The sequence below is a fragment of the Sciurus vulgaris genome (genome assembly GCF_902686455.1).
Source record: "Sciurus vulgaris genome assembly, chromosome: 11".
NCBI classification, from domain to species: Eukaryota; Metazoa; Chordata; class Mammalia; order Rodentia; family Sciuridae; genus Sciurus; species Sciurus vulgaris.
The window spans coordinates 5,794,937-5,933,654 of record NC_136472.1 but is presented as its reverse complement, the minus strand read 5'-3'; the positions used below and the strand labels follow the sequence as shown (position 1 = coordinate 5,933,654).

Sequence of the window (138,718 nt, the reverse complement as noted above, 5' to 3'; positions counted from 1 at the left end):
GCCCTGTTCAGACCACAGCGGCAGCGTCAGCGAGGGGCACAGGGAACCTGGGTGAGGAAGTCGTGCGTCTTGCTCTACGCTTCAATTATGTGCTTTACTGGACGTGATCTACACCTTAATTTCTGTAGGAGGCAGATATGGCAAAGAAAAACCCAAACATCCAGGTGAACACATTCCCTGCGTAATGGGTGGCCAGGGAGCTGCCACACCCCCAAGGGCTGGGAGCGGCCGTGTGGGAACAGGAGTCCCGCGGGCCCTTCGGCCTCTGGCGTCCGGCCTGGGCTGCCTGTTCTCGAGGAAACCCCTCTGGATTGCTCTCCCACCCACAGACAGCGTCCCTGGAGATAGGGGTCGGTGCTGGCCCAGGGCCTGGGACCAGGCGCATAATTTGTCATGATGACTAAAATAGAAAAGTGCAACAAGAGCAGCAGACCTTCGGGCGAAAGCAGGAGGTGACATCAAGGGCACTGCGCTATGTGGGGACAAACTGCATCCAGTTACCAACAAACGTTCTCCAACAAGGAAACCTGCACTCAGAACTTAGCTCTAAACCTTTAAAACTGTTTGGAGGTACCTGAGAGCAGGCAGGGCTGCCGGTCCGCAGGGTCAACATGCCAGAGAAGGACACCCGCTGAAGAAGACCCACCAGCGAGTGCCACTGTGCTTCCCTTTGGGGCTCTTGCTAACACTGTGACTGGAGGCCACAGAAAGCAGAGGCCTGGCTCTCAGCAGTCTCAGGTGCTGGGGAGATGGGCGCTGGCATAAAGGGCTCTGAAGGAAGCCCAGATCCGAGTCAAGAAGCCAGAGGAAGGGGAACCGGCGGGAGGTGAGCCTGGCAGCCAGGGCTGTTCCCGCAGGGAGAGCCGAGACACGCAGAGAGCAGCAGCGCAGCAACAGGTTGTGGGGGACTGGGTTGGAGAGGCAGCAAGTGGAGTTTAGGGACCACCAAGGAAGAAGGGTTGTGGCAGACATCCTGGGGCTGGGGGAAACCTGCAGGAGCAGGAATAAACCAGGAAAGAAAGAGATGTCTCACCTCCGGAAGAGACACCCCCAAGGAAACAGCCACCCAAAGCCTCTGTCATTTTTCATGTGCAGTGTTGGTATTTAATAAGTTATTGAGAGGCCAGAAGACAGTACCAAGTGATAGGCACCTGGAAGACAGACAGACAGTTGATCCAGATGTTTACTTCAGACTTTTAGAGGTGATTATGCATCCACGACAATAAATCACCAAGTGGAGAAGTTTTTAAACGCAGATGAAAACTCTAGAAGTGCAACATTCACTTGGCATTAGGAACCCAATACATGAGTTTTAAAAGGAGACTGGACCCTTCAGAAGATAAGATTTATACACGAAGGTAGAAGACTTAGTCCAACTCAAGTATGGAGAGATGAGCAAAAATACAGAAAAGCACCCGAGAGAAGCACAGGGCACAGACAGAGGTAGCATTTGCATATTTGGAGTTCCAGAAGAAAAGAAAAAAAAGAAGCACAGGAGACACTGACCAGAATTTCCCAAAACTAAGACATTGAACTACAGATTCAAAAACTCTGCACGTCAAGGACTACAAAAGCCTCTCACCACCAGCATCTCGGTGAAGCTTCCCAAACCCGAGAGTCCCAGTGGGCACGTCGCCTCAGCTGGCATGATGTCCTGTGCGCTGAAGAAGAGGCCAGCCTAGAAAGACGTCTTCAGCAGATTATCTCTCAAAACAGAATGTTTCCAGAAAAATGAAAAAACTGATATTTCAACATCAGCAGACATATTAAAAATAGCTTCCCAGCAAAGGAAATTCTCCCAAATGGAAGGAGCAAGAATTGAGGACCCGAGAGGGAAACTGGGTAAAAGGAATCGGTGTGGTCTGTGCCAAAGAGTGTTTTGTGGGGTTGAAGATAGGCTTGAATTAAGACAGTCGGCAACGGCGCCGAGGGCAAGCAGAAGCGGGGCGTTTGCCCCCGACGGTCCCAGTGTCACCTACTTAGTGCTGAGAGTCCAACAACCCAGCGGAAGACTGCCGTGCTCTCTGGGTCGCCCTAGAAGAGTATGCACCCCGCGAGCTGGTCGGGGAGATGGAGCGAGGCCTGGCGCTGGCAGAGGCAGATGCCTTGCCCAGGTTGCCTTCGAAGAAAGGACTTGGCGTCTGTCTTCAAGAAATGAGGTGACAGGCCCCAGCTAATGCCCCCTTCGAGGTCTGCCCAGCTTTCGAGCCTGGGTCATGCTCTGCTGGCCCTCAGCCAGTGACAGCAAGGCAGTGACTTAAGGACAGTCATTTCTGCCAAACATGGGACTTCTCTCAGCAGTGCGTTCCAGAGCTCCGGCCGCCGGCGGTGCTGGCAGACTTACCAGGCCCATATCGCCATCAGAGCTCCACCCGCCGTACCCTTACAATTCTGGATTGTACTCCCCAGTAACCCTCTGGCATTTGCACTTCCGTTCAGTGCTGCCTAGAAAACCCAGCAGGCACAGTTGGCAGAGAGGCTGGTCCAGGAGAGCAGGTGGCAAGATGACTAGAGACTGGCTCACTCATCGCCTGGCTGGGCTGCAGCCACCTTATGCTGGGGTTTAAAGAACACTGCATAAAGGACACTGGGTGGGGTCACACACCTGTAACCCCAGTGACTCAGGAGGCCATTGCCTCTCCCTCCCTGGGGGCCCTTTGACTTCTTGGACTCCTCTGAGTCTGCATAAGGGGTGCTCCTCGCCCACGCATAAGAAGACAGGTTTCTCCCATAAGACCATAGTGGCCCCCTCAGACATATCCTCTCCCCATCGCCTCTCCTGGCTCCGAAGGCTGAAATTCGGTCAGGTTGCAGCACAGCTCATGTGGGGACCTGCTGGGCCTGCCAGGGATGATTGGCAGGCACTGGGAAATATCAAGGTCCTGGATGCTGAGGGGGCTCCATCAAGGAGCTAGAAGCTGGGATTGTGTAGAATGTTCACTGACGTGGGGACTCTGGGGATCCAGAATTTAGTGCCTTGTCAAGCCCCTGGGGATGGTGCAGAGTTGCTCTTAGAAAGCCTTTGGAGAAAACAGTCCATGCGGAGAAAGTCTGGAAGCCCTACATGGTCACCACAGGTAGTAGAAAGGGGTTCGGGGACACGGGCGTGTTACTCAGTATGTGAGACCAGAGCACCCACCGGAGCGTTATGTTCCAAGAAGGCCCAGAGGATACACCATTCACCATGGCCCTCAGAAAGGCACTGGTAAGGAGCGTGCCAGCATTGTCACCAGCCAGAAACCCCGAATTTTTAATAGCCCGTTGTCCTGTCAGCAATGCCACTTCCTTGCAGAAGTTGAAGCCTGGATGCTGATAATCACACACTTCCAGTCCCTAAGTCCCTACACACTCCCAATCTCCAAGGGGGCTGCGGACCAGCTAAGTCTGGTCCAGATGCGTGTTGACACTCCAGACAACTTTGGGCTCAACTTCATGATCTCTCATAAGGATAGACACCCCTGCACCAGGACAGATCCAACCATGCCAAAATTAGGAAAGAAAAGAGGTGACACCCTGGTCTCTGGAAACCGCCCTTCTCGGTGCAAAGCTCTGGGGACAGCAGGCAACCCACGCCTGCAATACCAGCCCCAGTGAAAACACACCCGAGTCCCGCTCAGGGGGACGTGCTTCCAGAGTAGAGGCTGCCTCCTCCACTCGCAGGCCGCAGAATAAATGTCCTGCCAGCTCCTAGAACTGCTGGCTATTTGTGAACCGTATTGACTGTGACAAGGACCTGCAGATTCAAAGACTAAGAAAGTTAGTGCTGCAGGCCTAGTGCTGCAGTCACTCTGCAGGCTACCATAGACCTTGGCCTGGTGATACCAACGGGATTGGGAGCCCCAGAGTAGTGGGGGCTGAGTGGCAGCACTTAACCATCAGAAGCCAAGAGACTGCAGTTACCATAACAACCGGAAGGCCACAGAGATGAGGGGCTGTGGAAGTGAGGAGTAGGCATCACAAACCTGCCGCTAATGGGAAGCAATCGTCACGCGCAAGGGATCCTCGATGGGATGGTTAACCTGGTTCTTATCAGAATCTGAAGGTCAGAAGGCAGTGAGCCAAAATATTAAAAGGGCCAAAATAAGAAATGAAAGCTTAACCAAGATTTCTGTATGCAGCAAAACCATCCCTTAAAAAATGAGAAGGAAATAAGAATGTCTAGATACATAAAAAACAGAAACATAAAAAAAGCACAAGGAAGAACATCTGAGTAGATCCATAACTAGTAAGGAAATCAGATCAATAGTATAAAAAAGTAGAAAGTCTTCCAACAAATAAAATCCTGGACCTGATGCCTTCACAGATGAATTCTACCATCATTTAAAGAAGAAATAATGCCAATCTTTCTCAAACTTGTCCAAAAACTTAAGAGAAGGGAACATTTCCTAACCCATTCTATGAGGTCAACATTACCTAGGCATTGAGGCCAGACAAAGACATAATAAGACTAGAAAACCACAGATGACTATCCCTTTCTGAGCATTAGTGCAAAAGCCCTCAACAAAATACAAAAGAGCAAAGAGAATTTGACTGCATATTAAACAAGGTCCATACCATGACCAAGTGGGATTTATTCCTAGAATAAAAAGACAATGTATGATATCAAATATGTGAAAAATGAAAATGTCTGAAGATTGATCAATGTAATACACCAGATTAACAGAATGAAGGGGCACAACATCAACCGATGCAGACTCAACTGATGCAGAAAAGGCATTTTACAAAAACTGACACTTTCACGTTGCAGACACTTGACAAACAGAGTACAAGGAAACCACGTCACTATAATGAAAGCCATATATAAAAATATCATACTCAGTGGTGAAAGATGGAAAGGTTTTCCTCCAAGGAAAAGGATTCCCTTTTTCACCGCTTCTATTCACCATCGTACAGAAAGTTCTAGCCAGAGCAGTTAGGCAAGAAAAAGAAATAAAAAGCATCCAATCTGGGAAGTAAGTAACATTATCTGTTTCCAGGTGATAGGGTTTTATATATAGAAAACTCTTAAGATCCCTCCTAAATCTATTAAAACTAATAAATGAACTCAGCAAACTAGTAGGATACAAAGTAAACACAAAAATATTGATGGCATTTCTTTATACAAACAATGATAATCTGAACAGGAATCATAATAATACCTTTTACAACAGCATAAAAAATAAAATACTTAGGAACCACTTAACCAAAGAAATGAAAGAAAAATGATAATGCATCCCATGTTCATGGATTAGACAACAATAATGTTAAAATGTCAATACTACTAAACACAATCTACAGATTTAATGCATGCCCTGTCAAAACCCCAATGATGATGTTTGCAGAAATAGGAAAACCCATCCTAAAGTTTGTATGGACTCTCAAGGGATCCTGGAGAGCCAGAATAATCTTGGAGAAAGAAGAGCAAACGTGGTGAGATCAGAAGTCAGAATTCCAAAGCTACTTTAATCAACACAGCATGGCACTGGCATGAGGCCCGCCAGCGGAACACAATAGCAATCATCTTAAAGGCCCTGGCACACGTGTGAAATGACTCTTAACAAGGGTGCTGAGACCATTTCGTTGGGGGAAAACAGACCTCAACAAACACTGCCGGGAAAACTCGATGTCCCCATGCCAAAGAATAAAGCTGTGTCCTTTCCTACACAGATTCAAATGGATCAAAGTCCTAAATGTAAAACCTAAAGTGATGAAACTCCTCAGAAGGAAACGGGGTACAGCCTTGCAGCACGGAGTCCAGCCGCAAGATTTCTGGATTTGACACCAAAGGCACAGGCAGGGAGGGGACAAGGGGAGGAGTAGGCCAATTGGCCTTGGGAGCATTGTGTGTGTGTGTGTGTGTGTGTGTGGTGCTGGGATGGAGCCCAGGGCCTTGTGCATGCCAGGCAAGCGCCCTACCAACTGAGCTACATCCCCAGCCCCTTAAGGAGGAGAGAGGGTCTGGGGTTCGCTCTCAGCTATTGTCCTTTTGCAGGTTCTTTTTTGGGGGTGGGGGATGGGGAACATTTTTAAATGCTGTGCATCAAAGAGCCACAATCAACAATGTAAAAGGACAACTCAAAATGGAGGAAAACACTCACAAACCATTTGTCAAATAAGGGACTAATATCCAGAGCTCACAGAGAACTCCCCAACGCAGCAACAGAAGCAGCGCGTTCCAAAGAACGCAAGGCCCCTGCACCATCTCTTCTCCAAGGAAGGTGCGCACGCAGCCAGTGAGCACGTGAAAGACTCCGTGGCTCCTCGCCAGGGAAATGCATATCAGAACTGCCAGGGTTCAGTCTCAGGCCATCAGAAGAGACAAGCAAATATGAGGCCACAGAGGGGCTTCCAGAGGGTTCCAACAGAGCCCATGCAAACTCAACCACAGGCAACTCCTGCTGCCTGCCCCACTGCTCTCCGCCAAAGCAAGCTTTAGGGGAGAATTTCCAGAGCCAAATCCAGATGTTTCACAATGTAAGAGGGCTGACTGCCCAGAAAGAGGCAACAACTCAAAACCTGCCACACCTAACAAGCCTGATCTTAGAACACAAAGCAGAGCCAGGTGTGGTGGTGCACACCTGGAATCCCAGAAACTCAGGAGGCTGAGGCAGGAGGAACAGAAGTTCGAGGCCAGCCTTGGCAACTTAGCAAGACCTGTCTCAAAATAAAAGATAAAAATGACTAAGGATGTTGGTCAGAGAAAGCATCTCTAGGTCCACTCCCCCGTACTGCAAAACAAACAAAAAATTAGAAAACCACAGAGCAAAATCCGGCAGATCCACGGGAGGGCAGAGCGAAGACTTCCGGGAGCAATGTTCTGCCTACGAAATCCAGGTTTGTTCACTGCATGTGACTTACACAGTGAAATCCATCTTTTGCTTAAAATACTGGAAAAAGTGAAATACTATAAAATGACTTGAAAAACCACATGGGGTTTGTCCCAGAGCGTGCACGGTGGCATTGTTCCCATCCCCTGGGGAGCATATGGTGCCGCGGAATTTCACACGGCTTTTCGAGAGAAGGGTTCGAGCGTCTCTGGATGCTGAGCGCGTGGGCCCATCACCCTGACAGACAGACGGACGGACGAGGCCAACGCGGCTGGTTAGACCCAGTCCGGAGGCGGAGCCGCAGCCTTGAAAGAGAAGACCACGTGGGCCGGCTGGGTCAGAGCGGGCCGGGGAGCACCTCCCAGGACGGAATCCTGGCAGGCGGGAGCAGAGAAGGGCCAGGCCCCGAAACAAGGGCCGGGGGCATGTGGGCGCCCTGAGGTGCCAGCCCTGGATGGCTACATGCATGGGGCGTTGGAAGCCTGGGCTGGGGCTGCCTGGCTCGCTCCCAGGACCAACAGGACGCCTCTGCCGTCGGGGGTGCTGGCAGGAGGACCCGCACGCACAGCGCAGAACCAGCCAGTGTCCAGAGTATCCTCGGAGACCCGCCAGGCCGGGCAGGGCAGCCACGGGACGAACATGAATGTGAGCAGAGGGCAAAGGAAGCCGGTGCCCGAAGAGCTGGAGGGAACCCCCAAACCAGCCGGGCTCTGCAGCTAGCGGGCAGCTCTGAGCCCGGGCAGCAGGAGCCTCCTCGGAGAACGTGGGTCCTGTAGCCGGGTGGAGTCTACAGTGGGTCCGCTCGGGAGGCTGGAGGAGGGGGCACCCCACCCACGAGACCGCTCCCACCACGAAGCAGACTCGGGAGACAGGAAACGACAAAGGACCAGTCGGAAGCCTTGGTGTGGTCAAGAGCCTGGTCCCTGCTGCAGCGGGTGCTTGGGAAGGGGCTTCACATGGCGGACCAGCCAGATGGGCCGCGGGGCCTAGGAGCCGCAGGTGGCATGGCTTGGTGGGAGGCCCTGGGCCTGCCTGGGGCCTGGTCTGGTCCCTGGCCCCTTCCCTTTATCCTTTCTGGATGGCACGGCCGGGCAGCTTCCCTCCACCAACCCTTCTGCCCAAGGCCTCCTCTTTAGCATCTCTGGGTGGGAAGCGGCCAACCAAGGACTCGGACAGGCAGGTCGTCCGTGGTCGGTGATGGTGGTCTCCGATCCAGAGGGCCTTTCTCCAGAGAGGGGCAGCAGAGATCCGGGAACCCACCCAGGGGCAAGAGAGGGTCTGTTCCAAGACCACCCTGGACAGAGGCCAGCGTGCCCCACAACTGAGCAGGTTCTAAAGAACCTGCCCCACTGTCTGCCAGGCACGCTCCTTAATCCCAGAGGAAGAGAAGCCGCTCCGCTCTGAGAACCCTCGAAGACAGTTCTGGGCCCGGGGCTGCAGGCACCCCCAAGAGAGCTACCCACAGGGATCCCACTTCCCAGCCTCAAATGCCTCCAGAGACCCTTCTGGGGACCAGAACGAAGTGCCCACCTTTGGTTTCACAGGATCCGGCCAGCCTCATCCGTCCAGGGTGTCCTCAGCTCTGGGTGCAGAGGAAATGCAGAGACCCCTGGGCCCGCAGGAGGGCTTCATTAAACTGTCCATTTTCACACGCTTTCTATGGTGTAAGAAATGCAGACATTTGGGAGTCTTGCTCCTTTTTAAAATCATATCTGCTGTCAGGCTCCTTCCTGCTCCACTGCCATGTTTCCCGGCAACTCCTTCCTCCAGGTTCTGCGCCTGGCCCACCTGGCACCAGGGCTCAGCCAGGCGCAGTAAACGCCAGCCACTGGCGCACAGCTGCCTGGGCCGCCATTCTTCATTTTAAACAGGAGCCCCCCTGAAACAGCCCCATTCTCACCTGAGAAAAGACCCTGACTACCAAGTGCCACATGAGTCCTTCTGCCAGAGAGGCCCAGCCGGCAGGACCCTGAGCGCAGCACAGCTCTTGCAGGCCGTGACTAATCGCAGCTCAGGCCCGCTGTTGCCAATTAGCCTCATTAGCACAGGCAGCTCGGCTGCGATGACATTACGTTAATTACTCCCTACGCGCAGGGGCTGCTTTTCAGAAGGGTCACAGGGCCCAGAAATTAATTCCGATCCCCGCTTTGTCAGAGATGGCGGGGAGCGGGGAGGGACAGGCAAGGACGGGCACATGAAAAATAAAGGCGAGGGAAGTTGCTCGGCAATTTCCACTGTTCTTTCCCCACTATTTTATTTTCTCTGCTGAAGGGGACCAGGGCCATTGTGCGCTTTTTCTGAAATCCATGCACAGGAGGCAAAATTACCCGCATTAGGGCGGAGACGTCAGGTCCATTCAGGGAGGCGAGGCCGAGGCGCATCCTCAGCTGGCTTCTGTTCAACCCCGGGGCTCCGGAGGGGGCAGCCTCTGCCGCCCAGCAGCTGCCTCTCACCAGGCCCCCTGCGGCTCCAAGGTCCCTTCCCCAGTCCCTGCACCATGCTGTAGCCAGGGGGTCCCTGCTGGAGAGCTGGACGTTGCAGGCCAGGGTCCCTGACACAAGTGGCAAAGCTGTGTCCTCCTGGCTGAGGCTCACACGTGTCCAGTGCACGCTGCTGGCTGGGACCGCAGCTCAGGCACCTCCCAGCAGTGGCTCTGTTCTCCCCACCGCGGCTGTCTTGACGCTCAGGTTTGTCCAGTGGTCTTTGGGTGCTCACAGCACCCCGCTCTCCCACCCGGCATGGGCCGCTCCAGGGCCTTGGTTGGTGGCCCTGCTTCCTGGCCCTACCTCCTGGCAATACTTCCGGCACCCTGACAGCTTCCCGCCAAACAATCCCTCATTTCTGCAGGTGCCTCTCCTCTTGGGGGTGACCTCGCTCATACAAAGGGGCCAACTGATGGCCTTCACCTCACATCTGTCCACACTGCAGCTGGCTCCCGCCCTGGGGGCATCATGGACCACGCCTCCATAGAGCTGATGTTCCAGAGTGGGTGGCGGACACTAAACACACCAGAGGGAAGTTAAAGACCAAAGACAGGGACCTGGCATGAGCAGCCAGGAAAGGGCTTGGAGAAGAAGGGACGGAGGGAATTGGGAACCACATTTCTGATCCCTCTCTCCCTGGTCACAAGGACAGTTAATTTACAGGCTCTGGATACCACCAACCCAAGGGGCCTCCTCTTGCACCAACAGACCCTCACCCCTGCTGCTGTTCTGATCAAGGCTTAGCAATCACTTTTCTCCAGATGTGCTGAAGAAGGTGAAATAGAGTGGATTGTCTCCCTTCCTAAATCGGTACCCCACCACTCGTGTATGGCGACAGATCGACTCATAAAAACCCCTGGATGACAGACACCGCTGGCAGCCTCTCTCAGGACCCCTCCCCTTCAGGAGCTCCGCTTTCTCTCTATTGCACTAATAAACCTGTTACTTTGCTCTCACCCTGTGTCCGTGGGTTTCACTCTTCGAATTTGCTAGATGAAGAACCCACCTGGCATGCACGCTCCATGTGGGTGTGTGCTGGGTCACCAGCCCAGAACCTCGACCTCCACAGGCAGCCGCAGCCTGATGCGGACGGTGACGGCCTGTTTCCTAAGGAATCTCGCAATGACTCTCCTCCCAGGTGCCGTCCTGGGGGCCACACCCGGAACGTCCGGGGTCCCTGAAGTCCCCCCCCACTCGCAGCCAACACCCTCCCAAGAGTGGACTGACCCAGTTCAGATGCTGCTGGGCTCTCCTGGGTCCACTGGAGGGGAGGCTGCACCTGGTCTCTGCTGGGTCCCTGCCTGTGAGAAAGTCCGGTGGTTCATTTTCAGAATGGAGGATCGTGACCTCCCTGGGGTGTAAGATGCGCTTGGAGCGATTGTAACTACAGCACCCCCTTGGCCCGCCCGTTTTAAAATTGGTTAATTGTGTAGATTGTGCCCCAGCTGCTCCTATCAGAGCAGGGGCAGTGCCTTGGGGATCAGAGCAGGCGACTGCCTGCCCAGCTGTGCTTGCTCACCAGGTTCGTACCTTGCCCCTCTGCAGACGTCAAGCTGGCCTTGGGAGCGCCTTCCCAGCATGCGTTTGACCCCTTTCGGCACCTGTATTTCTAACACCCTGGGGCGACTGGGGCCAGTCCTCTGCAGAATTCCACTGAAGGAGCAGCCACACTGATTTTTCCATTGAGGGAGGGATGGTTGTTTAAACTGCAGAAACAAACAAACAAACAAAAACTTGTACCTCATCTAAATGGTATGCTCAGGTGGCCTCTGGGCACTCCAGCCTGAGATGACCATTTCTCTGATGAGCAGCCCTGCGTCACATCCCACAGCCCACCCTCGCCTGGGCTGGGGGCTCCCTGCCTGCTCCTGTCTGCTCCGTGCCACCCTTTCCTGTCCCTTCTGGCCCAGGCACCTGGAGGGCTGCTCCTGGGCCAGGGCTGTGTGCTCGGGGGAGGGCAGGGTGGGTTCTGGGATGTCCCACTAGGGCTCGAGTCAGTGTGGGCCCAGCTCTGCTGTGCGCACCCCCTGCCTCCCACGCATCGAATGGCTACAAATGTCCAGCAGAGGTCCTGGGGACACAGCTGACCAGGGCTGACGACCCAAGGGCAGTGGAGTGGGACCCTTGCCTTCCTGAGAAGACACAGATCCCTCTCACGTCCACTCCAGCCTCTGGAAGCTGTGCTGGGCCCACAGCCACACACGGTGGATGTCCCTGAGAATGGGACCTGCCTGCCCCCGGCGCCCTCTTTCCCTAACTCTCCAAGGCCACGCTGGGGCTGAGCGTGGGTCCCTGACTTCATGGTCTTCTGAGAGGCCGTGAAGCCCCCAGGGGGCCTGATGGCAGACAGGGTCCTGGGGTGGGGGTGTTCTCCCTGCAGACTGACCCCTCCTCACCACGGTGTCCCTGCAGGGGACAGTTAAGGCCCAGATCTGTTTTGCCCAGCAAGAGCAGGAGTGCTTTTTGGGAGCCTCACCGTCCCCTGCTGCTGCTTCTGCTGGGGACACCAAGTCCCAGAACAATCAGCTTTGTTCCCTTCCTGCGTTCTCACCTCATGGAACATCTCTGGGGGCATTTGCAGAAAACAGGCTGCTCGGAATCCCAGGAGGGATTGGTGATGGCAGGAGGGTGTTTCCACAGTGAGCACACTGTGCCCTGGAGAGGGGACGCTCTGCGGGACAGGTGCCTGGCCAGCCAGGGACACCTTGGGAGAGCAGCGCAGAAGCCCGTCAGAGCCCAGGTCCTCGGGGGCTCTGTGGGTGCTCAGCCGGGCCCGCTAACTGGCCTAAGTGTACCTCTCCCAAGGCAGGGGCAGGTGAAGCCGACCTCCCACGGGGACAGTCCTTGGGCCTGACCCTGCAGGCAGCTCGTCCCTCGTCTCCCCAGAGAAGGATGGTGAGAGGTGTCTGAGGCTTGCTGGTCACTGTGAGTTGGTCACTGTGAGGATGCCCACAACCCTGGTGTCCATGGATGGGAGAGAGGGAGCCACAGTTGTCTTCTGCACCTGTCTCCTGGGACACCCTGGCCTGGTGGAGTGAGGCTGAGGTAGGGCTTCGTGAGGACGTGCTCTCAGATCCGTGTCACCCGTCCCCAGTGAAGTCGCCTCATAACTCAGGCATCTTGCCCTGGGGACCTGCAGCAATGTCCAGAGACATTTTCAGATGACCCACCAGGGGACAGGGGGCCGTGGCTGTATTGAGAGGGTGGAGACCAGGGTGGCTGGTGAACGTCCTACCTGACCTGGGAGAGTCCCCACAGCACAGGGTGACCAGCCGCAAGAAACCTAGATCTGCAAGTGCCAAGGACCCTGAGCTGGAGGCGCCAAGGACCCTGAGCTGGAAGCACCAAGGACCTGAGCTGGAAGCGCCAGGGACCCTGAGCTGGAAGCGCCATGGACCCTGACCTGGAAGCGCCAGGGACCTGACCTGGAAGCGCCAAGGGACCTGACCTGGAAGCGCCAAGGACCCTGACCTGGAAGCGCCAAGGACCCTGACCTGGAAGCGTCAAGGACCCTGAGCTGGAAGCGCCAAGGGACCTGACCTGGAAGACTCTGAGACTGAGAACTGAAAGGACAAATCTGGAATCCTAGCAGGTAGTCATGACTACCCACAGGTCAAAATGTAAAGAAAGGACATGCTCGTTATGGGCTCGCACTTCCTGCCGTGCCCCTGCCACTCCTGTCTCCTGTCACAGGTTCGGTTACCCTTTCTACAGAGGACAGAGGGAGGAAGGCCTTTCCCCCCACGTGACCCGTGAAAGTCGGTGTTCCCGGACGGACGTGTGGAGAACTTCCTGAGGCCTCCCTGCTGGGCACGTGCGCAGGACTGACCTGTTTGGGGAAACCCTACCTGGTCTCCCTGACAGCTCTCACCAAAGGACAAAGCATTCATGTTGTGGCAGGAGCCACCGGGCCTTGCCCAGCAAACAGGGATTGTGACTTCATGTCACTCAATTGGCATCTAAAAGAAAAGAACTCACAGAGGGTCCCCCCGCGTGCCGCCAGCTCCTAGGAAAGATCTTCTCACTGGCTCTGAGGAGGCGGGACCTTTGCCTGCAGTTCCGCAGGTGCTCCAGGCCCTACATCCTGCCCCATCTCCCTGCACTGCCCCCTGTCTTTCTGTACCCAGCCAGTCGGTGGCACATTGTCCCTGGACAGAGGCCTGTCTGTGTGGGGACAGCCAGCTGCAGTCTACTCCCAGAAGTGACCTTGAGCCCCGTAAACATATTCCACTGAGGTCGGCTCAGAGGTAGACCCCAAAAGATAGGTCCAAGTCCACCTGGAAGCTGAACTGGGCCACCAACGAGAGTGCCCTCTGAACCTGTGAAGGGACCTTGTTTGGAAGGAGGAGCCCTAGGCCACATGGGGGAGTTTCAGATGTAGAACTGGAACAGACACACGCAGACAGGGTGGGCCACAGCAGAGAGAGGACGACCAGCGGCCCCAGACCGGAGGAGGCCAGGGAGGGGCCCCCGGGGCCTGTGGAGCACAGCCCTGTGACTCCTGGCCTTTGGACTTGCCTCAGGACTGTGGGAGAATCAATGCCTGTGGCCTCAAGCCATGTGGTTTGTGGCCATTTGTTACAGCAGCCAGACCCCATAAAGCCCGCAGCCCCCGGCTACAGCTACAGGGACAGGGGACGACAGGGACAGGGGACGACAGCGCGGGGGAGTGAGCCCTCCGTCCTCACTCTGAGTTTTGCAGATTTCAGACGACTCAGTGCACTGCCGGGACCTGCCAGAGGGGCGCCTTGTGCTGACTCCCTGCGTTGGGGCTGGGCCTAGGGCCTCCCTGCGCCTTGCCAGGCTGCCCAGGCCTGCCCCTCAGTCCCTCTCTGAGCTGTTGCAGGTCTCCCCGGCCTCCCTGGCCCGTCCTCTGGGTCCCGGTGACACAGCACCAGGGCGGCAGGGTGGCAGGGCCAGCGGGTTTGGGCTGTGGAGCTGTGGCTGGACAGGCGCACCTTCAGGCACAGTCGCTCTCCCTCCCACGACGCCTGGACGGGCTCTCCTGGTGGCTGTCAGGAAGCCAGACCCCAGCCATGCTGAGCCAGGGCTGTGTCTGTGGCTTTGGAAACCCTCCCTGTGAGAGGTGAGGGTTTCCAGGAGGAAGCGCCCCTGGAACCCTCGGCACAGGCACCTGCCAGAGATGTCTTCTGGCCTGAGCAGGCACTGAGCCAGACCACACCACACCTCCAGGACTATGGAGGCTCCCACCCGCTGCTGGCGCTGGCGTCTGGCTTCAGCTCCACCCAGCTGGACGTACACAGGGCGGGGGCCAGGTGGGGGCCAAGCCAGAAGAATCAGAGGTCTTCATATAAAATCCTACAAACATAGTAAGTCACACGTGAGTCGCATCTGCAGGCGACTCCACAATTGGAGACAGAGCTGGAAGCAGAAGACGGGGCAAAAGCTGTGGGTGTGCAGGCTAAGAGGGCAGGAGGGACGAGGAGGGAGCCGCCTGTGGGAGGGAAGCGCAGGGAGCAGGGTGGGGGGATGGGAGGGGGGCCAGGACAGCCTCCTAAAGGGGAAGGGCTGTAAAGTCAAGTACGGATTTAGATCCATCAGTGTCTGCCACTACTGTGGTGGTCCCAGTAGGCCCACGGCTTGCTCTCATTAATAAAGTTTTATTGGTACACGGTTGTGCTTACACACATCCATGCTCCCTGCAGCCGGTTCACACTACCACAGGAGAGCTCCATTAGCAATGCTGGAGACCATGTGGCCCTGAACTCCAAAATACCCACACTCAGGCCCTTCGCAGGAAGCACTGGTAAACCTGTGATCTAGAAAGATTGTTCACACCTGGGCCTCACTGGGCACCTGAGACTTTGTCCTTCACTAGATCCAGGTAAGGGAAGGGGAGGTGGCAGCCTGCGGGTCGCCGAGCCCCCTCAGCACCCTGAGCCCCCTCTGTGTATAGTAATAAAGCTATGAACTCTTTTGTCGCCTGTGTGAGCTGACAGTCATTCAGAGGTCAATTCTCTAGAATGTTCTCAGCTCAAGTTCTTAATTCTGGCAAATCATCATGAAATGTGTTTTTAATAGCTTCTAGTGGAACTCAAATCTTATTAGGGGAAGCCACGGCAAGTTCACATGTCAATCTCCATTCGCCTTCGACATTTTCAAATACCAAAGTCATCCACGGACGTCAAGTAAGAAATGAAAGGGCAAATGAGCTGGGTAGAGACGCCCCAGGCAGCGAGCAGCCAGGGCCCTGCTGGGACTGGACCCAGACGGCGCTGGCCAGCGTGCCCGCGGCGAGGTCCTAGGCCCCATGGAAGAGCGGCGGCTCGTGGTCAGAGGAAGGAGCCCTGTCCCAGGTGCAGACACTTGGAAACAGCCGGCGTCGCCCTGCGGCTGCTCCACCAGGACTGCTTTTTCCTCCTGCGCTCAGGAAAACAAGCCACCAGCCCGAGTTTCAATGACCCAAATTACGGATAATTTCAGCACAAATTAGGCCATTATGTGCTGCAGCGACGGTGCTTTCCGCTTTGTTGATGAAGCAAGTGAGCCCGGTGGTCTCCTCCAGACCAGGCAGAGTGGGCGTCCCGCGGCCCCTGGCCCGCGCCTCGAGGGACGGGCCATCGCAGGGCTGTGTCCCACCTGCCTCCCCAGGCGGCCCGGGCTCAGCCACAGAGCCGCCCTGAGGCCCACCCGAGGCATGGGCTCTCAGAGAGCCATCACTGCCCTTGGGGTCCCAGGGGCAGGAGTGACCAATTCACAGCCTCAGGCCCTGGGTGCCCAGGGTGGAGACGCAGGTGTGATGACAAAACCTGACCTGGTCGTGAAATGACTTACAGTAAGAGTCCAGTGCCCGGGAGGGTCCGTTCCACTGCCCTCTGGCAGCCTTTCTCCAGGAAGCCTCATTAACCAGGCCCCCACCTTCCGCACGGTCAGTGACTCCCTAGGAGGCTGAGCCTCCCTCCTGAAATGTCAGGTGCCCGTGGAAAGAGCCCTTTCTCCTCTGTTCTGGGGGCTTTCGCTTGGAGGCCCTGCCCGAGGCCCCCACCTCGCAGCGATAGGACGGGTCTAAGATGACGTCACGTCGCCTGAAAACATCCTGAGAAACCGTCCGTCGGGGCTCAGGCTCCGGGTTTCATTTTTCCTGGCAGTTTGGAGCCCTCTCCTCTCAGCGCCGCTGGCTGCTTCTCAACTCCCACGACAGAGGCACAAGGATGGGGCAGGAAGCCACAGATGTGTGTCCCCAGCTCTTCTGTGGGATGGGTCAGGAGGGGGACTTTGGGAGCGAGCAGTCTGCATGAGGCCGTTAGGGAGGGACGCTGCTCTGGTGGGACTAGACCCTTGTAAGAGCAGCCCCAGAACTGTCCCCTGCCCCTGTCGCTCCCTCTCCCCCTTCCTGAACTTGCACAAAGAGGCACAGGAGCCCACAGTGAAATAGAGAGGAGGCCTCAGGATAAAACCCACCTGTAGCCCCTTGACCTTGAACTTCCTGCCTCCGGAAGTGTGAGAAATGCACACCCGGCCACTGGGTCATTGGCGTTTTGTCACGGTGACCTGAGGTTAAAACACTGGGGAAACCAAGGTCCTGGGGCCTCCAGGCCGAGGACGGTGTCTGGAAGTCACCACAGGGAGAGCAGGGGCGTGGGTGGGTGGGGAGAGGAAGCAGAGGTGGGAAGAGCACCCCAGGGGCTTGGGACCAGCCTGGAGCCGAGGAGCGGGACTCTGATGAGCCCCCAGGCCTGGGTTCCACCCAGCACCCTTGGCACTTGGGGCTGACGCTGGCCGGGGGCGGGAACAGGCCTGGGCACTGCAGGAGGGTCCACGGTCTCCCAACCCAACAGGGCCCGCTTTGGAGAGCGGGGGTCCGAGGGTGAGCAGCACCATGTCGCGCAGCTGGGAGGGGCTTGGGGCCTGGGCAACTGGTGGCAGAGGGGCTCAGCAGCACCTCCCCTTCCAGCCGGGGACAACCGCCTCCTGCCAGTGGCCTAGCCCTCCAAGGAGAGGACCTTGAATGGGGTCCAGTCCTGGGCTGCTCCTGCCAGGGACCTCAGCTCTCCCAGTGCCAAGAGCTGGGAGCCACCGCCTATGAGGAGGGAAGCTGGGTGGCCTCTGGCTTTGAGGTGCTGCGGGTCATTGTCATCATTGAGCAGAACTTCACTGTAAGAAAGAGCAAGCAGAACCATGTTTTTAGGGGATTCGGGCTTTTTGTTTTGCTTTGTTTTAAGAAAAGTTCATTTGTGACAGATTATTCAATCAGGAAATCTGCCAGGCATGGTGACGCTTTTTTAAAAGGGCAGAAATAACCTAATAAGTCAAATTCGATTTGGCCAACCGAGCCTGTGTGTCGCACTGCTGATGTGGCTGAGCTGGGGGGACAGGAGGGTGGGCCGGGACAGGACTGAGCTCAGGGCCAGGACCCTGGGCTGGGTGGGCAGGTGCCCGGGGCAGTGCAGGACAGTGCCCATTGCCTGGGGAGAAGAGAGAGCTGCTTCTGACCCATATGTCCCCATGTCCCCACGCACACAAACTCAGCCTCTGACTTCCCTGGTCCCAGAGCCCACACCTTCCCCAGGGGGCTGAGCCCCTATTCAGAGGCTCAGGGAGGCCTGGCAGGGTGGGGCAGGAGGCCGGTGGACCCACCAGCAGCAGAAGAGCCCCCAGAGGGAGCAGGGGCACAGGGCACAAAGAAGCCCCAGGCAGGAGCACGTGCACACCACGCCCACACGGCCACACACTGGTTCCCGCGTGCAGGCCTGAACATCACAGGCTCTCACGCGTTCACACGGCCAGCACCTGGCTCCCCAAGCACCGCCCACTCGCAGTCAGACATGCACGCTCACACCCAGTTTGCACGCTCACAGGCAGCTTGCACACTCGCACCCAGCTGCATGCTAACACCCAGCTCGCACCCAGGTGGTGTCTCTCTGTGCACTGGACACCAGACACACTGGCACACTTCCTGGGCACACACGACCCCAGCATGCTCACACAACACTCCTGAGTACACACGCCCACGCTCTTGCACACGCGTCCCCTGCACAGCCGCACAGGGCGTCTGGGCCCTGCTGGTGCCTCTCAGGGAACCACCCAGCAGAGGGAGCGCTGTGAATGCAGAGGACGGCGGGCCCCCGGCCCTTCTGCTTAGTGGCCCGCGTGCCCTGTCGGGGCTGCCGATGGTCGGAGCAGCCTGCGTGGAAGAGCCCGGTGTGAGCCGCCCTCCCTGGGGACACACTTCAGGGAAGCTGGCCGTTGTGAGGGTGGGGGGTGGGGTCCCCCTGGTGGGTGTCCCAGTCTGACTTGTGAACTCAACCAGCCCTGCTGTCCGCCTGTGTCCAGTAGTGGGGATGCTATTGTGATTCCAGACCCCCCACATTATTTAGGACAATGGCCACTGCCCCCTCTTGTCCTCCAGGAGGGTCCCTTCCAGCTGCGGAGGTTGTGGAAGAATCCTGGGGTCTGCTGGTGGGAAGGTTGGGGATAGGTCTGAGAGGGAGGAGCTGTCCCCAAAGTGTGGGGACTAATGGATATGGAGCATGAGAAATTCCCCAAATAGTGAGGCCCGAGCAAGAGGAAGGGGGGTAAAAAAGAAGGCCAGGCATCCAGCCTTCCCTCCCGGGACCAGTGTTCTCCAGGCAAGGAGGCGTTTCACCACCTCAAAGAAAACAGGCTCCAGGAGGCGATTCTGTCTCCAAGGCAAAATCCTTTCAGGCCCTGCCCACAGACCTTGACCGAGAGGCCGCCTTCCTGACTAAGCAAAACTGACCTATGCTGGCTAGACCGCCCCTCAAAATGACCCGCACAAACCCAGGCCCTTTCTCTGTCCAGCGGCTCGTGTTCCACCAGGACGGGGGCCCCAGCACCGTCTCACCCCCCTGGATAAAGAGCTGAGATGACGCGTGAGGTTTGCAGCCTGCCCCGTCTTTTCGTGCTAACGGGACCCCCCCCCCCCCCAGAGCATGGTGCAAACTCTGTCCTGGTGACTGTGGGGGCAGAGCCTCGGTTTCCCCACCCGCAATGCATCGCACCAGCTGCCTCCTGGCCCCTCCGGCCTGGCCCTGGGAGGGGGCCGTGGCTGAGCGTGGAGCTGCCACGCCCCATGTCTGTGAGCAGCAGACCTGGCGCAGGGGACATCCTTCTGGGCTGTGCACGGCCATCGAGACTCTGCCGTCCCCAGGCTCCAAGGCAGCCAGGACACCCATTCAAGTAATGGCCCACGTGGGTGGGCGCAGAGCAGATGAGCAGGGCTTGCTGGACTGGGCTCCCGGAGGGACAGGACCTCCAGGGCTGGGGCCGAGGCAAGGCTGTGGAGGAGCTGCGGGGTGACCTGGGGAGGTGGCTGAGTGGGCACCGTGACTTCCACTGCCTTCACGCAGGGCCACTCAGATGGATCCCTCCCCGGCTGGGCAGAAGAGGCTGGGGGTGACCATACGGTCGTCCAGGCTTGGGGCGTTCCTTCCCGTGTCGATGTCTGTGCCCCCATTCAACGTGGTCCCAGCATCCTTAAGGAGAGGGACCATTGGAAAAATCCACCTAACCGGCCCCACGGGAAACCACCCCAAGAAAATAAAGACCCAGAAACCATGCTGTGGATTCGTGTGAGCGCAGGACAAGTCTGCATTCAGATCGCTCAGCGGCACGAAGCGACACATTTGTACTGGGACTTTCAAATCTGAACTGCAATATTCATTTAAGAACCCGTCCGTCACAATGACCTAGAAATGGGACTCAGAAGAGTTGGGATAATGTCATCAAAAGGGTTATGATGCCCTCATGATTCTCTTGACAGGCACAAATATACATAATAATCGGAAAGCACTTTTGATGTTAAGTGGCCCGGCAGCCTGCCGAGGTCACGGTGGGTGACTCTGGCGTTACTCACACCCGTCACTTCTCAGCAGTGCTGCCAGCTCGCCTGGGAAAACAAGAGAACTTGGAAGCTAGGTTTCAAAATGTATCCAAAGATTTTTTTGGAAATTATTTTCTCTGTAAAGAATCACAATATTTGGGATAATTATTCCTTTTGGCTATTTTCACTTTTCACAAACAGTAAAACACACAGAACATAAAATATATTTATTTTTACATTTTTAGGTGCACCGAATACATCCACAATGTGTGCGGACATCACCACCCTTTATTTCTAGAACTCTTTCATCTTCCCAAACAAAACCATGTCCCCATTCTTTCTCCCCAGCCCCTGGAAGCCACTTCTACTTTCTGTCTCTGTGGATTTGCCTATTCTAGACATTTCGTTTAGGTGGAATCATGAAAGATTTATGATGTACTCAAGGTGCCTCCAGGTAGCAGGAGTCAGAGCATCCTTCCTGGTTGAGGCTGAATGGCATTCCATCCCGCGTGTATACCGTGTCCACGACACTCAGCTGTCATCGGCTGTGCTCTGTGCATGTGTCTGTGAATGTCGCTGTGCACCTCCAGTCATTTCTGGTGATGCAAAGTGCTGGACTCAGAAGTCGGAAGTCTCAGGTTCCCTGTGGAGGCTGAGACTGAGGCTCAGCTCTGCGGGGCTGTGCTTCCAGGGGTGCTGCAGCCTCCTCTCAGGAGGCCTGGCTGGATCAAGACATCCAGCCACCATTTTGAGAGTCTGCAAGACCTTCATGGTCTTCGTGCAACAATTCCACTGTTAGGAATTTACACAGAGGAACCAGAGGTAAAGGAGTCCAGAGACCCTCTTCCCCAAAAAGATGGCACCTGGCATCTGATTGTTTTAGATTAAAGGCCCTTGGGGACCAGCAGAAGCAGGAAGCAGCTTGACTCTGATGTTCTTTCTGAGCTTAAGACCCACCCACTGGGGAGAACTGATTGCCTCCATCCCTGAGATCTCAGTACACATTGTAGGCACACCTGGTTGGACTTTGTCACAAGATCTCACCTGTCTCCCGTTCATTCAAATCCCAGAGGGGGTTCTTTCACAAGCTAAGCTGTCTCCCCAGCCCCTTCACCTCCCCTAAAGTCACTCACTGGTCCCCTAAAGTGTCATGTCATCGTTGGACAAGAGGAGAACGTAAGCCACCATGTCCCTGAAATGCCCCCTTTCTGCTCCCAAGAAACTTGCCACGCTACAGGAACAAAGAGAATGTCCAGACACACTTCTCCAAGAACCAAGGACACAGGCTTTCTGTCGGGTGGCTGGGACTTAGGACAGGTTAGCCTTGTGTGTAGGAAGCTGCTTCCTGGCATGCACACCACGTTCCTTGGGATGCTGTTCGGACACTGGGACAAAGCAATCTGAGCTGGTGACATCGCTGCTTCTGTGACCTAGTCTAGGAGCCCTCTCTCCCAGTGGTGACTGGTGCAGAGCAGAGCACCATGGAGAGGCTAAGTCTTGTCCAGACAGCGACCACTGGAGAGAGCGCCAGGGGGGTGGAGTGCCAGACACAGGCGCTACCTGTTCAGCCACCGCCTATGCCTCACATCCTGTCCCCAGTGCCAGTCTCTTGGCCCCTCGTCCCATGCTGTAGCTCAGCTGGCCTTGGACAGTGCAGGACGATGCCCTACCTCCCTGTCCCCTGTGGGGAGGGAGCTGAGCCTCCATTCTGGCCCTTCTTTGAGTCCCATCCTCCCCGTGGCTCTGTGAACCTGTGCACGGCAGGGAGCTCTGGCCTCCCCGTGGGCTTGCCAGCTGCAGGCTGCTCATCGGTCGCCAAGCCTCAGAGGCCAGGTTTAGGCTTCTGCACCGAGACACATGCAGGTGTGGCTGGCACAAGTTAATAGCAGAAATAAAGAAAAGCATCTTCTCCGCACAGCCATGTTGGGGTGTGACTCAAGTCTGCTACCCTGGTGCATCTGAAATCATACGAATGTTTGCAAATTTAAACAGCTGCTGTAACTTACCACCTAAAGAGGAAAGTGCTGGCTGTCAACAGCAGCCTCGGGATGAAGGGGCAGGTCACCCTCCTGGCCTCGGTCTGTGTCCCTCCACCTCCAGCCCCGGCGGGTTGCTGCCCGTCAGCCACGCTGTGACTTCCTTCACCAGGTTCCACGGGGCAAAGAGGACTCCTCCGGCCGGTGCCTGCAGCACCTTGTCCGCTCTGGACCAGCTCCAGGCAGCAGGTCCAGTGAGAGACTGGAGACTCCCTCCCTGGCTTCCCACCTGCACCCCCTTTGTCACCAAAAAGCAGTTTCCTCAGAAAAACTCCTCTTGGCAATAAGGTTCTGCAGTGGGATGAACTCTGTTCCACGTTGGAGCCCACCAGCGAGTTCCCAGAGCCACCTGGACTGGCCTGGAGGCCTCCCGAGCTCAAGCCACCCCAGGCTGGACTACGTCACAGGGCTGGGCCTCACAAAGGACAGGACTGTCAGGAGTCCTGGTAGTGGACCAAGGCGCGCCTGCTCCTGGGAAGGCAGGAAAAGGGAACCCAAACCCAGCGTGACCAGAGGAGCTGAGCGCTGGGTTTAAGACAGGTGGCCAGGAAGTCGGCTTCCACGGCTGTTTATTTTCGGAAGTTTGTGAGTTTTATTAAACTCGGGTATTGAAAACAACGAAGAGCTCACAGAATCCCTGCACTGTTTTCAGGAAAGTAGGGGTTATGCCGTACCAACAGCACTGGCTCTCTCTGGGTCAGGTGCACCCAGGTGGCTAGTTGTGGAGTAACAGGAAAAAAAAATGACTTCCTAGGCTCGGTCACTGCTCTGAGAGCAGATTCCGTGCCTGGAGCATGGTATGCCTGAACCCAGAATGCTTCTCTGGGTCTACACCAAGACTTTTGAGATCCCAGTTACCCCGAAGAATGGTGAAGCTCCCCACAGGGCATGCTAAAGGACACATTAAGCACTTGCTGAGACCTCACGGTGACTAAAGCAGGTACTCTATTTCTAAGGAAAACAGCCTTTCATTCAGAGGCTGTCCAGAGTCTGAATTAAATCATAGTTCCGGGTCCTTTCTGCTTTGGAGTAGTTTCTCCAAATAGATCCATACGATTAGGACAGGTGGCTGGGCTGAGGCTTAAGGACGGAGCAATTGCCTGGCATGCAGGAGGCCCCCGGGTCCAACCCCAGCACTGCAAAAACCAGACCAACCCAAAACATTATTGGAACACAGGTCTGATGGTCCTGCCAAACAGGCTCTGCTGTCAGACCCACATCTGCGTGAAACGTGTCTCTGGACCCGGGTGGCCACCCACCACACAGAACCTGAGTGGCCCTGGTAGCTGGATGCTGAAGGGAAGAAGCGCATTTGAACTTCCAGCACAGGTAACCTGGAGCCGGTGGAACCAGAGTGGTCAGTGGCCAGGCCCACCCTCCACATCCAGGAGACAGTGCGCTTGGAGAAGGGAGCATGGTCACTCTGCAAAGCTGATAGCTGCCTCCCTGCTTCCCTGCCTCCCTTCCTCCCTGCCTCCCTCCCTCCCTCTCTTTTCCTTGTGAGATTAATCCCTGACTAGCTGCACGTTAGGAAACTGGTCTCAAAGTCTGGTCAGCTCTCCCAGTATTATTTAAAAATATAAAGCAAGCCAGGCACTGGCACATGCCTGTAATTGCAGCAACTCAGGAGGCTGAGGCAGGAGGATCACATGTTCAAGGCCAGCCTCAGCAACTCAGGGAAACCCTGTCTCAAAATAAAAATATTGAAAGGGGGGTTGTAGCTCTGAGGCAGCACAATTAGCTAGCATGTGCCAGGCCTTGGGTTCAATTCCCAGTATTGCAAATCAATCAACCAATCAAAACCCCAAAGGGGTTAAAATCCCATGGGACAAATCTCGCCCTCTGAGCCTCCAAGACGGCCATGTGAGACTGAAACGTCCTGCGAGGCTGCAACTCTGCTGCTGAAACAAAATTCCCTCTCTACCGTCCAGCGCACATTCAGAGAAACCTGCTGTCACTCCTTGAGGGAGGCTGAGGGTAGCAGGGAGGCCAAGCCCAGGGGTGCGGTGGCCCGTGGCCCTGGGAGTCCTTATGCCAGCAGCTCCTGCCTGCTGGCAGTACCTGGCATGCACGAGGCCCCTGCGGACTCAGCTGCACCTGCCATCAAGACGGGGGCCTGGAGGGTCCTCTAGCCAGCCTCTTCCTGCCACTGTGGTGTTCAGGCCTTGTGAACACACTGTGTGAGATCCGCCTTGGCACAGAGACTGGCCTCCTTCAGAGATGGGCACCCTGTGGACCATGCTGACCCCTGGTCTTCTCCCCTGGCCTTGCTCTTGATGGGCCTGGCAGAGCTGCCTGGAGAGCCGCTGGTGCGGCAGGATCACCTGCCCACAGGGCCCACGTCCCTGGTCCACCAACCTGTCCCCATCGAACCTTCCGAAGCAGGACCACAAAGCACGCTCTTGATATGCCGATGTCCCCATGCTGCCTGGCCCTCGGCAGGCCTGGCCAGCAGAGCCTACAGAGCTCGGTTCACTGCCCCACTTGAAGAACTCTTCTTTCTGGACGTTTTCTTCTTGCTGAAAACCTGTCTTTATTACCACATGTTGTTTCTCGGGAAGGGAACATTTGAAGAGAATTTTGAAATCTCTCGGGTAACAGGGCAGAAATGCAGACGGCCAGTTTCACAGATGAACTATTCCCAAAAGGAGCAAATAAATGTCTCCTCTTTTCTCCCTTGTCACAGCAAAGATGTTCTGAAAGTCTAAATTATCTGCAGGTGACCTTGTGACCATCTCCGTTGTAAAACTCACTGCTGTTCTTATGAGCTCATTTATCAAATGAGCTCATTTATCAAATAGCAAAATGAGCGTCTATACCCCAGATGCGTGAATAGCCCCTTGTTTGGAGAATATGAGTTCAAAGACACAAGAGACCGTCCTCATTGTGACTGTTCCAGGGAACATGGACTCTGCTGACTTCCAGGTCCTTCCCGAGAGCCTGTTCCCATGTCCCCGAGTGCTGTGTGGGCCTGCGTGACCGTGCCCCTCACCCCCAGGGCCGGCAGTGATGTTACAAACGCCTCTGAGGCAGAGAAGGGGCGATGCCCCTCGGGAGGGTCCATCTGTGCTGGGGATCGGCCCGGCCTGCTCTTTTGGGGGCACTGATGGGCCTCCCAGGGCCTTGGAGTGCCGCCCTGGAGACTGTCAGATGCCTGGGCCTGGCTGGTGGTTTCCTCCTGAGATGTCCCCACCCACCAGGCTAGGCTGGCTCAGCTCTGGCTCCTTTGCCTGGGACTCGGTCCCCTGCACCAGGAAGAGAGTGCCGGGCCCTCCCCTCCCCCTGAGCTGCTGCGGAGCTGCTTGCTTTGACTGAGGACCAGCACAGAGCAGCCAGGTCCTGGGTCTCTCAGGATCCGGGGACCGCTCCCCTCCTCCACACCGGATGCTCCCCACTCCAAAACTGACTCTGTTTCCCAAGTGCCAGCCTGTGGCCCTGGGACAGCTGGAACCCAGGGCCTCAGTGGTGAAGAGCCACCCCAGGTGGGGAGAGCGACCGCGTGGCCCCCAGGGGTGTTGTAGACCCGAGGTCAGGTTCTCGTCCTGCAGTGGGAGCAGAGTGCCTGGGCCCAGGGGTGGCCCAACCCTCCCAGGAGGCACCTTCCTGCTCGCGGCTCCATGAGCTGGGGGCAGTGCTCAAATGCGTCCTGCGTCCAAGGCCCCGGTCGGTGCACAAGAAGCACCTGCAGCCCCTCCTGGGAATGTGGTGCAGGCAGGGCCAAAGCCACAGAGGGCAGCGGGGCCTACCTAGGCTCCAGAGCCCGAGGTCAGCCAGGCAGAACTGGCCCCTGCGCCCCACCTCCTGGCGTGCTTCCAGCCCCCCCGGCTGAGGTGGAGATGTGGCTGGAGACCTTTATCTGCCCAGCTCGCGGTGGCTCACCTGGATCTCCTTTGAGTCTGGCCGAGGGCTGCACCAGGCCTTGGTTTCCTTTCATCTTGGCAGAATCACCTCACTGGGGCTGAGTGGCCCTGGGCCCTGCTGCCTCTCACAGCCAGGTCCCTGGAAGACAAGCCTCTGCACCTCGGACGTCCCAGATGGGTCAGCTGGGGTGCCAGTGCTGCCAGACTTGGCCCCTTGAGGTGAGAGTCAAGCCCCTCCCAGGGGCCTTGGGGACCCCTTTCTGTGTGGGTTCTGCATGGAGGAGAAAAAAAGGCCTGGTCTCTGCCCACCTCCTCTTCCTTCTCACTCCTTGAGGCTGGAGTGACCTCCTGGACCCTCCCAGGGGATGTCAAATGTCTCTGTCCCTTCCACGCCATCCTCTGAGGTCTGGTTAGGATGGACAGCTGCCTGGGACCTGGCCAGTCCACATCTCCCATTCCCTGGCCTCTGACTGGCTCAGAAAGGAGCAGGTGACTCTGTCCAACCCAATTACCCAAGTGAGGACCATGTGTGAGAGGGCCAAGGCAGACGGAAAGATGGGTGCAGGCCAGCCTTGGAGAGCCTGGAATGCCACCATAAGCCCTTTGAACTTGACCCTTGGGGAATAACAGAGCTGCCCAGGTTTCCTAAGGCAGCCTGTAGCTTGGGAAGCTCAAGTTGGCTGTGCCAGCCTGGAGCTGAGGTTCTGCCCACCAGCGGGGTGGGGACTATTTCTCGAAACCCTTATGTCCAGGCTGAGCCTGCGCTGCTTTGAGCAGTGGAACATGGCAGAGGCAACACCCAGTTCAGGGCCTGGCCTTTAAGTGACTGCCTTCCCTTTTTTCCTGCTGGGAGCTCAGTCACCATCCTGTGAGGAAGCCCAAGCAGCCACAGGAAAGAGAAAGGCGCTGGCCACCACATGCAGCCTCCAGCCAGCGCCACCTCACCTGCCATCCAGTTGGCTCCCTCCAGTGTGAATCTGGCAGCCCAAGTTGAGCTTCCCAGGTGACACTGCACGGGGCAGAGACAAGCCATCCCTGACCATAACGTGAAATCCTGAGCAAAGCAATATTGCTGTTTAGCCCAGTCTGCAGCATGACAGGCTGTGCAGGGGAGCTTTGCTGGTCTCATTTGTGGGGGAAGAGCCCCTGGTGGGGACTGAGTGGGGGCTGGGGAAGCCCAGGGCAGGTTTGAGAGCTGTTCTCGAGGCTTGGTTCCTGCAAAACTCCCGGGACCTTCTGCCCACTCTCACCCCACGGCCAGCACTTTGCCGTTTCCCTGGTGATGAAGCTGGGCTTAGGGGGACAGCTGTTGGGCGGGGGGCTGCCGTCTGGGCTGCTTGCAGGATAGCTGAGCTCCCGGAAAAGGCTGTCCCTGGCGACCGTAATTGGCCGTGTCCTTCCTTTTAGGAAGTCAGCCTCACTGTCCAAATATAATAACAGGGCATGAGAATTTGATTTCCCCCCCAGGGCCACAATGTGTTCTGTTGTGTGCGTATCCCAGGGAGGGGGGCAGAGGAGAATCTCCTGCCACTAAGGATCTGTCAACCTGATTTCCTCTTAATTAGTATTTACTTCCATTTTTATATCAGATCTACATCTTTAAAAATATATACGGACCACGACAGGCCTTTCCATTTCCTGTGGCCTGCGTTGCTCTAACCAGCGTGAGCACAGCTGGCAGCCTCGGTTCCTGAGGACGGGGCTCCCAGCTCCCGCCTGCCCCAGCACTGAGGCTGTCCAGCCTTACACGGCGCTTGGTCGAATTTGAGTTGCAGACAAACAAAAAACTCCCGAGCATTGCGTGGGACAGCCTCACACCCCACAATCACTTTTGTCTAAGATTCAGCTCTTACCGTGTGTTCTGTGCCCGTATCTGCCTACCTCCACCCCAGTCACCGGGAGGCCTTCTGGGGTGACATGGGGCCCACTGCATTTCAGGAGGGACACAGAGAAAGGTGAGGCTGGCGTGGACAGGAAGGCCCAGGGGTGTCCCACGGGGCCTTGGGCAGAGTCGGCCTGACCAAGAGGAGGAAGCACCAACACGGACCGGTCGTCCCAGGTCTTCTCGGTGTCACATGGAAAAATTCACGTCCCAGGAAATCCCTCGATCCCAGGAAGTTGGGTCGGATGGGGGCCCTACGTGGAAGGAGGCCCTGGACAGCAAATGTCCAGCTCAGACAACCAAGGCGTGTCTGCTTCCTAGACGCGGCTCGCCTGAATGAGTGTCGCCAGTGTGCAAGGCAGTGCAACACCTCCAGCCGCGCTGCTGTCCGGGGCTGCAGACCCACAGCCGTTCCCGTGCCTCCGAGGGACACGGTCCACCTCACCCGCCAAGCCCCAGCTGGGGGTGAGGCTGGCAGACACTGTCCCTTCCAAAAGGGAGCCGAAGCTCGGCCCCAGGGTCAGCAGGGGACGTGTCCTGCCCTGGATTTTCAGGAACACAAAGCAACATGCAGGAGGCTCATGTGCCTGTTTACTGAAGTCCAAGAGCGGACAAAATGATTGCCTGCCCTTAAGGTCTGGTGGTGGGTGTGCTTGGGGACAGTGGCTAATGGTGACAGAGGGACCTGGGGACACCTGGGACGCTGCCTGCGTCACACCACTGTAGGGAGCTCATCACTCATTTCTGTGTCTTTTACACAGATCATTCTTCAGCACAGGTTCTGTGAGGGCTTATAGTTTTTATTGTCCCTTAAGCGTGTCAGGTCTCCGAGAAGCAGGCAGGAGCAACTCTGGCCAGCTGTTCTGCAGGGCTCTGGCCCCAGTGCCTCTAACGCTGCCCTCCCGACCTTGGACCCACTGGTCACTGGCCCTCTCCGGAGATGCCCACATCCCATCAGCCAGATGGACTCACATATGGCCTGGGGAGCCGCTCAGGGGCCTGACTCTGGGCTGGGAAACAGGTGCAGCTGCCCAGGGCCTGCATGAGTCATGGGCCCCGCCCGCACCACAGGCAACGGGCCAGGCCAGGCAGCCAGCAGCTCCCCTTCCTCCAGGTCCAGCTGGGTGAGTCACCCCAGGGTGCGATGAAGTCTCGGACTCCTGGCAAGGGGCTGTGCCTCTGACCATCAAGGACAGTCCCTGGGGAAACTCATCTCCATGAGATCACCCCTGGAGCAGGACCACAGCAGCAGGAAAGGTGGTCCCCAGGGCCTCCGTGGGTGGGGCAGTGGTGGGTGTGGTCTATGAGGGGCCCTGCTGGGAAGTGGGCATTTCCCTGGCCCAGAGCCCAAGGCAGCCAGCACTGGGCTGGGGTGGGTTTGGGGAGAAGGGCCCCGCACCATCAGGCAGCGAAGGCTCCAGCCAGAGAGAGAGCCCAGGACTTGCAAGGGGCCGCCAGGAACCAGCTCCCACACTCTCAGCTCGCACAGCCCAGGTCGGCGGAGAGCTGAGCACACTGCAGCTGTGTCCAGGAGTGTCCTAAAGCGAGGCCCAGTGACCTCCACCGTGTCAGGGAGGGTGTTGGCTAGCCAAAGAAGACCAAGCACCTTCGGGAGATGCAGACTCTGCATTCCTCTTGGCTCGAGGTCCACCGCCCTGGAGGCCACAGCTCCAGGAGGGGCTCTGGACCCCAGCCCTGCAGGACACAGCTCTGTGGCCTGTGGCCCATCTCAGGGTCAGGACTGGGCTGGGGGCATGCCTGGGAGGGCCAAGGCCACTGGCCTGTACGTACCCGTAGAAACAGACCTGTTGACCCAAACCAGCGGCCAGTTGTGCTTTGCCTTGAAGGCCCAGAACCCACAGCCTCCCCAAGGCTGCTTTGCGAGGGGAGGCCTGGGGGTGGAAGAGGTCAGCTGGCCCTGCTCTCGGATGTCAGGGGTCGGCCTCCGTGAAGCAGGTCGGCTTCAGGGCCTCCCTGCAGCAGAGCCCAGCGTCCTCCCAGCGTCCTCCCACTCCAGCCTCAGAGGCTGGTGAGTTGAGCACACTGCAGTCCCCAGAGAAGGACGCCATTCCAGAGCTCCACTGTGGCTGGGGCTGTCCCTGGCCAGCAGGAGTGTGCAGAGCTGGGTGAGGTGGCTTGCAGAGAAGGCGTGATTCTCTGGCCAGCTGTCCTCAGCCCCGTGGACCTCGCGTCCCACCTCCTCTCTTCTCAGCTTGCATCCCAAACCCTGGTTCCTACAACCTTAGCCCCTTCGTAAAAGTACCCCGTGGAGCCAGCTGCAGTGGTGCACATGTGTAATCCCAGGGGCTCGGGAGGCTGAGGCAGGAGGATGGCAAGTTCAAAGCCAGCCTCAGTATTTTAGTGAGGCCCTAAGCAACTCAGTGAGACAGGCATTTCTAGGAATCCAGCTACCAAAGTCACCATGACAGTGGAACACAGAGATACACGGGCAGAAAGGTGCTCCTGCCAGTGACGCAACTCCAACTTCAGGCACAAGCCCAAGATTGTTTTTAGGGGTAGTTCTGGGGGCTTTTCTCAAAGACCACTGTGTTCTTGGAGTGAGGCTGGGTACCAGGGGTCAGCAGGATACCATGGAAACGGAAGGCCGGGGACGCAGAGGCTTGCGCTAGGTCGCCAGCCGCTCCCACCCCTTCCCAGTAGTAATGAGATCACAGTGGAACCGGCAGGCGGTGGGTGCTCGTCATTTCCCCTCCAGGCCTCTCTCGGTGAGCCCACCTTCCCCAGGCTGGCTGCTTCCCAGCATTGGGGTGATGCCAGCCCTGGTTGTATCACTCGCTTATTCGCAGAACATTTGTGGAGAGTTCTGTGTGAGACGTCCATCTGCACGTGAAAGAAGACACCCAATTAACATTGGGTTAAATAAAAAGGAAGAACATTTCTCTGTCAGGAAATAAGCCTGGAGGTCAGCAGCCCAGGGACCCAGGCTCAGGTCATCCAAGACTTAGTTTCTTTGGCCTTCTGTCCCTGAAGCCATCACCATGTGGTCCAAAACAGTTGCTTGACCTCCAGCCCTCCCATCTACATTCCAGGAAGGAGGAGGAAGGAAAGGAGAACCAAAAAGAGGCCCACCCATGTGACCCCCTCAACTTGGAACGTGTCTGGCTCCACTATTCAGCTGGCCAGTGCGGTTCACCTGCCAGCCCCAGCTTCCTGACCTCACATACCACCTTCTGATGATACCCAGGTGGTCATTCATATAACTGGTCCCTTTGTGGGTCTCTCGAGGGTGGGGTCAGCCCCAGCGCCAGGGTCCTGCAAGGGTGACCTCCCGTGGGGGCATAGCCTGGGCAGCGCTGGCTCTTCCTGGCTGTCAGATCCAGGCTGTTTTCTTGGTGGTGGCGAAGGCAGCTCTGAGAGAAGCCGAGCCGGCTCACGAGGCAGGCGGACGTGGCTTGCTCTCGATTTCCATTACACTAATGGCGACCCATTTGTCTGCCACACACTGGGTCGTCTTGGAGATGGCAGGTTGACAATGACTCCTGTGGGGTCACTGCTGAGCGAGGAGCCCATTACACCGCGAGCTGTGGCTGCAGCACGGCTTGTGCCGGGAGCTGTCACCCCAGATGCGCTGTCCTCATTCGCCAAGCGCGACCGCCCTCCGTGGGGGTCACTGCGCGCCTCCAGCTCCTGCATGGCTCCGTGGCCGCCTGCCGTGCTCAGACACTTTCAGCCCAGGTCACGGCCACAGCACCCCACCACCTAGGGAGGAGCCATGACTGGTGCTGCCGTCCCAGGTGGTGGGAGAAGTGACCCGACCCGGGCCTGACCGTGTGGCGCAGTCCTTCAGTGGACTCTGAGGGCCAGATAAGACTTGCCTATGGTCACACATGATATTTCCATGAGGAACTCTGGACAGGTGGCTGAAGGCTGGTACTTACTTGTTTATTCATTTACTTATTTTTAAGACAGGTTCTCACCATGTTGCCCAGGCTAGCCCCACACTTCCAGGCTAGCCCCCACACTTCTGGGCTCATGCGACCTTCCTGCCTTGACCTCTGAGGAGCTGGGGCGACAGGAGTCAGCTTTGGCTCTTTTCCTTTCTTCTTAGTCGTGGTGCCAACATTCCTTGGGCCCAGCCTCACCCCCAGCCCTGGCTGCACCTGGGGGCCTGGAGCCTTAGGGCTATTTCCCAGGAAGGTCTGGAAGCCACCGTGTGAAACCCTTTGACCAAAGAGGGACGTGCATCAGTTTGTCCGCAGAGGCCACCTTCTCCCCATTTTGAGACCCAAGCTCAGGCTCCATGGCCAGGGTGACCCTGGCTGGTGGTGCCTGAATTTTCTTTGGGACCTGGTGGGACACCTGAGAAAATCGCAGGTGCGGCAGAGGCCAGCCTCTCCACACCCGTTGGTGGTGAATGTCAGGGACATAGACGGCTGAAAAGCGGTCTTCCTCACAAGAAGGTGCTTACCAGACAAGCCCTCAAGTTTCTTTTAAAGCAAAAAAAGAAAAAAAGCAAACGAAAAGCTTCCATCGTCCTGAGGAAAGCAGCTGCGAGGGCTGGGGACTCAGCTCAGGCCAGGCTCCAGACACAAGGCCCTGCGCTCTGGCCTCAGCTCGGGGGAAAGCCAGGAAAGCAGCTGAAATCTCCACAGAATCCCGCCACCCTGACCCAGGGCAGGCCGCACCCCTGTCCTTCAGCCACCCCAAGGATCTAGGCTTAGAATCGCTACCTTTCCAAACAGGCTAAGCGCCTCCCGTTCAAGGGAAGTGGAGAAAAACAAGCGGCCTCAAGGTCTGGTGAGCCTGGCGAGCGAGACCTAACGAAGGGACACCAGGACAGCGTAAGAGCAGGACTCACCTCACACCGGTCCTGTCAAGGGTCGGGGACAATGTGCCCCAGCCCCTGACAGCCCCCAACACCCCTTACACACAGGGACCCACAGGGCAAGAGAGGTGCTACTGTCACCGCTGCAGGTCACAGGGCGACACCCTGTCCTCCACATCTCAGCTGTCTCCACTGCCATGGCAACAGCCCTCACTTCCTCTTTGGGGTAACTGTGGGCTCCAGAACAAAGTCTGTGGGTCCTGGCCAAGGCCTGGCCCTTACAGTCCTCCCCACCAGGCGGCTGGCATTAGGAATGACCAGAAGTCACACCTCGAGAAATCCTGCCCCTCTCCCCATCTCCGTCAGGACTCTGTCACTGAGACCCCTCACCAAGCCAGCACCCCTTCTTCCCATGACCCAAGCGGGCACTTGGCACTGCAGGCCAGAGCCCTGCCCTTTGAACTGGCAGCTGGACTTGGCAGAATCCTGGGGCACCCACGTCCTTCCTCACCCATGTGGAGGGTGCCCCAGCCATGGGCACAGGTTCTGAGGGTACTGGTGAGATGGCATTGTCATCTTTCCATTTCCTGTAACCTGGTGACCCTGGGGTCCCAGATGACCACTCTGAAATTCAGCCTGGCAGTGGGGAGAGTGGAGTCCCTCTGGCCCTGTTGGTTGAGTGTATCCAGCCAGCGAAGGGGAGGGCCAGGTACGTTTTTAGTGTGTTCCCCGTTTCTAGGGACCTGGAGGTACCCCCTGTTTCTGGTGTCTGAATGCAGAGGCACCACCTAGGCCTCCCTGTGGCCATGTGGTCCCCTTGAGTCCCAGCTCAGGAAGTTTTTGTGGGTAAGCAGGTAGGTGCCTTGCTCCTGACGGCCTCTTCCTGCTGCTAAGCCCACCCCCACCCTGGGTGGTCTCTGGAAGTCTGGGCTGGGAGCCACTCTGGGCTCCATAGGATCCAGGTTCTCAACTACCACCGAACCTGCCGACTTTTCCAGCTGGACCCAGAGCCAGGAGAAGCTGCTGCACAGGGCAAGAAGTGGTGTTCAGGCCGGCCATCCCCGGCCACGCAGGAAGGGCCCGCAGCAGCCTCAGGTGGCCAAGCAGCAGGATGGCCCCCTTTTAGCAGAACAGTGGGCTCACACCTGTTGCAGGGTGGCACTTGCGCTCCCTGCTGTCCATGCCAGCTCCCCCGGCACAGGAGCAGGGCAGAGGGGGAGCAGGTCCTGGGCTGCCCCACGCCAGCCTGGGTGCTGGACTGTGAAAATGGGCCTAGCTTGGGCCAAGGGTCGCCCCAGTGGTCCCCTGCCCTTGGGAGATCTCTGTGTGACGAGACCCCAGCCCAGCGGGGAGGCTGCAGGACGTGGGGCAGGGGCATCGGGCTGAGGTGGGACGGCAGGGGCGGGCTCGGCCCCAGCTACGACCCGGGCCGCGGGTTGGGGTCTCCCACACGGCCTGGGGGCTCGTTCCCGCGGGGTGGCGGGGCTCCCGTCCCCTCCTGTGCTGCTGGCTTGCAGCGCCGAGCAGCGGAGTTCCAGTCACTGCGGCCCCTGCGGCCCCGCGGGCGGGGGCGGCGCCGGGCGGGTGACGTGGCGGCTGCGGCTCCGCACGCGCGGCATAAATAGCGGCTGCGGCGGAGCGGCCGCCACACGTCGGGCAGCGGGACGCGCCATGCGGTGAGCCAGCCCGCGCCCAGCCCGCCACGCGACGCCCGGCCCGACCCCGACGCCTGCGAGCGCACGCCCGGACCGCGCCGCCCTTCCCCGACCCGCCGCCCAAGGTACCCGCGCTCAGTCGCTCGGTCCCCGCGTCCCCGCGTCCCTTGTCCCCGCCCCGACGTGCGCCCACCTGCCCGCCTGGCTCCCTGCAGATGGCCGGAGGCCGCGCCCTGCTGCTCGCCGCGCTCCTGCTCTCCGCCGCGCTGCCCACCACGCTGGGGCTCGGGCCGCCGGTAAGTGAGGGGACAGGGCCCCCAGGGAGGGAAGGGGCCACCGCTGCAGGACCCGCCTGGAAGTGGGGCAGCCCAGGACACGCAGGGCACCGGGAGAAGGGCCCCAGCTGCCCGTAGGCCGAGCACCCCGCTCCCGGGCAGCTCGGCGCTGGGGCCAGAAGAAGTGCACCCAGCCAGCCGAGGGAGCGCCGGTGACCCCAGCGGCCGCTGGGGCTGCAGCTGAATTGCCTGGTGGAGCTGCAGCCCGGGTCAGGGTCAGACAAAGGTGTGGCGGCACCGGCTGCCCAGGCTTTTTCCTGTCCCTGGAGAGCTTGGCCGAGCTCCCTCCACTCACCTTGCTCCCGGCCACCTCACCTGACCCTCTTTTCTGTCATTTAAGGCAAAGGAAAAGAGAGGCTGGACCCTGAACAGTGCCGGCTACCTTTTGGGCCCACGTAAGTGTCGCAGAGCTCTTGGTCTCTGAGCTGATGGGGCATTGCGTTAATCCAGTCGTCATTTTGATACATTGATGTCCAGTTTGGACCACATAAAGGGGGACATTTTCGTGACACTGCAAGGGGGTGGGGCTGCCACCAGCTTAACCAGCTCTTGGCAAACTCCTGCCTCTACCCTCCCCACTCCCAGGAAGGCAGCTCCAGACCCCGAGCTGTTTGCCTGCTGGGTACTTTGTGGCCTCCTGTGGGTCCAGGACTGAAAAGTCCAGCTTTGAAAACGGGTACCCTGCCCGGCAGGATTGCTCAGAGGACACCTGGGGAACCAGATCCCTCGATTCCTCTGCAGATTCAGGCCAGGAACTCTGCCCCTGGGAAGCGAATCAGTTTCCCCTCATCTAGCCTGCTGGTCCCCACTCCTGGACGGCCACGCCCCTCGGCACTCCCAGCTTCCTGTCCCGGACCCTGCAGCAGCTTCTAAAGGGCTCTCTGCTGGCCACCACGGCCCCCACCTTAGCCCCGCACTCCCTCTCCTCAGTCCTCCCTGCCGCCTTCTCTGGCTCCACTCCACGCCACACAGCTGCCAGAGTGGCCTTTGAAAATAATAGATATAAATCAGATTTCAATGTATATTAAAATACATACATAGTTCTGATGTATATATAGTCCCCCGGCTTGCAGGCTGTGAGGACCCCAGTCTCTGTCATCCTGTGAGGTCCTGGCTGGCGCACCAGGGCTGTCCTGTGTGGTGGGCGCATTGCGTGCCCCCTTCTGCTGGCAGCCTCCCTCCTTCCCAGCACCTGTGTGAGGGCTGGCAGCCGGTCGGCCACTGGCCTCCCTCCCTGTCTCCACGCCGTGCCTTTAGTTTAGTCCAGAGTGTCCTTTAGTGGGGAGGGTATGGGTCAGTGGGCAGCCGGTGCTTCCCTCTCTCCTCTGCAAGCAGATGCCATCGACACCCACAGATCCTTTAGCGACAAGCATGGCCTGGCTGGCAAGCGGGAACTCCAGCCCGAGGATGAAGTGAAGCCAGGTGAGAGGTTGCTCCCCCAGGCCTCCAAGGGACTGCCAGCCTCCTGCCAGCCTCCCACCACAGCCACAGCCAGAACCTGCCCTGGCCGCCGCCCGACCGAGATGGCACCTGTCAACTGACAGGAACAGCCGGCAAGCCCAAGTGCGGTCCCGGAGCAGCTGCAGAGACGGCAGGGCTGGCCGAGGGCTCCTCTGGGCCAGCATGCCGGCAGGGCCTCGGCCCAGCCCCACCACGGCTCTAGGGAAAGCACGCGGTGCCCGCAAACCCTGGGGCACCCTGCTCACTGACCTTGGTGCCCAGATCTCCCTGACACTGGGGGACACCGAGGGTACAGGTCACCCGTTGTGGCAAGCTGTGATGCTGGCCTTTTGTTTTCCAGGAAGCCTTGACAGGGCGCTGCCTGAGAACAGTATAGTGCGCACAGTAGTTGAGTTTCTGACTTTCTTGCATCTCAAAGGTATGTGAAATACCACAATTCAAAATGCCATTGTTGGCAGTGGTGGAGCACTTACCTGGCAGGCACAAGGCCCTGGGTTCCAGCTCCGCCACACACGCACACGGGCACGCACATGCTCTGAGAACACTGGGTTCCGACAGCCCGGCGGGGGGTGTGTTCCTGGAGTCCTGCTCCTGGGGAGGCTCAAACCCAGGAGTTCAAAGTCAGCCTGGGCAACACGGGGAGACCCCATCGTAAAAAGGAAAAGAAAAACAAACCCAGAAAACAAACAAGAGAAAGGTGCCGTCGCACTCATGGGTAGATACCCAGTCCCCTCCTGATGGGTGTTAGGACACAAGGCTGGAGACGCGGGCCAGGCTTGCAGTACCATGGCAACACTGTCCCTCAAAGCGCCATTAGACCAGACAGAGGGGCTCTGGGTACAGATTGCTCCACTAGACCCATAGTTTTTGACATGGTGACAACTGCTGTCTTTTAGGGCCATGGTCGGCCCAAGCCAGGGGCTTGAGAGCCATCTGAAGCCAACTACAGGCACAGAAAACCAGGAGGTCACACTCAGGTTTCAGAGAAGAGGCTCTGGACCCTGGCTGGCCTTAGTGGGACAGTCACAGGACAGAACACACTGCAGTGGTGGGGGAAGCCTGGGAGGAGGTCGAGGCTCTGAGTTAACACAGGAGGCCAGCGTGGGACCCTGGTGGGGGATGAGGACGGGCCACTTTGTCTTACCAACAGAGACTCTGGTTGTTGAATTCTGCAGTTGTCTTGCTGTGGAGTTTGGTAGGACCCGATCGGTTGCTTTCATTTGCAGTGGGCTGGGGCTCTGCTCCCTGCTTTGGTTGAAGGACCTCCGGCAGGTGGTGGCCGTGGGGAGAGGAGGAAAGTTTGGGGCAGGGAGATTTAAGGTCCACTCTGCTTGTTGCTTATTCCCTAGAACCATGCAGGCGCAGGGCAGTGGGGGAGGACTCGGGGGCGTTTGGAGTTAGAAATCTCAAGAGCCATCAGCCAGCTCCCTCTGTGGGAGCCAGCAGAGCCTTGGGGACGTCTCTGCGGAGAATAGGCGCTTCTCCCACCAGGGGCGGGTTGGGTCTGCCTGGTGTCTTTATTTTGCTTTGAACTTCGTAATATGGAAAGGCCTTCCTCAGGAGATACCAATTTTCATTACTCGACAGGAATTATACTTCATTAAGCATCAATTTGAGAGTCTGATGATGTCAGATGCTTTCTGAGCCGGGGAGACAGGGTGCCAAGCCCAATTCAGGGACTGAGCCCCCCCTGCCGTGTGCGGAGGCTGGTTCTCACTGGCTGCCTGAGTGCGTTTCTTCCTTTCCAGAGGCCGGAGCCCTCCACAGCCTGGCCGGTCTTCCCTCGGAGGTATCCTCAGAAGACACAGAGCAGTCCTGAGAGGCTCTGTCCCCTGCGTCCCCTGTGTCTGTCTGCGCATCATCACCCTGGAAGATGCGGACACTCTGCCGGCTTATGTGGAGTGACCCCTCTGTGCTCTGCCTCCCTGCTGTGCTCTTATCATTTACAGTGATTTGGTTTTTGGTAATTGTTTTGAGTGACAAAATAAAAAAATAGCAACTGCTTGGAACTGTCTGGGTCTCGCGGGCTTTGCTCTCCGTGCCGTCAACACCGCGCAGCAGACACAACCCCACGGCCAGGCGCCACAGGGAGAGCCTCTCCGCCTCACCCCTCTCGCACGTCCAGGGGACGTAGGGTTGTTTGTCTTGGAGGCAAGTCTGTTACCGAGCTGGTCACAACGCAGACCCACAGAACCCCCTTCTAAGAGCTGCCACTTAGGGAGGCAGGAGTGGAAGGCGGTGACAGGGTGGCTGCAAGGTGCTGTGTGGTGACGCTCGTCAGCAGGGGTGACGAGGAGAGGTGGCCAGGCAGGAGGTGGCGTCAGCTCTGCCCAGGCGGGGCTCACTCACTGTCAGGATGAGCGCGAGACCCTGCATGGGAGCGTGTGGGGAGACCAGGCCTCCGGGAGAGCTGGATCCTCTCAGGAGGCCTGGGAGGAGGCAGGCCAGAGGAGGAGCAGGCCTTCTGAGGATGAGCACGTGCAGGCCGTGGGCAGCCGGCCGGGCCTTTCCCTGCACTCGGGCTGTGGGCCTGAGCAGCCCAGGGCCTGGTGGCCCACCCAGTCTGGGATGCCTCCCCCACGTGGTGGCCTTGGGCAGCCACACACAAGCAAGCATGGATCCTGCCTGGGACCTGCGGGAATGGCTGCTGAGGCTCAGCGAGCTGGGGAGTCAGGCTCACCTGCTGCTGCCCTCGTCCTCGGCGGCCCCCAGCCAGGCCCAGCCCCGTCTCAGCCGCTCCCCACCCCCACCGGCTGTGTGCTCCAGGACCTGGGCCACCCTGTGACCCAGGGTCCACGTCCACCCCGCAGACCTGGACGCGGGCCTCGTCTCTTCTCCTTCGCCTGCGATCCTCTCCAGCTTGAGCAGGCGTCAGGCCGAGGCTGCCCGGCATCAGGAGGCTCTGGGACACTGTGCTGCTCACAAGTCCCCAACACTGCTGCCATTGCTGTCGGGGACAACCCGGGGCTAGCCCACTCCACGCCACGCAGGCTCATCCAGGGCATGGATGCTCGAGCCTCCTGTGCTCAGCCTGCGGACCAGCACCCACTGCCACCGCCACCCCGCCTCACTGGCTGCCAGACAGGCCTGCGCACTCGCTCCTCCCGGAGGGCCCACAGGATTCAGACCCAGGGTCCCCATGTTAGGGATAACCTTCCCGCGGGTGCCCAACATAGGACAAATCAGTGGTGACATGTCCTGTTTCTGCAACCTCAGATCCAACCAACAGCACACTGAAAACATTTAGAAGTTAAAAATGCAAATAAGAATCCCCGTAGATGACAGCTGTTTACGTGCCCGCTGTTAGGAGTGACCTAGAGGGAGCTGAGGACTGAGGGGCGGGCAGTGCCGTGTGAACACCGCGCTGCTTTAGATTGGGCGCTGTGTGGGGGTGCTCCTGGCACCAGCCCCTGCCTATGCCAGGGCTTTCTGCCACAGAGTCTGGATCCCAAGGGGGGAAGGGGACTGGCAAAGGAGACACCCTGGGTCAGAACAAGGCTATAAACACCGCTTGCCTCTCAGCTCCTGGCTTACTGACGTGCTGCTGGCCCTGCCACCAGCCTCCTCCACTGGAGGGTTCAAACCTGAGCACTCCAACATTCTCTAAGTGGCCAAGGCGACTAACGAACACGAACAGGAAAGAACACGACTTCAATACATCCAGGAAGGCTATTAATAAGACATATTTTCAAGTACTAAATATGACAATCGAAGATTTTAGAATCTTTATTAATCTTTATATTTATAACGGAACCAAAAGAGTCAACATAATAACAAATCTTACCTGCTGACTTCTGCAAACTAATTACTTTAACCATGTTTTACATTTAATAATAATGCAACAATAATTCTGGAGAAGTTAATTGGATAATAGAGCTTTTCCGCAATTCAAGTAGAAACATGGGAAACTAAATACAACTTGAAGTCCTGCAACCCAACCCTCCTGCTGCCAGCCTGGCCTGTGGGCCCCACCTGCCTGTCTTCGTGGCACTGGAAGGCTGGTGACCCCATGAATCTGGGGTGACCGCCATACTGCAGATGTCCTCTGGGGTGCTCAGTGGCTCCCCAAAGATTGTATGTCACATCATAACAGCTCTCTGGAGGATTTACTTCTAAATCATTTAAAAAACGCAAACGGAAAACAAAAACCACCTGGTTTCTCATGTAGGGCAGCCCCTGGCCCCAGGGCAGCTCTCTCTCCGGAGAGAAGATGCCACAAAGGTGGCCTGGCCGCGTCCTGCTGAGCACCCTTACCACCCTCCAGGTCTGGTGCAGACCAGAGCTCCCTCACGTTTTATTTATTTTGGGGTGTGAGGGATTGAACCCAGGGACACTCTACCACTGAGCTACATCCCCAGCCCTTTTTATTTTTATTTTATTTTGAGACAGGGTCTCGTCAAGTTGCTGAGGCTGGCTTCAAATCTGTGATCCTCCTGCCTCAGCCTCCCGAGTCGCTGGGATTACAGGCGTGCACCACGCACCCGGCTAAGAGCTTAGTCTTGTCTGGCTCGTGAGGCCACGGGCAGGCTTCTTGCTCCTCCAAACCACCTTTGTGAACCAGAGCTTCCCCAGAACACCCAGCATGTGCTCTGTGGTACTCAGGGCTTGCTATACTACATGGTACCCGACTCGATTTTCAATCCCTTAGACTTAAACTCTATGCGGAGAATCTGCGACAAGCATCTTCCGAATTCCTCCAGGATCATCTGCTCCGCCAGGTACTCTGAGCAGTGCTCCTTCTCCGCCTCCTCGCCCTGGGCCAGCAGGCAGGCGCAGGTGGCCTCCACCACCTCCCAGGAGATGCAGGAGGAGGGCCGTCTGCAGGAGAGAGGCGGGGCCTGGCTGAGCATGCTGTCCCCGTACCTTCCTGCTCACGCCAGCCTGAAGGCCTGGGGCAATTTGTGCTGCCTCTGGCCAACTCAAAGGGCTGGGTCTGGGGGAACAACCCTGCAGGCCCAGCTGCCAGCCTCTCGACGCCCTCTTCCAGCAGAGTCCACCTTTTCTCAGAATTTGCTCCACCACCCAACCCTGGGGCTCCTGTGCTACACTGTGGAACCTGAGGGCTGGGCAGGGCTTGGGGCACAGGACTCTCAGAAGGAGGACTGCGGACAGGCCAGGGAGGGTGCCTGCCTTCCTCCCCAGGCTGTTGGGAGGTACGAGATGCACGTGGCCCCAGGACACGCCTTGCACTCTGGCAGCACGCTCCGTGTCCTGCAGATTTGGGCTCCCTTTCCATGTGCTGGGGGGCAGGCTCCTTGAACGGAGCATGTCGGAAACACCCCAGGGAAACTAAGGAAGGGTGAAGAGCCTTGGACTGTGAAACAGAGTAATGCCGGTGGTCAGGGGTCTCTGCAGATCATGCACAGGACTGGAAGTGCCATTCCAATCAAGGACAGCAGGGACCCTACCAGACCAGGCTCCCAGCAGGGGCTCTGTCCCCTCCCCAGGGCAGCGAGAGCACCGCACGCTTTGCTGAACAGCCAGGTGGCAGGTATGGCGCCCAAGGGCAGCCAGCTGGGCCTTTTTGTGCCTTGTGCAGAACAGGGCACCTCCAAGGAGGACACGCGGGCAGAGTGGTTCCCGCGGTGGGCTGGCCCCTAGTGCAGGTGCAGATGCAGGTGGGGAAGCTGGCCTCCCTTCCTCCCCACCCCCCGGCCAGCCCGGCAGACACTCACCCTCTCCTGGGTGGAAATGGCTTTCTCTCCTCTCAGATTAACCTCCGTCACCCTGCAGGTTCGGGGCACCTACCTGTCTTTTCTGAGCTTCGGTAGTCCTGAAAATTTAGCTGGTGACAGGCGATGGCTGCCTTCAAGATCTCCCGTTTCCACGTAGCTTGGCAAGTTCGTTAGTGGTTTTTGGTCTGGGCTTTCTTCATAGTTTTTGCAGCCAATGCATTTGCAAGTAGAAGAACACATGATTTTGGCCTGGTAATATAAAATGCTTCAGTAAAATTAGGTTGTCCTAGAAGTTACCAAAAACTGACAAATTCTATTTGGACTTTAATTCTTCGCTTATATTTGCTCATGCGCAATCCACAATTTTCATACCAAAACCCCAACACAGATGCTGTGAGGAGTGCATGGCAGTGGGTGCTGCTGCCTGGGGGGACAGTGGTGCTGCTGACAGTGGTGGGGCCTGTTCTCCTCTGCACTGGGATCCAGCAAAGCTCTCCTGGCTTTTTCAGGAGGTTATAAGGGATTGAATGCAGGGTGCCCTACCACTGAGTCACACCGCCAGCCCTTATATATTTTAAGACAGGGTCTTACTAAGTTACCAGATTGGCCTCAAACGTGCAATCCTCCTACCTTAGCCTCCTGAGTCACTGGAACCACAGGTGTGGCCACTGTGCCCAGCTCTCCATCTGGCCCTTGCTTTGCACAAAGCCTGATCTGACTGGTCTATGACATCCCAGCTCACAGCCTTTCCTTCACGTAGGAAGGCGTGGGGCAGGTCCTGCTGCCGTGCAGAACGTGCAGTAGGGTGGGTAAGAAAGACACCAGAGCAGGCCTGAGGTCAGGCGTGCTAGGGGAGACCCCCTGCCTGCTGCTGTGTGCACCCAGGGTCTTCCCTTGTGGTGTGAGACTCAGGGAGGGTGTCCCTCCAGGCCCACCTCCCTGCCCATGCAGGCCTTCCAGCCTCCCCTGCTGCAGCCCTGACCTCCCTCTCTCCTTTGCTGCTCAGAGGTGCAGAAGACACTGGTGGTGTCTTGAGCAGGATGCTCTGGTGGCCAGGCCACACCACACAGGTGCTGAAGGATGGGCCCAGCCTCTCCTCTTGCCTCCATGTCCTGTGGGCGGCTATCAGGCCGGCCTTGGCCTTTGGAGAGTGGGCTGGGTGGCTGGATGGGTGGCGGGACTCAGCTGGAAGGGTCCCAGAAGGTGCCTCTCCCTGCTTGAACCCTGTGTCTGCAGCGTCTTTGACAGGGACTTCAGAATCCTAGCTGGGGGCTGCTAGGTCTGCCACTCGAATCTTTCTGTGTTTTTTCCAGAATTACCAGTGCTCTTCTTGAGCTTGGGTCTGTACCTCCTGTCGGCCAGCTGTTCATGTTTGGTCTCTGAGGGGCTGCAAGCCATGGAGGAGCCAGCCTGGTCAATTTACCTGGCAAACGGGAGCTGGGGGTCCCCCAGGCCCCATGGGGAGCACCCTGGCTCTGGCCCTGCTCTGGGGAGGAGGTACAGCCTCCCTCGGAACCCCCAAGTTGCAGTGCCCACGTGGAAAAGCCGGGCGGTGTGGGGCGGGCACAGGCCAGGGGCACGGCCAGCCCTCGCCCTGCAGAGCCGGGCCCTCAGAGGCCTGGGCGAGGAAGGGAGGCGCGAACATTTCTAAGGGCACGGGCAGCCCACCTCGTAGCACTCGCAGTAGTTCTTCAGGCAGCCCGAGCGGCGGCAGTGGCAGCCCTTGGCGTGCCGGGCCTTCACGTCCCCCAGCTTTCCCTTCCCGATTTTCGGTTGGAACGCTTCAGGGTTTCTATCCAGACATGCCTAGGACAAAACGGACGCGCCATCAGGAAAGCCTCCCCGGCGCCAGCACCCCAGGCAGCTGGCTTCCCGTCGTGCTGGGGCTCGGCTCCTCGGGTTCTCCGGCGACAGCTGCAGAGGAAGCCCCTGGGTTTTCCAGGACTGAGGTGAGGAGTCTCTGCACATCGTTTCAAAATGTCTTACCTTAATGGCTTTAAGCCGCTCAATTTCATGTCGCAAATTGTTGCAACAGTTGTTACAATTGCAATTGTTGCAAAAGTCCCCGCCGGCGAAGCAGTCGCAGTACCTGCGAGGAAAACCGCAGCCTGAGTCCACGCGTAGGCGCACCGTGGGCGAGAAGCCGCGCATGCGTGTTGGGAAGGGCAGCCTGCCGCCAGGCCGGCCCAGGCTCTGACCTAGGGGATGCCAGCTCCTTTTTACAGAAACTAGAGCGGCCGGGGATGCTCTGCCGCGTCTATCAGAAGAAAGAAACGAGTTAGAGCCCTTGGTCTCGCAGCGTAGGATCCTGCAAGGCGCCACAGCTCCGGGAAGACACTGCTGTGCTCTCTCTGGCCCCCAGGTGCCCTCGGCCGCCTTCCCGCAGCACACCAAATAACACAGAGCTGTCTGGCCACCAGCCCTCCGGGTCCATCTGCCAGCTGGGGACCTGAGAGCCAATGGGAGGAACCTGAGCTGGGCTCTGTCCACAGTCACGAGCTGCAGCAAGGAGCACCTGCGGGAGAGCAAACAGCCGTCTGCCGTGGCACCCACGCTCTGGGCAGGGCCTGTGACCGGATCCCCAGCAGGGGTCCACAGGCGCCCCAAGGGCGCTGGGGTCACAGAGGCAGCGTGGCAGTGCCGAGGGCCCTCTCTGGCGGCCCTCCTGCCAGACGCTGCCCTGTGCTGAGCACAGAGCACACAGGACCCCACCTGCGATCTCTGAGTGTGGGTGAACGCAAGGCTTCAGCGTGGAGACCAGCACTCCTGAGGCTCTGGCCCCGGCTGCACCCTCCAAGAGGCCACTCCCTGACTTCAGGGTGACCAGTGAAGTGGGGCAGGGCTCTTTAAGGAAAACTCTGAGCCCAGGTTTCCATTCAGCTCTGCCACCAGCTCCTTGGCTATCCGATCTGGGCCACTCTGTCGGCCTCTAGAGCTGTGGAGTGGAAATCGAGGAGCCTAGCCTCGAAGTTGGGGCAGATCACAGATGGATGCCCAGGTGTCCAGCAGGTGGTGTGGCAGCTGTTGCAGACACCCCTGCAGTGGAATTCCCAAGCATGGTGCTTTTATGTTTACTGCTTTCATAGTGTTCAATAGTACTTTTAAATGCATGTCAACCCAGCAGGAGAGTCGAGAACACCAGAGGCCAAAAGGACAAGAAGAGTAACTGCAGTGAGCTCTGCAGGGCTGGGGCTGTCCTGGGGCATCTGCAGTCTCCAGTGACCCTGAGCTGGGCTGGCCACAGGTTGCTCACGCAATAGACGGGAGATGAAAGGTACGACTCAGGACGGAGACCCCCATGTAAATGAGGGTCTGGACTTGTGGCCTCCCCAGGGGGTGACTTAGAAGCAAACCTGCTGCATAGAAGGCCGGTGGAGACAGTCCCTCTCCAGGGCCAAGGGACACAGGCAGTCGTTTCAGGAGGCCAGAGGGAAGGGAGGGAGGTGGAAAGCAGCAGGGTGAGACTCGAGGACCCCAGGTCAGCAGGAAAGAGTGGAGTAGCAGCCTCAAGAACTGGGCCCCTCTGGGCTCAGACAGCACAGGTTGCAACTCAGCCCTGGGACCCTGAGCCCCAGAGCTGGGAGCTGCTCTCTGGGGTGAAGCCGGAGGATGGGTGCTTTGGGGCCCCGGGGGATGGAGGCGTGACAATGGGCTGGCTTTCTTCTCCCTCAGTCCCCAGGGTTCTAGCAGGGCCGGAACAAGCCCCCAGGACTCTGCCCAGCCCAGAGAAAACGCCCCGCCAGACTGACGTGAGGCTGCAGAGTCACCCCAGGCAACACCACGAGCCCACTCGAAGCCCCCTCTCACCATGAGCAGAGGGACCAGATACCACGTGCATGTGAGGACAGGCAGGCCACAGAGCCAGAGGCCAGGCAGCGACAAGGAGACTGGGGGGAAGGGCTTCCGTGGCCTCAAGTTCTTGGCTTCACCAAACAAGCAAATGACACTTGTGAAGTATTTTTAAAATTTAGAAAATGAAAGCAATCACAGAGACGTGCAACTCAATGCAAATGGACACCTGGACTGAAAGGCAGTAGTGAGAGAAAGGAAGTGGGGTCAGGCCTGAAGCACATCCGATAGGATTCCAGGAACCTGGAGCGGGCAGGAGCATGGGGAACCGCCTGCCTGGGCCCCCGAGGCGGCATGAAGATCTAGGCACTGGAAAGGGTGGCCTGGGGCAGCTCCAGAGAGAACGAGGCAGCCCTCACGGAAGGGCCACACACGAGAAAGCAGTCGCGACGCAGGCGGGAAACATGGCAAAGCCCTCAAGAGTCTGGGGAAACCGCTCCAGCCTGGTCACCTTGAGTGCGGAGACAGGGGGCGGAAAGCCTGAGGAATGGCCGCCTGTGCCCTCTCCCAGCAAGCTCCTGAGGCTGGGACCCCAGGAGGAAGATAGAGGACCAGAGGCCAGGAAACCAAATGTGGGAAGAAGCAACAGGACCCCTGGCATGACAGAAGAGGTGTCCTTGGTGGGAGTGCGCAGCAGGCAGGGAGCCACAGCTGGAGCAGAAGGCTGCGGCCACAGGTGGGTGGGTGCTCTGTGCTGCGTCACAGAAACCATGTGCTCAGGAAGCACCAGCTCCACAGACCAGGCAGAGCAGCGCAGGGAAGGCCATCAGCCAAGTCCCAGCTGGACCCAGCTCACAGGCATCCCCTGCCTGGTCCACAATGTGTCTGGAGGTTTGAGAGTGAGGACAGGAAGGAGCCGATCTGCATCTTCCCTGGGCCAGACGACAGAGCTCGCCAGGCTGCAGAGCCACAGAGCACCTGCAGCGCGCTACTGAGGTACTGCAAGGTCCACCTAAAAGAGCCCAGGCTCCTGGAAGGCAGAACACAAGGAACAATGACCGCAGACTCACCGTTTTGCCCCAGCCCTGCAACCAGCTGGGGTGCTATTGGGATCCAGGTGACTAATCTAAGAGCAGACACAGCAGGAAAGGCGGACATTGAGACAGGGCGTGGGGCTTGGGCAGGCCGCAGCACCCCAGGGGCTTGCTGGGTCCGCCTCACTCTACGGGGTGGCCCAGGCGAGCGTGAGTTTCCAGAATGGAGGAAAGCTGTGGGCCTCAGCCTCAGGCCCCTGATGAGCCCTGGCCAGGACAAACAGAAGGAAACCCAGGAAGGACATGGTGCCCACAGGGACAGCCCCTTCACAGTGCCTTCACAGACTTCACGGTGCCTCTTACGTGAGCTCCCAGGACAGGCTGGTGCAGAGAAGACGCACGTGCGGTTCCCAGGGACTGGGAGCAGAGTTTAACGGGCACAGGGTTCCTGCTTGGATGCTGAAAGGTCCTGCGATGGACGGTGGCGGGCCGCACACCACGTCTGGCTTCAAAGCCCAGGCCCACACTTTAAAGTGCTAGATTGCTAAGTTTGATGTAACACAATTCTTACCACAATTTTTAAAAGGCAGGTGCAGACTAGAATGTATGGAACGCTGCCATTTGAGTGGAAAAAAAAAAAAAAAACACTTAAATGTGTAAATGTTACAACTTCAGGAAATTGAGGTGGCACAAGTAAGCCTTCATATAGCAATAATCAGACAAAGAATGCCAAAGGATTAAAGAAATCCATTAAAAGAGGTGGACTATTAGATTTGCCTCTATGCTGTGGGTGCCTGTTTATTTTTGGTGCTGGAACCAAACCTAGGACCCTGAGCATGCTAGGCGAGGCTCTACAGCAAGCTAAATCCCAAGCCCAGACCTGCTGTCTTAAATCCAGCTGTGGTCAGGTGTGGTGGCACACGCCTATAATCCCAGTGGCTCAGGAGGCTGAGGCAGGTGACAAGCCAGCCTCAGCAATGCAGCAAGGCTGTAAGCAATCTAGTGAGACCCTGTCTCAAAATAAAAAATAAAAAGGGCTGGCTCAGTGGTTAAGTGCCCTTGGGTTTAATCCCTGGGTATTGGAAAAAAGAAAACCCAGCTGCATTTATCCTGCGGAAAGCACACCTAAAGCAACACCGCCACCACCCAGCAAGTGCGGGGACAAAGGACTCTAGAGTGGAACCGCTCGACTAGCCACAGAAGACACGGAGCAGCTGCATCGGCAGCAGAAGGCTGCCGTCACTAGCGGCCATGGAAGGATCCCTCAAGGGCCTGAGGTCACGAAGTCCCCGGCCTCCGCTGCAGAGCTCCACATACGCAGAGCCAAATGAATTACAAGGAAAACAGGCAAATCCACTCTGAGAGATCCTCACATACTTTCATAAGAAACAGATAAATCACACGAAATTGAGTAAGCATTTAGCAGATTTAAATAACAAAAGTAACGAACATGAGTTAGTGGGTAGATGATTGCACCCAACAAATAGGGAATATGTATTTTTTCAAGTTAATATGAAGTATTTTACAGACTGATCAAGTCCTGTGCCATAAAGGCAGTCTTCACCAGAACTGGTATCACACAGGCTCCCTATCTGACCGCATCATAATTAAATTTTAAAACAATAACAGTGCAGTTTTAAATGCATCTATACATAGTGTGCATATTCGCATACATACATACAAATGTAGACAGACCTAAATAACTCCTGAGGGAAGGAGACTATTACAGTAAAATTAGAAATTTTTTCAAGTGAATGACAATGAAGGTCCCTTTTGTCAACTCTGGCAGGAGGCAGTAAAGCGGCATTTATAGCTTTAAACTCATTTTCCAAAACATCAAGACAGACTGGCAATAAATAAGCAGTTAACACAAAAAGCCCAAACAACAAGAGAGTGAAATAATAAAATGGCAAGAGTGAAGAGCAAAAAGTAATGTACTACATGGAATAAGAACCAGAAACATAAGCAAGAAAATCAATAAAACCAAAAGTTGGGATTCTGAAAAGACTACAAGATAGACAAGCCTCTCATGAGACCAATCAGGTAAAAGTACAAATAGACAAGAGTAGAAATTAAATGAGAAAATTAGAAAATTAAAAAGACAGCTGGGCATGTTGGCCTTGCCTACAATCCTAGTAACTTCAGAGGCTGAGGCAGGAGGATGGTAAATTTGAGGCCAGCCTCAGCAACTTAGAGAGACCCTGCCTCAAAACAAAATTTAAAAGGGCTGGAGGTGTAGCTCAGTCATAGAGTGACCCTGGGTTCAATCCCCAGTACCAAGGGGGAAGAGGCTACAAGTATAGGTATTTAAAAATAAGATAAAATACATTAATGAATATGAAAAATTAAAGAATTCAGTAATTTCTAAGAAAAATACAAAATACCAAAAATGACTGAAGAAATGGAAAACTTAAAAGGAAACTAATAATTACTAGAGAAAGTAAATGGTAACCTATCCCCTGCTCCACTCCAATCTCAAGAGACACAAGGCCCCAACAGTTTGACAGCTGTTTTATCAAGACCTCATGAACAAGTACGCTCTACCTCCCTCAGAGCTCTTCAGAAGGGCTGGGCCGTGCTCAGTGGTGGAGTGCTTGCCTGGCCCGTGTGAGGCCCTAGGTGTGACCCTCAGCTCCACGTAAAAATAAATCAACACCGTCCAGGTATTGTGCCCAGCTGCAACTAAACAACTGTCTCAAAAATGATTACAAAAGGAAAACAGTATTTTCAATAAAAACAGAAAAAAGCATTTGATAAAGTCCATCATTCACTTGTAACTGCAATCCAATAACATGGTGGCAGCGAATCCTTCGCGAAGCCAGGAGCAGAGGGACCGCCCAGGGCGGGGAAGGCGGGGGCAGGAGCACCACTTCCCTGTATTGCACAGTGCGCCTGCAGTGGCCGGCTTGAGACTCTTTCCCAGCTGCTGCCTGGCTCTGTCTGACCACGGGAATGTGAGCAAAAGTGATTTTGGCAATTTCTGGTTATGCCTTGACAGATCAGGAGTATGCCTTTCCCTTCCTCTTTTCTCCTTCCCTATTGATGGAAGGTGAATGTGAAGGAGGGAGCTGGTGCAGCCTTCTTAGACCACAAGATGGGATCACCTGTGAGGATGTCAGAGCAGCTGCCAAGGAGTCTGAGATGCCGGTGCTGATCCGCTGCCATGCTGGTCCTGAAGCAGCCCCAGTCTAGTCTTTGTTGCGGCATCTGGATATGCGTTCACCTAACACAGTATCACTCTACAACCTCTAGCGAATACCTAATTTGGGGAAGGACAAAGAGATCTTAGAAGTGTTTCTATTAAGGGCTGGGGTAGTGGCTCAGTGGTAGAGTGCTTGCCTGGGTTCGATACCCACCACTGCATATAAATAAGTAAATAAAAGAGTCATTGACAACAAAAGACTTTTTTTTTTTTTTTTAAAGGAGTGTATTTGCTAAGACTGGGATGGAGCCACAGGGCCCAACGCCCTCACCGTCCTTCATCACCAGCAGAGCAAGACAAGGAGAACGGGAAGAGCCCAGCAGGGTGCTGGAATCTTGGTCCACAAACAAGTCAGCACAGCGAACAGTGGGACCCAGGCTGGAGCAGCAGCGGGACACAGACCCGCCCACGTGGGTGCTGGCGTGGGATCACCCACTTTTTGTTTTGCAATATGTGCTAGACAACCGTTCACGTGGGAGGAACAAAACTGGATCCCAGCCTAAGGCCATCGCAAAATCAGCTGCAGGTGGATCAAGGCTCAGTGGCCAAAAGCACACCTTGAAGACAGCGCAACCCTCCAACCTTGAGACGCGGCCGGGTGTCACTCAGTAGCTCCTGCGGCGGCCGGGGCTGGGGTTCAGCGGCAGAGCCCTTGCCTAGCACGTGTGAGGTCCTGGGTTCCATCCTCAGCACCACATAAAAATAGACAAATAGAAATAAAGGCATGCCGTCCATCTACAACTACAAAAATAAAAATTTTAAAAAATCCCTCAGGCAGCCATGCATCACTGCACCTGAGACCGTGCCCTAGACCTGGAGGCAGGCAGGAAAGGGGCACAGTCATCTTCATGGGACACACAGGCTCCTACAGGTGCCCACTGCTCAGGCTAGAAAGCCAGCGGGGCCACAAACTCATTTCTAGGGACAGGACAGGACCCTGGTCCCTGACCAAGCCCTCCCTCTCCCCACTCCACAGAGGTCCCTCGGCTCAGCCCTGCTGCAGTGGAAGAGAGCTGGAGAGGCGGCCCTCCCTGAGGCCCTGCTCCCCTGCCTGGCGGGTCACTGGGTACAGATTCCAGGGCTCCAGGCAGCCCCCTGCCTGCAGGGATGCGCACGTGGGGCTGCAGGGCGTGCATCCAGCCCTTGGTGGTGGGAGTGAGAGCTCACTGATTTCAGCTTTTATATGTGAATGTATACTGTGCTCTGCCTGCAAAAACATCTAGCCTCAAAGTTTAAGCCTCCAAGTTGGAAGTCACTAAGCTCCAGAAAGCAGCAAACGTATACTCTCTCTGGAGTATATCCTCAGGCCACAGATCTCCACGTGCACAGCTCCAACCATGAAAGTCACACAAAAATGTCACACAGGCATATTTTATTCCCCCTTATCTCTTATTCTCTCACTGAGTCAGTAAACACTTTCATTACCAAAAAAAAAAAAAAAAAGCCACACAGCACATGAGGTAACCAGCCTAAGGGTGCAAACTCAGGATAGGAAAACAGCACCAGGGGCTTTGAATACCCGAAGCACAAACTGTAGCGTTCGAATTAATCTTTTAAATAAAGCAGAAGAAATCAAAACCACAAATAAGCAACAGGTGACTACATAAAATATCATCACACTGGACCCTGCATCCCACGAGACGCTGGTGGCAACCAGCAGTCTGGCTCATGGAGAGACACAGCCCTTGGAGCAGCACACGGGGGAGGCCCCGCCCCTCCTCAGCGCCAGTCCAGGGCCACGAAGGCCGGGAGCAGGAAGGGTCCGCCCAGTTCTACCCGGTGCCGAGCAAAGATGGAGCTGGACAGGATTGAGGCAGTGAGTCTGCATCTGCTTAAAGTCGCCATATAAGAGAGTCAGTTAAGACTGTCCTGAAAAATGATCCACCCATACTATAAAACCAACTCCTACTTTCAGAGTACTCAGGAAAGAAGAGCCCCTAACGCCAGGCAGAGAGCTCCTCCTCAGTGAAATGGTTTACGACTTAACATATCACCTCCTATCTCGGAAAATCCTGTGGGCTTCACATTCGATTTCTTAATAAGCTAATTATGAAGCAAATCAATGTTTAAAATATATAAAGATGAGAAAGACCCCAACTGCAGTTTAGGGTGTTAACCTGCCCAGTCCCCAAGCCCAGCTGCCGCGGAGCAGTATGGCTGCCACCCACCACCCTCTCCCTGGCACTCCCCTCTTCAGCCTGACCGACCAGTGTTCAGAGTGGCAGGTGGCTGCCTTCCATCAGCCCCAGGTATCAACGCTCCCTTGTAGAGAAGCCAGTTTGTGTTTGTTTTGTGAACCCCCTCAGAGACGCCTGGATTGTCGCCCTGTGCGCACCACCTCTCTGCCCATGGGGAGCTCTCAGCCCTCCGCAGGAGCTCTGCAATGGAAACCTGGTGGGGCCTGCGTGCGGGTGGTCGACCTGGGGCTAGGACACTCTCCCCTCCAGGGTGGAACTAGGCCAGGCGAGCGCTGGGAGCAGCCCACCAGGCCACTCAAACCAGGCAGGGCGGAGGGGAGCTCGTTCAGGGGGCCGCCAGACATGGTGACCAGGCCACTTCTTGTTTGAGCCTTATCGTCCATTTGTGGCCCCTGTGGCTCAACAACCTGCCCTACCCCCCTGGAGAAGCCTCCTGGGAGTGGGCACCCCTGGGGAGATTTTTTCTGAAAAAATTTTAATATAGAGTAAACCAATTCATTAGACTTTTAGAAAATAGGATGTGGGTATGTTGCAGTTAATGCTCAACAAAGATAAGACATTTAGCATTTGCCAGAGGGGCCAGAGACATAAACCAAAGTTCAAGAAAATTACACTACTCCGAAGGTAGGCAGGGCCAGTTTTGAAGTTGGCACCAAAAGGCTCACTCCAGGTTCCTGGCCCCACCAGGCCCTTAGGCGGGTGTTGAGAATTAACTGCAGCATGCGCACCGCGCCGGCATCTGTACTGTGCTCACTCACTGACTTTTAAACACCCATATTTCATATTTAATAATGAAGGATTTGTGATTACTTACAATTTCAGACACTGGGATTTGGTACAGTTACATGGCTTTTTAGACTTTGTGTCCCATGAACTAAGAGTTACTCTATAAAGATTAAAAAAGAAAATGTATTCAGATGGTTACTCTGTGAAAAGAGAATTAGCTAAGCAGCTGATGCTTTGAACAAACACTGAGAATCTCAACCAGACATTTCTAGGCATTATCTGTGTCTGATCATGATGGGAACAGCCCACGCTGTGTGCACGGTGAGGCCACTAGCTAGCTTGTCAGACACACCGGCACTCACCCGGGGACCCGGTGGGGTTGGGAGCAGGTGCCTGCTTCTCTCCACTCTAAGAACGCCTCCTGTGCCTTCGTCCTGGCCTGCCGGGACCTCCCTGCCAAGCAGTCCACAGCAATCTGGCACTATCAGGACGCATGAGTGCTCAGCCAGGCGGAGCTGTGGCACCACCAGCAGCAGCAAGCGCTGCCAGTCACCAGATCTCTGGAACCTCCCTAACTGCAGGGGCATCAGCCTGGAAGTTGCCTTGAGAGGGTGAGCTTCCCCCCCGCCCCCCGTCTCTGAGGCTGCTGGGCTGGGGACAGGCACTGCTCACAGATGGCGCTCCCTGTGGGGACTCGGGAGACCAGAGATGCCAAGGTCCAACAGGCCTTGTGGTGAAAAGGAGGGCACGAAGACAAACCCAGCTGTGACCAGGTCATCCCACCACAGGCGTGGGCGTGTCCCTGTGCACTGGGCACTGTGCCCCTTGAGATGGGGGGAGGGTTTGTCCCTGCAGGGCATGACACCTCCTGGCCTGGGGTTGCTACAGGAACTCGAAGGCCAGGCCGTGGGCTCCGGGGTTATGAGCTGGCAACCCTTGTGCCCCGTCTCACTATGCACAAGCGTGGTTACCTCTGGAGAGCTCTCCCACTGTGACTGTGTCACTGGTGGCTGTGCTAATTTGGTATTCATCTAGTGACGCCCTTGGTGATCCTCATGGTGCCGGAAGTGGCAGTCTACCTGCAGGGCGGACGTGGGCCTGCTCAGAGCAGGGTTCAGACACCAGCTCCACTGCCCCTGCCCTGGGCCCTCTCTGACCTGCCCTGAGCTTGGCAAGGGTGGCCTGGCCCTTCCTGTTCAGAGGCACCAAGCTTGTTAACGGCAGGGTGGAGTTAGTCCAGCATGCGGAAGGAGAGAGAGTCCCACAGTGTCAGGAGGCGGCCAGCAGGCGTGACTAAGGTCACCATGTGGTCAGCATGGTGGTCAGTGCTGAGGAATCCACCAAATAACTGGGGACATGAGACACACACAACCGCACACTTAGAGAACGCAGGCTGGGATCTCAAGTCGTTGCACACTGATTACAAATGACACACAGGTGGAGGAAGTGCGACCTGCCGCTGTCAGGAGCACACTCAACTTTGGCTTTGAGGCGGTGAGGCGTTTTTGTTGGTCAAAAGGACACCTCAGCTAAACCCACGTCATGAGCACAGACGTGTGTGAGGGGACCCAGCAGGGACTGGCCAGCTGTCATGGAAACCAGATGGCTCTGACGATATTTGGCCACCTTCTTAATGCCAACCTAAAAATTAGAGAGACAGAAGGGCTAGACGAGATCTGGGCAGCTGTGCCTCAAAACAGCAGTATAAAGGAGCCACAGTACAAGATCATCAGCTCAGCTTTAAAGAAAACGTTCCCAGAGTCACAGGCTCTCAGATATGCTTTAGGATGCTGTTCAGGGTGTTACCAAAACCTGGGGCATCAAGCACATGTCAGGACCCACCTCTTCTGTCACCTGACTGGTAATCGGGTCATTAATGCTATGAAGAGTGACAGGACCTGGATTGTATTAATATGATGATAACCTGCTAGTAAGTTAGCCAGTCAGCTCCCAATGCAAAGGGCCAACCTGCTTCCATGTCATCTACCGGGTCAGATCAGTTGGAGCCAGGTAGGGCTGACGTTTCTTTTCTGAACTCTGCAGACCATGTGCCCTGGTTTTCTTGTGGAAATCGGAAGAGGCATTAGAGGAGCATATCAAGAGGGATTGACTGGGGACTCACGTGGGATGAGATGCCAGCCACAGCCCTCTGATTGCTCGCTCAGGGCACATAAACCTTGGCAGAGGTGCTGGCACGCCATGAGTTCGCACATGCGGAGGCAAAACCATCCGGCTGACTCAGTGGAATGATGGCAAGCCAAGTAATTATTCGCAGGGAAAGCAAGCACAAAGCTCGTGTTTCTGACGTGTCCATTAGAACAGGGAAAGCTGCTGGGGCCTGCGTGATTACCTCAAAAGAGAGAGAAACGTGCGACTGCTTGAGAGAGCGTGGAGAGGAGCCGTGTTATGGCTTGGATGCGAGGTGCTCCCGAAAGCTCACGTGTGAGACAGTGCAGAAGGTTCAGAGGAGAACTGGCTGGGTCCTGAGGGTCCGTGAAGCGAGCCCCTTGATGGGATTAACCGAGTGCAGCTGATGTAGGGGTGTGGCTGGAGGAGGTGGGCACTGGGCATGGCTTTGGGGTACATATTTCCATCTGGTGAGTGGACTCTGCTTCCTGATCACCACGTGAGCCGCTTCCCTCTGCCACACTCCCCACCTAGAGCCCCGAGGAGTCTATGGACTGAGACCTCTGAAACCATGAGCTCCCAAATAAACTTTTCCTCCTTTAAAATTGTTCTGGTCAGATCTTTTAGTCACAGCAGTGAAAAAGCTAAATCAAGGAGGAAGGAAAAGGAGCAGCAGCAGGTAGGGAGGCTGGGGGAGGAAAGGAAACATGCCGCAGAGAAAGCTGCCCGAGGGAACACGCCCCCCCCCCCCCCCCCCCCGGCCTGGGAGCCACGCAGCTGTGAGCACACGCAGCTCAGAAGCATCGGCTTTCCTGAACGTTCCTGACGTGTTGCCCCACAGGGTGGCACCACGCAGCTCACTAGAGGCCCCAGGTCTCAACAAGCCACAAAGAGAATTCGTGCTTTGCGACCTCCAGACCATCTTGGGCAGCCCACGACGCGCTGTCAGCAGAATCTGGAAGCTGCTTGAGTCATCTCAGTTTCCTCCCAAAACATTAACAGCCACCAAGATGTGACCAGCTGCCATAATCCCAAGTGCATCCTCTCAGGTCCAGAGTACCAGGGAGGGAAGCGAGGAGACAGGCCCCACAGTCCCCATCACTCAGTGAAAGTCCTCAGCCTGCTCTGCACAGCACCGCTGCAAGCTCAAGGAGCTGCTCAGGCTGAAGCAGCAGGCCCTATGGGCAGCCACCTCCCACGGACAACGCAGAGGCACGCATGTGGACAGACGTCCTACTGTCTCCAGAGCCCTTCAAACGGTCCACCCCACAGCCTTGTGCTCCAGCCTCAAACAACCAGCCTCACGCTTTCCAAGGCCGGGACTGCACTGTGCCTAAGGGTGGGACTTTGCAGGAGCCCAGAAGGCACGAGAGGCCAGGTCTGCCTTTCACAAAGTGTTTGACCTGCTGTCCTCAGGCCCACATGAGTGTCTGCCTTGACTGTGACCCAGAGGCTCTGGAGGCAGCAGCAGACTGAACTCCATAGTCGATATGGGACCCAGTGAGCAGAAAGGACGGCTGAGCCCGCAGTCAGGATGTGAATGTGAGCTGACAAAGTGTTTCAACCAGGTTGGTTGACAGAATTGGTGACAATTACAAATGCAACTTTCCAATGGCCAGGCACAGTCCCGCGCAGCCCGTGGCCACCGCACTCCTGAGTGCAGACCACACAGAGCCTCTGCCAGAGTGTATGCCCGCTTCCCACAGGTGGCCCGCAGAGCGCTGTCCACGCCCACAGGCTACCACTGCAGTACAGGCATTGACAACGGCAGAAAAGAGGTCGAGACCACACAGCTAGAATCTAGGCGACAAGCAGACTCGGCCAGAGGGGAGCAAGCTGACACAGCTGCGCAGGCCAGCGGACGGGGCGGTGGAGAGGGGCGGTTACGATCCGTCTTTGCAGCAGCACCCAAGCACAGGTGCGCAGCAAGCGGGCCAGTGGTGCTGCTCAGGTTCAGCCAACTGCCAGGGCATGAAGGTCTGCACAAAGCTGGTCCTAGGGCTCAGAAGGCCCAGAAGCACACCAAAGCCTCCTAAAGGCTTAAGGGAAGCAGCGGCTTACTGCGTTTGATCCTTACCCAGTTAGCGTCATTTTTGGTGGTCCTGGGAGAGCTGACCCTGCAGGGAAAGCCGGCCCGGTGACTGATGAGGGGCGCGCCCCGCTGTCCAGCTGCACAAAGGCAAAGGCAAAAGTGCTTTGAATCGCGTGCGTGCATGCGTGTTCACAGTCCCACCGCCAGCACCCACGGGCATGCTTCTCTCACCCCGAGGTTTACGGCCCACTCCTTCACGGCACCTCCAGGCCTTGTTTCCAAACAGACCCACCAACAGGCCCAGGCCATCTGGAAGGCCTGCCCAGCCACAGGGCCCTGGGGCAAGAAAACCCCAACTGGGGGGGGGGGGGACACAGAGAAGGAGAGGAGAGTGTGGGTAGGGGCCACAGGGAACAGCTGGCGAGCAGCACATAATAGTTGGCTGCCAGGGATATTTCTTTTTAATGAAATATCAGTTGTGAAAAAAAGCTTGCTACATATTCCATAAACAAAGTATTCTTAAATTGTTTTTAGGTTTTAATATATACATGTATAAGAGATTTTGACATCTGATGTCTCATTGGCAACCACTGATTTTTGTCTGCTCAAAAAAATATTTTAAGGCCAGGAGCAGTGGCCACGCCTGTAATCCCAGCAACTCAGAAGGGAGGCTGAGGCAGGAGGATGGCAAGCTTGAGGTCAGCCTCAGCAACTTAGCAAGACCCTGTCTCAAAATCAAACTAAAAAGGGCTGGGCATGTGGTTCAGTGGTAAAGCAATCTGTGTTCAATCCCCAGTACCAAAAAATAAACCTTCTGTAGTCAGTTTTAACAAACTCAGAAGCAGCATGGCAGGCTCTGCCTCGCCGGCACCCTTGCTGCTGGGTCTGTTTTCTTCCTCCTGTCACTCATCAGGGGAGGGTGGCAGTCAAACCACCCCTGACCTGGCTGCCCTCACATCAGAAATTCGAAGAAACTAGTTCTAGATGAAATTAGGGTTGGAGACAATTTGAACATCATGGCCAACATCCTCCAACAATGAGATTCCTTCCGGAAGCATGGGGTTGGAGAAGCGCATCTTCCGCGCCCCTCTTCAGTGGGGTGACATCGCAGCCTGTTAGGGCTGGAGGACGTAGAGACTGCCCTCCTGCTGGGCTGCGTGCACACATCCCCCAGGCTCTCTTGGGTCGGTGGGTCTGGATCCCAGGTGGGTGGGACCTGCCATCTGCATCTCTGGCAAGCTCCCGTGAAATGGCAGTGCTTCCTGTCCCTGCACCACGCTCTGAGCAGTGAGTCTAAGGAGCAGACAGTTACGTGTCTGGCAAGGGAGAGAGGGATCCTAGGAGCACAGCGAGAGTCCTGCTAAAAGAACTGTCCCGGAGGTGAGAGGTCAGGGGAGCCCGAGGGGGCAGGGTGCCTCTCTGACTGGAGGAAGGTGTAGCTGCAGTGGCGGGGTGTCCTTGCAGGCCCCATCTCCTGCAGGTGCTCCCCAGCCAGGCTTAGACTTGCTGTGTCCTGCACTGCCCAGAACCCTTTCTCCTGACTGATGTGCGACTTGAGAAACTATGTCTTTGCTCCCTCGATTGCCTCACTGCCCCAGAGAGCTCATCACCTCCCGAACTTGCCATGTGCCTCCCTCTGGCAATCCCAGCCTCCCTCCCTCCCAGCATCTCCACTGGGGGCTGCGACATCTCTAAATCCCTGTCAGATGGCTCCAAGGCTCCCTCGACACCTGTGCTACTCTGCCATGGAAGCACCACGGGCTCACTTAGGCTGAAAATCGGCAAGCGGGGTGCAGTGCATGCTTCCTGGCCCCCAGGGCTGATGCGATGGTGAAGGAATCCAGCGCATGCTAAAGGTCTCACTGTTTATTTTTGGCACTGGGGTTGAACCCACGAGCACTTAACTGCTGAGCCACATCCCGGCCCTTTTTATTTCTTATTTTGAGACAGGGTCTTGCTAAGTTGCTGAGGTACTGTTCACACCGTTGTGTTTTTTGTTTTTTTTTCCCCCCTGGCACCAGGACCTCAGCCTGCTGGGCAGGTGCTCCACCACTGACCCACATTCCCAGCCCCTTGCTATCAATTTTTAACTGTATGATCAATTATATTTCCTAGTAACTTCAACTGCAACAACTGACATTTCAAGAGACAATAACACCCAAAAAACAGTTGTATTTTTGTATTGAAACAATGACTCACTTGTTGTGCAATGAGATTTAATTTTGCTGGTACTGGCAAAAACCTTCCTACTAAAGTGGTCATTGGCTTTGGGACATCTGTAAGGAAGACAACTGAAGTTAACTGAGTGCCCAGAGTTCTTTTCCACTTGCCCACGGGAGGAAGGACAGATATAGTATGGATTGACCAAGCATGAAGTTACTGAAACTTAGCTGGATCCTATTTGTATGTTTTTTTAAATTCTAGGAAATTTTCGGGTCAATTTTTGTTGTTTTGTTTGCACTTATTATATCCTTGTTTATTTTTCCATCATGAAGTTGCATGAGCTGAGCTTCCAAGGGTAGCCCACTATGCTAAGACAACATTGCTACTGCCCGGGTTCCCAAACTGTGCCACGGTGTCCTGGTACTGCAGCAAGCTTTGCAAGGTGTTACAGGGCTGCCACATTTTAAAGAAAGCCCAGTGACATCTGCCCAGCACCACATCCACTAGTACAGTGTGTGTGTCTTCTTCTCTTCAAATGGTTACTAAGTTGCTGGAAATACTTATGAAGTTATTTGGACTGAATTCTTTATACTAGAACTGAAAGGTATTTCTTTGGCTTAAAGGTGCTAAAGAAGACATTCCTGACAGTGAGGGTACAGCAGACCTCTGTGCGCTGAGCCCAGGTGGAAAGAGCCCCATGTCCTCTTCTGCTGAAGCCCTGCCAGACTGAGCATGCTCCCTTCCCTAGGCTCCCGCATCCCTCGGTGACAGAGCAGGTGGCCAGGTTGCCTTCTCCACCCTCTCCTGGCCCCTTTCACTCTGGTGCTGCAGGCAGGGCCAAGCAAACTCACTGACCAACTCACACATGGCATACAATATGGTTTTCATTCATTACTTGTACCTGACTGTAGATAATTATTTTGGTCTTGATGCTGGGGAACCAAGTGAAGGGTTTTCAGTTCTCTTGTGCCAGAATGTTCTATGCACAGCATCTGTGCACCCCCTTTCAACTGACATATCACCTAAAATGAAAAAGAGTGGTCAGGTTCCATTCCTCCAGGAATATAAACCTAAATAAACTGAAATCTGAGAAAAGAGCTCTTTGATCCAGGGTTTGAATCTGGGGGGAGATGGGAAGCTACACATCTGTTCTCAGTTTCTTTCCATTCAATAGCTGCTTCCTAAAAAGCCTCCAAGAGACTTCCCTGCAGAGCTTTTTGAGTGCTAACAGAAGGTCCTACCCTATCTTCCCCAGTTTCTGACCAGACAGTTTACGGAAAGGTGGCCCCTCACAGAGCTTCCCTCGCACTGTGCTTAACTGCACAGCCCACATTAATGCAGACTGCTCACCAACCTCCTCCCATCCATGCCTGGCTACACTCCGATGCCCTCTCTCCAGCTGTGCCCAGGGACATCTGTACAATAAATGTAGTTCTTTCCTGCCACATGCACATATTATTATTTAACAAGTGGTTGGTTTTTTAAAAACTCCTCTTATTTAATACAAGGACAGTTTAGAATTTTCCAAGAACTAGAAAAATCCTAAAAAGCCATGTGGGTCTTCCTGGGCCTGGTAAGCACTGTAGGATCCCCATTTGGATTCTGACACTGATGAATCCTCAGTGAACTGGGTCGGCCCATTAGTCTCGGTATGGACAGGGCTCACTGAGGCCCCTCATGTCCAAGCCATGTGGCACAGACAGAGGCACAGCTTCTAGTTCCCATGACAACTACACAGAGAAGCCCTGGTGTCTAGCCTTAGGTCGCTTTTAACCTAGACAGGAAAACTTGAAGGGCCATGAAAGACCAACGTGATCAAAGACACACAGAGAGCCACCAAGGGGCCAGGGGTAGATCCCTGGGGGAACCTCACATTGTCCTGATGTCAGGGAGTCCAGCTGGAGTTTCCTTTGCATTTGGGAATAAAGCCAAAGCGACGTGTGAGTGCACTGAGTTGGAGCCCCCAGGCCTCTCTCGCACACCCTGGGCTCTAGGCCCCCGACCCACCCAGGAGCCTCTGCTGACGTCACTGTGTGGTCTAGGGCAGCCAGAGCCTCCCCATCCTGCCGGCCTGATCCAGGGCTCGGGGTAGGATCAGAGAGGCAGGCATAGTGTTTGCCACAGCTGGCCATCTTGTGGGAGCTCATTTTCAAGCATTTCCTGGGTACGAGGTCCACGCCTTAGTGCAGGGCCTCGTTCCAGAAAGAAAGAGCAGCTGAGGGCAGGCCTTGCTGAGGAGTGCTGGAGAGAGACCAGGGCTCCACAGGCCCAGTCCTGGCAGCAGGAGGGTCTGTGGTTGCAGATGCGCAGCTCACACTGCCCTCCAGAGTGATTAGATTGAGACAACACAGCAGGATGATACTGCCCAAACCCTGGCATGACCCATCACATCCTACCAAGGGCGCGTGCTCATCACTGGAATCTGCAGGTGTGAAGGAAGGGGCCCTGTCCTTGAGCCGTGGACCTGCGGCCCCACCCCCATTAAATGCTAAACCTGACCCTGGCTCTGCATGGGCTGACATGACTTCTGGTCACTGTCAACAAACATAGCAAGGTCCCAATCCTTGTTTGCCTTGCTAAGATGGAGAAGAAATGAAGACCTCAGAGGTTAGGAGGTGGAAGTCTCCAGGGGACGTGGCCCCTTGGTAGACAAGACAACCCACAGCTTTGGTCCAACAGGTGAGGAGAGAGAGAGAGAGACAGGACGACGGAGTCCTGGGCCAGCTTTCAACAGGAGTCTGTGCGTGTGTTGCTGGCATAGTTACCATGGGGCCGGAGTCTTTCTTACGAGAGCAGCTGGGGGTCTCCTCTGCCTCTTGGGATGACAGGAAGGTGCAACAGGACTCCTGAGCAAGAGGACTCTGGAAAGCTGCATCCTCGGGATTGCTACTTGTTACGCTGCCACCCCCTTCCTTGATCTCAACCTAGAAAAGCCAATATTGTTTCAGAGAACACATTGTAGACACTTGTCTTTTGGTCGCTTAGTACAGAAAACCTCGATTTGAGCTCTGCATTCAAGTCATGGGTTAAACGGTGCCCTTACCCACAGTGGCTCCTTCCTCCCTGGGGCTTCTAAAACCATGCACCCCCTCCCTGGGCAACAACAAGGGGTGATGAGAAATCTTCCAGCCTCACTCAGGACTGGGGACTCAGAGGACCAAAACCATCTGTCCTGTGCGGGGTGGAGATGGAATTTGGATGTGGTACTTCCACTGTTTCCAAAGTTCAGTCCAAGTAACTGAAGGGCCCCGCTGGGTCTGGCACCTCTGGTGCTGCTCAACAGCCCCTACTCCACTGGAGCTAGAAGCCTCATGGGCTGAGTGTCGCCTGAAATGCTGACCTTTGTCATTGTCCACTGAGGGTGCCTTAAGGTCCTATTAAACCATCTAGTCAATTGCTTTGCTTTTTCAAGAAGCCCCAAGTGCTTGGAGATGCTTTAGTATTATTATGTCATTTATCAGTTGTAATGTATTCAAAGTACTATTTTAAATTAAAAAGTAACCCTTTCCTGCTGCAGTAGTAGGACAATAATTAATAACGGTGAGCACTGGGAACCAGCCCCAGCTCTGGATGCTTTTTTTCTTTTTTGGTACTGGCGATTGAACCCAGGGGTGCTCTACCACTGGGCTGCATCCCCAGCCCTCTTTATTTTTTGAAACAGGGTTTAAATAGCTGAGGCTGGCCTCAAACTTGCAACTTCCTGCCTCAGCCTCTTGCATAGCTGGGATTATAGGCACCAAGCTGGGCACCAGCTGTTTAAACCAAACTTGTCAACTGCAAAATTGACATCTGCAAAATTACCAAAAACAGGGAGAAATAAAATGGTGTTACTGAAAAATCAACTAAATTTTAAAAATTGAAACATCCCAATGTTTAAAAAAATTACCATCAGAATTGAGGGTTTCAAAATTGGGAAGAACATCAAGAAGCCGGGGAGACAGTGCACATTGTGCATGATCCTCACCCACCTCTCCACCCTGCCTGCCCAGGCTGCCTATCAGAGGAGAGGTGACCTCTTCAAAGACTAGGAGGTAGGTCATAAAGTCCCCCAAACAGGTGGTAATTCTAAGGTAACATCCTAAAGACCTCACAGAAGATCACTGAACGGGAAACTGTCTCTCCAAATGTTGAGTGTTGCCTTAAGCTTGGTCTAACCTAGTAAACGCAGAGGTCCAGACAATAAGTACCAAGGACGGGCAAATATTTAGCCCAGCAGACTAGCAGCTAGGTGTAAATCTTCAGAGGAAAGTTTAGCTATATTTCAAATTATTGCCTTACTTAGATATCTCAAATTTTATAGACAAACAGAAATTTTAAATTTTTCTTCTGCTAGCTGTGCTGGGGAGCTTGCCATGCACATCTCACCAAGGTTTAGACTTATCTCCCTATAGCCAACACACACTAGTATAGTAAATATCTCCTCAGCCCTGTGCAACTAATATCTGAACTATTCACACTACAGCAAAATTCCTCTTTCACAGAATGAATCTAAATTAAAGTCAATACATAGGAATGAATCTCCAGAAAGAGTAATTCACTCTGCATATTTACTGGAAAAGTAGTTCCAGTCAGTTTAAATAATAAATATCATTAATGCATCAGGAAATTATTCATAAAAAGCCAAAGTCTCTCCTTTATTTTGTCAAACCAACAATCTGTTAAACTTGGAGGCATTAAAAGAGATTGTCACTGTCTTTATTTTTTTTTATTTTTATTTTTTTGTCACTGTCTTTAGCTTCAGCTAATTCCCTGCCCTGCCGGCACTTGGAGAGGGAGGAACCCCATCTGGGAGCAGCAGGCAGAAGGTGCTGAGACCCCAGCTCCGCCTGGTGGCAACACGGGGGTTTCTGAGGTTTGGAGCCAGCTGCAAATAGTGCTGAGGCGGGCCTTTGCCCTGGGGCTGGGGCTGTAGGGTTCCTCCAAGGACACACAGGACTGTAGAAGCCCCAGCCTCTGCCCCACATCTTCTGAACACTAAGGCTTGGTGAGTAGGACAAAACAGAACTAGAAAAGCAGAAATTGGAGCTCCCCTGCCGTGGCTTTGGCAGGCTCCAGTCATTTCAGCAGATTAGGATCTTTCACAAAAGCTCACGCTAGAGCTCACTGAAATGTGTGAACATGTGTTATACGGTGTTCCAAGCCAGGTCCTTTCCTGGGACCAAGGTGCATTGGTTTCCTTTGAAATCTGATTCATTTAGTTTCAGCAAGAAGAAAGCAGAAAATTACCAGTGGCTCTTCCTTGCTAAGAGCCAGTTAGCTAAGAATCAGCAAGAATTTATTCATACTCTGATCTCTATGACATATCCTTAAAAACCATTTCTTACTCCCAGAGGGAACCTTAAGTTCAGCAAACGAATACCAACTCTGATTCCTTGGTGCGAATGACAAGCTTAATGCATTTAAAGAACGTCAGATGGGACTGGGTTGTGGCTCAGTGGTCGAGTGCTTGCCCAGCCCATGAGATTCCCAGAACCGCAGGACAAAACCTAAATGATGTAAAATGCAGACACCTGAACTCCCGTTACTCTACCCTAAGTTCGGATCCTTCCCTAATAAAGCCGGTGATAGCAGCCGGCCCGAGTTAAGCCTTCTCTTCGCTTCCCTCTCTTGTAAGATGTCTGCACCACGCGGCCAGCTTTGAACCCAGGGCACAGTCACCAGCAGGTAGAAGGGCGTGGCAGGGCCTCCCAGGATGCTACTGACCAGGGAGCGCGCTCACAGGGGGACTCTCGCTGCAGACCCGCGCCCTGGGGTGCGTTTGGACTCGGGTGACCGGCGCGGGGCCCGACCAGAGGCGACTCTTACTGGAATCACCCGCACTCCGGCGCCCAGCGGCACCAGTGCGGGGCCGCGCTGCGCCGGCAGCAGCGAGGACAGGACGTGCACGCTGTAGGCGGGCGGCGCGGCGTCCTCCGGGGCGCGCAGGTCGGGGAGCCCGGGGTAGTCCCCGAGCAGCGCCGCCTGCACCTCGCTGGGGCAGTCGGCGCCGGGCGGCGGGCTGAGCGCTTGCAGCAGCGGCTCGGCGGGGTCTGCGGCGCCCAGGTAGGCGTCGCCCAGCACAGGCAGCTCGTCCTGCTCGGGCTTCACCCCCACGGCGGGGCTCAGGGCCAGGCCCTCCGGGGCGAAGGGGCGCTCCGGGCAGAAAAGGTCGGTCACCATCTCATCGTCGGGGCCGGACATCGCACCCAGCAGAGGGGCCTCTTCCATGGCTGCAGAGGGACGCGGGCCCCGGGCATCGCCCCGCGCCCTGCTCGGGCCGCGCACCTGCAACGAGCGGCCAGGTGAGGCGCACTGGCCACGCCCGCCGGGGGGGACCGCCGCCTTTCCCGCCTGCAGCCCGGCCCGCCGGGGGACGCGGCAGCCCCGACAAGAGCCGGGGGCTCGGGCCCGAGGGGTGCCTCGTCGGGCCGCGGGGACACACCTGGGCCGCCCGGCTGGCGCGGCGACGCTGTGGCCTCGGCTGACTGAGCGCTACTTCGCGCGGCGGCCGTTAGCCGTTGGGGAAGGGGCGGGACCGGCACTTATACCCGGTGGGCGGGGCCAGGGTGATGGGGCGGGCCCTGAAGGGCGTGGTCAGCGCGGTGGGCGGGGTCATGGGAGGGGCAGGGCCACAGGAGGCTGGGGAGCATGCTTGGTATCCACCGCTCCTTCTTTTTTTTTTTTTTTTTACAAGATCTCCAGAAAGGTGTAAAGTTTATTAACATCTTAAAAAAAAAAAAACAGCTATTGAATATGGGGATACTTATTTACAAGTGGGAGGCGCGTTTTAATCAGCATTTCAAATAATCAAAGAACATTTTCTTCCTAGAAATATCATTATTTCACTCTTCAGGAAGAAGATAAATGAAAACATTAAGTGGCTGCCCCACTTAGAAGCAGATAAACTAATACCTTAAAAATATTTTTTTAGAAAGGGTAATTGCTACTTAAGCAAGAATTTTCACAAATTATTCCCATGGCTAACTCAATTTCTTTGCTTAAAAAAAGCTGGCCTAAAGAAGCAAAAGAGCAACACATGAATATGTCCTCATTAAACACATGCTGTCAAGCTAGTTTTTGAAAAGTTGAATTAGGTTTTCCAGAGCTTTAGGAGTCCATCTTCACTATAGGTAGCAATGAGGTTCTGATGAGGGTGATGTGCAATACCAATCACATCCTTCTCGTGAACTGTCAAAGTTCTCTCCAGTTTGCCAGTGACTGTACTGAAACAGTAGAGCACAAAGTCCTCCCCAACACAGTAGATCCATTCACCACGGGGGGAGAGGGCACAGCAAAGTCACCACCTTCTCTCTTACCAGAGCTGAAGCTTCTGACGATCTGCCCTTGCATGTTCATGATGACCACTGTGTTTGACCTGTTGCATACCACAAAATGCTCTGGATTTTTAGGAAGCAGGATCACACTGTTGACAGTAATGTCTGTCCCCGCAGTGCTTCCCAGGGATTTAAAAGTATTTGAACATTCTGTAGTCTTCATATTCCAGATCTTTACAGTGCCATCAGAGGATGCACTAATAATATAATGTCCATCTTGTGTAAATGTTGCTTCATTAACAAAGGAGGAATGGCCACAAAATTCCTTCAGGGTTTTCCCAGACTTTAAACCATGAATTCTAATTGTCTGGTCAAAAGAGGCACTAAGGATCTGACTGCTGTCCTTAGAAAAACTCAGACAGGTAACACCTTTACTGTGTACCCTTTCAAATCTCCTTAAACACTGTCCACTCTGAATCTTCCAGACCTTGATTTTTCCATCTTGAGCTCCAGTTGCTAACATTTCTGTACCTCTACTAAAACACATGCAGAGAACAGCATCGTCCATCATCATAAAGTTATCCTGGGCCTGGTACTTAAGATCCTTCCTGATTTTTCCAGTAGTAAAGTTCCATACTTCAATGAATCCATCAACAGACCCAGTAACCAGATACTGACCATCTGGAGAAAATCGAGCACACTCCACATGTGATTTCTGACCAAACTTAATATGCCTGCTCAGCTGTGTAGGAAACTTTTCCTCTTCCACATCTTTGACAGCTGCTTTGCCACGAAACAAATCTATGGTCATACCAGGAGGAAGTAACCCCTGGTGCTGCTGCCACTTTAGTGCCTGTCCCAGCAATGCCATGAGACGAGATGGAGGCACCACACTAACTTCCCCAGCTAAGGCCTGGGCAATTGCTGCTCTTCTCTTCTCTTTGCTACTTCCATCTGGATATGCCTCATGAGGATCAAAATAAGACCTTGCCAAGAGGTTCTCCAGATGAATATACCGTTCTGGCTGTGTTTGTTTTAACATGATCATGGGGTCAGTCTGTCTCAGAAGTGACCTGGCAGCACCCAATTCATGGAGCTCTATCAATTCCAGAACAACCTGTTCATAGAGGTCAATAAGGGTTTTGTCTGGTAACTTCAAAGACTGTATAGCCTGTAGAACAGTATCCCAATGACCACTATTAATGTCAGCCACAAAACTCTCAATGCTGTCCACAGTATTCAGAGACACAGTAGTCTCCTCCTGTAATGTGGCCAATGCCCCATGTAAACTGTTCTTCTTCAGGTACTGCATGATCAGACGGATCACATCCGAAGACTCGATTTCGATCGACATAGTGGTGAATTCCCGTGCGCAGGCCCCACTCCCCCACCGCTCCTTCTTTACTCAGGTGGGGAAACAGATTCCCAAGGAGTCTGAAGCAACAGGTAGGTAGGACTCCTTAGCTTGACATCTGACCACAGCTGTCATAACCCCGCCGGGAGCAACACGGGTGGGCAGAGGGACAAGGGCTTGCACGTGTGCATTGCCAATCTCGCAGGTGCTGTCTATCCTTGGTGCGGTACTTGGTCCCTAGCCGAATACAAACAACTCAGTATTGATGTTTGGGTGTAGGGAGACCCACCATTGATGCCCTAGGTACTGTTTCCATGTGCAAATGCTGTTTTGGTAAAATAAAGTTAAAAACATCAGCTTTCTAATCTCATTATTAAAAAAAACACACTTGTCTAAGTCAGAGGGGAGTAACCCAGCACAGCAGCAGTGGATGCTATTTAGTTATACATTCTGACATTCCAAAAATCCCAAGAAAATTGTATCCAGTGGAGAATTCTCAAATTTGGACTGGCAGGTTTGAGACTCAAAAACAACACAACTAGAAATTCCTTAACTGAAAAATTACTCGGGAGCATTTGAGTTGACTTTAAAAGAAGATACTGTAACTAAATTCTCACTCACTGTTGGAATGTTCCCACGTGAACAACCTAAATTATAGCCCAGGCAACCAGCTAACTGCAAGCACACAGGACCTGAAATCATCTTCTTGGTTGTGTTGCTGCGAAGTGGAGTAGAATTTAGCAGAAAGACTTCCTATGCATCTGTGCCATTTCCTTTGTGTGGGTAGGAACCCACAGAAAGTGCTCGTGGCTTCTTCAGATGAAAATCAGGCTGGCCATTCCCTTAGTTACACACTACCTAACCCTCCTGAAGTCTTCACGTGGCACTGTGAAGTTGAAGCTGAAGCTTTCTTGGGCACCCCCAGCCCAGTCCCTCTGCTTTTCCAGGCCTCTCCCGGGTGCCTACACACGTTTGTGTGGGTGGCTGTACTTTTTTTATGGCTGCAGTGGTCATATCACATGGAATTTAGCTGAGTTCAGGGCAGGACCAAGAGGCTCTCAAAATCACAGGGATCAAGAAGGCAGCTGACACAGATCAGAGCCCAGGGAAAACATCTGAGGAAGCCGAGCAGCAAGTCAGCACACTAGTCTGGGCCATTCGCTCATTCTGCTAGTGGGCACTGACTGAGCAGCACTGCCAGGTGCCCATGGTCACAGGTGTGAGTCACCACGCTGGTCAGTCAAGCCCGGGACCTCCATTCCTGAGGCTGTCCCTACACACTCTGCCAGCCCTGCCAGATTGGCCAAAGCTGGCTCTGTCTTGTCAAACCCAGTCCAAGTAGGTACTTTCTGTGCCTGCTTTCACTGCCACAGCCCACCTGTGAGCCTCTTGCTTGCTTTGCAGTGCTTAAGATCCTTGGAAGGTCCGCTAGTCCTTGCTATATTCCCAGGGCTCAGAATAGATGCCAAGAAAACCTGCTGAAGAAACTGCATCCGTCATTCATTTAACATGTATTTATCAAGCACCTGAGTCAGGCCTGGACTAAGAAGCGGATGGGGAAATGGATCCCAGTGAAAATCAAGAGGCTCCCCAACAGCCTGGCCACATCCACCTGCCTGCTGCCTTGTCTGCTCCACGGTGGTGGCCTGCGACATGTCCCCCTATAAGCATAGCAGAGGAGACAGACAGATACTGTAGACAGGATTAATGCTTTATTAATGATAACCTACACTCACACCATGCGTTTCTAAGATTTACATCCAAAAAGCATATTGTATTTACACGCAATGGACAGATTAGGATAACAAATTTCAACCATGGCTGTGTTAAGACTCTAGTTTGTTCCAAATTAAATTAAATACATAATACGCTCACCTCCTGCTTTTGACATGTACAATAAAAACCCACTCTTCCTCCTTTTAAGGAATATAAAATTGCATTGATAAACTGCACACTGATTAGCAACAAATACATTTGAAACACATATAACCTGAGAGATAAGCCCAAGTGTGTTTGAGTGCTAACACGTCTACACTCGGATTCCTGTGTGAAAATACGGAAATGCAGACTGCTCAGTGGTCACTAGCGCACAATCTGGGTGACTGAAGGAGGCTCCGGGGTTGCTGCCTCCTGGCTGCGAGCGCCACATGCCCTGGGCAGGGGGTGATTTCCCCCAGACCTGCTGACTGAGCACCACAGAAGATGGGGCTTTGTTACTATTACCGTTTTGTTTTTGCCTTTTTTTTTTTTTTTTTTTTTTTTTTTTTTTTTTTTTTTTTTTTTGCCTTTTGTTTTCATTCCTTCTTGATTTTAAGAGGAACAAGATCTTTGGCCCATGGAAGTGGGATTTTTACGTTACAAAACACAGAAACGAGACATGCACGTGTGCAGCAGGCTCCTGTCTGCAGCCGCCCGGCCCTTGCTCTTTGCCACTGGAGTGCAGAAGCAGGAAGCGGGTAGCCCGGCGAGGGCAAAGGGGTCAGAAAAATAAACACACGATTTAAAAAACAGACTGCGAAGCTCGTGCCACGGGCCAGAGGCAGGGGCCTGTCACTCCGTGATGCTCTGCGCTGCACTCAACACTGAGGATGACTGAGGGCCCGACCACTCCGGGTCGCGCAGGCGCTTCCGGTGAAGGCACTCCTACCCAAAGTCAGGCCACGTGAACCTAGCACCCGCCACCCGGACCACTCTGGTCTCATCAAGATGACTCGACTGCTGTTCCAGCCACCTCCAGCAACTCTGGAAACGAGGGTGGGTCTTCTCTCCGACCAGGGCTGGTGAGAAGGCCACCCCACTGGGGTTGGGAATCAGGAGTCCTGACTGCCCGGCTGCCCTGCCCTCCCCTCCCCAGGCTCTGCTCCCTTCGCAGTGGGCAGTGTGGCGCCCGCAGGGGAGCAGTGAGCGCCAGGCACACGCCAGGCCTCCTCCTTGGCTACCATTCGACCGTGGCATGGAGGCCGCCCCCTTGCTGACACACACCCATTATTTCTGTCGCCTAAGGATGGCAGGAAGGACACCCATGTGGGGAACCCAGCATTGCTGTCCCCACACGTGAGCTGGTCCTCTAGGCTGGGGACACTGCAGCTCTTACCTGGGTCATCTGCACTCAGCAAACTGAGGAAGAAGCAGCATCCCCACAAGCTCACCTGGAGACTTCCCCATTTCCTTTCCCTGCGGCCCCCACTGGGAGGGCCTCCCACCTTTAAGGCACTGGGTTTTGAAGACCTGAAAGGTCAGTAACGCTAAGGACGCAGTGTGGGGCTTGCTTCAGACACACAGATGCAAACGCGGACCGGCAGCCCAGACGGACAGTTCCCACAGTGACAAAGCCCATCCCCCAAGCATGGCGCTCTAGTTAGTGCGTGACACGTGTTAGCTGCAACTGTTATCACCACCGGCCGGAACGAAGGGCACTTTTTCCTTTTACAGAATGAACATCCGTACTGCCGTGATGACGTTTAACGCCTTAAGTACCAGCTACTGGGTCGCCCCCAGGGAACGCGTTCCACCAGGCTGTGAAGTGCCACCCACTGCCCCTCCATCCACCAGAGATGTCTCAGTCCCTTAATAAGTACCAGCCAAGGCACAGGCTCTGGGGAGCCTCGGAGCCTTCCCGAAGCCAGGACTTGCTGGGACAATAGGTTACACTTCACACGGTGCCACCACCGTGCTAGGGAGACAAAGCAACAAACCCTTTTTTGGAAGGAAAACTTTTGAGTTTTCTAAGAGCAATTTTTCATCCTGAACTACACCAGGATCAATCCTATTCTTCATTTGGTTTGTAGAGAGGAGTCCGCGTTCTTCTTGGAATTACTTCTTGGAGTTAGCGGTGCAGCTGAACAGGGCGATGATGTCCGCCATGGCCTGCTTCAGGTGTCTTCCAAAGCGGTGTGAATCCTGGGGTTTGAGAGCAGAGAGCGAATCACCCTGAGACGGAACCCCCACCCTGCGGTTGGCTTGTTTGGAATCTGACTCCACATTTCACCCAGATTCCTTCCCACCAGTCCCAGCTGGAGCCAGGGAACCACTGAGACAACCCCCGGACTGCGTGGAGTGCAGCCTGCACCGGGGGGAACACAGTGCTCCCTCTCAACAGCCAGGGGCCGTGCTGGGGGCGGCCTCCTAGGAACCCGTTCAACTCCGGCCTCCATGACATTAGCTGTACCTGGCCTGCCCGGTGGCCAACCCCGCCTGTGAGCCAGTTCTTTAAAAATGTGTTTCAAAGCCAGGCGAGGTGGCACAGGCCGATCATCCCAGCAGCTCTGGGGGCTGAGACAGGAGGATCACAAGTTTGAAGCCAGCCCCAGCAACTCAGCAAGGCCCCACACAACTGGGTGAGACCCTGTCTCAAAACAAAAAAAATACAAAGGGCTGGGGATGTGGCTCAGTGGTGAAGTGCCCTGGGTTCAATCCTTGGGACCGCACCCCCAAAAAGAGGGTCTTGAAAGCCAGACCAGCATATGTTCTGGAAGAAGTAGTAAAGGAGGGGAGTGGGCAAAACCCCAGGGGCCCTGGCCTCTACCACCCTCCAACAGCACAGGAGAAGCCCCGGGTGAGCTGGAAATCCTGTACCCCGCCCCCTGAACCACTGGGCACCTTAGAAGGCGAACGGGTGTGGAGGTGGGCCCCGAGTGGCCCCCCACCCCAAGCATGCTGGCGTTCCTGAGGGATTCCTTGCCACCGTCAGTGCCGTAGATATCGGGCATCACCCTGTGCTGGGATGGCACTTGGTAGCAGCACTTTGGACATTAACGTCCCACTCTGGAAAATGACCAGCCCCAAGCTCCAGGGGAATTCCAGCTTCTTGGAAGCTTCAGATGTCTCATGGCAACAAAAACCCCAATGGTCAGTTACCACTGGGCCACACAGGACCACAGAAACGGGCAGAGGCTGCAGGAAGCCCAGCCGCTGAGGGACTGGTGTCAGAGAGGGACTCGAGGACTCTGAGGGAGGGGCAGGGTTTCCTGCGGGACAGCGATTACCCTCCGTTTCTCGTTCCAGGAAACCATCCATCTCTAGGGATGCCCCTCTGGGTTATACCACACATGGCCACCAGTATTGCCCCTCCACCCTGTTGCCTGTGACCTTGATAAACTTCATTATTGTTAGAAAATGTCTCTTATTTTAGTGAAAAAAAAAAATTTAGTAATATGGCATTGCTGGAGGGGCTGGGTGGAGTGTGGAGAGGAGCCTCTGAGTACGGGGCAGACGTGCCCTGCAAGGAAGGCGGCCGCCCCTCCCACCAAGGCCGCTCACAACTAGGCTAAGGGAACCCTGAAATTCACTGATGCAGGAAGTCCAACCAGGCAAACCCAGGGAACCGCGCTGAGTCCTGCTAAGGATGCGCCCCCTCAAGGGAGGGATGCCCGCACTCCGAAGGCTCCCACTCACCGTCTCCGGGCTGGACAGCTTGGAGGAGATGTGGAAGTGGATGAAGTTCTCTCCCACGATGATGTACGACACGCCGTAGCCGTCGTCCGCCACCTGAGCACAGTTTCACCAGGTCATGCCATGTGAGCCAGGGCCTTCCTGAGGTCCAGCAAAGCTGCTGCGGCCGGAGAGAGGCAGGCAAGACCCCCGAACAGGCGCGCCAGGTGGGCCAGGCACATCCCACCCTCCCTTTCTGCTGGCCACACTTACCGGCCCGAAGCCCCCTCCACTGGACACGTGGTCTGGGTTCCTATCAAAGTCAAAGAGCTCCACCTGCTGCTGAGGGGTCTGGCTGGTTGACAGTCTCCAAGGCTCAGACAAAACCTGGGGAGGGAAACAGATGTCCCCACGACGCTTTCCTAGGCCGTCCTCACACCATCCCAGGGAAGGCAAGGAAAGACTGCTCTGCTGGCCAGGAGACTGCCTCGGACTCCAGGGCTCTATGTTCTGAGGGCTGCGTTGGTCGGGCAGCGCGTCTCAGAGGATGCAGGGTGGGGAGGGAGATGCCAGCAGCAACTCTGGCGGAAGAGGACGGGGCAGTGGTGTCAGATCGGTCCCAGCTCCCAAGAGTGACGGATGCATCTTCAGGGGTTTTTCAAGCTGGTTGTTAAATACAAGCCACTGCTTAAAAATTAAATTTAAAGGCTGGTAGTGGTGGCACATGCCTTAATCCCAGAGGCTCGGGAAGCTGAGGCAGAAGGATCACAAGTTCAAGGCCAGCCTTAGAGATTTAGCGAGGCCCTCAGAAACTTAGTAAGATCTCAAAAAATGAAAATGGAAAAAATAAATAAATAAAAATTTTTAAAAATGAGGCCGGAAAAAATAAATAGATAAAATAAGAATGGCAGGGGTTGTGGGTCCGTGGGTAAGCACCAATCCCGTGGCAAAAATAAATAAATAAATTTTACAAATTTCCAATTATTCCAAAGACCAAGGTGACACACACTCAGCTCTCTGCTGCTTGACCATCTCCGTGCATCTGCCTGTTACCTAGCCTCCCATGTTGTTCACATCTACTGGGTCGGAGGGTAAACCTGACAGCAAAGCAAGGGGCAAGATTTTAAAACGGTGGCACTGTCCACTCTGGTGACGGTGCACCCTGGGCACAATCGCCTGCCCGTTCTGATGTGCAAGGCTGCACTGGTCAGCAGGTGAGGTGCCCTGGGGGCGACTTACTTCCTTAAGGAAAGGGGAGTCGACAGCAAGGTATTTGGACACCACATAAAGGCAGAAGAGGTGGCGATCGATGCCGGCGCCAGTCATGGCCAGGCGGTACAGGTGCTGGTGCTTCTCGGACGCCGCCTTGAACAACCTGAGCCTGTGCTCCACCTGGCAGCAGAGGGTGGTAAGGAGATGCGCTGATGTCGCCGGTGTGTGACCTGGATCTGCATTTCGGGCACTGCTGCCTCCCTCCTGGGGTCTATAGCAGGGGCTGCTGGGGGTACCTGGTGCCCTGCGCCAGGCTGGCAGTGCAGAGGCGTCTTGGTGGAGTTCTGTGACCAACCTGCCTTCCCCAGACTCCTGGGGCTGTGGGGGCAGCAGGCAGCTTCCCGGGGTGCAGCCCGTGCACCTCCTACCACACAGGTCACCAAGGGGCACCGGCTGTGAGCACCACTGCAGGGGTGGGCACTGTCCCCCAGGGTCTGGCCAGTAATTCTGCTAAACGGCACTTCTGGGACCTTTAAATCTGACCCACCGGGGCCACTTCAGGTTCTGGGCTCTGTGACAGAGTGCAGGACCAGGATTGTCCACGCCTTTACCTGGGGCTGCCCGACTCTGACTTCCCACACGGCCTGCCTGCCAGCCGCTTGGAGGCCTCCACGGCAGGGTGGAGCCCCGCCTGACACTAGCTGGCTTCCTTCCTCAGAATCAAGAGCCTTTCTAGAAGGAAGCTGTCCAGCGAGCCCTGGTGTGGGTGCCCTCCATCCACAGAGGTAAGCACCTGTGCGGTGTGGCCAGGGGCCTGGGCATGGAGCTGACCAGGGGCCCAGCAGTCAGCTGAATTCACCTGGGTCTGTTTCTTCGTCTACAAAGGCGAACTGATGGTGCTTCCCTGGGCCAGTGCTGGCGTTCCACAGGAGAACCCGGCCCAGCCTGGGACGCGGGACCCAGGGGCAGTGGCTCCAGTGACCGCCCCAGCCCAGCTGCCTCACCCTGAAGCCATGGCCTGCACTCTCCTGTGCCTCTGCTCAGCTCACAGCCACTCTGACCGCGTGACCGCCACATCTCTAGACTGCAGCAAAAATCTTTGCATCCCGCCTGCCACCTCTCAGTGCTTTCTGTTCCCTCCGAGGCAGTGGGATCGGGGTGGGAGGGACAGGCTGCGTGAGGGGCTCTGGTCCCTCCCTGCACGGCACCGTACCGTCTGGCTGGGGTCCACCATGGCCAGCACGAAGCTGCAGGACTCCATGGAGCAGGAGCGCACAGTCTCCGTCCTGCCCTCTCGGAACAGCCGGGTCATGGAGGCCTCGTACGTGAGGCAGAACTTGCCCATGTCCTGGGGAAGGAAAGCATCTTAGCATCTTAGCACCAGGCAGGGTGCGGCGTGGTGGCAGGCGGGACGCAGAGTGGGCTTCCGGGTCAGCTCCTGGCATCGCGGGCTTCGTGGAGCCTGGAAGCACCTCTGACTTGGAAAGGGCTAAGAGGAGGGGAGGGCCAGCTGCCGGAGTTTCTGTTCCAATGTGACTGGTGCTGGGACAGAGCCTCCTACCCCACACACCCTACTCAAGTCTCCCGTGCTCCAGCCACATGCTGACACTCCGGGGAGGGCCCGCTGCACAGAATCTTGGGGCTGGGAGACACTGGGAGGGGTCCAGGAGGGGAGAGCGGTGCACTGGGGAGGAGAGGGGGGCAGGCCTGGGAGTCCGTGCTGGAATCACAGCGGTGCCCAGAGCTGGCAGGCAGCCGAAGGTTCCCCGGGGAAGCTCTGACTCTGGATGAGACAAGAAGGGTCACCCCTGGCTTCGGTGGGGAGGAGCTGCTGGCAGGTCGAGGGTGAGAAACGGCACTGGGGCAGGGGAGTGGTCGCTGGGCCTCTGCAGCCAGCTGGGTGCCTGCTCCACCCTGCTGCCTCCTCAGGAGGCAGAGCATGGGGCTGGAACTGCTGGCAGCCACCAGCCCAGCTCTGAGATGACAGGAACACACAGGAGGCTGTTCATGACCTTCATCCTGGGCATTATAAGTGCCCTGGCACAGGCCTTGGTGGCCCCAGGGTGATGGACAAATCCGTCTCCAGAGGCTAGCATGTGACAGGTGGACACTGGGAGACACACCCAGGAGGGGGAGCCAAAGGTGCTGGACTTTCAGTGCAGAGATCCAGACTCTCAAGTGACCATGCCTGCACGTGGCCACCACGGGCTGGCCACCATTGTGCTGGGACCCAACAAGGCTCAAACTTGAGCGGAATGGAGCGCAGGGCCTGCCAGCAGGCAGGACCTGCCTCATCCGGCTGCGCGTGAGCCAGGCTCCTCACAGCCCAGCTGCGTCTCCTAGGGACAGGAGGCCCCTCAGAAACAAGGACGTGCCCAAGACAGGTGCCCACAAACCCAATGAGCACTGGCCAGTGCAGAGGAGACCGAGGAGGGTGACGAGAGCAGCTGGGTTGCCCTGGAGGACGCCTGCCACCTGGAAGTCACCTCAGCAGGGGCAGGACGGCGCTGAGCAAGACTGGCTGAGCTCAGGACCCGCACGACAGATGCCCCCACCCGGGGCCGCCCACTTCCCTCAGTCCCACACCTGAAGCAGGGCAGCGGGCAGCCGGGGCAAGAGGTGCAGCCTGGAGCGCCGCCCCACACACCGCCGTGTCCGGCAGGAGGCGCCAAGAGCCCTGGAGGCCCCTCGACGAGCCACCAACCTTAGATGCCCTTGGGCGTGGGGGTCCCCATTCTGAGGTCCCAGCTCCTGACTACGGGCTGTGTCCAGGGCTCAAGATGAAGAGTGGGGCAGGGGGAGGGCGCCCGTGGCCTGAGTCATTCGACAGGGTCAACTTGGAACACAAGACGCAAAGACCTTCCTGACGTCAGGCTGTAGGCCGCCCGAATGGTCATCTAACAAAACCTCTCGGCAAATGCATGGAGGGGGCGTGGGAGCCCCACCTGGGACCCCCATCAGACTGCATGCTGAGTGCCCTGGGGAGCAGCTGCCAGCCACCAGTGCCACACCTGCAGTTCCCAGGGAGCATGATCAAAGGCCGTCGGTGGCACTGCCGCCCTGGGCCCGAGGACACAGGCCAGTACAGCAGGAGGCTCCATCTGGCTTCGAGTCCCTGGGGCCGGGGAGTTTTGACTCCTGGCTTCCAAAATGAAAAAAATTCCAAAGCAGGCGGCAAACAGCTCCAGGCCAGAATGACGACCCACCGGGGTCCTCGCTCAGGGGACACAACCACCGACCAGCAAGCATCTGCCACCTAACTGAGACTCGGTCAGTGACACCTGGGTCTGCTGTGTGGCCAGGAGTGTGCCAGTGCCCACATGCAGCCCCGGGAGGCCTGTGGCCCAGGATGAGGGTGACAGATCCACCTGGTGCAGTTGTCACTGTCCTTGTCTTGGACTGAACCTCCAGGCAGGAAAGGTCTGCAGCAGCTGCACAGGTCGAGCGCTGCTTGATGGGCAGGTCCGCCTCTATGCCTCGCTTGGTGGCGTCAGGAGATGGCCTCCAGGGACTGACCCAGCCCATCTAGGTGGTTAATTTGGGTTTGTTTCTTTTCTTTTAATCTACCGCCCAGTACTGGAAATCAAGCCTAGAGGTGCTCTACATGGTAACCTCCAGTCTTTTTTTTCTCCCCGAGACAGGGTCTCACCAAGCTGCCCCGGGCAAACCTAAACTGCTTCACAAACAGGCCTGGGGACCCAGTGTCCATTTCTGGTTTCCAGTCTATTTCCCACTTGGCTGTCATCATCATGAAACTCGCTGGTCCTGGTGTGATTCTGCACTAGACCTGTTTACCGAGCACGCTGCTTGACCATAAAAGCTTTGCCTCCGTCTTCTGAAGAGACACAAATGTCCCTCCCGCCCGATTATCCTGTCAGCTGCCAGAGGCATTCTCTTCTTCCAGGCCGGACACTAATTCTTGGGGGCATCTGTCGTGTTAAGAAAAGAGCCCCATTATCAAGAGTGCTCGTCAGGAGGGGACGTTAAATTTGGAACGTCCGGGCTGGGGAGATAGCTCAGCTGGTAGAGTGTTGCCTCGAAAGCACAAGGCCCTGAGTTCGATCCCCAGTACCAAAAAAAAAAAAAAAAAAAAAAAAAAAATTGGAACGTCCTCTTAGCAACTGTCCAGAGGACTATGACCTGCGGTGTAAGCCAGCACTGTCTGATCCACTCATTCTGAGCCACCCTGCCACCGCTGGTGCTTCTCTTGTCCTCGTGGGGACGGAGCTGCCTGCTCATGTCGGACCCGGGGTCCCTGCACCCACCTCCTAGAACTGCTCTTGCCCTGGCTGCCCCCCAGCCTCAGTGCAGCACCGCGAAGACAGGGGCTCTGGAACAGCCTTCCTGCAGGTCTCCAGCCAGTGGGAAGCAGCCACCCCCGCCCCCGCCCCAGGGTCCCCAGGGGTGGCAGGTTCCCGGCTCCACGTGGCTCTCACTAGCAGGGCACAGCCAGTTCTGGGAGCCAGTCGGGCAGTTTCCACCCTCTCCCAGTCTCTGGGCCCGTGAGGTGACCCACCCACGGGCACAGGGATTCTTTGGGGCACCTGATCTTGTCTTGACTGAGCTTTATTAATTCGTGTTGCCTCAGAAAACAAACTTCAAGTTTTCAAATGCCGGAGATCGGGCCCTCGCATCCTTACTGAGACGTCCTCTGCACCTGAGGTGTTATTTGGAAAAACTAGGTTTCGCGGTTGCTTTATTCTCGGCCGCGGGAGGACGCCACCCAGGGCCTCACGGCTGGGCCACGCCGACCGCGCTCCGTGCCCGCGGTCAGCGTGACAAGAGCCCTGAGCACTGGTTCACACGGCTCTGGCCACCGCGCGGCTGATCAGATTTGGGCTCGTCCACTTTCCTGCACTCGTTTCCTTCTTTGCTTTCACCACAGAAGTCGAGCTTCCAGGCCTGGACCCGGGGCCACTGCCTGGCTCTCCCCGGCCACACGGTGTCACACAAGTCCCCTGACCGCCCTGCACCACTTCCTCACCTGAGAAATGGGCACCCCGGTGGGAAACCCCAGGGCGATGGGTACCACACACTTGGGCCAGTGGCTGGCTCAAAGGTCAACCGTCCCCACAGGGACGCCACATGCTGCCAACGTCACCGCACTCACGTTTTACCATAAAAGGTCTCAGTCAAGACGGGCGCACCTTGACAGAAGCCACAGCAACGCCTGCTGCCCCGGCACCAAGGGCCCCGTTTGGGGGCGGAGCCTCCTCCAAAGGACAACGGGTCCCAATCCTGTCTCTGCAGAGGCCGCGCTGCCACACGCAGCAGCATGTGCAAGGAGAGGGAGCCCCGGGCCACCCAGCACCAGCACTCCAGATGGCAACTCAGTCCCTTCTACTGAAGGGGAGTCAAGGTCAGAGGTCGCCCCAGTGTGTCCACTTCCCGGCGTCCTGGGACCCGGGGCCCCTGAGGTTACCTGTCTGGGTGGGGCGACAGGATCCCACTCTGCTCATCTCCAGACCCCCGTCTGCTGCCCAGGAACCTGCGGGACTCCGCCCTGCTCACCCCCAGGGCCGGAAGACCGCTCCAGGCACCCAGGGCCGCACAAGCCCAGGAGGCCGTGCTCACAGTCCACGGCAGCCCCTCTGCCCGGGACACCCTGGGTGAGGCCGGCCCACGCCCACCTTGTAGTGGGCCAGCTGCAGGGCCAGCTGGATGAAGGCGTCTGGGCTCGTCCGGCACTTCTTGATCAGTCCTTTGCCAAAGGAGTCGAACGGGAAGGAGTAGATGTCCACGTCACTGGCCAGGAGATTCGCGCTGTTCAGGGACGTCTCTATCACCTGCTGACACTGGGGAGGGGGAGACCGTGCTCAGCGGGAGCAGGGGCAGGGGCGGCAGCAGGCGGCTCCGCCAGGCACGCGGCCAGGGTGGGTGCAGGTCCCTTTCCCAGAGGCTCTTCTGAAAGGGTGACCAGCGGCCCCTGCAGGGCAGCAACAATGGGCCCTGGGCCCACCCGAGGAGCACTGGGGACCCCACGGGGCACACAGGTGGGCCTAGGGCCCTGGGTGCCCGGCGAGACCCCCATGGGCACTTCAGCCTGGGTTCTGCATTGCAAGTCTGTTGTTGCCACATGGTGGCGATGGAGGAACCAAGGACATAACGGGCGGCCGAGTAACAGAGGTGGTTCCACACTGAAAGGGCCGCCACCAGCCAGAGGAGGAGGAGGAAGCTCAGGTGCTGCACAGGTGTGGCCCGTCCACAGGACCACCGGGAAGGACCGGAGCTGCCGGGCTGGGAGGGACGGCAGGTGGGGCAGGGGTGGTCAGGGCAGCCACCCAACCCAGGGGGCTCAGACGGTGGGCACATGGCAGATTCGACAGCAAGAGTCACCCCAGTGTGACAGCAGGAGGGACCCTGGTGTGACACTAAGTGATCCTGCTATGACAGAGTGACGCTGATGTGACACTGAGTGACCTGGTGTGACAGGAGGGACCCTGGAGTGAATGGGATGGTCACGCATCCACTGGGTCAGGGGTCCTAGGGGCACCTGGCCCTGCTGGGTGCTGGTTGAGGGGAGGCCGCTGGGTCTGGAGGGAGGAGACATGTGGGAACCTCTGTCTCTTCCTCTCAAGTTTGCTGTGAACCTAAAGCAGCTTTAAAAAGACTATTTAAATTTTTTTGCAGTGAATGAAGAGGGACCTGGGCAGCTCCCAAGCCCCAGTGGCTGCCAGAGGTCCCACCTTGCACGGACCTCAGGCCACCCCAGGGCTTCTCGACTTCACTATGGCCCTGGAGGGTCAGGACTGCTCTTTCCAACCCGAAACGCCTTTCCATAGGACTCGGCGGCTGGGCCGTGTCTAGGCATCTCCAAGGGGAACTAAAGTTGTTTTTGAAAATTACAAATTAGTCATTTCAACTCCGGACTTTGGTTCTGTTTTTATTCTTTGTTGCCAACAGTTTATAGACACCCAGTTAAACCTGAGCTGGAATTCACCAAAAAGCTTCAAATGCAAGAGAAATCCTACCGCGGCAGCCCTGGGCCCCTGGAGTGGGGGGCATGGGGGGCCGGCGGGAGCTCAGCCCTGGGTTCCGCTCGCCTCCCACCCGGGTGACGGCCCCGCACCCTCCGACTTACTTCTTCTGGGATGTCCCACTGCAGCCTGGTGGGGCAGGGGATGCTGGGGTTGATGTCCCCTTTACAGTGCCCGTCCTCCGCGTACCCCAGCTGATAGCAGTCGGTGGACATGACGTACTGCGCAAAGCAAGAAGTCGTTAGGTCTGGGACACCCGGCCTCGGTTTCTCCTACCCGCTCGGCACAGAGCATCCCAGGGCCGGAACATGGGGCCTGCAGCGCCTTGTGCAGTGAACACCCGCCGGGTCCCCAGTCGGTCTGGTCCTGGGACTACTGCGGAGGAATCCATCCCATTGGGTGCCAGCGGCAAGCTCCAGGCTGGCTGTGGACGGGGTCGCCATGACTCCCTCCCAGGATCTGACTGACCACACAGCTCACAGCTCCCGACTCAGGGCAACACAGCCGGAGCTGACCCAGGACAGGCAGGAAGGGGTACAGAGCTCTGCGCCCTCCCTGGGTGCTCCCCACGGCTGCCGCCCAGGAGCCCCTGAGCCCTGTCCTTCTGGGATTTTGCCAGTGACCAACTTGGCCTCCAGTCCCTCTCCCCTCCCAGGAGGCTAGGCAGGGGCCAGAAGCCCAGTGCCCTAATCCTGCCCTGGTCTCTGCCGTGGCCAGCCCGCCCGAAGCCACCCGAGGGCTGCCAGCCTCCACTAACTCACCAGCACAGCAGGCAACGTTGCCCTGGAGGTGCGAGGCTTTCAGGAGCTGCACCAGGAGGCAGGGAGACCCCACACGCCTCGACCACCTTGGGTCACAGGCTGCAGCGCCCCACGAGCGGCCTGGCCCCTGAGGGAACAAACCCTGTCCTTCCCAGAGCCAGCGTCCAGGTGGACGCTCGCCATGCACCTACTGAGCGCTTAGTGCATGCTTGAGGCTCGAGCAAGGTGCATCCTCTCCCTAGACTGGAGGCCAGGAAGTGGTCAAGGTCACACAGGCCAAGAGCCAAGGCCTAGCCGCTCATGCCTAGATGTCAGCATGGGCCCCACGGGGGCCTCTGGTGTCACTGTCCCCTCCACCACTTAACCCAGCCTGTTGGTGGTGACAGCCACACCCACATGTGCACGTGAGAAAACGGCCTGGGAGCAGCTGTGTCCTCCACACCCAGCTCCTCTGAGCCACCACCAGACGCAGGCCCGAGTCTCAGGTCAACTCCCCAGCGAGCAGACCTAGGCTGGCACCTCCTCTGGATGCACTAGGCACCCACACGGCCTGCCCAGCATGGCAGCCATGCCCGCCCTTCCTCAAGGAACAAAGCATGTACACAACCCAGCAGTGACTCACTCAGGCACACACTCAGCTAGATGAAGTGTGTTCCCAGCAGCACTGCTCATAAGAGTGCTGCACACACACAGCCACGTGCCCTCCCACAGCTGGGAGTCATGGAGACCCCGCCCACAGGTGACACAAGAGGTATCTGGCTGCACCGCTGAGTACTATGCAGCCATGAAGAGGAACAGAACACCAGTATATGCTGTGACCTGGATGGCTAGATGCTGTGTGGTTCCATCTGTACCAAATATCCAAAATGGGAACATCACTGAGACAGAGAGCAGTCAGGGGTTGCTGGGGGTCAGGGAGAGAGGGGTGAAGAGTCTTTGGGGGATGATAACAATGCCCAGAATTCAACCACCTGGTGAATATTCCAGAAACCACTGATCTGTAAACTTTAAAAGGGTGGGTTTTTAAATTTCTATATATAAATTTAAGAATAACAAAAAGTGGGCTGGAGTTGTGGCTCAGTGATAGAGCACTTGCTTATTAGCACACGTGAGGTACTGGGTTCAATCCTCAGCACCCTGTAAAAACAAATAGAATAAAGGTGTTGTGTCCATAAAAAAAAAAATAATAATAATAACATAAAGTGCCAGGCACAGTGGCCACACCTGTAATCCCAGTGACCTGGAGGCGGAGGAAGGAGGATCGCAAGTTCAAAGCTAGCAACTCTAGAATACTTATAAAGGACTGTGGCTGTGGCTCAGTGGTCAAGCACCCCTGGCTTCAGCCCCTGGAACCTAATGCTAATGATAAAGGGTTTTCTTTTTTAAAGACTCCTATGCTCAGGGGCTCACATTCCAGGGTGAAGGTGCACCAGGTGAGGCGGCAGCCCGGGGACGGACGGGAGCCACCTGTGTGCATGCTGGGGCTCCCATAGCCCGAGGAGCCCAGGAACACGGTGCTCTGCCCCAGCTGGGCTCACCTGGGCTCCCACGCCGTCCACCACCGGCCAGGAGGAATGCCCCAGGGGCAAAGAGGAGGCAGCTGCACCAGCCCCGCCTCTGACGGCTCCACATCCTGGCCAGCCCCGCCTGAAGGCAGCACCGGCCTCTGGGCAAGAGCCCAGGTGCCTGGCCGCTCTGTGGGCCGGACAGGAACAGCTAAACACCACTTCCAATTGGCCACCCTGGCCTATGACCTTCCTCGATCGTATTCAGAATACCTAGGAAAACCCACCTGACCTGTAAAGACCCTGCAGGCTTCTGCCCTTGGCCCACCAGCCCCGCGTGCCCCAGGCTGCCAAACTGCTCTCGGCAGCGCCTGCTCCTCTGGGGCCCTGCCTGCACCGGGAACGCTGGGCCGAGATCTGGGCTGAGTGCTGCCGCTGCGTCCGGGTGCTCTGGTCTCTGCTGTGTGTCAGCCGACGGGCCCTGGGCTTCAGTGTGAAGCGCCCTGGCTGCCTTTTACCATGTATCAATGTCCACGCACGGGCCGCACAGTGTGGAAAAGCCTGGAACGCCTCACTTTTCCCGTGCGGAACACCAGCCATGGGGCAACAGCTGGGGTCCGCCAAGACCCCAACCAGAAGGCAGCTGACAGGCAAAGGAAAGCCGGCCAGGTGGTCCTGGTCAGCGAGGGCGAGGTCAAGGGGGAGGGTGGCCTGAGGCCGAGGGAGCCCTCCCCTCAGCAGGATGGGGCAGCGCTGCAGAGGCCCAAGAGACAAAGCGTGTCAGCTGCACAGGACGAACCCGGCAGACACGGGAAACAGCCTGAAGCCCTCCTCACGGACGTGAAGACAGAGGACCAGGGGCCCGCGCGGCCTCCTGGGGGTCCCAAGCCCACCAAAGTCAAAGATAGGAAACTCAGAGCATCCTGGGCAGTCGGCCAGTCTCAGATTCCAAGGCACCTCAGATTTCAGACTTTCAAGTCAGGGACGCTTCACCAGCAAGGTCTACGCAGATCTTCCAAAATCTGGAAGACTAACCCTGAAACGCTGCCTCAAGCCCCTGGGTAGAGGATGCTCGCCCCTCAGCATGAGGGCGCCTTCGAGTCTGCCACGCACTGCAGGGGAGGCCCAGGAGCCGGCCTCCGGTCCTGCGGCTGTGAGTCCACCCAGGCTGGGCCGAGAGGTCACTCGTCTCCACTGTTTATCACAGAAGCAGGGATAAAAGAGATCGCAGAGACAGCTTCTGTACTCCACGGGAACCTCGAAGGGGCTTCTGCTCTAAAAATCACCCAGTCTCATGAAAACAAGCGAGCACAGCCCTCCCCACGCCCGGCCCGGGGGTCGGCAGCTTCAGGGCAGCAAAGCCTCCACTGGATTTCTCACGCCAAACAGGAAATAGCCGGAACAGTTCGGAGAGTGACCAACTCTAGGAAGCCCTGTGTTCTGAATTGTCCTGTTCTTTTTTGGTGCTGGGGACGGAGCCCAGGGCCTCTTGCGTGCTCAGCACATGCTGCGCCACTGAGCTGCGCCCGGCCCACACTACTTTTAAATACTGTACCGGGGGGGAAAGGACGACAGGCATCTGGTGGTTTTAAAATGACCTGATAATTTTAAGAATGAAAATGCTATTTTTCAATAAAAGGCAAACTGCCTGTTTTGGGGGGTGGGAACCCAGGGTCACTTAACTACTGAGCCACATCCCCAGCCCTTTTCATTTATTTTTTCATTTTGAGACAGGGTCTCCCTTAGTTGCTGAGGCTGGCTTTGAACTTGAGATCCTTCTGCCTCAGCCTCCTGGGTCACTGAGATGACAGGTGTCTGCCATTGTGCTGGCCCAAACGGCCTTTTCACAAACCGAAACTTTAAGACGCTTACTTTTGTTTTGCCTAAAACTAGGAAATCCAGGAAAACTTCATCCGCTATCATCTCAGGACAAGCCTCGCTGCGGTTCTGCCCAGGTGGCTGCGTGGGAGCCCACAGCCACTGCCGCCTCGCCCGACTCAGGGCTCCTGCTACAGGAGCGGACGGAGGACCACGCTCGAGGGCAGGGGTGGCTCCCGCCCGCGTGCGGCCCAGTGCTCACCTCCCACAGGTGGCCCACGATGGGTGCGTCGGCCCAGGAGTGCTCGGCGTTGATGCCCATCTTCCCGTTCCTGAAGACGATGAACGTGATGGACTTGTCGAACCACCTGCAGGACACGATCGTGATCACGGACTTGTGTCCAAGTGACAGCAGCGACCCGGAACTCACGGCTGCTTCTTTCTGGATGGCCAGCACCCCTCCAGCAGCTCCCATGTCTGTCCCAGGAGGACCAAGTCTCCAGGTCGAGGACACATGAGCAAGGGTGTTCTGGAGGCCAGAGCAGGCCACCTGGGAGATGCTGTCCCCACTGGCATGTCCTCCTCAGTCACCCTGGATGGCCCTCACTTCACAGCAAAGGGACAGAGACCCCAGGAGGGAGCAGCCTTGCCCTGTGGGGTGAGGTGGCAGTGGCCATGGGCTCCTGCGGTCTGCAGTCTGCGGGACGAGCTGCCCGGTGCCTGCCTCACCCAGGGTCTGTACCTGTGGGTGCCTGTGTGGCCCCTGAATGGGACCAAGCCCCCGTAGCGCTGCACCGTCCAGTGGTCTGCGGTCTGCAGATCAGGCCAAAGCCGCCTCCTAGGTCCACCCCATGTCCTGTGCTGTCTGCCACCTTCTGTCCCAGGGTGGGTAAGGGGTGGCCACTATACCTCACTAGCATCCCCGGCGAAGGCAGTGGGCCCTGCAGAGGGACCTGGGGTCTGCCTGGCTTGGGCCGTGCGCTCACCGAGGGTGGCGGGAAGCAGACTGCGCTCTGTGCTGCTGCTCAGGAGTACCCCAGGGTGGGGCGCTCGGCCACAAGGATGCCACTTCCCAGACACGGGGGCCCTGGTCTTTGGGAGGGAAGGACAGTACCTGTCGAAGCACTGGCCGTGCAGAAGGGACTTGGCATAGCTGTCCATGGACGCCTCGGGGTCCTCCGGCCTGTATCCCTGCTCGGTTTCGTCCAGCGTCACGAAGAACGCTGCTTTCTCCACGGCATCCAGAGACTGCTTGTTTTTCCCACTTCTGAAATAGGCCTGGCGGCACTTGGCCCAGGGAACCCTGCGGGAACAATGAACTACAGTCGGGGACGGCCATGCCTGCCCGGCTTGGTGACAGCCCTTGCATGGGACGCCTGAAGTGACGGTGGCCTGTCACAGTGCTCGGGACGTGTCTGTCGCCGGCCTGCTGTCACCCCACATCTGGTCTAGAACAGGACACGCAGCCTGGCCTGAAACCCTCATTCAGTGGACAGAACAGACGGCCAGATGCAGACTGGGCCTGTGGGCGCAGCTGGCAGGGCGGGCAAACCCAGAGCCTCACGCGCAGCAGGGAGCACACCCATGCCCGTGGTCGCCCGACCCCGCCACCCTCCCTGGGAAGCATCCAAAGTAAATTCCGGAAGCAGGAGACCCCACTGAGTCCAGCTGCGCCCTTGGCCACCAGCTGGGAGCAGGACCTGCCACCACGGGACAGCGCGGAGCCACGGGGGCTTGGTCCTGCTCAGGGGCCTCGCCGGCACCCACAGGTGCAGACCCTGGGTGAGGAAGGGCACCGGGCAGCTCATCCCACTGCCAGACACACCCAGGAGCGGGGCCACGCACCTGTCAGCCGCGGTGAGCGCGGCCAGCTTGGCCTCCCCTGGCTGTGGCTCCGATGGGTCGTCCAGGATCCTCTGCATCTGCTGCTCCAGCTCCCGGGGCTTCAGCAGCCTCCCGCTGTGGTAGAGCCAGACCTTGAAGTAGCGCCCGCGGTGGTAAACCACGATGTGCTTGCTGTCCTTGAGGTGCTGGATGGTGTCTGGGCAGAACACGGCAGGGTCAGGGCGGCAGGCGCGGCAGGGTTGGGGCGGCAGGGTTGGGGTAGCAGGCGCGGCACCCCAACTCCACCAGCAGCCTGCAAGGCCTGGCCCAGTCTCTCCTTTCGGTGACGGAGTCTGGGTGGGGGCCTCCACAGAACCCATGCAGGGGATACCCAGAGCCTGGCGGCGGCCACCTTATAGACCCAGCGCCCCCACGGGGTGTGTGGCTCTGGCAGACTCCTCGACCCTCTGCAGCCCTCGGCCTCTCATCTATAAACGGAGCTAACGTCCTCCTGCACCAGCAGGGCCGTCCGCAGCATCCAAACAGAGAAGCCGTTGCCACTATCGCAAACAGGTAACTCAGAACGTGCCCTGGGAGAGGCGGGGGGCCTGCCGTCCCAAGACCAGTATGTCATCGTTCTGTGACTGCATCAGGCCTTCTCGGGTCCCTCCGGGGGCACAGCCTGTGGGAGCGGCCCCACGGCTGCCGGAGAGGACGACAGGACAAGTGCTAGGACAGGTGGCAAACATTGCCCAGGACGCAGCCATGGCTGGCACCACCCAGGAAGGGACACCTAAGGGCCGGCTGCAGAGGCCCAATGCACCCCTTCCCGCAAGATCTCGCCTTAGAGGTGTTTTTGGCACATTGGGGACAGGGAAGCTCCCTTAACTGGCCAAAGTGTTTCTACCAGCTACACAGAGCCAACCCCTCGGAAGAGAGAAGACCAGGACCATGGCACCGGCTCCTGTCCAGCGCTCCACCCGAGACCCGCAGGGGCAGTAAGGCACCAAGAGAAGTCAGAGATCAGGGGAGGGGACGGAAGAGCTGCCTCTGCAGCTACCGGCAGCCACGAAGAAACCTAAGAACCCTCAGGCCAGCTGTGCAAAGGCCCACGGCTTGGCCAGGTGTGAGGCCATCTAGGGAAGCAGGGCACTTGGCCCTTGGCCGGATCCCAGCTCCGGAGTCTCGGCGCCGGCGGCGGGAGCCTGCTTCTTTAAAGAGACGATTAAGGTAAAAATGAGGCCACTGGAGTGGCCCTAAGCAATTGGAGGGGCGTCCTCGGAAGAAGAGGAGACCTGGACACAGACGCACTGAGGGCCATGTGAGGACGCAGGGAGGAGCCGCCGTCGGCAGCCGTGGAGCGGCCTCAGAGGGAATCAGCCTGCGGCACCGGGACCCCGCACCTCAGCCCCAAGGATGAATCTGTGCAGCTTACGCCGCCACATCTGTGGTATTTGTTATGGCAGCGCCAGAACGCCAGCGGACAGTAGGCAGCGACTTGAAAACATACTGGAAAGGAACAGCAAAATGAGGGCGACTCCAACGACCATGTGCAGGAGCCCACGGGAGAAAGCGCAGGTTCACCGCAGCCACTGTTCAGACCCAGACCCAGAGAACGGAACAGGACGGCGGCAGGCGGGCAGAGGTGGCAAGGGGCGGCTCTCTGCGACCCCCACCCCCCGTCCACCTTCCAAGGCAATTCCAGCAAGACGACCGTGTGGAGCTGACCGGCCGATCCACCCTCGCGGGCAGGTGCACCGCCCAACTTAAACAGGGCAGTAGGGGACAAATAACCAAGGCAAGGAGGAAGAAAAGAGCCAAGCGTCAGCCCCGCAGGCCCGAGCACACACCAGTGCGAGGTGCTGTCACTCCCCAGGGGGGCGCTGCCCGTGGCCGTCCCGCCAAAAGACCAAGTCAAAGCCACACCTGACGCTAAATGGGAGAATCGATTCCAGGCAACCTAAAGATCCAAAAATAAGATCCTGCGACGCCTGCTGGAGGCTTGAAGCTCATTGTCAGGTACCTCTCATACATCGGGCTACTGAACCCTGGGAGGTTTCATTACAATATGACTATTATACAGTAGATTTTCTTTTTTCTCCTTTTTTAAAAAAAATTTAAGTTTTTATTTCTTTACGTTGCTTGCTTTCTTCTCCTTCTGTTTACCTGTTCCCTCAGAGTCACTTTCTCCCTTATTTACATGATGTTATTGTCCTCATAGGGGCTATTTGGTCTAGGACTGCATAGTGTCTGAATCAGGCACTGCTAATATTGATCTCCCCTTAAAGAATGGGTTTTGGAAACCTATAGGGCCACTATAAGAGTATAGGGGGAAATCTGCAATACCCCAGATCTGCACTGCTAGAGGGGAAGATACATGAACAACATGAAAAAACAAGGGAAGAAAATGATCCAAACAAATCTAGATTCTATATTAATAGAATCCAATGACAGTATGTTAGAAGAAATGTCAGAAAAGGACTTCAGGTTATACATGATGAAGATGATCCGTGAAGCAAAGGATGAGATAAGAGAGCAAATGCAGGCAATGAATGATAATACCAATAAGCTGAAAGAGCACGTGCAGGAAGCAAAAGATCATTTCAACAAAGAGATAGAGATTCTCAAAGAAAAAAAAAAACAAACGGAAATCCTTGAAATGAAGGAGACAATAAACCAAATAAAAAACTCAATGGAAAGCATCACCAACAGACTAGACCACATGGAAGACAGAACCTCAGACAATGAAGACAAAATATTTAATCTTGAAAATAAAGTCGCCCAAACAGAGAAGATGGTAAGAAATTGTGAACAAAATCTCCAAGAACTATGGGACATCATGAAAAGACCAAATTTAAGAATTATTGGGATTGAGGAAGGCACAGAGATACAAACCAAAGTAATGAACAACCTATTCAATGAAATAATATCAGAAAATTTCCCAAACCTGAAGAATGAAATGGAAAATCAAATACAAGAGGCTTACAGAACACCAAATGCACAAAATCACAACAGATCCACACCAAGGCACATTATAATGAAAATGCCTAACATACAAAATAAAGATAGGATTTGGAAGGCCGCGAGACAAAAGCATCAGATTACATATAGGGGGAAACCAATACGGATAGCAGCCGACTTCTCAACCCAGACTCTAAAAGCTAGAAGGGCCTGGACCAACATATTTCAAGCTCTGAAAGAACATGGTTGCCAACCAAGAATCCTATACCCAGCAAAGCTAACCTTCAGATTTGAAGATGAAATAAAATCCTTCCATGATAGACAAAAGTTAAAAGAACTTACAAATAGAAAGCCTGCACTACAGAATGTTCTCAACAAAATATTCCATGAGGAGGAAATGAAAAACAACAATGGAGGTCAGCAAAGGGAGGAACTACCTTAGAGAAAAACCACTCAAAGGAGAAACCAAGCCAACTTAAAAACCAAAAATAAGCCAAACGATGGGGAATACAAATCATTTCTCAATAATAACCCTGAATGTTAATGGCCTAAACTCATCAAACAAAAGACATAGACTGGCAGAATGGATTAAAAAGAAAGGCCCAACAATATGCTGCCTGCAAGAGACTCATCTCATAGAAAAAGTCATCCACAGACTAAAGGTGAAAGGATGGGAAAAAACCTACCACGCACATGGACTCAGTAAAAAAAGCAGGGGTTTCCATCCGTATATCAGATAAAGTGGACTTCAAGCCAAAGTTAGTCAGAAGGGATAAAGAAGGGCATTTCATACTGCTTAAGGGAACCATAAATCAGGAAGACATAACGATAGTAAATATTTATGCCCCGAACAATGGTGCATCCCTGTACATCAAACAAATCCTTCTCAATTTCAAGAATCACATAGACCACAACACAATAATTCTGGGCGACTTTAACGCACCGCTGTCACCACTAGATAGATCTTCCAAACAAAATCCAACCAAAGAAACCATAGAACTCAATAACACAATCAATAACCTAGACTTAATAGACATATATAGAATATTCCATCCATCAACAAGCGGATACACTTTCTTCTCAGCAGCACATGGAACCTTCTCAAAAATAGACCATATGTTATGCCACAAAGCATCCCTTAGGAAATGCGAAAAAAATAGAGATACTGCCTTGTGTTCTATCAGATCATAATGGACTGAGAGTAGAAATCAATGACAAAGTAAAAAAAGGAAATTACTCCAACACTTGGAGACTAAATACTATGCTATTGAATGAAACATGGATAACAAAAAACATCAGGGAGGAGATTAAAAAATTCTTAGAGGTCAATGAGAATGATGATACAACATATCAAAATCTCTGGGACACTACGAAAGTGGTACTAAGAGGAAAATTCATTGCATGGAGCGCATTCCAGAAAAGAATGAAAAGTCAACAATTAAATGACCTAACATTACAGCTCAAAGCCCTAGAAAAAGAACAGAATAACAGCAAAAGTAGTAGAAGACAGGAAATAATTAAAATCAGAGCTGAAATCAATGAAATTGAAACAAAAGAAACTATTCAAAAAATTGACATAACAAAAAGTTGGTTCTTTGAGAAAGTAAACAAAATAGATAAACCCTTAGCCACACTAACAAAGAGAAGGAGAGAGAAGACTCAAATTACTAAAATACATGATGCAAAAGGAAATATCACAACAGACACCACTGAGATACAGAACATAATGAGAAGCTACTTTGAAAATCTGTATTCCAACAAAATAGAAAGTACCGAAGACATTGACAAATTTCTAGAGACATATGCTCCTCCCAAACTGAACCAGGAGGACATACACGATTTAAACAGATCAATATCAAGCAATGAAGTAGAAGAAGCCATTAAAAATCTACCATCCAAGAAAAGCCCAGGACCAGACGGATTGTCAGCCGAGTTCTACAAGACCTTCAAAGAAGAACTCATTCCAATACTTCTCAAAGTATTCCAGGAAATAGAAAAGGAGGGTACCCTACCGAACTCATTCTATGAAGCTAATATCACCCTCATACCCAAACCGGGAAAAGACACATCAAGGAAAGAAAATTTTAGACCAATATCCTTGATGAATATAGATGCTAAGATCCTTAACAAAATATTGGCAAACCGTATCCAAAAACATATTAAGAAAATTGTGCTCCACAATCAAGTTGGGTTCATTCCTGGAATGCAAGGATGGTTTAACATCCGTAAATCAATAAACGTAATCCATCATGTCAATAGACTTAAGGATAAGAATCATATGGTTATTTCAATTGATGCAGAAAAAGCATTTGACAATATACAACACCCCTTCATGCTCAAAACACTAGAAAAAATAGGGATAGTAGGAACATACCTGAACATTGTAAAGGCTATTTATGCTAAGACCATGGCCAACATCATTCTTAAAGGAGAAAAACTGAAACCATTCCCTTTAAAAACAGGAACAAGACAGGGATGTCCTCTTTCACCACTTCTATTCAACATTGTCCTCGAAACTCTAGCCAGAGCAATTAGACAGACTAAAGAAATTAAAGGGATACGAATAGGAAAAGAGGAACTTAAGCTGTCACTATTTGCGGATGACATGATTCTATATTTAGAGGATCCAAAAACCTCCTCCAGAAAACGTCTAGACCTCATCAATGAATTCAGCAAAATAGCAGGCTATAAAATCAACATGCATAAATCTACAGCATTTTAATATGCAAGCGATGAAACAGCTGAAAGGGAAATGAGGAAAACAACTCCATTTGCAATAGCCTCAAAAAAAATAAAATACTTGGGCATCAATCTAACCAAAGAGGTAAAAGATCTCTACAATGAAAACTACAAAACACTGAAGAAAGAAATTAAGGAAGACCTTAGAAGATGGAAAGATCTCCCATGTTCTTGGATAGGCAGAATTAATATTGTCAAAATGGCCATACTACCAAAAGTGCTATACAGATTCAATGCAATTCCAATTAAAATCCCAATGGTGTACCTTACAGAAATAGAGCAAGCAATCATGAAATTCATCTGGAAGAATAAGAAACCCAGAATAGCTAAAGCAATCCTTAGCAGGAAGAATGAAACGGGGTATTGCAATACCAGAACTTCAACTATACTACAAAGCAATAGTAACAAAAACAGCATGGTATTGGCACCAAAATAGACAGGTAGATCAATGGTACGGAATAGGGGACACGGACACAAACCCAAATAAATACAATTTTCTAATACTAGACAAAGGTGCCAAAAATATGCAATGGAGAAAACATAGCCTCTTCAACAAATGGTGCTGGAAAAACTGGAAATCCATATGCAACAGAATGAAACTAAACCCCTATCTCTCACCCTGCACGAAACTCAACTCACAATGGATCAAGGACCTTGAAATCAGACCAGAGGCCCTGCATCTTATAGAATAAAAAGTAGGTCCAAATCTTCACCTTGTTGGCTTAGGATCAGACTTCCTTAACAGGACTCCCATAGCACAAGAAAGAAAAGCAAGAATCAATAACTGGGATAGATTCAAACTAAATAGCTTTCTCTCAGCAAAGGAAACTATCAGCAATGCAAAGAGAGGGCCTACAGAGTGGGAGAATATCTTTGCCACTCATACTTCAGATAGAGCACTAATTTCCAGAATCTATAAAGAACTCAAAAAACTCTACACCAAGAATACAAATAACCCAATCAACAAATGGGCTAAGGATATGAACAGACACTTCACAGAAGAAGATCTACAAGCAATCAACAGATATATGAAAAAATGTTCAACATCTTTAGTAATAAGAGAAATGCAAATCAAAACTACACTAAGATTCCATCTCACCCCAATTAGAATGGCGATTATCAAGAATACAAGCAACAACAGGTGTTGGCAAGGATGTGGGGAAAAAGGTACACTCATACATTGCTGGTGGGGCTGCAAATTAGTGCAGCCACTCTGGAAAGCAGTGTGGAGATTCCTTAGAAAACTTGGAATGGAACCACCATTTGACCCAGTATCCCACTCCTCGGCCTATACCCAAAGGACTTAAAATCAGCATACTACAGAGATACAGCCACATTAATGTTCATAGCGGCTCAATTCACAATAGCCCGACTGTGGAACCAACCTAGATGCCCTTCAATTGATGAATGGATGAAGAAACTGTGGTATATATATACAATGGAATATTACTTGCTATAAAGAATAATAAAATTATGGCATTTGCAGGCAAATGGATGAAATTGGAGAATATCATGTTAAGTGAGATAAGCCAATTTCAAAAATCCAAAAGAGGAATGATCTCACTGATAAGTGGATGATGACACTTAATGGGGGGTGGGAGTGGGACAAGAATAGAGGGAAAAGAGAGGTGGGAGGGGTGGGGGGGAAGGAAAAAATAACAGAATGAATCAAACATCATTACTCTATGTAAATTTATGAATATGCAAATGGTATGCTGTTATTCCACGTACAAACTGAAACATGTATCCCATTTGTTTACAATAATAATAAATTAAAAAAGAAAAAAGATCCAAAAATAAACAGCCAAAGTTAAATGCTTTTAAAGAAAGAAGGAAGGAGTTCCTTAAACAGACTCAAAGGCTCACAGCAGAGACTGAAGATCGTGATGTCAGGGCAAGTTCTAATACTGACGTGTGTCACTATTAAAGACTGAGACCCAGGGCTCTAGAAGGAAGTGAGAGGTGGATCAGGGACTGGATGGTACACCAGCCGCCCTGAGTGGCTGCACGATGTGCAAAGACCTCCCGCTCGGCACAAAGAGAGGCACGCCACCACAAGACACAGGGACAAAGATGAGCCGTGGGCCGGGTACGGGGGGCACGCCTGCAACCCCAGAAACTGGTAGCCGAGGGAGTCGGATCAAGGCCAGCCTCTTAGCAAGACCCTGCTCAAAACAGATAAAAGGTGTGGCAGTCTGGGGGGTAGCTTAGTGATACAGTACCCCTGGGTTCAATCCTGGTACCACGTGCCCGCATGCGCGCGCACACACACACACCAGTGGAAGAAACCTGACTGACCACTCAACACTAACCCAGCTGCTCGCCTAGTGAGCCTGGTGTTGGCCAAAGTCGAAGGACTGAAGGACCTAAGCCTGCTGGGGCATGTTGGCAAAATCACCTGGAGGGTAACTTGTCAATGCCAATAAACTGAGAACACCCACCGTCCAACCCCGCAGGTCCCTTCCCTGGGACCCTCCCTGCAGAATGGTCAAGACACACAGGGAAGTCCCGCCCTCCAAGCAGCACAGTCCGGGTGGAAAAGAGGAACGTGAGAAATCTGCTGATGTGCTGGGGTTGTTCTGCACCCTAAGACAAAGGACCCCAAAACGTCCAGGATGCAGGGCCGGGATGTAGCTCAGGGTGGGGCCACCCAGCAGGCAGGCGGCCCTGGGCTGGCTCCCCACACCGGAAAACCCCAAAATTTCAATGATGAGTGCTTTATCTTCTTTCTAAATTTTGCTGAAAATTCCACTGTATACATAAAAAGCTACTGAATAAAAAAAAAAAAAAAAAAAACCAACCCAGAAAGAAAGAGCTTTAAGTTAAGCCTAGAGTTGTGCCTTGGTATCAGAGATGGTTGGCCCCAGACCCCCTGCTGACACCAACATCCACGAAGCTCCATCCCTTTGCACGAAACCTCTGCACATCTCCTGGGGACTGCCCATTGCCCCAGGAGCACTCTGTAAGTGGGTCAGCTTTGTTACAAGGAACCCAAGGACCCCGGCAGCAGCGCAGAACAAGCCTGGGCACCAAGGCTCACATACACCAGCCGGGAGGAGGTTCATGCCGGAGGATGGACCACCAGGGGCTCAGGGTCCCGCTCACCAGGCCTGTATGTACCCCCGTGCCTGCTCAGCCCTGGGGAAGTGAGTCTCCCCAATAGCACAGCGTGAGCCTGGCAGCCCAGGGGGGTCCAGCTGGAGGTGCCCACTGTCCCTCCCTGTCACTGTCAAGGTGTCCTGACTTGGACCGCAGATTTGGTGGCTACCCAGTGCAGGGTATTCCGAGGGAGACCAAGCAATGGTGCTTGATAGGAAGGCCCTTGGCCAAAGAGAAACCAGAACCCAGAAACAGCCCCTGTGCCCAGGCCTCACAGGGACAGGGAAGCCCCACAGGGAGCCGGGGAGCCCAAGCCCATCAGCTGGGCCCTTCTGCACTTCCTGCATCCCCTCATCCCGAGCCTGCGGTGGAAACTTCTGTTCCCGAAGGCAGCCGGCGGAGCCCCACTCACCTGTCTCCTCCCCGGGGATCCGGGAAGTATTGAACAACCGCTCCCACTGAGCGGAGCAGAGGGGGATCGTGGAGCCCAGGAGGCGGATCTGTAACAAAAGCAACTTTCAAACACAAGCAAAAATCCACAGAAGGTTTTGAAGGAGTGAGTTTAGACCACACGTGAATGCTGCCTGTTCTCTGTGCCACTGCTGGCTTCACCCAGGGCTTTCCAGTTGTCCCGGGAGTGGCTCACAGGGGCAGGGTGGCTGCACAGGCCAAGGCACAACTTCCCGCAGCTACTTCCAAAATAACACGTCCGAACCCCTCACGTTCACGCTGACGCTGAAGCCAAAGGGACAGGCTCTCCACAGGATTAAACCCCTTCTAAAGCAAACCCGGCAAAGCAAACGAGCGAAGCACAGAAGACCCACCCACTCGGGACACAGAGGAAACCTCAGCGCACTGACGCCGGGCAGGTGAGGAAAACCAGGCGGAAGCAAGAGTGCGGATCTCACTGCTGCGTGACGAAGCCCGGCTAACGGCAGGCACACTGACCAGGACAGAGCGCAGGTCAGGGTCGCCTGCGAGGGAGGGTCAGGAAGGAGTTGGTGACGAATGGACTTGCTAGCCTGACTGTGGGGATGGATTCAGGGGACAAGGGACTTACCAAACTGTGCCCTTGAAATGTCTGACACGCATGACCCCTCAAGAGAGCTGCTTTAAGGAGACTTTTATTTTTTTACTTTTATTGTTTGGTACTGGGGATTGAACCCAGAGGTGCTTTACCACTGAGCCACATCCCAGATCATTTAAAAAAAATTTTTTTGTAGTTATAGATGGACAGAGTGCCTTTATTTTATTTTTATGTGATGCTAAGGGTCGAACCCAGTGCCTCACACGTGCTAGGCAAGCGCTCTGCCACTGAGCCACAGCCCCAGCCCCCAGTTCATTTCTTGTAGTCATTTTTGTGATCATTTTTATTTTGAGACAGGGCCTCACTAAGTTGCTGGGTCTGGCCTTGAACTTGTGATCCTCCTGTCTCAGTCTCCCTAGCTGCTGGGATTACAGGCGTGCACTATAGCGCTGGCCCTAGCTCCTTTTGAAATTTTATTTTGAGACAGGGTCTTGCTAAGCTGCTGAGGGTCTCTCTGAGTTGGGAGGTACCTCATCCATGCTAGGCAAACACTCTGCACCAAGCTGCACCCGGTCTTTTTTTTTTTACATTTTGAGACAGGGTCTCAGTAAGTTGCCCAGGCTGACCTGCAACTTGCGATCCTCCTGCCTCAGCCTCCTGAGTTGCTGGGATCACAGACATGTGCTCCTGTGCCCGCTAAGGGGAGTCTTTAAAAGGCAGTCTGTCTGCATACCGGCTTGATCTCCTCCCGGTCCAGCTTGCGGCGGTAAAGCAGGATGGCGTGGATGGTGTTGCCCGCCCTCGCTGCCTGGATGTGACTCGGGGTGATGTACAGCATCTCCTGGAAGAGGGGGCGTGACAGCAGACAGCAAGTCACGGGACAGATGCCAGACGGCTCTGCCTGTGACCTGAAGGTGCTCATCGCACCCGCTGCGCACGAGGAGATCTCATCGTCCACTCGTGGCCCGTTCTACTTTGTAAATGCTGTGAGAACCAGTCCCTGGGCGTTCCTGGGCTAGCAAAAGATGACATTTCTTTGCTCCTAACGTCCCCATGGAATGCACAGGAAGAAAAGCGGAGATAAAGTTGACTTAACCAAAGAACAACTAGACAACCGCGCAGTTTTCTGAATGAGAAGTAACCAGAGGTAGAACAATCATCATATAGAGCTGTGCCCACAGATAAGTTGTCAGCTGCTCCTCTAGGAGCGTGTCTTCCACAAACGGAAAAAAGGCTTGAGGGCCACAGGCTAAGCCTTCCGGAGGGTCTAAGTACAGAGTGGGTCCTGGTGATGCAGGAAGGCACCTGTCTGCGGGAGACAAAGGCGGACGAGAGCACGGGATGCTGCACTGACAGGCCTTCTCTCACTCTGAGACGTTTCACACAGAAAAGAAGAGAAAGGACTTTTTTTTAAAAAATATGTTTTTAGTTGGCAATGGACCTTTGTTTTATTTATTTATTGGTATGCTGTGCGAGAATCGAACCCAGTGCCTCCACGTGCCGGGCAAGTGCTCCGCCTCGGAGCCGCAACCCCAGCCCTCAGAAAGGAAGTGTTTTAAAGGAAACAAGTGAGAAGAAAAAGCAAATGATAGGAAGAAAGAAAAGGGGGGAATAAAGGAAGTGAAGGACAGGAAGGAAGGGAAGAACCTGGCTAGCCAGTCACAGACCAGAGGCTGGGAAGCAGACCAAAGGGCCCAGGACAACCATCCACGTGTCAAAAGACAAAGGCTGAGGCGGAACGCACAGCCCCCGCTGCCCCCCACAGAAGAGGGCGCAGCTCAGCGCCTGGTGCGAACTCACAGCCAAGCTGCTGTGCTGACCGGGGGTGCAGGCAGGGACACGGGCCCCGGGGCCAGTGTGGCGGAAGCCACGGCGCTGAGTCACGCAACAGCAGCACAGGTACGGGCTGGGGAAGTCCTACTTGCCAGGAGCCTATATTTGCAATCCAAATTTCTCTGCAGTAGCTCAGCACCCTTGAGCAAACACACAGGAGAGGATGCTCACGTGGTGCGGGGCCCACAGGTGTGGAAAGCAGGCCTGGCTTCCTGGGAGGTGAGGCCTCGCAGGGGGAGCAGGCGTGCGGCCCAGGCTTGCCCTGGGACCCAGCAGGCCCGACGAGGCGCCTCTGCAGGACAGCCCGGGACGCAGTGGCCAGCGGACTCACCATGGCGTAGTAGTTGCTGTTCACCATCAGCGGCCCCCGTCCTCGCAGGTAGATGTACTCCTCCCACCAGTCGCTCACCTAGCAGAGGCAAGCGAGGGACAAGCCAAAGGCTGAGCAGGAGCCATGTGGCCGGGGAAGCCCACGCTGCTGGCTGGCAGACTTCAGCGTCTCCCCGGGCCACTCCGGAGCAGGGCAGCCTTAGACAGAGGGACGGCAAGCCAGCGGGAACCACAGCATCTCAAGGTAAGACCCAGCCAGGAAGGCGGGGTGCCTCTTTTTCTCAGGAGGTGAAACACTAAGTGACAACTGCCTGCTGACAGTAGCCAACCCTGTCCACACGGAGGCCCTGCCTCCATCCCAGCACCAAGAACACAGACCCCAAACTGCCCGCAGGCTGCGTCTCCTCTTCCTGAGTCTCCCTGAACAAGCCCGTCTCGCAGAGGCACACACCCGTACCCCAGCAGCTCAGGAGGCTTGGGCAGAAGATCCCAAGTACAAGGCCAGCCTGGGCAGCTTAGCAAGGCCTGTCTCAAAATCAAAAGGTCTAGGGCTGGTGCCCAGTCTGGGTTGCGTCCCCGGTTCTGAGTAAAACCACTAACCCGGTACTGGCCGGTACCGGACCAGGGGGCTGCGTGACGCCTTGTTCCCCTCGTTCTCCAGTATTAACGTCCACGTCACCCCAGGAGCTCCTCCCACCACCCACAGAGGCTGTCCACTCACCACCTCACGCACAGGGACCACCATCCCACCCCTGTGCTGAGGCGCAGGTGCGAGGTGCAGCGTGGGCGTGGAGCCTGAACACAGGAGGCGGCCACCGGAGGCCAGAGGCCCCTGGCACTGCCCACCCAGCCATGACACTTGACCAGCACCATCCCCTGGTTCCATCGGGGTCACTTTTGACACCTCCTCTTGCATATGACTGGCCCTCAAAGCCTGGACTGCCCCCTGGCTTCACCTCTGGCCTCCCCGCCCACTGGAAGCCCAGCGGGCCCTGGCGCAGACTGTGCCCAGACGCCTCACTGGAGCAGATGCGAAGGAGACAGGAGCCAGGCGGGACCAGGGGACCTCAACACTGTGCTGTCGAACACCGGCCGCATCCCCACCCTGAGCAGAGGACAGCTAGGAGATGCTCCGTGTGTCAAAAGGAAGCATGTCAGAGGGAGGAGTGAGAGGCCTGGGCAGGAGGAACGGCTCATGGCGACCGTGACACACGGGATGCTAGCGTCCCTCCTCGAGGGCCACCTACTCTCAGGCCAAGCCGTCACCCATCTGCACGTGGGCCCCCTAGCTGACCTGCTGGTCCACAGTGATTTCGACTCTGTATCTCTGTCCCCTAAATCAGTATTTTCATATGGAAAAATCTCATCAAGTTAATGTTAGGTTGTCGGATGTGGCGGCCACACCTGTAATCCCAGCAGCTCAGGAGGCTACAGCAGGAGGATCAGAGTTCAAGGCAAGCCTCAGCAACTTAGTGAGGCCCTATGCAACTCAGTGAGACCCTGTCTCTAGATAAACTATAAAAAGGGCTGGGGATGTGGCTCAGTGGTTAAGTACCCCTGGGGTTCAATCCCTGTTAAAAAAAAAAGAAAGAAAGAAAGAAAGAAAAGAAAGGTTGTGTATATACTTACATAATTTGTGGCCCACCAGGATTTTAACTTCAAATACCACTGTAATTTTGGTCCAAGGTTGACAGCAAAATCTTGGGCAAGTACTGTCATCCGCTGGAAGTCTGCTTCCTTCATGAGAGGCCTCACCGATTCCAGATACTGGGATTAGTGAAAAAACATCAGCCAGTTAAACACGGTCATCTAGGCCTAGAGCTTCCTCATCTGTGCCTCGCAGAAGTTACCCTGTATTCAAAGGATTGTTAAACCTTCCCCGAGTAGGTCTCAACCAGTCCCCAGGAGTTAACTCGCTCCACTGGTGAAGGACGCTGTGGGTTAATAATAATTAAACACCTAAAACTTTTTCATCCTTCATTGGCTTGAAAGGCGCCCCAAATCCCATATCACTGCTGGTTCACCAGAGTAGATTCCACAGCCAAGGTCACCGCTTGGTGAGCGGAGATCCCAGGAGTGCCCCTCGTCCACTACTTGCCCGTAATCAAGGTCTGTCTTCACCTACACTTCAATGACCTGGGGCGGAGCCCGTGACATGGCAGAGCAACACTGAGAGCAGCGTGGCACCGGCATGGTCTCCACCCCGCGCCCGGGCCAGGCTCGGGGGTCAGGGCCTCCGAGCGTGCACTGACTCCTGGAGGGTGGGAGCAGGGCGGGCTTTCCCTGGGGGCCCGCGAGGGCTCCGCCCAGTAGCTGGTGCAGAGCTCCAGCAGGGGAGGCGCGCTGACACCCTGCTTCTCCATGCCTCGCTGCGGCAGAAGCAGCTCTGGGGCGCGTTGAAGGGCAGGGCCTGCCCCCGAGCTCACTCTGGAGGCTTATTCCAAGCAAAACGTGCTGCAGTAGACAGCGCTCACGCTGTGCACATGCAGAAGCAGAACGGCAGGCGACTCGGGCAGCCAGGGGCCCGGTGACCGCCGGCCTGGCAGCGCCCTCGCGCCCCTGCCGCAGTGTGCTGGGTGGGGTGGGGAGGCCTCGGCTCCTCCACAGCAGAGGACTCGGGAGAGCAGAGATGGGAAGGAGCCCGCCAAGAGCAGGGACTAGGTCACTGAGCCAGCGTCCACACCGTGACGCCCAGACGTTTTCAGCTTAGGACAAGAAGATCCCCGAGCCTCACACAAGCTGGTTAGCGTTCGAGCTGGTGCAGCCGACTCTTTCTGGGGGTCCCCTGGACACAGACCTTCCCTCCAGCAGCAGAGGACACAATTCCACTCCTGGACATAACCCCAGGCAAGTGGCAACAGGAAAACAGAAGCTTGTCCATGATCACAGCGGCATTATTTACCAGAGCTGAACGGGGGTGACCGCTCAAACGTCCATCAACGGAGGGTGAGCTGCAGTCTACACACAAAGGAATGCTATTCAGCCACAAGAAGGGACACACCACGGAGGGACCCCAAAGTCACCGTGCTTGGGCTGGGGCGGCTCAGGGGCAGAGCACTTGCCAAGCATGCGCAAGGCCCTGGGTTCTATCTCTAGCAACACAAAAAGAAAAACGTCATGGTGCTCAGTGAGCTGAGCCGGGCCTAAGAGGTCACCTACCATAAGGCTGCGTTCATGTGCAATGTCCTGACCAGGCAAATCCACAGAGAAAGCAGGACAGAGGCCACCAGGGCAGAGGGGGGGCGGGACTTACTGCTTCACGGTTGGTGACTGCTTGTCTGAGATCACGAGAAAGTTGTGACCACAGAGGGCAGTGAACATGCCCAATGCCACCAGACCTCCACGGGAGGACGGGAGACAGTAAGCCTTACATGCGCACACCTAACACACGTATGCCACGTGTAAAAGGGCAGCACGGTACTCCAAACCGCTGCACCGTACACACGAGTAGATCGTCTCTCAGCAAAGCTGCTGAAAAGAATGGTCTCCAGTAGTGTCTCTACGAAACACAACTTTTCTAAAACACTGAGACGCAACCACCCGGCAGAGAAAACGGCAAGGACCCTGAGGGCACAGGGCTGAGAGCCAACTGAGCAGGTGATGCAACCTGACTCAGGACCAGACGAGGCCTGAAACCCACCACCCGGCCGGACACCTACCCTGCTGACTGTGTCTTCCACCGCTGGGACCGGCAGACGGGGCAGAGATGTCTGGAAGCTGTACAGCATGGGTTTTCGGCCGGAAAAGATCTTGACCATGCTCTGAAGAAAAAGGTTACATTTTCAGCAACGAGGCTACGGGGAAGACCCAGGCCAGCCCCCGATGGTGCACAACTGACCAACAATCTGCCACGGTCTGTGGGGGGGGCTTTTCCTCGAGGCCATTCTCTGCCCCTCTCTGTGCAGGCCGTGGCAAACACACACAGAACCCAGAAAAAACAGGCTGAACACGCCAAGGCCGACCGAGAGGTGCTGAGATGCCACCCCTGCGTCCTGCCTGGTCAGCCAGGGCCCAGCCCCACAGAGCTTCCGCACGCATGGCCCTTGGTGTGGGGCTGGCTCAGGCTCTGGGAACAGGGGGGAGGTCAGCCCTGGCCTGGCCCTCGTGCCAATCCCAGGAGCAGCAATGCAGTCCCCTCGTCATTCAAGAGTGGAGGTAAAAACGTGCCCCATGGGCCCTCGTGAATGACCTGGCACTGTTGGAGGGACTGGTCGCCTCATGCCAACAGGAACAAAGGTGCCCCCAGGGCATGGGCGGTGGTGACTCCATCAGCCACAGGCACCACCCTGGGGTGCGTCTATCAGCCCAAAGTGCCACCTTGGGGGCCGTCAACTGGCCACTCTATAGGACATCATCTGGCCACTCTGTCTGGGATATCATCCCCGCCCGTCCAGGTGTTTGATTCTGCTTCTCTGAGAATCAGAGACGTGCAGGCGAAGAGCGGCCCCACATCGGCCTGGGGAAAGTGGGGCCTGGTAGTATGTAGTGGGCACCATGGTGACCCCTGGAGGCCCGGGCAGCAGGTCCGCCCACAGTGTGGTCACCACGCGGTGAAGGACCAGAGCAGACGGAGCCGACCGTGGGGCAGAAGAGTGAGCCGCAGCCCACGGTGTTCCAAGTACACCAAGGAGACCAAGCCAAAGCTCCAGGGGACGAAGGACTGAAGAGACTCGCCATGGCCGGGTTCAAGGCCAGCGCTGAGGGGCTTCACACCACCTGGGCCAACAAGGGTCTGTCTCCTTACAAAGCGCCCAGCTCCAAAGACCAGGGTCCGCCTGAAGAGCCCGGTGACCACAGAGGACAGGTGCACGCAGGGACACTGGGGGCCGAGCCCCAAAAGGGGAGGCCTCCAGAGCCCAAAGGCGAGTCCCGCCGTGGACGGCTGATTTTTCAGAAACCCTGCACTCAGACAGACAGTGAGTCAAGTCGGGACAGTCACCCGGCAGCGGCCCAGCCTCCCACCTTCAGAGGCCGTTGGGCCTAGGGCCACCGTAAGCAGGGGACCGCGGGAAGCCGGGGCGCCCGGCAATCTGGCCAGACGGGTCAGCTGGGGAAACCACAAGTGCCCAGAAAGCTGTGCAGACCCGGTGGTGGCCCGAACCAAACCCGAGCACGTCCCCACGAGCCCAGGCAGAGCTCTTGACGTCAGCGAGGCTGCCCTCTGGCCACAGGGATGTGGCGAGCAGCGCCAGGCTGGTGGCACGGCCCGTGCCGGGGAAGCCCCGGAGGCCTCCCTGAGGCCGGTGACGCGCCCTTACCATCCAGATCTTGGTGGCGCGGCTCATCTTGCCGTGTTCCGCGAATATCCAGCCGTGGTAGGAGAGCAGCACCTTCAGGGAGTAGCGCATGGTGACAATGAGGGCCACCCAGAGGCCTGTGCCGAAGAGGACGCCGCTGACGACGTTCTTCGTCTGGCAGGACATGCAGGCGCTGGGGACACACCGGGTACAGATGTGTGGGTGGGGGAAGGCTGGGACCCAGCCCTGCAAAGCCCCCGAGCCCTCCCCCTCGCCCCCAAGATGAACCACCCGGCCAGGAACTGAGTGTGCACCTGCACCCCAGCTACTGGGGAGGCCAAGGTGGGAGGACCACAGGGGCCAGGGAGTCCACGGCCCGCCCGGGCAATCCAGGGAGACACTGTCCCTTAAAACAAGGACCCTCCGATGGGCTTTGGTGGGAGCCAAACAAACCAGGCTGATTTGTGCCACCTGGGTGTAGGGACGCCGCAGTCGAGTCACGACGAGCAGCAGACCCCCAGGGACCACACTCCAGCCCGTGCACACAGCCACCCAGGCCTTCCTTCTGCTCATGATCACCTTTTCCTACTGAAAGATCCCTGTGGATGCTGCTACTGCTTGTAAGGAACTCAAATCGCTTGTCACAACGACTACCTGCTATTCAGTACCGAAAGAGCTTGTTTTTGATCTAGACACGAATGTTTACCATGCATTCGAGTGACTGGATCACGTACAATGATAATTTAAATAATGAACTGAGAAACAAAAATGTGTCCTGTGTGAAGGGAGGGGGCACGCTTCACGGCAAAGATGCGGCCTGAGTCATGCAATGGCGCCAAGGCATGATGACTTATGTCGAGATACGCCACCTGCAAAATGTGCGCATCACGTGACCACGAAACTTGAGATGATTGAAAACAAAATCACAGATCACAAAAAGAAAAAATTCAGATAAAATACAACAATTTTGTGGTTTTTAGTTTTAGTCACTTTAGAAACTGCAAAATATTGAAGAAAAAAAAAGCATGCTTCAGCCACATCAAGTTCATAGCAGCTCAATTCACAATAGCTAGATTGTGGAACTAACCTAGAAGCCCTTCAATTGACAAATGGATAAAGAAACTGTGGTACATATACACAATGGAATATTACTCAGCCGTAAAGAATACTAAAATTACAGCATTTGCTGGTAAATGGATGAAGCTGGAAAATATCATGCTAAGTGAAATAGGCCAAGCCCAAAAAACCAAAGGCCGAATGTTTTCTCTGATAAGTGCGTGACAATATATAACAATGGGGGGTGGCAGGGGGGAAGAGAAGAATGAAGGAACTTTGGAGAGTGTAGAGGAAGAAGGGGTGGGAGGGGGTGGGGATGGAAAAAACAGTAGAATGAAACAGTATTATTCTATGTTTATGTAGGATTACATGCATGGTGTGAATATACATTGTGTACAACCATAGAAACTAAAAGCTGTACCCCATTTGTGTACAATGAATCAAAATATGTCTGTAAAAATAAAAAAAATATTTTAATAAAAAAAGCGTGCTTCAAATGACTTAGACAACTCATATGTAACCTAAATATTTCTAGTATTTGAAACCATCAATTTAACAGCATATTCAACAGTGACCCAGAAACAAATAGTCTTCAAAGGAAAACAGTTTTTGCTTTGAAACTTGTGTTTTTCATGCTGTAATCCCAATGACTCGGAGAGGCTGAGGCAGGAGCATCTCAAGTTCAAGGGCAGCCTCAGGAACTTAGCAAGGCCCTCAGCGATTTATGGAGATTCTGTCTCAAAATAAAAAATAAAAAGGGCTGGGGGTGAGGCTCAGTGGTAAAGTGCCTCTGGGTTCCCAAAACAAAACAAAACAAAAACAACACATAACATTTGTATTTTTCTATAAGTTGTCAAATCTAGTGTTCAACTGTAGTCTCTACTTGAAAACTACACAATCTTTTCTGATAACCTGATCTATAAGCAAAACTAGATTTAAGGATTTAAGAAGTTATCTTAGGATAATTTACATTTTAGATTTCTAAGTATTACCTTGCTGTTTTAGTGGCTCAATTCACAAAAGTCAAAACAGTATTTTAGCGTAAGTAAATAAATGACATGCTCAGGATTTTTTTTTTTTTTTTTTCCTTTTAATACTGGGGATTGAGCCTTGGGGGTGCTTAACCATTGAGCTACATTCCTGTCATTTTTTATTTCTTGAGACAGGGTCTCCCTAAATTGCTGAGGCTGGCCTCAAACTTGCAATCCTCCTGCCTCAGCCTCCTAGGTCGCTGGGATTACAGGTGTGCACCACCGCACTCAGTAGTATGCTCAGAATTTTTGTCTACATACACTGATGTACCTGGATGGCAAAAGCTTTCCTTTAAAGAACATGCTCCTCGTAAAGCTGCAGAGGATGGAGAAGCATAGAGACAACACCCACAATGTACACAGGACTGCACTTTGAAAGAAGCAACCTGGGCAGCATGTGCGGCCCCAAGGTTGGGCTCCTACCTAGTATGCATGAGGCCCTGGGTTCGATCCCCAGCACTGCCAAGAAAGTAAAAGCAGTAGCCTGGGGACACTGGAGCTCCCCTCCAGGAGAGTTCCAGGACAGTGCTGGAGGCTGGAAGATGCTGACCCTTAGCCTGGCCTTTCTAAATCTGGACCAGGGATGACCCAGTTTACCAAAATAGGCTCAGAGGGGCCAAGAAACAAATCTTGTAACGACCCAGATTACAAAAGCCTTTAAAGAGCTGACAGATTCTAAACAGAATCCAGGTCTGAGCGTCAGCCCACGTGAGAGAGCAAGTGTCTCACCCCGGGGCAGCGTGAAAGGACAGGGCAAGCTCACGCCCAACGTGGGGAGGCAAGCTGTCCACGGGCCACGGCCCTGGCTGGAAGGAAGACAGGAGGAGGGCTGGCCATGGTGACCAGGTCTGCCACCTGCTTATCTGATGACAAGGATGACTGCAGGTCCTGCCACGGCTTCCCAGTCCCCTGGCAGACGAGGAAGCTGGTCGGGTCCAGGCCAGGCGTGTGTCCACCAAAAGACTGGGAAGGCATGAGCCAGCCCCCAGCCTCCTGCTCACTCTGAGTGTCCTGCGTAGGGAGCAGGGTGTGGCCAACCCCTGCACAGACCCCTCGGGAAAAAAAGCAGCAGCCCTGAGCCAGGAGCCGGGGTCCCACCGAGACCGTCCTAGGGACAGCCACGCCGTCAGGCTAAACGCACCGATGGCCCCTTTGTCATTGGAATCAAGTCAGCTGCTCGCTGAGACTGCCCGCCTGCAGCCCTGGCCGTCCCTGGGACAGAGCAGGGGCTGGTGCGCGCTAGGCAGGTCCAGGCGCAGGGCCCAGCCCGAGCTGCCTTTCTGCCAGCGTGCTCCCTGGCTCCTGTCTGAGGGGACAACGGCCAGGCGGCGAGGCTAGGCACTTCCGCACACAGCTGCTGGCCGCGGGCAGAGCGACAGCTCATCACAGGAACCAGCACTGCAGAGGGGACGGGACACCTGGCGCAGGCAGCTGGGGACCTTCCCAGACGCCGCGGGGCCTGCCAACTCGAGGACAAGCCGCGCTCAGGGGCGTCACGGAGGCAGAGGTGGCACTTGTCCGTCTCTTGGAGGCTCTGGGGGGAGGGCAAGGCGCCGAGGGGCCCCGGAGGAAGAAAGGCCACAGAATGAGGCAGAGCGGGGTCTGGATTCTGGGACCCCTGGGGCCTCCATCTCGAGTGCTTCCTTGTGGTGGAGGCCGCTGTAGCACAGGGACTGACCTGAAGACCCCACAGGGGTCAGGACCCTGTTGGGAACTGGGCACAAACACCAGAGGTGGCTGAGGAATGTGTGCAAGGGCTGGGCTGTTGCTGAGTGGTTAGCGCTTGCCTAGCACACATGAAGCCCTGGCTCGGGGCCCCAGCACCACAGAAAGGAAAAGAAATGCGAGTAGAAAGCACCCACTGCGCTCTAGAAAACCCCGCCACCCAGCACCACCCCAGGCACCAAGGGACTTTTTGAACAAAAACAGACTCAGGCCAAGCTGGGTCTTACCTCCTGGTGAGCGGAGCCTATTTCCAAGCTCCTAGAAAGGTCTATGACTCCAAGTGCAGGGGTGACAGGGACTCCCCAGGGACCAATCCACTCCAAAGGGAGCTAACAGCCAAGGTGCCCCAGGTGCCCCAAGCCAATCAATCCAGGAACCCAGAACCCGGGGCTGCGCTGACCCCAAATGTACAGTGGCAACCATGCTGGAAACCAGGCCTGGGGCAAACGCTCCCTATGAGGCCACCGGGGGCTCTGGGCATGGCCACTGGGCCCCAGGCAGAGAGACACCTCCAGCCAGGGCCTGGGGCCCTGCCACCTGTCCCACCCCAGTCTGCAGAGGAAAGACCACAGGACCCCAAGGAAATGGCAAGAGCCACTGAGAGCAACGGCTACCGCTTCCCACGCATGGGAGCAGCGACCTTCCAGTGTCTGGAGGGAGGAGGAACGGGAGAGCAGGGCAGCGCCGTCTATGGCCTCGGAGGCAGCAGGTCCACTCACGTGGTGTCCAGGGTCCGGTTGATTCTCGCGATCATCCCCAGAGAGGGGTCCACTTTGAGGTACGTGGACGACATCACGCCCACCACCACGATGAGCCAGCTGGAGGGGCTCGCGGGGAACACACCGGTGATGATGCCGTTCTAGACAGACAGGCCAGCGTGAGCAATGTCCCCAGGACCACCACCCCTGCACCTGCGATGGTGGGCAGCCTGGGAGGGGTGTGCAGCCCGGGGCGACCGAGGCCCCCACGCTAGCGGGTCAGGCCCAGCTGCTCCACCCCATCCAGTTTCTTCCCTTCCCTGCAGCCATTTCCCCAGAGTGACCCAGGACACCCGACTCACACTAGCTCACCAGACGGGTTCCCAGGCTCCACCTAGAGTGGCTCATGGCACCTGCTGGGCCACCGTGAAGTCCTACCCCAACCTGCTACTGCCCAGGATGCCCGAGACCCCAGCTGTAAAACCACCCTGTGCTGCTCCCGAGGTGCCCCAGGAGCCCTTGCTCCATGTCTGGAATTTGCTAGAAAATACTCTGGGGCGGGGCGGAAGGGGGCATTGAGGGGAGAAATTCCATGGGAGAAAACTGGCAAAATGCCGATCACTGTTGAAACTAGGAGAGTGGCAGGGTCCCGTCCTCCTCTCACCACGGTGCTGTCTGTCTGGAAACCTCCAGTTAACAGACCTTCTCCGGCTGGGGTGTCACTCAGTGGGTGAGCACGTGCCCAGCAGGCGCAAGGCCCCAGGTTCCGTCCCCAGCACCTCAAGAAAAACTCCCCCTAACACAACTTAATAAGGCACTAGTGTGACTCGGAGACTGAGGACATCACCTCCGGCAAGGTCCGAGGTGCGCTGCACCCCCTGCCAGCACCATGGATCTGCAAAGGCCCACAGGAGGAAGGTGCTAGAATAAAATGCCTCCTCTTCACCAAGTCTGCCCAGCCCCAAAGCCACACTGAGGCCCTGTGTCTGCAGCAGCCCTGGCGGCCCCTGGTATGGACACTGTCCTCTCGTGAAGCACATGAGGGGACTGGCCGCACACCCTCGGTCTGTCCTACGTGGGTTAACCTGCGCCATTCCTGCCGGCTCTCAGCAAGAATCCGTGTGCCACAGTCAGCTGCCCCGACAGGCGGCCCTCCCGCTCCAGGGCACTGGACAGAGCACCACCTGGAGCCAGGGACACCTGAGCGGCAGGCCTGGCTCCGCAGCTCACTGGCCGCCACCTGCTCCAGCTCATGGGCTCTCCCAACAGCCACCCTCGCGGGAGGCAGCCAGGGAACCAAGCCCTGGACGGGGTGGGGGGCAGGCTGCACGCCCCCTGGCTCCCTGCCCTGGCTTGAATGTTTTCAAACATGCGTTGGTTCCTACGGAATTTTTAAATAAACTGAAACTGGGCTGGCAGTGCGGCTCAGTGGCACAGCGCTTGCCTGGCATGCTCGAGGCCCTGGGTTCCATCCGCAGTACCACAAAGCAGAACAAAACAAAAACTGGTGACCAACGAGACACCTACTTAAAAAGGGACAAGCTCCCTCTTCTTCAGATGACTGTCCCTGAGGACACGTGGACTGAACCGGGCTGGGGTCTGCACCGAGGGCTTCAGGGTGAACATTTCATCAGCAAGGCAAGCAACTAAACTCGCTGAAGTTTGGAAACAATCTTTTCCCAACAAAATATACAGGATTCTGCCTCAGAGCAGAGGACAGACGTGGGTCCTAGTCTTGGCTCTGACAGCAGCTCTTAGGTCAGCCACTCGCCTCTGAGCCTGGCTGCCCCACCGTCCTACGGGGAGCCGGTGAGCTCCGCCTGCCGCTCAGAATACCGTCAAGAACTCCACCTGCCCGGATCTCCGCGCAGCGGCTCCTTGAGCCCCGAATCCCACGAATGGGCACAAACGCCAGGCTGACTACCAGTCTGACCCACTGACTCTCCACCGGCATGTGGACAGAAGCTCCCAGGTGTCAAGTGAACGTAAATATCAGAAAACCTTGAATCGGATGAACTTCTTCTTCCAGGAGTGGAGGCCTGAGAGGCAGATTTGTTTAAGGGCTTCATGGCTCAGCCGGAGGTCGATGCCGTCGGGAGTGACGGTGAACTGAAAGGCCACGGCTTGGTGAGCCTCCGCCATCTCTGGAGATTACCTGGCGGAGGGGACAGAGAGCACAGGGGAGCACGTTAGAGACCAGGAAGAGCCTCCACTTCAGGGCAGAGCGCTGACTTCCTTCCTCCCCGCTTAGCGGACTTAACACTTTTCACGAACAGATCCAATTCTGTCCCCACACGTGACACCTCATTGTGTCTGACACTACAGCTACGGCCTCTGCTGAGAGGCCCAAGATGATGGCAGTGTTCCCTCACCCCTGCACCCTGCCCGTTCTGGGGACCCTCGCCCTGCCAGCACTGCAGCCCAGCTGGCAGACACAGAGGCCAATGGCAGCCCAGCGGCCAGCACGGCAGGAACAGGTTCTCTCCCAGCCGGCCCCGCAAGTGGCTGAGAAGAAGGCGAGCGTCCACAAAGCAGGCACGGTGGCCCTGCACCTGGTCTTGCACAGATGCCTTTGCCCCTGTTCAGAGAAAGTACCCAGGTTCCCAGACGGCACTACACAGACTCCAAGGACATCACGCGCACAATCCTCCAGAACACGTGTCACAGGACATAGCTGGGGCTCCTCTGCAGCCTCCCGTGTCCAGCCGTCAGGAAGCACTTGGTCCCACCCCAGCAAGGCCTGCTCCGCTAGCTCCCTGGTGGCCTAAGGAAAAGCCCTCAGAAATCTCTGGTGGGCCAGGTGCAGCGGCGCACACCTGTGATCCCAGTGACTGACTCTGGAGGCTGAGGCAGGAGGATCCCAAGTTCAAGGCCAGCCTAGGCAATTTAGCTAGACACCATCTCAAAATAAAAAGGGCTGGGGATGTGGTTCAGAGGTAGAGACTAGCCCAGCATGCAGAAGGCCCTGGGTTCCATCCGCAGCACCCAAATAAAAAGAGACAGAGTAGGAGAGGGAGGGAACCATGGTCTGTCACCCTCCCTCGCTCCTCTTCTTACACTGCCCACTGAGCACACCCAGAGCATCACCTCTTCCCCTCACGTCCCCAGCAGACCCTGCCTCTTCCTGCTACCCCACTTCTGAGTGGGCACGGCCTCCTGTCTCCTCCCAAGCTGTACACCACAAAGCACTAAACGGATTTTTATTAAAAAATAAAATAAAAGGGGAAAAACCATCAAGAGCCATAGTAAGAGCTATAGTGGGGGGTGTGCCCGCTTTGCTTGGTGACTGCTGGTGCCAGCTGAGCCCGCAGAGACCCGCTGAGGGCCACAAGGAGGACCTATGAAAACCAACAGGTCCCCACCTATGGAGGTCCAGCTGGCTTGGTCTTCAGCCGGTCAGAACATAGAAAAGACCCTGTGCCAGTGAGTGCTCAAGAGGCCTGGACTTGACCATTCAGAAGGAACCTCTGCAGGCAGCCATCAGGGGCCCAGAACCCAGAGAAGCAGAGTAGGCAAGCAGTGATCAAACAAGTGACGCCCGACAGCATTTGGGGTGCAGGGAGGAAACGGGGTGCCGGCCAGGAGTCCCAGGACACCCTGACAACCAGGAGCAGCCCCTCAGGACCAAAGGCTGGTGGCTCAGCTGGGGCCAGTGAGCAAGGACAGGAGGCCGGGGTCACAGGCAAACAGCTGGGTCAAGAGCAAGCAGCTGGGTCAAGGGCAGGCAGCTGGGTTAAGAGCAGGCAGCTGGGGTCAAGGGTGCAGCTCCTACGAGGCAGCCACATTCTCTACTAAGGGCTTCTACAAGGGGCGCCTGCTCCCATTTCTGCTCCGGAAACCCCCATCACCATGAAAGTAAGGAAGCCGAGGGGGAGGTGAGGCCAACAACACTGAGGCCATCCTGCGCAGCGGCGGGCAGGTGGGCCTGGCCCTGCGTGGTGGCAGTGGGCGGGAGGAGGACCCACCAGGCTGGCTTCCAGGCACCTGGGCAGGACATGCTGAGGGGACGCCCCTCGGGGCCTTGGCTCCAGCCACAGCTTGGCCGTCTCTTCCCAGCCAGGGACGAGTCTCAGTGTGGAGAGGCCACGGGCTGGGAGCCGAGAAATCTGGCCAGGGGCAGCCAGGTAGCAATCCCAGGACGCAGATGGATCTGACAAGAGTGAGGCAGGGGCTTGGCTGGAGGCCCCTCCGAGCCCTGCTCTGATCTGGAAGCACAAGCTGGCAAGGTGGCACTGCACCTGGCTTAACTTCAGCTTGGAGCGACCTGCGTGGCCTCTGACAAAGCTGACGTGCCACGCAGCAGGAGGACGCTGGCTCTCGCGGCCTGGCCAACTGTGGAGCCACAGGGTTTACTTTTTCTTGGGTGATATGGGGATTGAGCCAGGGGTGCTCTGCCACTGAGCTGCATCCCCAGCCCTCTCGTCTTGTTTGGGGACAGGGTCTGGTTCAGTTGCCCAGGTTGGCCTTGAACTTGCCACCCACCTGCCTCAACGCCCACCCGCCAGTCGCTGGGATCCCAGGTGTGCGCCACCATGCCCATTTCCATGTGCAAATTTAACGAGTGCAAGCCCCGCCCTCCACCCCTTCAACATCCCCTGCTTAAAGTCATTTGTGATGGTCACGCTGCCTCTGGTGGCCGCCAGGGAGAGCACGCGAAAACCACGGTGGATGGGGTGCAAGGGACAGAGCCCCAGCTGGCCAGGCTGTGGAGAGGCAGTGCCCTCCCACTTGCTGGCAGGAAGGCAGAGGAGCAGCCAACCCCTCAGAGGTGGCGCGCAGAGCAGCACGTGACCTGGCACGCCACCTGGCCTCCAGGCTCATGGCCGCCCGCGAGGCCCTGGGTTCCATGGGCAGCACCGCAAAACAACCAAGACACAAGAAGCTGGCAGTGAGAGCCCCCAGCACGTCATCACGACAGAGGAAGAGGGGACACAGCCCAGGGACTCCCACCAGGGAATGGCAGACAGCCTGGCACGTCCCCGGCATGGGTCGCCAGGCCAGAGCAACGAAGGGCTGACAGGCCCCAGCACTGAGGTGAGTGAGAAGCCAGTCTCAAAAGGACAGTGGTGGCTGTCCCCTGGACAGGATGCGTCCAAACGGGTGAGGCTCCAGAGACAGAGGCGGGCCTGGGGCTGCCAGGGGCTGGGGCAGGCGGGGACAGGGACAGTGGCTGGAGAGGAGAGGGTGCCTTTTCAGGGTGATGACAAAGTTCCAGAGTCGACTGTGGTCATGGTGGCAACTGGCGTGGCCCTACGGAAGCAGGTGCCTCGGGAGGGACCGTGGGTCACGAGTCACTCAATACAGCTGCCTGGGCTCAACGCCCGCACACCTCCACCTCCTGACCTCCAGTGCAGCTGGGGCTGGGGCGCCTACGGCGGTGCCCGTTCACACCAGGAACCCGCGCACAGCACCAAGGCACCGGCTTCCGTCCCAGCTGTCCTCCGGTCCTGTGTTACTTTTCACCCTCCTGCCTCCCGTCGACTCCTACTAAAGTGCTGATGAATGCCACCGTCCGGGATCCGGGTGGGGTGGATGGCGTGGGCCAGTGAAGGTGGCCACGGCGGCGAGCAGGTCCTCTGCACTCTGAGATTGTCCCTGATGGCTTCCTCGAACGCGCGAGGGAAGGAAAGCAGCAGCCACTGCGGCCGGCCAGCCCCTCCCGGGTGCTCTGAGCGGCTGTGGGTGCCCGCCTCCCGGGAGGGCAGCAGGCATCTCGCACCAGCCTTGCTGCACAGGGGACAATACGGGGACAGCGGGGAGGGATGCAGACCCACACGAGCCCGAGGGGTAACACGAGAGCGGAGCGAGCGAAGAGGCAGCTGCCCACCGCAAGCAAACGCTGTCCATCCCCATCACAAGCAGCCCAGGCACTGCATGGGAGCAGGGAGAGGAGTCTGGCCTCCGGGCCCAGCCCCGAACACCCCTTTCCTCTTCCAGGGCCTCACCCCAACCCCAGGGGACTCTACCTGCCACCTGCAGTTCCTATTTTCATCCAGGTGGGTGTGCACACAGCTTGGCAGCCATGTCACCTCCAAGTGGCCCAGACCCGGTAGCCACAGCGACGCGTGACACAGCTTTGCAAAGCCAAAGGGACCGCCCCAGGCTCTGGGTCCAGCCCCTCCCTCACTGCCAACACGGGGCCAGAGGGTGCCTCAAGTCTCTAAAACTGAGGGGCTTCTTCCTCAAGCAGAAACACACAGGAAGGGAACCCCATAAAGCCATGCACCCGCTCCTCCGGCCTCCCCAGGCCCTCAAGGGCACAGGGCTCCCTGCTGGGAGAGTGTAGGGTAGCAGGGTGGTTTCCAGCTCTGGGGCATCGCTGCCAACAGAAAGCCAACCTGCCCCCTAGCCGGCTCGCTCTCAAACACTGAGAGCAAACAGGATCCTCAAAGCAAAGGGATCAGCAGCTCCCAAGTGCTGGTCTGTGTCCAGGTGCTGGTCTGCAGACCCGCCGCCACCGAGGAGAGTCACCCCACACAGACCATGCCAGGTGAGGCAGCTGCTGGGTACGGGGCTCGGACTAGCTAGGAGGGGGCAGAACCAGACACAGGAAGGAGGGGTGGGACGAAGCAGGAGAAAGAAAGTCACTGGCAGAGGCAAGGACCTCAGGGAGGATCCCCAAGGGCCCTGGACGGCCCTGGACCCTACAGCAGTCCTGACTGTCCTGAATGCTCCACGCCACTGTAAACACAGCAGGACAGAGAACTCCTCCGTGGTGCTCCTGGAGCTGTGGACGGGGAATCCCAGGTGACACCGGGCTCAACACCCACGCGTTCCCCAACACTGGGCTTACCTTCCCAGCGCACGCTGAGTGTGCCGGGCTGCCCGCCACCCTGTGTGTATGCCCTGGCACACACTCACGTCCCTGCAGACTGCTTCTGTCCTGCAGGTGCCTCTGGGTCTATCCACACAGCTCTGGTCCTACTGCCCCATGCCCAGGGCTGGCAGAATCCAGAGTGTGCCATGTCCCTCCCTGGGGGCTGTTTTCACTTTTTAGCTGTCACAAGGAGCCAGCAAGTGACCTTGCGTGTGGTGGAGCATTATCATCATTTAAGGGGGTGGGTTCAGAAAAAGTGGTGGCGGGCACCCCCAGCAACCCATCCTGCTGCCCCACCTGCTGTGCCCAGGGTCCAGTATCCCGTGACTAGATCGCCACCTTCAGCGCCTCACTGAAGCCAGGCCCACCGCACATAGGACGGACTACCGGTGCTCCCCAGCCGAGCCCTCCCAGGCAGCTGGCTTACCGAGCCTGGGCCACAGGTCAGCGGAGGAGGCAGCCACCCTGCCTGTCCCACGCTGCCTCCCTCTCCCGTCTGCAGTGCGCGCCTTTCTCCCAGCTTCAAGGCCTGGGGACAGGTCGTCCCTGTCTGACCTGCCTACAGGTCCCTCCCCTCCCCGCCTCCGGCCACCTTTCAGCAAAGGCAGGAGGCCAGGGCACCCGCGTGCTCCCCTCCCTGGAGTCCCAGGCACACCCTGCCCAGGCTGGCACTGTGGCCATGGCCCTGTGTCAGTGCAGCAAAACGGAAGGGCCCTTGGGGACAGCGGCCTAGCCGCTCCCGCAGGCAGGCCGGCTGTGTCTGGATGCTGGCCACCTATGCTGGCCGGCCCTCCTCTTGTCCCTCCAGCGCCTGAGGCTGTAGCTCCTTGGAGACACTGCAGGACGCTCTCACACCACCTCCCGGCAGCGGTGGGCTCTGCCATGCCCAGTGCGGTGTGCCTCCAACACCAGCCCCACTTCCTGGGGCACACAGGGACCCAGAGGAGTGGCCCACCCCCACTTCCTCCTTCTTCCTGGCTGAGGTCACCAGGTGCAGAGATGGGGCTGGCCCTCACCAGGGCTTCTGTGGTGCTGGACCCTCCTCCGGGGCCCACGACTCCAGGAGCCAGCACGATGTTCCAGGGGCATCTCACAGACTGAAAGTCCACCCGCCCCTCCAGCAGGCCTCTGCCCTCCCCAGGCCTTTCTCCCACGTGGCCTGCAGCCCTGCCTGCCTCGCCAAGCACGCGCCCACCAGACCTGCCCTGCCCCCTCCTCCAGGCACCAGATCCTGCTGCGGCAGGGAGGCACGCTGGCCCACCAGTGCCCCACACCCCAGCCTATCCCCGCCTGGCACAGCCTGGGTCCAGCCTCTAAAGCCCCCTTCCCCCAGGATTTCCCAGGAGTCCTGCTCAACTGGCTGTCCGCATCACCCCTGGGGATAGCCCATGTGCAGTCCCCGGTTCTGAGAGAGGTGGTGTCCCCAGGGACAAGGTTTCAGTGCGACCAGAGGATCCAGGGCACCACAGGGTGTGCACCTGCACCCAAGTTCAAGGATGGCTTCGGGCGAGAACAAATAAACACTGGAAATGAAAACTGAAAAGAAACAACAGGCAGACGGCGGGCCAGGGCCCGACCTCCGGCTGCCCTTCACTTGTGCCCTGGAATCATTAAGCAACCGCTGGAGAAATACTCCAGCCTTTGGACCAGAATTCCACAGAGGAGCAGAGCAACAGCGGGCGCGCCCTCCGGGCAAACAGGCTGGCTGCTCCTCCCCAGAAGCAGGTCTGGCCAGGTGGCACAGGAATGGCCCTCCAGGGACGGTTCCTGACACAAGGCCACTTCTTGCCCTGTGCCCTCCAACTGGCTCAGGGTGAGAAAACCACCGTGGCTGCCGCGACAGCGACCCCAGCTCCCGGGGACGTTCAGGACAACAGGCCGCCGGGCCGGCACCGTGGGGCTGCAGCCTGCTTGTGTTCACCGCAGGGACAGAACCACTTCTGAGAAGCAGGCGACGCCCGGGCGGCCCTCAGTGGACACGCGCCCCGGGCGGCTGCGTGGAGTGCCCCACCTGAGCAGCAGCACACACGGCCTTGCCTGGAACCCACCTGGGCGCCCACCCTCCCCCAGGCCCTCTGTGCCCCACGGCGGCCGGCAAAGGAGAGAGACGCAGGCGAGGTCTACACGGACGCTTAAGCGCCTTACGGTAATCCGCTCTCAGCGCCACCCGGACGCAAAGACAGGCGCTGGCCTGAGCACCACGACCTACTTAGCACGATTTTAAAAATTCTCGCCTCCAGCCCAGAGTTCACGGCCCCCGTATTCCCCGCACGCCCCACGCTCGGCTCTCTGGTCACCTCTGCCTCGCCAGGCCCCGCCATGGCCCTCCTCCTGCTGCGCCCCCTCTCCACAGCCAGGAACAAGGCCTGGCCACCCTGAACCCACATGCCCGACGTGTAAGAGCCCTGCAAGGCACACGGCAGGTTTTCCTGCCCTCGCTGGTGAGCTAGGCGTGAGTCTGATCTCCCAAAATAGGCCAGTGGCTCCTCAGAACACCCTCCTCGCTCGGCGAACCAAGCCACGAGGACCCGAGGACACGCCTGCTCCAGGCCAGCAGCAGCCTCCCTTCTGGCGTCCGCACCGGCTGCCTGCCTGAGCCTCGGCCGGCACGACGCTGGGTACTTTGCTATTAGAACGTGGTCACTGGTTCCTTTCTCCATGTTGATTCCTCTCCACCAAAGACCTCTCCCCTCAGAAGCCAAGGCTGGGAGTCCTGGCACTGGCCACGTGGGCACCGGCCCTTCACAAGCCAGGTCCCCCGCCTCCAGGAGCAGACCTGGTCCTCTCAGAGTGGCCGCTGCTCTCCCTGAAGATCCCGGTGGAAAGGAGGGGAAGGGTCAGCACGAGGCAGCGTGTGGAAATGGCCTGGGTCCATAAATCAAACAATAAACTTGCTACAGGACAACAGGCTTCCAAGAAAACGGTCTTTACAGCAACCGAATTATGTAAATAAATTCCGTGCTGGCGGAAGTGTTTCAACATAGCCTGGCAGTCAACAGACAGTGCAGACAGGTAAGTGGGTGGGGAGGTAGAGGGAAAAACAGGTAGGAAGGGGGATTTTTTTGTGCTTTTAATAATAAGGATGCAATGGCACACACCTATAATCCCAGCCACTGGAAGGCTGACAAGAACTGTAAGTTCGAGGCCAGCCTCCACAAAATGGTGAGACTCTGTCTCAAAATTTTTTAGATATTTTAAAGTGGGGACTGGGGATTTAATTCAGTGGTAGACTGCTTGCCTAGTATGCGTGAGGCCCTGGGTTCAGTCCCCAGGACTGGAAAAAAAAAAAAGGACCGGAAAGTTCCTTTTACCAACTGCCTGGTGTATGCTGGACGCTGGCATATTTTTTATTAGTGCATCTGATCGGCAACAGCTCCCTAGAACCCTAGGGAGGTTACTACTGCCACCCACATAATGGAAAATTCTGAGGCTTAGATGTCAGAAATGTGCCCAGTGTCACAGCCAGCCCACGGCGGAGCAGAGAATCACCTCCAACGGGCACGTTCTTACCTACCAAGGTCAAGAGGTGGATGCTACGCAAGGCCTACTTAAGATTCCTGAAGTTACAACACACACAGAATTAGGTCACCCCTGTAACCAAAACGAGGCATCACAGATGCCAGTAAAACTACAGTGACTACAGACACCTCTGGTGCCAGCTCTCAGGCTATCCGTGTTCCGAGGCCTTCCCGCTAGAATTGCATAATCCCAGGCACATGGGAGCGGGCTCTACCCTTGACCAAAAGCCAGTCGCCAGCCACCTACCTCAGCTAGCAGTGGACAGCATGCTAGGTGTCACCCAGGAAAGGTCAGCCGCAGGCGGTGGCCAGGCCAGGCTCCAGGGAAAGGCTTGCCTCCCTCCCAGGGAGGAAGCGGAGGTGAGATGACACGCAGGCCTTGCCTGGAAAGACTGGAGTAGGTGCCGCAGGTGGGTCTGTGGTGAAACGGAGGCAGTTACCTGGGCATGTCCTCCGCACGGAGCAGCTGGCCACCACCCGGGGCTCTGCTGCAGTGGACAAAGCTAGCTCCAGCCTGCAGCCCAAGCCCCAACCTGGAGAAAGCATGCCAGCCATGACTTCCCTGGGGCACTTCAGGCTGGCCTCTTCACTGCTACCCAAAGACCTCCATGAAGAGGACCAGGAATGTTCTGGAAAGCCAACACCTGCCCAGGGCTTTCCCCAGAACTGGCCTGCCTGTGCAGCAAGGCTCGTGCCTCTTCTGAAGTTAGGTGCAGGGGAACCAGCAATGATGAGAAAAAATTAAGCCCCAGCTCCTGCCCACTGGTGCGGGTGGGCACGTCCTCTGCATGCCCAGGCATGTCCTTCCTCACACGTCGGTGGGCACGCCCTCTGCATGCCCAGGCATGTCCTTCCTCGCACGACGTGCATCTCTGTGACCGTGCCCTTGTACTTCTCGAGTAAATAAGCGCATGCACCAACAAAAACACCGTTCCCCAAATCTGACGGATGTCCCTGAGGGACAAGGATTGAGACTCAAAACTCACTTGATGTTTTTGAGTGGGTCTCAGGCACAAGAGGTGAAAAATGTCCCACTCTGTTTTCCGTCGCTATAACAGAATACCTGAGACTGCGGAATTTACATACAGGCTTATCGAGCTCACGTTTCTGGAGGCTGGGGAATTTGTCATGGATGATGGTGGATGGCATCACATGGGGAGGGGTTGTGAGAGTGGTAGGTGGGCGCAGGTAGAAAGGAGGGAAGGGACCAAGGAGCCGACCCCCTTTATAACAATCTGCTCTCATGAGAATTAATCCAGTCCAATAAGAGAGGCTAACATGCTCTTGAAGGCCCCACATCCAAAGCTACACTGACCACATTTCCACCTGAGTTTTGGTGGGGACAAGCCACGTCCAAACCACACCAAGGAACTTCCATTGCAAAAGTTTCATGACTGAGCATTCAACATTTGCATCATTTAAAGTGACCATACAGTGAATTTCCTGCAGTGATGTGTGCCACAGAAAACCCTTCACATTTATAGGGCCAATAGGATGGGTCCATTGCCTTGAGAAGAGACAGAATCATCACTTTTCGTCAACAGCTCTTGGAAACAACACAGCTCCCACCCACCCAAGTACTGTAGAAAGAAGGCCAACTCAACTTCAGGCCTCATCAAGAGGACACACCTCAACAGGAAACGGTCAATCAAATAAATACACAGAGGTGTGATCTTAGCCAAAAAGAAGGAGGAAAGCCACGTAGGACCACAATTCTAACATCCAGTCAGATGCAGCGGCCACACCTGTGATCCCACAGACTTGGGAGGCTGAGGAAGGAGGATCACAAGTTCAAGGTCAGCCTCAGCAACCATGCAAAGCTGTGTCAAGATTAAAAATTTAAAAAGGGCTGAGGATGCAGCTCAGTGGTCGAGTGCCCCTGGGTCCAACCCCCAGTACCAAAAAAAAGAGAGCCAGAGAGAGCCCAAAGCCACAAGGATGATTTCCTACACATGTGCCTCGCTTTTGCACCCAAGGTGTAACTGTGTGCAGAGCACAGTGGTATCCATAACACCACCAGCAGATCCGACACTGATCGCCAGAACCTGTATTTATGGAGGCTCCAATAAACTGGGCAGAGATGCCCAATAAGACCACCCCAGGTTGAAAGTCGGCAAGTAGAACAAGTGTGGAATCCCGGCCTGCTGCTCCACAACACAGTGCTCTGCAAAGCCCCAGCTCTTCCTCCTGTGATAGCTAGGCTGCCTGGAGCTGTGGCTCGCTGCCACTGCCCAGGATCGCAAGCATCATACCACCTATCACTAGCCTGGGAGGAGATTCAAGTTCGAACGCCAAGTGCAGCTCCTACTGAACATGTATCGTTTTCACACCGTCATAAAGTATGGTCGTGGTCAAGTTGGTTCTACCAGAATTGCACACGCTCAAAACTCTTTCCACGTCTGATCTCTCCTTGAAGCCTCTCCGAACTCCCGTGAGGTGGGACGGCAGGGGCAGAACCACCATCCTGCAGATGACTGAATGAAAACCCTTAAATGCTCATTCTAACCCTTAAATGCCAGGCGTGTGTTGGGGTGTCCCTCTGACTGCCCAGTGATCTGGGGAGCTGTGTAGAAAAGGGAGGGACACACAGATCTGGGTGGGAGCTCCAGCCCTTCCACGTCCTTGGATACAGGATCTTGCACAAATGTCATCTGTTCTCAGACACTGTCCTGGGCACACGCGGTGGGCCCAGCACCCATCACACAGAAATGGCAGAACAGCGCTCACCCGCACGTGTTAAATCTTCAACACAATAACGCGCTGAGCACCTTTCCGGCAGGAGCCTGGGGCTGCCCACGGCCCTCCCTGACCTGCATGCTGCTACGCTCCCCAGCGCGGCCAATCTCAATGCCACACTTGATGCCACAGCCTCTTTTCTCACTTGGACACTCAGCTTCCAGCAACGAGTTGGTTTCTTTCAGCAGACCTCAATGGTCCCCAATTCACAGAAGGGGTGCATGGTAAGGAGGAGAAAATGCAAACCCCTGGTAGTGGAACTCTTTCAGGACACTAAAGAAGCTGACACTTGGGAAATTAGAGGTGAATCTTTACATGAAAGAATAATAATTTCATAACAAATCAAAGTTTGAGTTACAGCATGTGACAATGTCTTAACATTCAAGTTACTTGGTGTTTGCCTTTACTACATGTGTTGCCTTTTTAATTTGGGGTAAGGGATTATAAAGAGAGGGAATGGCCCCATGTCCCCATCCTCATGGTGCTTATGGCCCAGAACGTCTGCCTAAGGCAAGTGCCCAAGAACCCCAGGACCCCAGAGGAAGCCGGCCCTGGTGGAGGCAGAGGGTCACTGCCTCAGTGTGGGGCAGGAGCAGGGCTGCTGGTCTCAGGTCCAAGAGTCCTGACCACATGAAGGAAGGTCCACTGAGAGCAGGGCCCGGCCACTCCCTCCACTCCCTGCTTCCCTCTCAGGAACTTCCGGGGTGCGAACAGAACTCACAGTGCCCCCAAAGGATCCCCGTGATGTTGGGAGGTTGCAACCCCCTGGATGACAGAGGGAGCCGCAACACCTGCAGGTCTGCCTTGGGTCATGGAAAGTGAGGACAGCAGGCTTTGGAGTCAGGTAGGAAGCAGGAGGAGCAGACTAGAGTCCCAACCACAGGTGGGGGATTAGGGGACGACTCTCCAGGAATGGGTGCCACAAACCCCTAGCCTGGCAAGTATGTCCCATTCCTCTCCTTGTTACCTAAGCAGCTCCCTGTCCAGTGATTCTCAGCAACAGAGCAGTAGCCACCAATGTCCCACCCTGCCAAGGTGGCCATCGCCCCAGTGAGGGGGCACTTGGGTCAGCAGCAGAGTCTCTTTCATTATTAACTTTCAAAAACATTCCTGGAAGTCAGCACAACCCACACAAAAAGAAAGGCAAAGGTGGACCTTTCTCAGAACCAGGCCTGCCACGTTACCCAAACAGGGCACGTGGGCCTCAGCCTGTGGGAACCCAGTGTCCACTCAATATTTGCACAGGGTTAAAGTTGAAGGTTACAAACAGCAACAAATATTTGAAATAAACATGTAGAACATATTCCTTACTTGTATTAGGTAATAGATATTTTTCAAACAAACCAGTCTGGACAATTTCTGTATCGAAGAAATTAGTAACGGTAGCGGAGTGCACTGAGGAGGCTACTGGCACTCTGTTCCCATTTGTGCCTTTTTAACTGTGCACCATGTGGCTGCACTGCTCATTTTTAAAACAAAAAAAGGCCCTGCAAGAAAAGATCAAAACTGGCATAGGCAGCCTAAGACGGCTGAGACCCGAGGCCTGGTTCAAGCTCAGAGAATCTTGTTCTCTTCTAAGCCTCGTGCATGCTAAGCACGTGCTCTACACCCCGCTCCACCCCCTCCTTTCTTTTCTTTCTTTTTTGAGGGGATGGGGGGTCTGGCTCTGTTGCCCAGGCTGGTCATGAATCCTGGGCTCAAGCGATCCTCCCACCTCAGCCTCCGGAGTAGCTGGGCCTGGAGGCGCTGCACTTAAAGACCCTTCACCTTGGAACCACCATTTTATTCTTAAAAGCACCAATTCTTCCGGGAAGTTCAGGCTTCTACCAGCCACAGAACTCTGGCCTGCCAATAATAACCATGCACAGTGACTAAACATTTTTCCAACGAAAGCAAAAAATGCAAACGATCAAAGTGCAGAAGCGGCCCCGGGCCTGAGCGGGTACGTCTCTGCCTCCCACAGGCGCCACCTTCCCACCGCCCTTAGATTCCTGCAACTTGCTCACTACAGCGCCTGGAGCGCGTCCTCGGAAGGGCACCGCCAGCAACTGCGGCTTCCGCGCCCCGCCCCTTCCCCCACCCCCGGGCGGGCGTCACGTGACGACTGAGAAAAGTAGGGGAAAGGTTAGCCGGAGCCCCGCCCCCGGACTGGCGCGTCCCGGCGCTCAGATCCTGTTCCACCGGCCATGCCCACCGAGACCTTCCGGAGCGAGCAGGCGTGCGTTGCCGCTGCCACCCAGCGACAGCAGGCCAAACGCAATGCACCTCTCCGTGGGAAGGCCGAGCCCTGCAGTGTTCAGCCTCTGGATAGTTTCGAGCTCCGTTTGTCAGATAGCAGATGCCGCATCCAGCAAACCAGCAGCCTGGCACTGTGCCCACCCAAGCCGAGAGCGCGTCTGAAAGGGGTTCACTGCGAAGCCCAAGTAAAATTTAACAGTGTTTTTATGAATGAGCACGCAGGGGGCCAGGGTTGGGAAAGCGCGGGTGGCGCCCCAAGACTCCCCGGAGACCCAGTCCTGACCCCTGGGTGACCACTGCGAGCCAAGCACGCAGCAGCAGCGGAAGGAACGCTGGTTTAATTCCCTTCATCTCCAGGTTAGGTGGCTTGTTTTCACTACAAACTCGAAAGACTATTTTGGCCTGTGTATGATGCCACTTTTAATACAAAGTATGTGCACGCCTAAAACCTGGCCCTATTTGATTCCAGCGTCTGTAAGACGGAGTTCAAGTGCAAAATCAAGTCCAGCAATGCTGTGTAGGAAGCAAACAGCAATTTACATGTGAAAAAGAGCCCAATGACTCTTGGTACTGGGGCAACATCAACCCAAAGAGCCAACTGAATACTGATGGTGCCCAGGCCGACGTACCCTGGCCTCCACCACAGAGCTGTCACCAGCTCCGCAGTCCGCACGTTTCTGACTTCCTTACTCGGCCAGCTGGATCTTCCATAATTTGGAAAGGAGAATGTTGCTGGCACAAATGGAAGCCCAGTGCTATTCAGCCGTTGTGTATTCACTTAGCTTGTGGTTTTGACGGAAATAAACATGCTTGAATATCTGGAAGGACCAGAAACCAAACTCCCGTGGAAGAAAATAGTGTAACAAAATACACGTTTCAAAAGGTGAAACTCATTTTCATTTTGTTTGGTAACTTAACAAAGTTACTAGTTTCCTATTAAAATCTGCCCTTGAATATTTTATTTTTTGCAGTAGAGAGGAACCGAAAACCTGTCTGGAGCTGGGAATATTAAGTTTGTTCTGTATTTAACCTCGTAATTACTTGTAATGTTTAACTCTTGTAATGAAAAAAAAAAAAAAAAAAAATCGGCCCTCCTCTCCGTTTCCCTCGGCTTTAACGAAAGCCAGGCACCGATTTACATCATAAAGCCGCTGACCCACGGCCTTCCCTAACAAAACGAAAGGAACCGGCTGCTGGCTGGCCGCGACCGTGGTGCGGAGCTGGGGGCTGCTCTGAGGGCCGGATCGCGCCGTCGGGCTCGCGGGCCAAGTCGCCGAGGCCTGGTCACGTGTCGCCCCCCACCCTCCCAGGCCGGCCGCCTCCAGGCCTGGCACGACCTTGGGCAACCTCTCCGTACCCACCTGCCCTTGACCCAGCAACGCACAGCAGAGGTGCGCTCAGAAGTCGGAGCCCGGCCCAGCGAACCCCATCCCGCTCACCCGGGCGCTTGCACTGCGCCGGGAGTCCCTGCGCCAAGGGCGTGTCCCGACGGCTGTACTGCCCCGGGCGGGGGTAGGCGCCGGGAGAGGGGCTGCGGGGTAGAACGCGGGGAGGGGGTGGAGGCAAGCCGCCGAGTGTCCTGACCGAGCATCCTTCCCGCTGCCGCACTCTACCTGCCCGCCGACCGACCGACCCCATGGACCCCAGACCCAATTCTTTCGCCGAGTGGGAAAGGGGACAGGAATTGGTGGCCCCACCTGCCCCGGATCGGAGGCATCCCGCCAAGTCCCGAGAGCAGAGCATCCCTCCCTCTGCCACTCCAGCCCAAGCCGCGGCAGACCGGCCTTCGCGCGGGCCCCAGACCCAAACCAATCGCCGCCGGAGACACAGAGCGACGGCAGACACGGGCCAGCAACGCTACTGGCCCCGGGCCGGAGCTGTCCCGCCAAGTGCCGGGGGCCGAGCATCCCCGCCGGGCGGACCCCAGACCGCAGCCATTGCGCAGGGTGGGGGCCCAGCTGCGCCGGGGTCGGAGCGCTGCGCGAGCCCCGCCGTCCGAGGACAGTGCTGGGGTTCACCGGCGTCCGCCCGGCGGCGGCCCCGCGCCCGGGTCCCGGCAGCCCTCGCGCCGGCAGCCCTCCCCGCGCGCGCCCGCGTCCGGGCCTTACCGAGTCGGCGGACAGCGGCGCGGCGGCGGCGGAATGAGCGAGCGGCGAGCGGGCGCCGGGGGCGGAGGGCCGCGGGCGAGGCAGATCGCTCCGACGCCGGCTGCCGCCGATTGGCTGAGGCTGCCCCGCTGCGGCGCGGGCGGGCAGGCGGCTCGGGGCGCGCGGCGGGCCGGGGGCGGGGCCGGGGCGGGGCGGCGGGCCGGGGCGGGGCGCCGAGGGGAGGGGGCGGTGAGGAAACTGAGGCTCGCGCGTGCACGCCACCGCAGCCTCTGACAGGACCGGTCCGGGACGGGACTCCTCGCCTCGCCGGCCTCAGTTTCCTCCTCTGCAAGGTGGGCGGCTCGTTAGGGCCGTGCACATGAAAGCGCTTAGCGCGGTGCCTGGCTTATTACCCCCGCGGTTTATAGGCATTGCCCCGGGGTCCTCACGGCACCCCTGCGGGGCTGATGCTGTTTAACCCCCACTCCTTTTCAGAGACGAGGAGTCAGGACAGAATAAGGATGACTAACTTGCCCAGGATGACACGGCTGGAAATGAGAAGTGAGCCCACGCCCCAAATCGGACCTCTCCCCTGGGGCCAGCACGCTAATGGGCTCCTCCTCATCCACTGGGCCAAAAATGCCTCTCTGGCGGGGCTTGGGGAGATCTGGGGAAACAATTCGGGGCTAGGGGTGAAGCTCAGTGGAAGAGCGCGTGCTCAGCATGTGCGAGGCCTTGAGTTCCATCCACATCAAATAAACATAATTATTACTATTCCAGCGTCAAGAACACAATAGATGCCAGGAGCGAGTAACGAGCTGAGTGCAGAGTGACCCCTCCGGAGAGGGGCCGGGCGTCTAGCTGATGCCAAGCTTCTAGGGTTAGGGGGAAGGGAGCAGAGCGGACAGCCAGGAGGGGGCAGAGCGGACACCCGCCGGGTGAGCCACCTCCCCCGGCTCCTCCTGCTCCTGGGCTCGGGCTGCGGGCTCTACGTACAGCAGCTGCTCCATAAATGCACTGGTTTTATGAACAAAGACCTGGCCCTCTCAGAGGTCCATCGCTCCTGGTAACGGAAGCGCGTTTGCCTCCATCTTCCTTTGCGGCCGCAACGCTGAAGGGTTTAGAAGAGAAAATGAAAGTTCTGGGTTGAGCCCTCCCGCAGCACCGCCCCCCGCCGCAGCTAACTGTTGCTGCGTATTCCGGGGCTCATTGTTTCAGGCGAAGGGACGGCGGTACGTTGGTCACGGTTGTTTTCACTTCGCTTATGTCGTGGACATAGTTCTCTGAGGGGACACATGGGCGACCTGCTTCTTTTACCGGCCGTGCAGTATTTATTTAGACCATCTGCTGTGGTGCATTCGACCGGCTTCCAAAGGACATTTAGTGGCCTCCCGCTTCACCATTGCAAATACAAGTAAAACCTCCGCAGCCGTTGGCGTCCATCTCTGAGCGCCTGGTTCTCCTGGAGAACCGATCCCTAGAAGTGAGACCTCAGGGTGCCACTTGCCCATCTGTCTCCTAACATCCACTCCTCCATCCGCGCGTGGGAGTGGACCTCGACTCCAGTGATCGATCCTTTGAATCTTTGCCAATCCTAAAAGAGGAAAAGAACGGGGAAAATCTCTCCTTGTTTTAATTTGCATTTCTTTGAGACTTGAACGTTTCCTCCCCGGCTGGTTCTTGCCTGGCCCCTGACTATTTCTGCGCCCCCAAAGGCAGGTGGTCTGGGCCAGGGCACAACTGCATCTGCCCTCCTCGCCTCGCCGCTCCCTACTCGTAAGCCTTTGCAGCTTGCGCCATGAAAGCTGGACTGTGCCGCTCACCTCAAATGCCCTTCCGTCCTGTCCCTGGAACCCCAGCGCTGGCAGGTCCCCGCCCCAAGGTCACTTCCTCCCTCACTCAGTGCTCTGTTGCGCGCCCCGCTCGGATTGGCCCTGTGCCCTGTCTGTTGCGAAGGCTCTGCGTCCTTGACGGTGCGCCCCTCCCGGCGCGCCGCCTCGGTGCCACCCGCAGGCGAGGCGAGGCTGGAGCGGGCGCAGGGACGCAGTCCGTGGGAGCGCGGCGGCGCCGCGTTCACCTGTCAAGGCCTGGAGGCGCGGTCCCGAGTCGGGCCCGCAGCGCAGGCCTCCTTCTGCTCCCGCGGTCCACACCGGCTCTGCTCTCCGCAGACTGCAGCACCGGGGACGGCTATTAATAAAGAGCCAGTGAACCAGGACCCTGGGGAGTGCCAGTCTTCATCCTGAGTTCCCTGGGGACCAAAAATGTTCCAGAAACTAAAAATCTTTCTCAAGCTCTGTTGGGCATTTTTTGTTTTTTGAACTCTTTCCTGGTTTTAATCAAATATTGCGCCTACTGTGAAAACTTTTTATTAAGAATAAGGAAACTTAAAAGAAGCACGCAATATTTTTATCACCAAGATTTTTCTTTTAAAAGTGTCTTTTTATGAAAAACTTCAAGCCTTTAAAAATTAAGGAGAATAGTGTAATAAAGATCTATACAACCAAAACTCAGGTTCAGCAGTTATCCATCCAGGGCTGAGAGTATATGCCTATGTTCCCATCCTCTTATTAAAATAATTTTTTTGTTGTTGTAGGTGGACACAATACCTTTCTTTTATTTTATTCTTATGTGGTGCTGAGGATTGAACCCAGTGCCTCACTGTGCTAGGCCACCTCTCTACCACTGAGCCACGACTCCTGCCCACTTCCACTCTTTCATATTATTTTGAACCTGGGGTCTTACTGTGTTTCTCAAACTGTCCTGGAGCTCCTGGGCTCAAGCAATCCTCCTGCCTCAGCCTCCAAGCTGCTGAGACTATAGGTGCTTGCCAATACACCCAGTTTCCCACTGATTATTTTAAAACAAATCCAGAAATCCTATTGTTTTGTTATTAATTCTTGAATATGAATCTCTAAAGAATAAGGGGTTTCTTTTTTTTTGGGGGGGGGTGTTTGATGTGCTTCTGTGTTCGGTTTTGTTTGTTGATCTCTTTTATGACCCAGGATAGGGGCAGCCTAGGCAAGTACCAAGTGCTCTACCACTGAGCTAAACAAGCCAAGTATTCTTTTTTAAAGCGAGTGCAATGCTAGTGCCCCGCCTAAAATAGCTGCTAGGAAACTGCTGGCCTGCAAGGAGCAAGCTCAGCCCAGGCTCCCCAGGCCTCCAGTGCTGCTGGCAGCTTCTAATCCCAGAGTCAGGTTTTTTGGAAATCAACTCCCAGGTCCCATAAGAAACAATGTTGTAATCTCATAGTGCTGCCCTCCCCACTTCCCCCAAACCTGAGTCCCCCTGAACTTGAACCTTGGTTTTGAGTACATAGTGGCAGTTCCACGTCAGGAAATGTTTGCTCAGCCAGCATCACCAGGGGCCCGTGAGGACAAAGCCGGTGATGCAAGGCAGGGCAGAGGATGGCCACAGGCACTCTGACAACAAAATGCGTTCCTAACCCGGAAGGCCCACCCTGGGGCCCCGAGCCCACAGCTGGGTGAAGCCCGAGGGACCTTGGAGCTCGCGTCCTGTCCAGACGCCCTTCCCATCCCCTCTGGGGCAAAGACCCCCTCTATTTCTTCTGCACCTGGCTCAGTGCCCAGCACCCTGACAGCCCTGACATCACAGGGGTCACCTTCCTGAGGAAGCTGCACAGTCAAGAAGCAAGAGCAGAGGCCAGGAGCGGCTGCGTGGCCACTCTGTTGTCCCCTCTGGGTCTCAGTTTCTTCACCGAGAGGACATTGGGCAAGGGCACTGATTGGCAACCTTCTCATCACTATCTTCTTCTGCTTTATTTATTCATTTATTTATTTTGCAGTACTGGGGATTGAACCTGGCCTCTCATGCATCCTAGGTCAGCACTCTACCCCTCTACCCTGAGCTACACCCCAGCCCTTTTTATTTATTTATTTATTTGCCTCTAGGGATTGAAACCTGCGGTGCTTTACCACTGAGCTACATCTCCAGCCCCTCTTTTTTTTTTTTTTTGAGACAGGTTGTCACTAAGTTGCTTAAGGCCTTGCCAGTTACTGAGGCTGTCCTCAAACTTGTGATCCTCCTGCTTCAGCCTCCTGAGTCACTGGATGGCAGGTGTGCACCACCATGCCTGGCCCCTTTTATTTTATTTTGAGACAGGGTCTTGCTATCTCAAACTGGCTTCAAACTCCTACCTCTGCTTCCCAAGCAGCTGGGTTCCCAGATGTGCACTACCACACCTGGGGCCTTGCAGAGGAGGAGGACATGAGTAATTGATGAGAAGTGTTTAGACCATTTCTGGCACACAGTAGGTGCCATACGTGCAGCAGCTGCGATCATTATTTTCCCTCCTTGGAGCCCATGTTTTAAAAACTTCTGTGTACAAATAGTACAATTAATGAGGGGCCTGTATATTCCTCATTTATTAATCGGAAACAGACCCAGGCAGCAGCTGGAGTTTATGATCAATAGGTAGTTATTGGTTGCTGATCAATAAGAACGGTGACTGCTAAGAGCAAAAGAGTTGGACGTGGTGATCCACACAGTTAATTTCAGACACATGCGGACCTGCTTGAGGCTTTTTTAAATGGCCAGAATAATTCGGAAGTCATCATTGTGGCCCTCACCAGTGCAGCTTGCCTGGAGAGTGGGCTTCCCAGGGTGATGTGCAGGCACTGCAGGCAGCTGGTCATTGGGACTTCAAGGGACAGAGTGGACATAACCTCCACTAGCACTTTTCAGCAGGTGTCTGAGCACCTGAGGAACATTGGCAAAACCCTTCCATGACAAGATGCAAACCTCCCCCTCTGCAGGCACAGGTGGAGAAGGGCGGGCAGGTTATGCTTGAGTCATTATAGCTTTTAAATTTGGGTGGAGCCCTGAGCCTTTGAAAGCCCGATGACAGCTACAGATCCCTCTCCCAGAAACACACACGCACATGCCCAGTGGTAAACGATTTCAGTCGGGGAGCTTCTGAAGCGCGCTTATAGACTCCTGCCCCACATGGAGAAGAAGAACCATCCAGAACTTGAAAGCAGGGCAGAGGGCTGTCTGAATGTCCTCAAAGTCTCCACTGGCTGACAGACCCATCCAAGGATTAGCTCATCTTCTAGGGAAATGGATCTTTGACTAATGCCACAGGCTCTAGGAAGTTACATGAGAAGCCTGAAGAATTTCTGGTCAATGGAAAAAAAAATGTATTCCCCAAAGCCATGGTTTCTTGCCCCATAGGACATTAACCAGTTCCGAGGCACTGTGCTCCAGCTCGCCATCTTCCAGAGCTTCCAGCTCAGCTGCCAGATCCTCCTGGGACTTGCTTTGCCATTGGAGTTTAAATCTCTGACATGGGCTCATTGTATTTCAGTCACTTTTTTAAAATTTTGGTACTGGGGATTGAACTTGGGGCACTTGACCACTGAGCCGCATCCCCAGCCCTATTTTGTACTTTATTTAGAGACAGGTTCTCACTGAGTTGCTTGGTGTGTCACTTTGGCTGAGGCTGGCTTTGAACTCACTATCCTTCTGCCTCCGTCACATTTTTACCTTGTGGCAAATCACATTCTCTTGTATGAGAGCAAGAAATCACTTTCTTTTTCTTTTTCTTTTTCTTTTAATGTAGATGAACACAATGTCTTTATTTTATTTATTTTTATGTAGTGCTGAGCCTCGAACTCATAGCCTCACACATGCTGGGTGGGCATCTGCCACTGAGCTACAGCCCCAGCCCTTCGTTTGCAGCACTAGAATGGAACCCACAGCCTCGCACATACTGGGTGACCACTCTGCCACTGAGCTACACCCCAAGATCTTTTTTTCACACTCTGAGACAGAGCCTCACCAAGTTGCCCAGGCTGACCTCAGACTGGCGATCCTCCTGCCTCAGCCTCCCAGTAGCTGGGTTACAGGTGTGTGGCCAGCAAGAAGCCATTTTGAGAGCTGATGCTCTGTGAGGACTGGAGGAACCCTGCAGGAACAGGGTTGAGCTGGCCTCTCAGGCCCCGCGCAGCCTCTGTGCTGTGTTCTACAGAAAGTGAGGAGGGGCTGTGACGGCAGACTGGGGGATACCTGTGAACCCCCAGGGCTGGCATAGGCCACTCAGGAAGCCACGGGCCCAGTTTTCTCAAGACTCTCAGTTTGAACAGCACCTTTCTCTGTCCGCAAAAGCTGTTGCCCTCAGTTCAAATGTGAGTATTTTCCTTTTCCTTCAGAAAAGGCCTGTGAGGGCCAGAAATCAAAGGCTGAGGCGGGCTCTTTCCTCCTTCCCACGCGTGTGCACACAGGGAGGGTGCTCTGCCCAGGAGCCACATCCCGCCCTTTCACTTTATTTTGAGACAGGGTCTCACGAAGTTACCCAGCCCAGGCTGACCTTGAACTTGCGACCTGCCTCAGCCTCTGAGCAGCTAGGTTCACAGCCCGCTGGGGCCACTGGATTATTAAGGGAAACTGTGAAGGGTCAAACAGTGGCTCCTTCTCCTGTGGGTGGAAGAACTTTTAAGCCCCCGGTCTCCAGCTCCTCTCCCGTTACTAAGAAGTTTGAAGTTCACTGGATTAGACAAAGGGGGGTGAAGGGAGGGAGGGGGAGGGGGACAGGGAAGACAGTGGGAATCAGACATCCCTTTCCTGTGCTCACGTACGAACTCGCGAGCAGTGCAACTCCACGTCATGTCCAACCTCAAGAATGGGAAGTTATGCTCCATGTATGTGTAATATGCCAAAACACACTCCACTGGCATGTATATCTAGAAGAACAAATTAAAAATGTCATTAAAAAAGAGAAGTTCTGAGCCAGCCCAAATCAGCTCTCTTTAGCTCGAAGACCCCTCTCTTCTACCGCTTGTCTACCAGCCACAAAAATGCCAGAGAGTTTATTTTTCTTTCCTTGACACTGTTCCAATCTCTCTCTTGTACCTTGGCAAACTCCTCACAAGTCTGAGCCCATCACTTTTCATTCACATCTAAAGCACTTACTGAGTACCTGCTGGGCGCCTGGCACAAGCTAAAAGTGAGTGACGGAGAATGGGAGGTCCCCGGAGGTCCTGAGTGGGAGGCGCCCTATCTGGGAGACACTCATCTCCAGATCCAGCCTGGCTCCATCTTATCCAGCATCTCCTCCACCTTCACTGGTCCTGAAGCCAGAGGGTGACCACTGTCCCCTGCAGCCTTCCCAGAGGCAGGTCCCGATGGGTCTCCCTGCTGCACTTCCCTGCTGCCTGCCTCCTCCGGGGAATCCTCGGTCATTTACTGGGTGTTACTGCTGGCCCTGGCTCTCGCCTCTCCTGGACCTGTTCCCAGATGCCTTCCTGGTTCCCTTTCATCTGCCCCCAGTTCCAGCTCAGATGGCGTCCTGGGCTTCTGGTCCTGACCCACCACTGGCACCAGCCTGGCTCTCCTTTGGTCCCCACCCTAACACACTGGCTTCTCCATAGTGATCTGCCCAGCCTTGTCAGGACCTCCCTCCCCATACCCAGAAATGATCTGATTTGATGGCTTCTGGGCTGAGTTACCCACCAGCAGGAGTCCAGCTTCAGTTACCAGCAAAGCAGCACCACAAGGAGAAAAAGCGTGTGCACAAGACATCTTCTGAAGAAAGCAGCAAGCAGACATCAAGGGAAAATCAGAATTTTTGTGGACTTGTTTAATTCTTATTTTCCAGTTTAACGTGTATCTCTCCAATTGCAACAAGGCACTTGCCAGAATCTTTTTAGTACATGGGGCCTGGAAAGACCTGAATCCAACCCTGGTCTTACCCAGATTCATTCATTTGTTCTTTCCTGCATTTGTTTGGTAATTATGCGTTGAGACCTACAATTATGAGTTCTAGAAACTGCGGCTCAGGAGGAGTAGAAGGATCAGCCCGAGCTTACCCTCAGAAGCCTGCATCCTAGCGGGAGAAGCAAGCAAGACGTAAACAGAGACTCGTGTGAAAAGAGCAGGGTGGGACAGAGTATGGGTGGGAAAGGGGTTGGGGACTGGTTTGTGTATTCAAGGAAACAGAAGCTCATGAAAGCGGGACCCTCCAAACCGGAACGTGATACACAGCAGGGCCTCAGAAATATTAGCTGAATGACAGATGGATGAATGGATGGATGATGGATGGATGGATGGATAGATGGGTAGATTGAATTGGTGGGTGGATGGGTATGTGGGTTGGTGGATTAATGGATAGATGGTGGATGGATGGATGGAAGGACAGATGGATGAATTGGTGGGTGGATGGTGGAGGGGGACACTACAGGCTTAGCTGCCTGGTGCTCTTCCATCTGGCTTGTCCTTCCCAGGTCCTCTCCCCAACTCCAAGTCTGCCCCCAGGAACCTCTAAACTGGCTCCTCCTTCATGGTCACCTTCCATGTTCCAACACCTTTGCATCCTGTGGCCTTCAGGCAGACAGATCTACGTAACTTGCCAGGGCAAAATGAGATGAAATGTGGAGACCCTTGTTCAAAAACTATTAAGAATTTTCAGACAGTGACAGCAGAGCATTAAACCAACCATAGATCCCTCTAAGCTCTGGCCCTGTGTGGCTGCACGTCACAGGACTGCAAAGCAGGCCCTGACTTTGGACAGGCCAGCAAGACCTTCCAAGATCTGCACCAGGGGGAGCATCCAGGCTCCAGCCTGTGCTTATCCTCTGGAACTCATGCTGCCCCCACCCAGGCCTCACTCCACTTCCTTCTGCCCTGGGCACTGCCCTGAGTGTCTTCTCGTGCACACCTGCCTGTGAGCTTGCACAGCTGCGGATGAGATGCCAGGAGGGGAGGTGGAGACACCAGAACCCATTCCTGGCTCTGGTGATCCCTTTCCCAGGACACTGCCCTTTTCTGAGGACCGCAGCGCCTCCCTCCCTACTCCAGGTCTGAAGCTTCGTAGGGTTGGATTTCTGAGGCCCTGCGTTTTTCCAGTCCACCAGAACTTTCATGCAATGGACAGGCGGGGAACTGGGTAGGTGTTACCTCCCGCCAGATAGACCAATTCGTTCCTGGAGGGCACTGGCCTTAGGGAGTTGGGAAAAGCCGGGGAATTTCGGAAGGGGGAGTGGGTGGGTGGAGGAAGCGACAGTCTCCTGCGGCAGGGGCGTGGGTGGAATTGGGGCGGAACAGCCGACCCGTGGCCAAGGGACGAAGTTTAAGTTAAAAACGTCCCCATTGCCCCGTTCCGCCGAATGGTTTTTCTTGCAAGAAACGAGATGGACGGTCCAAACGCGGCAGCCCCTCCCTGCCTGCATGGGCCCTTCCCTCCGGGAGACAGTGGCAGCGGGTAGCGGGCACCTGGATGTCCCCGGCTTCTCCCGCTCCTCTGGGCGCCCACGGTAGCCGGGCTGGCGTCTAGGGTCGCACGTGGTCTCTTTTGCGCTCTAGGTGGAGGAGGGAGCTGGGGGAGGGCTGCGGTCTCCGCCGCGGCTCGAACCCGCTGCCCAACCGCAGGTCGCTGCGGCAGTGGAGTTAGACTGCGGGAGGCACCGGCCTTACAGAGGCGCTAATCCCGCAGGTCGGGTGTGAAGTCGCCTCCTGACCCACGCGGGGTTGGGGGCGGGGGGACTGCCCTCCGGCCAGGGGGATCGGTCCCCGAGCCCGGAGCTCCGCAAAGGCCCGGGCGCACCGGGAGCCAGCCCTTCCAGGTCGCTGGCCTGCGCTCCGCTGCGGCGCGGCTCCCTGCCCGGCTCCCCGTCTACACCGCAGCACGGCCAAGCGGACCCGCCCACCGCCCCTGACGCCCCGGCCCCCAGCCTGGGCGGGGCTGCAGCAGGTGTTCGCTGGCCGGGCGGCGGTTCTGCCCCGGTCATTACATTCGCAGACCACGCGGCGAGCTCTGGAAAAACAGGAAACGCCGAGCCATAAAGCAAAGCTCCGTACAGTCGCCTGGAATCTCATTATCCGCTTAACATTTTACTGTATTTCCTTTGTCTTTTGTCCGTGCTGCTTAAGACCCCCCCCAACTTCTTGTGCACATTTATAAAAGGAAAGTCATATGGAATATGAATAATCTTTTCTGTTTTCTTCTTCCATTTTTCTTTTCTTTTTCTTTTCTTTTTTTTCTTTCTTTTTTTTTTTTTTAGGTACCAGGGATTGAACTCAGGGGCACTGACCACTGAGCCACATCCCCAGCCCTATTTTGTACTTTATTTAGAGCCAGGGTCTCACTGACTTGCTTAGCACCTCGCTTTTGCTAAGGTTGGCTTGGAACTCAGGATCTTCCTGCCTCAGCCTCCCCAGCCTCTGGGATTACAGGCATGCGCCCGCAGCCTGGCCTTGTTTTTCTTTTCCTTGATGCTGGGGATTTCCTTAGGGCCCTGCAATTGCTGTATAAGAGCTTCATTATCCAGCCACGCCCCCAACTTCCTACCATTTTACCCCTCATGACATTTGCCAGTTATGGAGCCTGAAATTCTGTAGGTGATGATCAACTAGGGCCTAATAGCTGCTCCCCTTCAGAAAATCTAGTGTCGCTTTTTACATTTTTTGTTTATTTATATATTGTTGTTGTTATCATTTTCAATGCTGGGGGTGAACCCAGAGCCTCCTGTGTGCTAGGCCCCGAGCCACACAGCAGCCCCACCTCCCAGACCTGACCACCTTCACCAATCCACAGGATTTCTTGGCATTTATGTCTTGGTGTTGTGATCCTGATCTAAGAGATGATATTAAACACACACAGCAGAAAGGAGCTTGGTGAAGGCAGAGGATGTGAGAGTAAGTTTTGGGGGCCAAATTCCTGGCTTCAGACTCTAGTTCTTCTCTGAATTTCGTGGCGCTTGTGCCTCAGTTTCTTCATCTGTAGCATGAACTGAGACATGCCCTAGTCTCCCAGTGTGTGGTTCTGTCCAGGAAATTCCACCATTCGTGGCTCAGGTCAGGACTCCTCATGTTCCTCTCATTTGATGCTCAAGATTATTAAGCAGATTAATTGAGATAATGCATGTAACTTTTTGGCATGGAGTAGGGGAGTATATTGGAGGTGGGACACTTTCTGTGTGTGTGTGTGAGAAATGTGTTTGAATCATGAATAGGTTCAAGTATCAAAAAAAGGATCCCTGGGGCTGGGGCTGGGACTTGGGTAAAGCACATGCTTAGCATGCACGAGCCCTGGGTTCCGTTCCCAGGCAAAAAGAAAGCCTTCCTCTACCAAGAAAGCCTTCCTCTGCCCTTGCCCCACCTGATAGTCTCCTGTGCATCTTTTTAGAATGAGCTTAAAGAAATACAAGCAAAATGCATGTGTGTCTCTTGTTAAAAAAAAAAAAAAGAAGAAAAGCATGCTCTGACCCTGCCTTGTGCCCGCCTTCTTTTAATTTATTTATGTCTCGGAGACATTCCCCTTCAGTAAATACAGAGCTTCCTGGTCATTGAACTTTATTTATATATTGCTCAGAGGAGAGTGTTCCGTCATATGGTTTTATTTTACCATAATTCATTGTCCCCTGTGGCACGTGGGGGTTTCCAGTCTTTTGTTCCCATAAACGTGGTTGCAATGAATAAGTCTGTGCAAAGGTCAACTTCTCCACCTGCGGGACATCAGTACAGCGGATTCTGGGGTGTGATTGCGGGTCAAGGCCATGTGCAGACAGTGTGGCTATATCATGGAGTTGTCGTCTGTACTTTCATCTCCAGAAAAACAGAACTGACAGGATATGTAGGTCTAGATACAGATAAAGGAGAGGTTGTAAGGAGCTGACTCACACCATATGGAGGCTGGCCAGTCCCAAGACGCCACTGCTGCATCTGAAGGTCTGCAGGCTCCACACCCAGGGAGCGCCAATGTTAGGAAAAGACAGACACCTAGTTCCAAGGCTGCCAGACAGGAGGAAGTGGCTCTTGCCCTGGGAAGGGCCGGCCTTGTCGCTCTATCAAGGCCTTCAGCTGATTGGTCAAGGCCCGATGCACCAGGGAAGACGACCTTTGCTGGGTCTGTCGACTTAAACGTCGATCATCCAGAAATGTCCTCGCACTCCCAAAAGTGTCTGACCAAGAATCAGAGCACCGTTGCTGCAGCTGGGGCTCAGTGGCAGAGCGCTTGCCTCGCATGTGTGAGGCGCTGGGTTCGATCCTCAGCACCGCACAAAAATAAACAAATAAAATGAGGGCATTCTGTCCATCTACAACTCAAAAAAAAAAAAAAAAAAAAAAAAAAAAAAAGAATCAGGGCACCCTGCAGCCCAGTCAGATGAATACATGAAATTATCCAGCACACCCTGCAGGGGGTCGTCCTGGTTTATGGTCCCCCCAGCCAGGTGTGAGAGTGCCATTTCACAAGGTCTCACTAAAAGCTGGTGCCAAAGGACCGGGGATGTGGCTCAGTGGTACAGCCCTCGCCTAACGTGTGCGAAACCCTGAGTTCAATCCCCAGTACCGCAAAGACAGATAAAGGGGAAAAAAAAAGAATGTTTCCGCCATACCCGTAAGAAACCACCTGTCATCCGAGCCACGGCCCATTTCCCCCAGCGCCCGGCCAGGCCACCGCTAGGGACCTACCTGTTCTGGAGATCTCACAGGGCAGTGCGCAG

At 55.6% G+C, this 138,718-nt stretch overlaps 4 protein-coding genes across 9 annotated transcripts; 1 reads left to right on the top strand and 3 right to left on the bottom strand.

The window, feature by feature from the left end:
- The first annotated feature begins 34,320 nt into the window (after positions 1-34,320).
- Positions 34,321-38,049, top strand: GAL (galanin and GMAP prepropeptide). The gene is made up of 6 exons (XM_079103179.1): positions 34,321-34,437; positions 34,528-34,608; positions 34,988-35,042; positions 35,983-36,069; positions 36,449-36,526; positions 37,857-38,049. Exons 2-6 carry the CDS (start codon positions 34,528-34,530, stop codon positions 37,925-37,927), a joined length of 372 nt encoding a protein of 123 aa, XP_078959305.1. The 5' UTR covers positions 34,321-34,437; the 3' UTR covers positions 37,928-38,049.
- Positions 38,050-39,983: 1,934 nt separating this feature from the next.
- TESMIN (testis expressed metallothionein like protein) lies at positions 39,984-65,534 on the bottom strand. 2 transcript variants are annotated; one of them, XM_079103173.1, is made up of 10 exons: positions 65,476-65,534; positions 64,860-65,318; positions 61,820-61,978; positions 59,956-60,076; positions 59,091-59,167; positions 56,937-57,028; positions 43,770-43,872; positions 43,452-43,589; positions 41,857-42,032; positions 39,984-40,926 (listed from the first exon to the last, which is right to left on the bottom strand). In XM_079103173.1, exons 2-10 carry the CDS (start codon positions 65,259-65,261, stop codon positions 40,722-40,724), a joined length of 1,473 nt encoding a protein of 490 aa, XP_078959299.1. In that variant the 5' UTR covers positions 65,262-65,318; positions 65,476-65,534; the 3' UTR covers positions 39,984-40,721. The 2 variants fall into 2 exon arrangements, with proteins under 2 accessions (XP_078959299.1, XP_078959300.1); XM_079103174.1 differs by lacking the exon at positions 65,476-65,534 and having other exon boundaries at positions 61,843-61,978; positions 64,860-64,958.
- Positions 65,535-65,970: 436 nt separating this feature from the next.
- Positions 65,971-67,687, bottom strand: LOC306640165 (WD40 repeat-containing protein SMU1-like). The gene is given in 2 exon segments (XM_079104144.1): positions 65,971-66,329; positions 66,332-67,687. Coding segments are annotated over 2 exon segments (1,536 nt in total). The 5' UTR covers positions 67,662-67,687; the 3' UTR covers positions 65,971-66,123.
- A 1,664-nt stretch (positions 67,688-69,351) lies between these two features.
- On the bottom strand, positions 69,352-126,436 carry CPT1A (carnitine palmitoyltransferase 1A). 5 transcript variants are annotated; one of them, XM_079104027.1, is made up of 20 exons: positions 126,282-126,396; positions 119,447-119,615; positions 110,866-111,019; positions 108,886-109,025; positions 104,376-104,547; positions 102,777-102,878; positions 100,747-100,884; positions 99,119-99,196; positions 97,688-97,795; positions 96,340-96,427; positions 87,150-87,345; positions 86,419-86,607; positions 85,567-85,672; positions 81,325-81,441; positions 79,874-80,038; positions 75,457-75,591; positions 74,271-74,423; positions 73,305-73,418; positions 73,056-73,148; positions 69,352-71,561 (listed from the first exon to the last, which is right to left on the bottom strand). In XM_079104027.1, the coding sequence occupies exons 3-20, from the start codon at positions 111,004-111,006 to the stop codon at positions 71,475-71,477; spliced, it is 2,322 nt and encodes a 773-aa protein (XP_078960153.1). In that variant the 5' UTR covers positions 111,007-111,019; positions 119,447-119,615; positions 126,282-126,396; the 3' UTR covers positions 69,352-71,474. The 5 variants fall into 5 exon arrangements, with proteins under 5 accessions (XP_078960153.1, XP_078960154.1, XP_078960152.1 ...); XM_079104028.1 differs by lacking the exon at positions 126,282-126,396 and adding an exon at positions 125,871-126,141; XM_079104026.1 differs by lacking the exon at positions 119,447-119,615 and having other exon boundaries at positions 126,282-126,436.
- Positions 126,437-138,718: the final 12,282 nt, after the last annotated feature.

Bases quoted from the DNA above. Each gene is read 5' to 3' on its own strand.
- CPT1A (XM_079104026.1), bottom strand. From the start codon at position 111,006: ATGGCGGAGGCTCACCAAGCCGTGGCCTTTCAGTTCACCGTCACTCCC. The intron at 109,026-110,865 runs GTTTTCTGATAT...CTGTCTGTCTAG, and splicing joins AGAAGTTCATCCGATTCAAG to AACGGCATCATCACCGGTGT. The intron at 73,419-74,270 runs GTAAGTCGCCCC...TTCCCTCCCCAG, and splicing joins ACTCCCCTTTCCTTAAGGAA to GTTTTGTCTGAGCCTTGGAG.
- GAL (XM_079103179.1), top strand. From the start codon at position 34,528: ATGGCCGGAGGCCGCGCCCTGCTGCTCGCCGCGCTCCTGCTCTCCGCC. The intron at 35,043-35,982 runs GTAAGTGTCGCA...CTCTGCAAGCAG, and splicing joins CGGCTACCTTTTGGGCCCAC to ATGCCATCGACACCCACAGA. The intron at 36,070-36,448 runs GTGAGAGGTTGC...TTTGTTTTCCAG, and splicing joins CGAGGATGAAGTGAAGCCAG to GAAGCCTTGACAGGGCGCTG.
- TESMIN (XM_079103173.1), bottom strand. From the start codon at position 65,261: ATGGAAGAGGCCCCTCTGCTGGGTGCGATGTCCGGCCCCGACGATGAG. The intron at 60,077-61,819 runs GTAACTATGCCA...TTTTCATTTTAG, and splicing joins AGAAAGACTCCGGCCCCATG to GTGATATGTCAGTTGAAAGG. The intron at 40,927-41,856 runs GTAGGTGCCCCG...TCTCTCCTGCAG, and splicing joins CCGAAGCTCAGAAAAGACAG to ACGGCCCTCCTCCTGCATCT.